Genomic DNA, 121,896 nt, shown 5'->3' on the forward strand with positions numbered 1-121,896 from the left:
ATAGTCTAAGGGCTGAGGTATACAGTAATACTGCTGGAATACATCAACTGTGTACACAGTCCCAATACAGAAAACAGTGCACTTACACTTAATTTACACTTAACACTGTAATCACACCAATGCTATTGTGGTTTGAGGGAGCAAGTTGCTGGGTGACGCACTCTGCTGTTGGGGTGCAGTTCCTCAATATACTGTTTTTTTTTTCTGGGTCACCCGATTGGCAGCCTACGTGCGTTGTACCCCAAGCTGCCGCGCCCTTTGCCCTGGACTGCGGCACAGCGGTGCTGTGGGGCTGAGCCACAAGATGTCGATTGGAATCTCCTCCCGTGCTGCGTCCAAAATCAACCGGAGTCTCTGCGCGGTGGGATCCAAGAGGCCGTCCTCGTTGGTCGATGAGCGACATACCCGACACTTGGTGCTGCCTTGCATCGCCGAGCATTGTCCAGGAGTGCCGGTGCTCTGAATTTGAATCTGAATTGTTTTTAAGTTTTTAAAAAAATGTATCCATTCACGGGATGCGGGTGTCGCTGGCAAGGCCGGCATTTATTGCCCATCCCTAATTGCCCTCGGGAAGGTGGTGGTGAGCCGCCTTCTTGAACCGCTGCAGTCCGTGTGGTGAAGGTGCTCCCACAGTGCTGTTAGGGAGGGAGTTCCAGGATTTTGACCCAGCGACGATGAAGGAACGGCCGATATATTTCCAAGTCAGGATGGTGTGTGACTCGGAGGGGAATTTGGAGATGGTGGTGCTCCCATGCATCTGCTGCCCTTGACCTTCTAGGTGGTGAAGGTCGCGGGTTTGGTGCCGAGGAAGCCGTGGGATATAATGTGACTTGGAGGGGAACGTCGAGATGTTGGAGATGGTCATTTCCCGGCACTTGTGTGGGGCGAATGTTACTTATCAGCCGAAGCCTGGGTGCTGTCAGTTACCCTGGGCAGAGTTCAGCGTTCAGGTATGTGTAAGATGGCTTGATGGGTTGTTAGTGGCAAAGCTAAGGTCCGGTCAGGATCCCGCCCAGGCCCAAACAGCAAGATTAAGAGACTGAGTCTTATTTTCATCCAATTTGCTCCTGATGGATTGATTGGTTGAGGCAATGAATCTTCTTCTCCCCTTGCGCTCGGTTCAACGTTGGCGACTGATGCCCACACGAGTGACCCAGCCCTTCAAACAAGTTCCTCGATTAAACAAAAAAAATCATCTCTAGAACAGTCGAGTGGGCACTACTTCCAAGAGAAAAAAAAAACCCCTTGGATAAACTCCCTGAGCAGTGGAAGGATATGGCCGAGGAGGAAGGGAGGGGAATAGGATAGGAAAATGGAGAGATTTGATAGAGGTGTTCAAAATAATGAGGGGTCCGAACAGAGTAGACAGAGAGAAACGGTTCCCATTGGCGGACCAGAGGACACAGATTTAAGGCGATTGGCAAAAGAACCAAAGGCGACATGAGGAAAAACGTTTTTACAGAGCGAGTGGTGAGGATCTGGAATGCGCTGCCTGAGAGGGTGGTGAAGGCAGATTCAATTGTGGCTTTCAAAAGGGAGTTGGATAAGTTCCTGAAGGAAAAAGAATTGCAGGGCTAGGGGCATAGGATGGGGAGTGGGACTGGCGGAGAGTCGGCACGGGCTCGATGGGCTGAATGGCCTTCTCCCATGCTGTAACCATTCTATGATGGGAGGAAAGTAACTGAAGCCTTGTGTTACATGGGGGAAGAGGTGGGTGGGGGGGAGGAAGATGGGTGGGGGGTAGGGTTGGGGAGGGAGGGGGTGGGGAGGGAGGGAGGTGGGATGAATTCAGCTCCCTCCTAAGTTCTGACACTTAATTGGAGGGGTGAGACGGGAATGGAAAACCCTTCAAGTTGAGGCAAAAGTTTAAAAAATCCTCGAGCAAGGTCATCGTTTCAGGATAAGGAGTCGGCCATTAAAGACTGAGATGAGGAGGAATGTCTTTACTCAGAGGGTTGTGAATCTTTGGAATTCTCTACCCTAGAGGGCCACGGATGCTGAAATTGTTGAGTATATTCAAGGCTAAGATAGAGTGATTTTTGCATTCTAGGGGTATAATGTATGCACCAGTGGGCATGCTCACAGGTTTGTAGAGCTGTTGCGTTGTGAGTGGCTTAGCCAGTCACGTGATGTTCACAAGACTCAATAAAACCCCAGCCAGTTGGGTTCAGGGATCCACGATGGGGCAGGTGTTTGTGAGCCTGGTGCATGAACGGGTAATGTGGTATTTTAGTGCCCTTAAAAAAAAACCAAAAAAGGGAGAAAAAAAATGTATTTTGGAGTGTGACCCCCTTGTAGGGGGCATTTGTTTAAAGTGCACAACTGAAATAGTTGAACTGGTAATGTGTAGTGTGATTGTTAAACCTTTTGCTAATAAACCAACTAGTTCTTAATAGCAATGTGTTGCCATGAATTTTTAAGCCAAGAGCCTATGAAGCAAATACATTACAGAGGGGTATCAAGGGATTTGGGGATCGGGTGTGAAAGTGGAGCTATGGTCGAAGACCAGCTGTGATCTCATTGGATGGCGGAGCAGGCTCAAGGGGGGGGGGGGGCCCATGTGGCCGTCTCCTGCTCCTAGTTCTGATGTTCTTGTGTTGAAGAGGCCTCCTGCCCACCATTGGCTGGCCGCTCTTCCGCGTCTCCCCCCTGCCACGCGCTCCGGGAACAGGCCGGCCCGGCGCGTCTACGTGTCCGCCGGGCAGAGCGCTTCCACGGCGTCGCTGGGCCCGTGCGACACCCCGCCGATGACCAGCAGGCGGTTCTGGAAGACGATGCTGGAGCAGGTGCTACGAGCGGTGGGCATGGGTGGCAGCAGCTCCCAGCGGTTCTTCGCCGGGTGCAGGGCCTCGGCCGAGCCCAGGACCGCCGGCTGGTTCCCTGAAAAAGCAGACACACAACCAGTTGATGCGTCCCGACCTCACCGAGCTTTCAGTTCCCCCTCCCCCGAGCGCCGGGAACGACACAGCTAACCAAAATCGCAATCGAACGGGCGGGGCAGAAACTCAAGGGAAGACTCGCATCGTGTCTGCCAGGCACACCTTGGCACCTTTACTTTTGTTGTTAGCCAGCCTGTTTTATTCCCCTTCATGAAAGAAAGACTTGCATTTATATAGCACCTTTCACAACCAACCGGCGGTTTAAAGTGGTTTACAGCCAATGAAGTACTTTTGAAGTGTAGCCACTGTTGTAATGTGGCAGCCAATTTGCGCACAGCAAGATCCCAAAAACAGCAATATGATAACGACCAGATAATCTGTTTTAGTGATGTTGATTGAGGGATACATATTGGCCCCAGGGAGAACTCCCCCCCCTGCTCTTCTTCGAAATAGTGCCATGGGATCTTTTACATCCACCCGAGCGGGCAGGTGGGGCCTCGGTTTAATGTCTCAGCCGAAAGACGGCACCTCCGACAGTGCAGCACTCCCTCAGCACTGCACGGGGAGCGTCAGCCTAGATTGTGGGCTCAAAGTCTCTGGAGTGGGATTTGAACCCACAACCTTCTGACTCAGAGGCGAGGGTGCTACCCACTGGGCCACTGCTGGCACATGTGCTGAAGGCGCTGGCTCACATTGGGCAATGGTCCCCATGGAAACCCGCAATCCGACAGTAACTCGCCCAAGCGGCCGTCCTTCATGTGCATGAGTTTAGGGAGTGAGCTATTCGACTGCAGAGACCTTCACGGCCGACACCAATTCCAGTTACCCAGTGAAGCCCCACAAGCTGGCACATTCTCGGCAGAAAGCAACAGCAAGTGGAATCCCGGATACATTTCCGCCTCTTCCTGGCTAATGGTCACCGAGATCGATTGTAGCCTCCCTGCTGCCGGGACCTCCTATACTGATTGTGGAAACAATACAAAGGGAGCCGTGTCACTGCAGCCCCCATCCCCTGCTCCCCTCCCCCGTCCCCTATTCCCCCCCCCCTCTTCACCCCCGGTCTCCTGCTCCCCTCCCCCTCCATCCCCCGCTCTTCTCCATCCCCTATCCACACCCCCCCGCCGTCCCCCTCCGTCCCCATTTCCCATGTCCCCTACTCTCCCGGCAGCTCTCTGTTCCCCTGCCCCCCTGCTCGTCCGTTCCCTACTCCCCCCTCCCCATCTCCTACCCCCCTCATCTCTTAACCCCCCCCTTCCACGCCCCCCATTTCCCACCCACTCCCCATCTCCCCATCCCCTCTTTCCCCGCCTCCTGCTCCTCTCCCTCCCACATTTCCCCCATCCCTTCCCCCCTAACCCCTGCTCCTCCCCGACCCCTACTACCCTCTCCCTCCATTCCCCTCTCCTCTCCATCCACTATTCCCCTCCCCCCCCCCCGTCTCCTCCCTCCCCTGTCCCCATCTCCTTCCCCACCCCACCCCCCCCAGCCCCTGTCCACCCCAGCCCCTGCTCCCCACCCATCCCTTGCTCCCTGCCCCCTGGCTGTTCGCAGATACTGATCACCTGCATGCACTCAGTCACTGCTCAAACAGAAGTGACAATTCAGGCAAAGGTTTGGGTTATACGGAGTGATACTGAATCATTTAGGGATAAAAGGAATGCCTGCTGGTGCAGAAAGGGTGAAAACCAGCCGAAATTGATCAGTGAGTACCCAGTCTGGCTCACACCAACATGGTTGATTCTTAACTGCCACCCAAATGGGCGAGTAAACCACTGAGTTGTACAGGTGCAACCTCCAGAATCCAGAGCTCCGGAATCCAGACACCGGGCTGATCCGCGGCTAGGTCGTCGGGAAACCGGGAAATATCCCGAAATCCGGACTCCCCTGCCTCGGAGGCCCAACCTCTGGCCGCCCGACCTCGGCCCAACCAACCTTCCCTGGCCTCAGCCCGACCTCCCTCCCACCTCAGCCCGACCCCGCCACGGCCCAACCTCCAGCGGCCCGACCGACCCTCCCCCCCCCCCCCCGCGCCCCGACCCCTCTGGCATCCCGACCAATCTCCCCTACCTACCTTCCTCGGCCCAGGCAAAGACGTTCCGAAATCCAGAAATACCTGGAATCCGGAACGGCCTCAGTCCCGAGGTTTCCGGGATTTCTTTCTCCCACAAAGTGTCAGCTGTGGCTCAGTGGGCAGCACTCTTGTCTCTGAGTCAGAAGGTTGTTGGTTCAAGTCCCACTCGAGAAACTTAAGCACAAAAATCTAGGCGGACACTCCCAGTACAGTGCTGAGGGAGTGCTGCACTGTATGAGGTACTGTCTTTCAGCGGAGGTGTTAAACCGAGGCCCCTCAGGTGGACGTAGAAGATCCCATGGCACTATTTCGAAGAAGAGCCAGGGGAGTTATCCTCGGTGTCCTGGCCAAAAATGCCTCTGGACATTATCTCATTGCTATTTGTGGCAGCTTGCTGTGTTCAAATTTGCTGCATTTCCTACATTACAAAAGTGACTACTCTTCACTTTGGGATGTCCTGAGGTTGTGAAAGGCGCTATATAAATGTAATTTCTTTCTTTCAAAGAGTGATCAACAGATGAATGGACTGGACTTTTAAAAATTCATTCCTGGGATGTGGGCATCTCTGGCAAGGCCGGCATTTATTGCCCATCCCTAATTGCCCCTTGAGAAGGTGGTGGTGAGCCGCCTTCTTGAACCGCTGCAGTCCGTGTGGTGAAGGTGCTCCCACAGTGCTGTTAGGGAGGGAGTTCCAGGATTGTGACCCAGCGACGATGAAGGAACGGCCGATATATTTCCAAGTCAGGATGGTGTGTGACTGGGAGGGGAACGTGGAGGTGGTGGTGTTCCCATGCGCCTGCTGCCCTTGTCCTTCTAGGGTAGAGGTCGCGGGTTTGGGAGGTGCTGTTGAAGAATCCTTGGCGAGTTGCTGCAGTGCATCTTATAGATGGTGCACACTGCAGCCACGGTGCGCCGGTGGTGGAGGGAGTGAATGTTGAAGGTGGCTTATGTGGGTGTCGCTGGCAAAGCCGGCATTTATTACCCCATCCCTGGTTGCTCTTGCGAAAGTTTGATCCAACTGATTGTAGTGGCCTAGCAAACCAGATGGCAGTTAAGAGTCAGCCACATTGGTGTGGGACTGGAGTCACATATAGGCCAGACCGGGTAAGGATGGCATGTTTCCTTCCCTAAAGGGACATGAGTGATCCAGTTGGGTTTTTAACGACAAACCGACAGCTTCATGGTCACTATTTACTCAGACCAGCTCTTTTCAATTAAAATTAAATGCTCAAACTGCCCAAGTGGGATGTGAACTCACCTCCTCTGGATTATGTCCAGTAATATAACCACATGGCAGAGGTTGGGAGAATTCCTGTGGAATTCCAAAGTTTAGTAGCTCCCTACTCGTTTCAGAGGGTCTCGGGGAAAGACATTAAGAGTGGGAACGTGTTTCGGGTTAGGACACCCACGAAAGGCGGAAGAGGGAAGGATGAACCTTAACATGTTGGACTTTTGTGAAACCTTCTCAAGGGGAAATTAGGGATGGGCAATAAATGTTGGTCTTGCCAGCGACGACCAGATCCGTGAATTAATAAACTTAAAAAAATTTCAGAAAATGAATATATTTTTTAACAAGCGCTGAGCGAAATCCAGGAGCTTTCTTCAGGGAAGCAAGAGAGAAAACTCAACTTGTACAGGCCACACACGCCATCTAGTGGCTGGATGTATGTGGAGCATTAGCAACCGGCCAACAACAGACAGCCAACTGGGAATGCCACAGGATTCAGGAGGACCTTAACATTGTATGAAAGGTGAAACATTATTCCAAAAGGAGAAGTGAGTGACTTACCCAGACCTCCGGCCACTATCACCCGTCCTCGGAAATACGCAGCCACAAAGTCTGCTCTCCTCTTCTTCATGTTGAAGCGACGTTCTGTCTTCATCCAGCCTCCTGGGCAGTCAATGGGAAAGGACAGGGAACAAAAGGAGAATGTAAGCAAAACATGAAGGGGATAGAGAGAAGGGGGAAAGATAGGGATGGACAGTTGGTGAGAGTGAACATAAGAATAAGGAGCAGGAGTAGGCCTTATGGCCCCTTGAGCCTGCTCCGCCATTCAATAAGATCAATAAGATCATGGCTGATCTTCCACCTTAACACCTGATCTCCATAACCCTTGATTCCCTTAGTGTTCAAAAATCTATGGATTTCTGTCTTGAATATACTCAACGACTGAGCATCCACAGCCCTCCGAAGACTCACAACCCACTGAGTAAAGGTATTTCTCCTCATCTCAGTCCTAAATAGTCGACCCCTTATCCTGAGACTGTGACCACTAGTTCTAGACTCCCCAGCCAGGGGAAACATCCTCTCAGCATCTACCCTGCCAAGCCCTCTAAGAATTTTGTATGTTTCAATTAGATCATCTCTCATTCTTCTAAACTCCAGAGTATGGGCCTAGTCTACTCAATCTCTCCTTATAGGACAACCCACTCATCCCAGGAATCAGTCTAGTGAACTTTCGTTGCATCCCCTCTAAGGCAAGTATATCCTTCCTTCGGTAAGCAGACCAAAATTGCACACTGAAAGAGTGAAATAGATAAAGAGAAAGGGATAAAAGAGACATGGCAGTAGATTTTGCCTTTGAGCAATAGTGTAAAACCGGTGACAATGAACCATCAGCCCATTTAACATCTCTCCCCATTTTTATTACCTGTTCAAGTCAATAAAGGCACAGGCAAGGAGCACCCCAGGTTCAATCCCTGGTCTGTGCTGAGTTAGTTAATTTTAATGATGCTGTCCTTGGCTCTAGTGTCCCAGTGGAAGGAAAAAGAATGAGCCAGGGTTCCTGCTGCTGATCATTGTTCAGCCATTCTGCTTGGAACCATCGGGGGATTTCCTCGCTGGAATGTGTGCCCCTGCGAGCGTGCTCACAGGTTTGTAGAGCTGTTGAAGGGTCGTTCAGCCCGACTGCCTGACTCTCTTCCGCGGTTACATCCGAGCCAGGGTGGCCCTGGAGATGGAGCATGCGGTGTCCACCGGTACACTCGCGGTCTTCCGCGAGAGGTGGGCGCCGGAGGGACTGGAGTGCATCGTCACCCCCGGCAACCACATTTTAATTTGAACCACATGTCTAAAGTTTAATTGGTTTATTTTGTCGGTTTTAGTGCCCCCTCTTTAATCGGTGGGGGGGGCACTTGATTTAACTTTAAAATAGTTGTAGAGCTGTTGAGTTGGGAGCGGCTTAGCCAGTCACATGATGTTCACAAGACTCAATAAAACCCCAGCCAGTTGGGTTCAGGGGATCCACGGTGAGGTAGGTGATTGTGAGCTTGATGGATGAACTGGTAATGTGTCGTGTGATTGTTAAAACTTTGTTAATAAACCAACTAGTTCTTAAGAATTCATAGCAGCACATTGCTATTAAGCAAAGAACCCATGAAGCAAATACATTACACTCGCCTCGTATCTGGGTCTGTTGTAGACTCATTGATAGAGACTGATTGCTGTAATTAGTTAACAACTCCATTATTGTTGTATCATGGAACCATCAGGATGGTAGAAGGTGAACTAGATTAACTTTGGTCTTTTATCAATCAGCAATTCCAACATTCCTTAAAGAACTGGCATGTAATTGGCAGAAGAAGCAAAGGTGATATGAGAAAAAACTTTTTTACGCAGCAAATGGTTAGGATCTGGAATGCACTGCATGAAAAGGTTGTGGGGGCAGATTCAATCGTGGCTTTCCAAAGGGAATTGGATAAGTACCCGAAGGAAAAAGATTTGGAGGGCTGCGGGGACAGGGCGGGGGAATGGGACTTTATACTGCGACTTTCACAACATCAGGGTCAACGTTCCCATTAAGTTGTGCGGCCGTGCGATGGATTGGAGGTCCCACGCAGGCCACTAAGCGACTTTGAAATGGAAAAAACGCCCAAATTTTAATGGGCAATGCAGCGCAAAAAACAAATTAGAGGGAACATTGCTCAGGTTGTCCCAAAGCGCTTTACAGCCAATGAAGTACTTTTAAAGTGTAGTCACTGTTGTAATGTGAGAAACGCACAGCAAGCTCCCACAGACAGCAATGTGATGATGACCAGATGATCAGTTTTTGAGTGATGTTAATTGAGGGATAAATATTTTGCCAGCAAAGGCGGCACCTCCAACATTGCAGCACTCCCTCAGCACTGCATTGGGAGTGTCAGCCTAGATCTTTGTGTTCCAGTCCCTGGAGTGGGACTATGAACCTACAACCTTCTGACTCAGAGGAGAAGAATGTTCCCAATGTTGGGGAAGTCCAGAACCAGGGGTCACAGTCTAAGGATAAGGGATAAGCCATTTGGGACCGAGATGAGGAAAAACTTCTTCACCCAGAGAGTGGTGAACCTGTGGAATTCTCTACCACAGAAAGTTGTTGAGGCCAATTCACTAAATATATTCAAAAGGGAGTTAGATGAAGTCCTTACTACTAGGGGGATCAAGGGGTATGGCGAGAAAGCAGGAAGGGGGTACTGAAGTTGCATGTTCAGCCATGAACTCATTGAATGGCGGTGCAGGCTCGAAGGGCTGAATGGCCTACTCCTGCACCTATTTTCTATGTTTCTATGTTTCTATGAGAGTGCTGCCCACTAAGTCTTGGCTCACACTAGCTCTAAGGCTGCACCTTCAAGTGGCCATTCTTCAATAAAATAAACCGGAAGCTCGGTCAAAGAGGTCGGTTTTAAGAAGCGTCTTGAAGGAGGAAAGAGAGGTAGAGAGGCGGAGAGGTTCACGCAGGGAGTTCCAGAGCTTGGGGCCCAGGCAACAGAAGGCACGGCCAGTGGTTGAGTGATTATAATCAGTGATGCTCAAGAGGGCAGAATTAGAGGAGAGCAGACATCTTGGGGGGTTGTGAGGCTGGAGGCGAATACAGAGATAGGGAGGGGTTTGAAAATAAGGATTTTGAAATCGAGGTGTTGCTGAACTGGAAGCCAGTGTAGGTCAGCGAGCACAGGGGTGATGGGGGATCGGGACTTGGTGCGAGTTAGGACACAGAAACTGATTTTTGGATCACCTCTAGTTTACGTAGGGTAGAATGTGGGAGGTCAGCCAGAAGTGCGTTGGAACAGTCAAGTCTATTAACAATACAGAAACAGACCACTTGCCCCGATTGTTCCATGCCAGTGTTTATGCTCCACACCAGCCCACTCCCACCCCTCTTCAACTCACCCTGTCAGCATATCCTTCTATTCCTTTCTCCCTTATCTGCTGTTCTAGCTTCCTCTTAAATGAATCAATGGTATTCTCCTCAACCCCTCCCTGTGGCAGCGAGTTCCACATTCTCACCGCTCTCTGGGTAAAGACGTTTCTCCTGAATTCTCTGTTGCATTTATTAGTGACTCTCCTATATTTATGGCCGCCTGTTCTAGTGTTGCCAGCAATTTATCGAAGTAAGCAGAAGATTAGCCCCAGGGAGTCTGGTGATTAATGTTTCAGTTCAGTCGGAATGGTCCCTTTATAAAATGCAATTTAAATTCACGGAGACCTCACTATCGAAAGCTAAATGCTCGAAAACAAAAGCTGCAAACATATCATAGAATACACGCACAGCAGGAGCAGACTGGGGAAGTGCTGGGTTCAGTCACTGGCCTGTGCTGTACGAGCTGGTCACAGGTGGGGCACTGAATCTCTCCATTACAGTCCCAGGCTAGAATGGGAAAAGGACAAAGTACCTGCTCCCGATCGCCATTTAGTGACTCCTACTAGTAAGCGTACCTGAGTAGATGTCCCGACTGAGCAGAATTAGGCGACCCCCGTGACCCCGTCACACCATGCCTCCTCCATATCACTAATAGCTGAAAACCCTAGCCACCGACTCCATCCCTCTCCCTCGCATCTGTCTGAGGCTGAACCACACTGTTCGCAACCTTGGTTTCATGTTTGACCCTGAAATTAACCTCCGGCCACATATCCGCAGGATAACTAAGACCACATATTTCCATCTCCATAACATCGCCCGTGGATGTGGTGTATTTGGACTTTCAAAAGGCTTTTGACAAGGTCCCACACAAGAGATTAGTGTGCAAAATTAAAGCACATGGTATTGGGGGTAATATACTGACGTGGATAGAGAACTGGTTGGCAGACAGGAAGCAAAGAGTCGGAATAAATGGGTCCTTTTCAGAATGGCAGGCAGTGACTAGTGGAGGGCTGCAGGTCTCAGTGCTGGGACCCCAGCTCTTTACAATATACATTAATGATTTGGATGAAGGAATTGAATGTAATATCTCCAAGTTTGCAGACGACACTAAGCTGGGTGGCAGTGTGAGCTGTGAGGAGGATGCTAAGAGGTTGCAGGGTGACTTGGACAGGTTAGGTGAGTGGGTAAATGCATGGCAGATGCAGTATAATGTGGATAAATGTGAGATTATCCACTTTGGTGTCAAAAGCAGGAAGGCAGAATATTATCTGAATGGTGACAGATTAGGAAAAGGGGAGGTGCAACGAGACATGGGTGTCATGGTACATCAGTCATTGAAAGTTGGCATGCAGGTACAGCAGGCGGTGAAGGCGGCAAATGGCATGTTGGCCTTCATAGCGAGAGGATTTGAGTATAGGCGCAGGGAGGTCTTACTGCAATTGTACAGGGCCTTGGTGAGGCCAAACCTTGAATATTGTGTTCAGTTTTGATCTCCTAATCTGAGGAAGGATGTTCTTGCTATTGAGGGAGTGTAGCGAAGGTTCACCAGACTGATTCCCAGGATGGCAGGACTGACATACGAGGAGAGACTGGATCAACTGGGCTTGTATTCACTGGAGTTTAGAAGAATGAGAGGGGATTTCATAGAAACATATAAAATTCTGATGGGATTGGACAGGTTAGAGGCAGGAAGAATGTTCACAATGCTGGGGAAGTCCAGAACCAGGGGTCACAGACCAAGGATAAGGGGTAAGCTATTTAGGACCGTGATGAGGAGAAACTTCTTCACTCGGAGAGTTGTTAACCTGTGGAATTCTCTACCTCAGAAAGTTGTTGAGGCCAGTTCATTAGATATATTCAAAAGGGAGTTAGATATGGCCCTTACGGCTAAAGGGATCAAGGGGTATGGAGAGAAATCAGGAAAGGGGTACTGAGGTGAATGATCAGCCATGATCTTATTGAATGGTGGTGCAGGCTCGAAGGGCCGAATGGCCTACTCCTGCACCTATTTTCTATGTTTCTATGTCTCCGCCCCGCCTCAGCTCATCCGCTGCTGAAACCCTCATCCGTGCCTTTGTTATCTCTAGACTTGACTATTCCAACTCACTCCTGGCTGGCCTCCCACTTTCTACCCTACGTAAACTTGAGGTCATCCAAAACTCGGCAGCCCATGTCCTAACTCGCACCAAGTCCCGCTCACCCATCACCCCTGTGCTCGTTGACCTACATTGGCTTCCAGTTAAGCAACGCCTCGATTTCAAAATTCTCATTTTCATATCCCTCCATGACCTCGCCCCTCCCTATCTCTGTAATCTCTTCCAGCCCCACAAACCCCCCCCACCCCCGCCCCGAGATGTCGGCACTCCTCAAATTCTGCCCTTTTGAGCATCCCTGGTTATAATCGCTCAACCATTGGTGGCCGTGCCTTCTGTTGCCTGAGCCCCAAGCTCTGGAACTCCCTCCCTAAACCTCTCTGCCTCACTACCTCCTTTAAGATGCTCCTTAAAACCTAGTTCTTTTGCTTTTGGTTATATGGCTTGGTGTCAATTTTTAAAAATGGCTTATAATACTCCTGTGAAGCTTCTTGGGATGTTTTACTATGTTAAAGGTGCTATATAAATACAAGTTGTTGTAGCCTGTGCACACTCAATGGTAAAGGGATTCTACAGGCTAGATAGAGAGAAACTATTTACTTTGGTAGGAGCATTCAGAACCAAGGGACATTACCTTGGTGAGACCGCACCTGGAATACTGCGTGCAGTTTTGGTTTCCATATTTACGAAAGGATATACTTGCTTTGGAGGCAGTTCAGAGAAGGTTCACTCGGTTGATTCTGGGGATGAGGGGGTTGACTTATGAGGAAAGGTTGAGTAGGTTGGGCCTCTACTCATTGGAGTTCAGAAGAATGAGAGGTGATCTTATCGAAACGTATAAGATTATGAGGGGGCTTGACAAGGTGGATGCAGAGAAGATGTTTCCACTGATGGGGGAGACTAGAACTAGAGGGCATGATCTTAGAATAAGGGGCCGCCCATTTAAAACTGAGATGAGGAGAAATTTCTTCTCTCAGAGGGTGGTAAATTTGTGGAATTCGCTGTTTCAGAGAGCAGTGGAGGCTGGGACATTGAATAAATTTAAGACAGAAATAGACAGTTTCTTAACCGATATGGGGATAAAGGGTTATGGGGAGCGGGAGGGGAAGTGGAGCTGAGTCCATGATCAGATCAGTCATGACCTTATTAAATGGCGGAGCAGGCTCAAGGGGCCGTATGGCCTACTCCTGCTCCTATTTCTTATGTTCTTATGTTCTTAATAAATGTTGGCCTTCCCAGCGATGTCCACATCTACAATTTGAATTAAAAACATTCTCCAGGCATCACATACTCTCTTTCTCTACTATGCTCAGATACATTAAGATTCTCGGAGAGGTCGAATTTTCTTCTCACAGGGCTGTCACTCTGCACAGGGAAGCCCATACATACCTTGCTCAATGTCAAACACCTCCACGGTCCTGACAAACTTGGGCTTCTTGTAGCCTCGCGCCTGCTGCAAGCCTCCCAGACTGAAGAAGCTCTTCTCGGTCATCACGTAGCTCGAGAAGGCTTGCCGGCCAGGAATGCTCGGAAACTTGGTCCATGACCTTGCCTCGGTGTCATAGACTTCGAAAGCAGTGACCGGGATCTTTGCTTGCCTCCCACCTGTCACAGGAGAAAGGCACGGCATTATCTCAGCTCGGACTGTTCGATCACGCAGTGGAACCGCCGGATTTCACCACCACAGACCCCAAACCAGGAGAGGGGCGAGAAAGGCAAGGGAGCAGCTTAAGGCTGACACTCCAGTGCAATGCTGAGAAAAAAAAGACTTACATTTGTATAGCGCCTTTCACGACCACCAGGTATCTCAAAGTGCTTTACAGTACTTTTGGAGTGTAGTCACTGTTGTAATGTGGGAAACAGGGCAGAATATTTGCGCACAGCAAGCTCCCATAAACAGCAATGTGATAATGACCAGATAATCTGTGTTTGTTATGTTGATTGAGGGATAAATATTGGCCAGGACACCGGGGATAACTCCCCTGCTCTTCTTCAAAACAGTGTCATGTGATATTTTAGGGCAGACAGGACCGGAGAGGGCAGATGGGGCCTCAGTTTAATGTCTCATCTGAAAGACGGCACCTCCGACAGTGCAGCACTCCCTCAGCACTCCAGTGCAGTGTCAGCCTAGATTTATGTGCTTAAGACCCTGGAGTGGGACTTGAACCCACAACCTTCTGACTCGGAGGCGAGAGTGCTGCCCACTGAGCCACAGCGGACACTGTAGTGCTGCATTGTCGGAGGGGACGTCTTTCAGAAGAGACGTTAAACCGAGGCCCCGACTGCCCGTTCACGTGGACGCAAAAGATCCCACGGCACTATTTCGAAGAAGAGCAGGTGTGCTCTCCCCGGTGTCCTGCACAATTTTTCTCCGTCAACCAACATCACTAAAATAGATGATCTGGGTCATTATCTCATGTGGGAGCTTGCTGTGCGCAAATTGGCTGCCAAGTTTCCCGCACTGCAGCAGTGACTACTCTCCAAAAGTACTGCAATGGCTGTAAAGTGCTTTGTGACGTCCGGTGGACGTGAAGGGCACTATATAAAAGTAAGTCTTTCTTTGTTAATGTGCCGGGCCTTACCAAACACGTGGATCTTGCTGCCTCGAAGGAAGGTGGTAGCTGCATATCTGGGTGTCGGCATGGCAGGGAGTGAGAGCCACACATCCTTCATAATATCGTACTGCTGGAGGTTGGCTTGTGGATACGTGTCGGATCCCATTCCGCCCACCGCATACACCCGACAGTCTGGAATTACACAAGTCGGGGAACTCATTGCATGTCTCAATTCTACGCACCAGCTATTAAACACGGTTAAAATATCCACCCCCCCCCCCCCACCCACTCCCAACCTGCCTTCCCCCCCTCCTCTCTGGTGGAGCTCATCAAAACTAGTTCTATTCAGTCACCCTCCAGTATTTTCCCCCATTCACCAATGGTCTTTCTTTGCATCCGAATTCAGCCAGTGAACTACTGGGCCACAGACAAAATCCAACCAGAACCACATTTTGAGCACATGTAAAAAGGAAAGAACTTTATATAGCGCCTTTCTCAACTTCAGGATGTCCCAAACCAGTTTCACAGAACATAAGAACATTCAAGAGCAGTATAAGAGCATACGGCCTCTCGAGCCTGGTACCATTCCAGTAAATCTCCCCTTAATCTTCTCTGCTCTAAGGAATAGAATCAGAGAAATTTACAGCATGGAAGGAGGCCGTTTCGGCCCGTTGTGTCCGTGCCGGCCGACAAAGAGCTACCCAGCCTAATCCCACTTTCCAGCTCTTGATCCGTAGCCCTGTAGGTTACGGCACTTCAAGTCTGCACACAAGTACTTTTTAAAATGTGGTGAGGTTTTCTGCCTCTACCACCTTTTTAGGCAGGGAGTTCCAGACCTCCAACACCCTCTGGGTGAAGAAATTTCCCCTCAAATCCTTCTACCAATTACTTTAAATCTATGTCCCCTGGTTATTGACCCCTCTGGTAATGGAAATGGGTCTGTCCTATCCACTCTATCTATAATTTTACACATATCAATAGGACAACAATCTCAGCTTCTCCAGTCTATCCACATAGCTGAAGTCCATTGTCCCCGGGATCAAAGTTACCTTTTACAGTCACGGACACTCCCATGGCAGCTTCACACAAGGAATTCTTCTTTTCCCACCTGCCCTCTTCCACGTTGTACATCTCCACCGTGGACAGGGGGTTCTGACGCACTCCCATGCCCCCGATCACCATCATCCGCTTCCCCAGGGCTGCCACCGCCACTCCTGCTCTGGGCGTGGGCATGGGTGGCAGGGCGGTCCACCGATTGGCCTCGGGGGAGTAAACCTCGCAGCTGCTCATGGGGGTCCCGGCTTGGTCGCAGCCCCCAAGCAGGTAGAGCTGCCCCCCGCACTCCACTGGGGTGCAGTAGACCCGGCCGAAGGGCAAGGGCGCCAGGGGCTGCCAGTGGAACAACTTGGCGCTGGGCACGGCCATGGCGTTTGACCGCTCGTGTCGGCAGGCTGCCGTCCCCTCTCTCTCTCTCTCTCTCCGTCAAGCGGTCTTTCGACGTGGCTGCGTTAGAGGAACATTGCGATGAGATCTGCAGCCTGGTTTGCAGCTCCGTTGACCTGCCTTGCAGCAACCGGGGCAAAGTGCCCGGTCAACACCAGCAACGCCAGGACTGAAAAGAAGAAATTAGAAAAGATGAAGATGGTGCAGCTGAAATATGGAGTGCGTGACAACTTGTCAAAATTCTCATCCTTGTTTTCAAATCCCTCCATGGCCGCACCCCTCCCCATCTCTGTAATCTCCTCCAGCCCACCCCCCAAGATGTCTGCGTCCTCTAATTCTGCCCTCTTGACCATCCCTGATTATAATCGCTCAACCATTGGCGGCCGTGCCTTCTGTTGCCTGGGCCCCAAGCTCTGGAACTCCCTCCCTAAACCTCTCCACCTTGCTTTCCTCTTTCAAGACGCCCCTTAAAATCTTAAAATCGGTGATATATGGATTAGAAACTGGACTGAAATAACAACATTCGAGCTGCTGTACATAGTTTTAAGATGTTCTTTTGCGCTTTTTAATTTGCACTATGGGTAGGTAGAGGTTTTTAAAATCACCATTCTCATTGATGATGTCACCTGCGTTAATTTCTACCTATGCGGCTCGGTGTCAAATTTTTTATCTCATAATACTCCTGTGAAGCACCTTGGGACGTTTCACCATGTTAAAGGAGCTATATAAGTACAAGTTGTTGTTGTTGTAAAACTGTAAAGCGGTTCCCTCCAATTTTTCTCCCTTCCTCTGACTCATTCCGGAGTAAAGTTACAGGAGGGGAAGGGCAACCAGTACCTCACCTGGAACAGCAAATGGGAGCAGGCTATTCGGCTGCGTGGGGCATCGCGGCAAAGTCTGATGTCGTCCTCATCTGATGTCCCTGGGCATAAACACACACTTTACAACACGGGCCACCAAATAACAGCCCGAAGCAGCAATTCGGCTGATTTCCTCCCTCTCTGGATCAGGGTCAGTTGCAGCACCCACTCAAACCAAGGTACTGAGCGGAGAGGGAGGGGTATAGAAGACCTGCCACCTTCCTGAACGCGCTACACACTGTACTTACCCATTGAGCCATCGGGGGGAGCTCTACTATTGAAAATCATGCACTTTAACCACATTTAAATACATTGGGTGTAAATTTAAAGTTTTGTTACTTTACTGGAACATTCTGATATTCTGGGAGCATCTCAATCCTCTGGTTGAAATGATCTCTATTATAAAGAAGTGTCTCGCCGAGTATTTTTGGTATAAAGCCTCTTCCATGAGGCTAACACGATAAGAAGAGAGTTAAACCAGAGGGATAGAATTGAAAAGCAGGGAAGTCAGGTTAAACTTCTATCGGAACTAGGTTAGACTGTGAACAGTTCTGGTCTCTATATTATACAAAGGATATAGAGGCAATGGGGAAGCTGCAAAAAAGGATTTACTAGGATGATACCAGAAGTGAGGTTATACCCATCAGGAAAGACCAACAGGCTGGGTCTCTTTTCTCTCATAAAGAGAAGACTGTGAGGTGACCTGGTAGAGGTCGTTAAGATAATGAAAGGGTTTGATGGGGTAGACGTAGAGAAGATGTTTCCACTTGCGGAGACCAGAACTGGGGACATAAATATAAGAGTCACTAATAAATCCCTGACTCACTGCCTGAAAGGGTGGTAGAGGCAGAAAACCTCACCACATTTAACAAGTACCTGGATGTGCACTTGAAGTGCCGAAACTTACAGGACTATGGACCAAAAGCTGGAAAGTGGGATTAGGCTGGGTAGCTCTTTGTCGGCCGGCGCGGACACTATGGGCCGAAATGGCCTCCTTCCGTGCCGTAAATTTCTATGATTCTTCTATGAAATCCAACAGGGGATTCAGGAGAAACTTCTTTACCCAGAGAGTGGTGAGAATGTGGAACTCGCTGCCACAGGCAGTGGCTGAGGCGAATAATATTGATGCATTTAAGGGGAAGCTGGTTAAGCACGTGGGAGAAAGGAATAGGAAGTTATGCTAATAGGGTGAGATGAAGAAGGGTGGGCGGAGACTCAATGGAATCTCCGCCCACCCTATTAGCATAACTGGATTGGTAACCTCAGCCATTCCCCTTGGAAACAGCCACGTCAGGAAACCTCAACCCCTGATGTGTGCGATCAACCCCCCCCCCCAACCCTCCTAACCACCCTCAACCCTCCTAAATCCCCTCAATCCCCCACAACCCCCCTTTAACCCCCTCAACCCCCCGCAACCTCCCCTTAACCTCCTCAACCCCCTCAAACCGTTCTCAACTCCCTCTTAACCTCCACAATCTCCCCTCAGCCTCCTCAACCCCCCCCGCAACCCCCCTTAACCTCCTCAACCCCCTCAAACCGTCCTCAACCCTTCCTCATCCCCCCTTAACCTCCTCAACCCCCTCAAACCTCTTCAACCCCCCTAACATCCTCAAATCTCATTAACCCCCCTCAACCCCCTAACCTCCTCAACCCCCCTCACACCCTCCTCAAACCCCCTCAATCCCCATCAATCCCCTCAACCCTCAACAACCCTTCCTCAACTCTCCTGAACCCTTCCTCATCCAAAGTCATTTCTGCTTTGAGAAAAAGTGTGTTTTTAATGAGAAAAATATTGCATCCATCATGGCTTGCAATCAGAGGGCCTCCACTCCACTAATTAACTCTCAGGAGTCCCTCAGTTAGCTCTATCTGCGATTACCAGCTTCACTTCCAGCACGTGGTCGGACCTGGCATGGAATTGGATCCTGCCAACCCGTGAATTGTTTTATACCTGTTGTGGCGCTCATTCGGGGCCACAGAAAGAAAATGAGCCCAGCCTTCAAACTGGTGGTGCAGCGCTGGAACTGGGCAGGCAATACACCACACTGGGACAAGGAGGATGTAATGGGAAGGGATACTGTGTGCTGCTGTAATTGACCTTAACTGTACCACTGCAGAAATGACTCATGTGAACCACTTAACCAAGATCGACGTATTGGTGAAATCTGATTACTAAGCAGCTTAAATCAGAAAATAAAAAGTGTCGCACCCCAACTGACAGCTCAGCACAGACCGGGAATCAAAGCTGGGGATCGGTCAGTAATGATACAATGAATTCACATTTATAATCGCTCCTCATCATACCCTCAGGACATCCCAAAGTGCTTCCAGACAATTCCTTTTGGAGTGAAGACACTGTCTCTGTGTAAGACGGAAAGGAAAAAAAGAAAGACTTGCATTTATATAGCGTCTTTCACGACCACCAGACGTCTCAAAGCGCTTTACAGCCAATGAAGTACTTTTGGAGTGTAGTCACTGTTGTAATATGGGAAACGCAGCAGCCAATTTACATACAGCAAGCTCCCACAAACAGCAATGTGATAATGACCAAATAATCTGTTTTTGTTATGTTGATTGAGGGATAAATATTGGCCCCAGGACACCGGGGATAACTCCCCTGCTCTTCTTTGAAATAGTGCCACGGGATCTTTTACGTCCGCCTGAGAGGGCAGATGGGACTTCGGCTTAACGTCTCATCTGAAAGATGTCGGCAAACACAAGAGCCAATTTGCACACAGCCAGGTCCGATGGGAGTGCGGTAACGACCAACCCTCCCCTAGCCACTACTCCTGGTCAGTCCTCCTGGTCACACCAACGACCCATTCACTTGAAAAAAATAGAGGTCCTTGTTACGGAAACAATCCAGAGCACCAACTGCAGGATGTAGAAGCATCCTCGCCTCGGAGTCAGAAGGTTGAGGGTTCAAGTCCCACTCCAGGGACTTGAACACAAAAATCTAGGCTGACACTCCCAGTGCAGTGCTGAGGGAGTGCCGCACTGTCGGAGGTGCCGTCATTCAGATGAGACGTTAATCCGAGGCCCCACCTGCTCTCTCAAGTGGACGTAAAAGATCCCACAGCACTATTTCAAAGAGGAGCAGGCGAGTTCTTCCCGGTGTCCTGCCCAATATTTATCTCCCAATTAACATCACTAAAACAGATTATCTGGTCATTATCATATTGCTGTTTGTTGGAGCTTGCTGTGCGCAAACTGTGCTGTGTTTCCCACATTATAACAGTGACTGCGCTTCAAAAGTACTTCATTGGCTGTAAAGCACTTTGGGACGTCCTGTGGTTGTGAAAGGCGCTATATAAATGCAAGTCTGTCTTTTGCTGGAAGAAATGGCCAGCCTTGTGGAAGATCCACAAACAGGATCATGCTCTTCTTCAAATAGCACCATGGGATCTTTTACATCCGTCTGAACAGACGGATATCATACAATCATAGAATTCAGTTTGAGGGTGAGAAAGCTAGGTCTCATATTAGTGTCCTGAACTTAAATAAAGATAATTTCAAAGGTATGAAGGCAGAGTTGGTTAAAGTGGACTGGGAAAATATATTAAAGGGTAAGACTGTAGAAAAGCAGTGTTAAACATTTAAGGAGATATTTCATAACTCTCAGCAAAGATATATTCCAGTGGGAAAGAATGATTCTAAGAGAAGGAGGAAACCATCTGTAGCTAACTAAGAAAGTAAAGGATGGTATCAAATTGAAAACAAAGACATACAATGTTGCGAAGAACAGTGGAAGGCCAGAGGATTAGGAAACTTTTAGAAACCAGCAAAGGATGACTAAAAAAAAAACTGATGGCGAGAGAAGATAGCTTATGAAAGTAAATGAGCAAGAAATATAAAAACAGACAGTAAACGCTTCTACAGGTATATAAAAAGGAAGCGAGCATCTAAAGTAAACCAAAGCAAAATACTGCGGAGGCTGGAATCTGAAATAAAAGCAGAAAATGCTGGAAATCTCAGCGGGTCAGGCAGCATCTGTGGAGAGAGAAACAGAGTTAACGTTTCGGGTCGACGCCCCTCCGTCAGAACTGGCGAATGTTCGAAATGAACGGATTCTTAAGGAGCACTGAAAGGGGGAGGGGAGGAAAGAACAAAGGGGAAGGTCTGTGGAAGGCAGGAGAGATTAGAGAGACAAAAGGGATGATGGGCCGACTTGAAATGGTAATGGCAGAAGTTAGAAAAAGGTAAGTCGAGATCGGGTGTGAATGGCGGAATAATTACCGGTTGGTACGGGAAACAGAGAGGGAAAACTTACATAAGATTGGGGGACCGGGGCTGGGGGGGGAGGTAGTTAAAAAAAGGAGGAAACGTAGCCAAATACGGGCAGAGGTTACGCTCTGAAATTGTTGAACTTGATGTTGAGTCCAGAAGGCTGTAAAGTGCCTAAACGAAAGATGAGGTGCTGTTCCTCGAGCTTGCGTTGAGCTTCCTTGGAACAGTATAGGAGGCCGAGGACGGACAGGTCAGAGTGGGAGTGGAGCGGGGAATTAAAGTGACAGGCGACCGGAAGCTCAGGGTCACACTTACGGACCGAACGGAGGTGTTCCACAAAGCGGTCACCCAATCTACGCTGGGTCTCCCCATTGTAGAGGTAACCACATCGTGAGCAGCGAATACAGTGTACTAAATTGCAAGAAGTATAAGTAAATCACTGTTTCACCTGGAAGGAGCGTTTGGGGCCCCGGACAATGGGAAGGGGAGGAGGTAAAAGGGTAGGTGTTCCATCTCCTGCACTTACACGGGAAGGTTCCGTGGGAAGGGGAGGGTGCACTGGGGGCTGACTGCGGAAAGGACCAGGGGGTCGTGGAGGAAGCGGTCCCTTCGGAACGCTGAGAGGGGAGGGGTGGGGAAGATGCGATTGGTGGTGGGATCAGGCTGGAGGTGTCGGAAATGGCGGAGGATGATCCGTTGAACGCGGAGGCTGGTGGGGAGAAAGCTGAGGACAAGGGGAAACCCTGTTGTGGTTCTGCAGCTGGCACTGTGAGGTAACATAAGCACTCTCTCAGCATGCGTGGGGATCCCTCGGATTTCCGATCGGGGTCGAGTTGAGACATCGGAGTACTTACGGAGCTTCGACTAACCTATTTTGTGGTGGTCGGTTCCTGCCGTTGTAGAGCCAGAATTAAGCAGCAGAAAGCTCCCCGTCTTCTCCAGTTATTCCCGGCAATGAAGAGGAGTCTTAGCAACAAGCAGGTGTCATGTTGTGAGCTTCTGTAACCAGGCAACAGTTTCTAACCCCCCCACCACCCCCTTGTCTTTGATAATCCGTCACTTTTCCGCTAATAATCCTGTCACATGTATCTCATCTGTGGCGTCTTGCCCCAAGCATCGCCAAGATGAAAAAATGCAGAAGGCGACAGCAGTTCCCGTCTCGGGTCTGCGGTGACTGAAGAGCAGACTTTCTTTAGCTTGCACTGGGAGCAGCCTCTATTGAAGCCTCCCTCACATAAAGCAGCCTTTTCTATTGGATTTCGCATCACTTACCAGATGAAATGCTCACTGAACAGGTCGTGAGGACTTGCCCCGTGAGATGCTGCAGGCAGGATCACACCCTGAATCTTGTACAGTCACCATTTCAGTCATGTAGAATAATTTATGAACATGCATCCTGGGAATAAAGACAAAAAGCAGAAGAGAAGGTTAAAAAAATGTCCCTCCTCCAGGATTTTCCAGTTGTACCATCCCACAGGATGATGGTTGTAGCCTCGTACCTCATCCCCTCATCCTCCCGGCCAATCTTGATTTTGTTTTATATTCATTCTTGGGATGTGGGCGTCACTGGCCAGGCCAGCATTTATTGCCCATTCCTAATTGCTCCTTCTTGAACCGCTGCAGTCCCGTGTGCTGTGCGGCGAGGACAGGTTGGTGGAGGACCTTTGTCTTACGGATGTTTAGCGTAAGGCCCATGCTTTCATACGCCTCAGTAAATACGTTGACTATGTCCTGGAGTTCAGCACATTGTCCACATGCCAGACACAAGACTCCCAAAGCAAGCGCTCTACTCGGAACTCCTTCACGGCAAACGAGCCAAAGGTGGGCAGAGGAAACGTTATAAGGGACCACCCTCAAAGCCTCCCTGATAAAGTGCAACATCCCCACCGGCACCTGGGAATCCCTGGCCAAAGACTGCCCTAAGTGGAGGAAGTGCATCCGGGAGGGTGCTGAGCACCTCGAGTCTCATCGCCGAGAGCATGCAGAAACCAAGCGCAGGCAGCGGAAGGAGCGTGCGGCAAACCAGGCTCCCCCACCCACCCTTTCCCTCAACGACACGACAGGGATTGTGGCTCTCGTATTGGACTGTTCAGCCACCTAAGGACTCATTTTAAGAGTGAAAGCAAGTATTCCTCGATTCCGAGGGGCTGCCTCTGATGATGATGAGTCCGTGTGGTGAAGGTGCTCCCACAGTGCTGTTAGTGGGGGGGTGGGGGGGAGTTCCAAGATTTTGATCCAGCGACGATGAAGGAACGGTGATATATTTCCAAGTCGGGATGGTGTGTGACTGGGAGGGGAACGTGGAGGTGGTGGTGTTCCCATGTGCCTGCTGCCCTTGTCCTTCTAGGGGGTAGAGGTCGCGGGTTTGGGAGGTGCTGCCGAAGAAGCCTGAGTCGACATAGTGAATGTTGGGAGGTCATTCAACTGTGGGAGGAGGGTGGGGGGGCGAACATCACAAGTTGTGTCCTCACCTGTCTCCCATACTTTCCAACAGGGACAGCGGTCAGAAGCAGGACCTGCTGGGGCTGGGTGGTGTTATGGGGTACCGTAGTGTACTGATGATGTTACTGTGCATGTAATCCCCAAAAATGTGAGTTCAAATCTCTCCACGGCCATTTGAGAATTTGAGTTCAATTTTGAAAAAGCTCTGGTCTCAGTAAAAGTGACCACAAAGCTTTTGAATTGGTGCTAAAAACCCAACTTGTTCACGAACGTCTTTTAAAGAAAGAATGACTGGCATTTATATAGTGCCTTTCATGACCACCAGACGTCTCAACGTGCTTTACAGCCAATGAAATACTTTTTAAGTGTAGTCACTGATGTAATGTGGGAAACACGGCAGCCAATTTGTGCACAGCAAGGTCCCATGACCAGATAATCTGTTTTTTTGTAATGTTGATTGAGGGATAAATATTGGCCCCAGGACACTGGAGTGAGCTCCACTGCTCCTCTTTGAATGGTACCATGGCATCCTCTACCCGAGAGGGCAGGCCGAGCCATGGCCTCACACCTCACTCAACCAGTCCTCAGTTTATCATCTCATCCGAAAGACAGCAACTCCGACAGTGCTGTACTCCCCGAGGTGTCAGCCGAGATTATGAGCACAAACCCTGCAGTGAGGCTTGAACCATCAATCTTCTAACCCAGCCGGCACCTCTGAATGATTGTCTGCATGTACTGGCATTCATGTTTGCAGGCACGCCAATGGATAGGCGTCATAGAATCATAGAGAATTACAACACAGAAGGAGGCCATTTGGCCCATCGTGTCCGCACCGGTCGAAAAAGAGCTACCCAGCCTAATCCCACTTTACAGCTCTTGGTCCGTAGCCTTGTCGGTTACGGCACTTCAAGTGTGCATCCAAGTATCTTTTAAATTGGTGAGGGTTGCTGCCTCTATCACCCTCTCAGGCAGTGTGTTCCAGACCCCCACCACCCTCTGAGTGAAGACATTTTTTCTCATCTCCCCTCTAAACCTCCTACCAACTACTTTCAATTCATGCCCTCTGGTTATTGACCCCTCTGCTAAGTGAAATAAGTCCTACCTATCCACTCTATCTAGGCCCCTCAGCCTCCTCTGTTCCAGCCTAGCCAATCTTTCCTCATAGCTAAAGCTTTCCAGTCCTGGCAACATCCTCATAAATCTCCTCTGCACCCTTTCTAGTGCAATCACATCCTTCCTGAAATGCGGTGACCAGAACTGCATGCAGTACTCCAGCTGTGGCCTAACTAGTGTCGTACACAGTTCTAGCATAACTTCCCTGCTCTTGTATTCTACGCCTCGGCTAATAAAGGAAAGCATTCCATATGCCTTTTTAACTACCTTATCGACTTGTCCTGCTACCTTTAAGGATCTGTGGACATATACTCCAAGGTCCCTCTGTTCCTCCCCACCTCTCAGTATCCTCCCATTTATTGTGTATTCCCTTGCCTTGTTGCCTCTCCTCAAATGCTTTACCTCACATTTTACAGATTGAACTCCATTTACTACTTTTCTGCCCAACTGACCAGTCCATCGATACCTTCCTGCAGTTTAGAGCTTTCCTCCTCACGGTCAAACCACACGGCCAATTTTTGTATCATCTGCAAATTTCTTTATGGTCCCCAGTGAGCTAAACCCACAAGGAGGGTTTAACAAGCAGGGGGCATAGATTTAAAGTTATTGGTAGGAGGTTTAGAGGGAATATGAGGGGAAATGTTTTCACCCAGAGGGTGGTGGGGGTCTGGAACTCACTGCCTGAAAGGGTCGTAGAGGCAGAAACCCTCACAGCATTTAAAAAGAACTTGGATGTGCACTTGAAGTGCCGTAACCTACAGGGCTACGGACCCAGAGCTGGAAAGTGGGATTAGGCTGGGTAGCTCAAGATGGGCCGAAATGGCCTCCTTCTATGATTCTATGAAGGACAGTGATATCCTCCAGGTCAGACACAGCCTCATTTCCAGGATTATCCATCAAATCGACATTAACTCAAAATTTCAATGAGCAGATTTTAACTACATTAATGCAATACTTCAAACGCTGGTGCAGGTTGCAAGTTCTTCTGTACACGCCTCTCTCACAGGCTGTCGCGGTTATAATTACCTGATAAAATCTGACCCCTTCCATCTGAGATGCTTTTGTTAGATGCTCAGCGACTGCGAAGCTTTTTAAAACCAACAAGGGACAAAAACCTCAATCATTTTTCTGCCGGTTATAGCAGGCGAGAAATTACATTGAGAATCATGCACGACGCAGCAACACTTTAAACCACGTCGAATAAATTATAAACCTGCAGGGTAAATTCTCTCCTCAACGGTTTGAGATTAATTTGGTCAGCTTCCTCGTTGGCTGAGTGCGTTTATCCGTCGAGTAACACAGCCGTGAACCCCGGGAGGTCGCAGGTTTAATCAACGCTCTGTGCTGAGTTCGCTCAAATCAGTGAGTGCTTTTGCCACACACGGCCCCAGCACCCCTGGGCTGGGTTGATGGAGTCATAGCCATGGCTCAGTGGGCAGCACTCTCGCCTCTGAGTCAGAAGATTGTGGGTTCAAGTCCCATGCCAGGGACTTGAGCACAAAAAATCCAGGCTGACATTCCCAGTGCAGTGCTGAGGGAGTGCCGCACTGTCGGAGGTGCCGTCTTTCAGATGAGACATTAAACCCTGTGTGTTCTCTCCAGTGGACATAAAAGATCCCATGGCACTATTTCGAAGAAGAGCAGGGGAGTTCTCCCCGGTGTCCTGGGTCAATATTTATCCCTCAATTGACATCACTATAAACAGATGAACTGGTTGTTATCACATTGCTATTTGTGGGACCTTGCTGTGCACAAATTGGCTGCCACATTTTCCTACATTACAGCAGTGACTACACTTCAAATTGGCGGTAGTGCTTTTGGACGCCCTGAGGTTGTGACATGTGCTATATAAATGCAAGTTCTTTCTTTCTATTGTTCCTGCTCTTGAGCCCTGTCCAGTGACTCCTTGTGGATTGTATGTAGGGATGGATGTCAGATCCGAGTTGACTGTGATGCCCTCCATAGTGGAAGAGCTTATCCCTGAAGAATGGCTTCTCGGGCAAGGTACCGGAGTGCAGTTGGCACCTCACACTTTCCAGCAGGGGGCGCCAATGCACGGGGAAGCCCAGCCCAGCTGAGCCCCAATGTAGGGCTGATACTGCCGCCCCAACTGAGGTCAACCAAATCAGCACAGACTGGGGATTGACCTTGGGGCCTTCTGATTTGAATTGCTCAGCTCCCTGCTGGGCGGGACATTTAGCTACTGGCTCACGAGACTGAACCAAAAAGTGTAATTGTACAGATACTGGAATATCAGGAAAGGATGAACAGGCTAGGTCTCTTTGCTCTTGAAAAAATAAATCTGAGGGGTGACCTTGTAGAGGTCTTGAAAATGATGAAAGGTTTTGATAGAGTGGATACAGAGAGAATGTTTCCACTTGTGGGGAAGAGCAAAACTAGAGGCCATCAATATAAGATAGTCACCAAAAAATCCAATCGGGAATTCAGAACGAACTTGTTTACCCAGAGAGTGGTGATAATGTGGAACTCGCTGCCACAGGGAGGGGTTGAGGCGAATAGTATCGATGCATTTAAGGGGAGGCTAGACAAGCATATAGGGGAGAAGGGAATAGAGGGTTATGCTGATAGAGTTAGATGAGGAAAGACGGGAGGAGGCTCGAGTGGAGCATAAACACCGGCATGAACTGGTTGGGCCGAATGGCCTGTTTCTGTGCCGTATATCCCGTGTAATCCGATGTAAATAAACACCTTAGCCAATAACAGTGGGTCATTTAAAGAAGCGCGTGGGCAGCTGGTGTGCAGGAAGAGGTACGGCTCCAGAAACGGAGATGAAGGGACACTTTAAACAAATCCACCGCTGTAAATAATTGCAGATTAAGAGGGTTTAAGGATCAGTGTGTTCTCTTCCTCGCCTGACGCCAATTACTCATGCGTTGTATAAGCTGTATTAAAATGCTCAGTCAGCCCCACTGCTGGCTCCCCTTGCAGGGTGTTGATGGGGTTTCCCTTTACCATGGGGATCCTTATTCATCTGACAGAGCCCTAGCAACAGCTCACGGTCAAACTGTGTCCCCGAGCTGCGATAGACGGAAGATTTGCTTCGGCAGGGCAACAATAAAATCACACAAGGAATTTTAAAATAAGCTTGTGTACAATCAAAGTTCTGCTGTTTTCATTTGGCAAATCGCCTATAATTGGACACAAATTGGCAGTCTCACCTAATGGCAAGAATGATGTCAATAAGCTCTGGAATTCCCTCCCTAAACCTCTTCACCTCTCCCTCCTCCTTTAAAACGCTCCTTAAAACGAATCTCTTGGACCAAGCAACAATCTTAATGTCTGCCTTATGTGGCTCGGTGTCAGGTTTTGGTTGGTAATACTCCTGTGAAGCGCCTTGGAGTGTTTGTACTGTATAAATGCAAATTATCGTTGATGTTTGGCACAGAATGGGAAGGTCTTCTCAGGAGGGCACGAAGGGTCACATTCCAGTGACGTTGTTAAGGGTCTGTGACTCTGAATCCTAGCTAAACTCACAGACCGGTGTTAGTGGATGTAACCCATGCAATCTAAACCGACACTCCTAGTGTAGTGCTGAGGGAGCACTGCACTGTTGGAGGCGCTGTCTTTTGGATGAGACGTTAAACCGAGGCCCCGTCTGCCCTCTCAGGTAGACCTAAAAGATACCATGGCCACTATTTTGAAGAACAGGGGAGTTCTCCCCGGTGTCCTGGCCAATATTTATCTCTCAACCGACATAACTGAAAAACAGTAGTAGCCTCCTTCATTTCAGTCAGCCCATTTCCCATAAACATTATGCAGCATAATTAATAAGTGTGCGGCTGTTAGAAAATCATCAGACACTATTATCTTTTGATGAGGGTTTATAATGGGCTGGCTCTGCTGCAGGCATTTGCATTGATTCAATACAATTTCCATCTTGGAACATAGGAACAGGAGGAGACCATTCAGCCCCTCCAGCTTGTTCCACCCATTCAGTTAGATCATGTCTGATCTGTTTCTTAACTCCATTTATCTGCCTTGGTTCTGTAACCCTTAATACTATTACCTAACAAAAATCTAGCGATCTCAGTTCTGCAATTTTCAATTGACCCCCCCCCCCACCAGCCTCAACAGCTCTTTTGGCGGGGTGGGGGAGGGGGAAAGAGTTCCAGATTCCCAGTACCCTTTGCATGAACAACAACAACAACTTGTATTTATATAGCGCCATTAGCATAGTAAAACGTTCCACGGCACTTCACAGGGGTGCTATAAGACAAAACAAATAAATCTGATACTGAGCCACGCAAGAAGAAATTACGGCAGGTGACCAAAAGCTTGCTCAAAGAGGTAGGTTTTAAGGAGCGTCTTAAAGGAGGAAAGAGAGGTAGAGAGGCAGAGAGGTTTAGGGAGGGAGTTCCAGAGCTTAGGGCTCCCAAACATCACCCCTGAACAGCCTAGCTCTAATTTTAAGGATTGCCGCCTTGTTCTGGACAAATAGTTTCTCTCTATCTATCCTATCAACTCCTTTGATTATCTTAAACACCTCAATTAGACCATCCCTTAATCTTCTATACGCAAGGGAATACAAGCCTAGTCTATGCAACCTGTCCTCATAATTTAACCCTTTTAGCCCCGGTGTCAACTGATATCAAATCAACACTATTGATGACGTAAAGCTAGGGCAAGAAATCGCTGATGTGACAACATGATGTTTCTGGCAAGTGCCATGTGGCCACTCCATGGAGCCACACATCAGTGTAACCTCCAGCAGATGACTTGTTGGAAACCCCACAAACTTCATTCTTAAACCTTTAGTTTTGTTTAGGAAGGTCAACTGATCTGCTGGTTCTTTGCAGAATGCTAGGTACCAGCTGTGGCTCAGTGGGCAGTACACTCGCCTGTGAGTCAGAAAGTTGTGAGTTTGAGTCCCACTCCAGGGACTTGAGCACATAATCTAAACAGACACTCGCAGTGCAGCGCTGAGGGAGTGCTGCACTGTTGGAGATGCCGTCTTTGAGATGAGATGCTAAACCGAGGCCCCGTCTGCTCTCTCAGGTGGATGTAAAAGATCCCTTGGCACTATTTCAAAGAAGAGCAGGGGGAGTTATCCCCAGTGTCCTGAGGCCAATGTTTATCCCTCAAACAACCTAACAAAAACTGATTATCTGGTCATTATCACATTGCTATTCGTGGGTACTTTCTGTGCGCAAATTGGCTGCTGCGTTTCCCACATTACAACAGTGACTACACTCCAAAAGATCGTCATAGATTGTAAAGTGCTTTGGGATATTCTGAGGTTGTGAAAGGTGCTATATAAATGTACGTTCTTTCTTTCAATGTAAAACTCTGGAGTACACACCCTGGGTAGTCAATATGGAAAAAGATTAAATCTCCCTCTAAGATTTCTGCTAACATTACAACAACTGGACGAAAATGGTGTGCCATCTTTCAGATTGCAATACTGGAACTCTGCATATTTCTGGTTCCATCCTATGGACCCTACTGAGGGAGAAACAAATTCAACAAAACACATCAAGGCCTCCTAACAAAGGAGTAAGTTGCAAGGACCCTGTCCGCTTACAGAAGGCGGGCAATGAGGCCACTTCCTACCACCGAGTGAAACCAATACGTTCCAATGGGACGACAGATACAGGGCACACTTTGCAAAAGATGATTACTTGCCCAGTTCTGTTACTGCACGACTTGTGTTGTGTCCTGTTAAAAGTGAGCAATTCTCTCACTTCCGGCGTGCAGTTTTGCCTGCCCACACTCTCTGCATTTTATGCCATACAATCAACATCACTAAAGAAACAGATTATCTGGTCATTATTACATTCGTGAGAACTTGCTGTGTGCAAATTGGTTGCCGCCTTTCCCACATTACAACTGTGACTACACTTCAAAAAGTACTTCATTGGCTGTAAAGCGCTTTGTGACGTCCTGAGGTTGTGAAAGGCGCTATATAAATGCAGGTCTTTCTTTCAAATGGTACACCAGTCGTGGGAGAAGGAATTGAAGTCTGAGGTCAGGACAGATTAGTGTTAGCAATGGAGGAGTCCTCCTTGGAGTTTTATGATTAGTGTATAGTTGGCCAATGATCAAGGGGATAAAAAGACACAGCTTGGTGTGGCACTATAAAGGCAGCGTCAATGTCCAATCTGTGCCCAGCTGGATGATTGTAACTAGGGGAACAATTCAGGCCGAATTAGCCTTGGCACCTGCTGGGTGGTGAGGAGGGAATAATCCAGGGCGCTTACACCTGATAATCATCCAATGCCCACTGCCAGAGAATAGATGTGCTTGAAGATCAACGCAAGGACTGGATTTGGCTCGAGTGTGATGCCTTACATAGTTAAAGAGCTTGCTGAAATTCATTGCCTAAACACATAGGGCACTTGGGTGGAGAGTGACCAGCACTCATAAACCGGGCCCTCAGCCAATGGCTGGCCTCTTCACCAATGGAAGGGAGAATATTGACAAATAAATCATTGGCGTACATGTCTCTACAAACCAAGTTTGTTTCCTGAACAGATTTTTTACTTTCCTCACAATCTATCAAGCAACGGAGAGTTTTAATATTGAGTGTAAACATGAAAGACTTGCATTTATATAGCACTTTTCACAACAACCGGACGTCCCAAAGCGCTCGACAGCCAATTAAATACATTTGGAGTGTAGTCACTGTTGTAATGTGGGAAATGTGACAATTTGTGCACAGCAAGCTTCCAGGACACCTGCTCTTCTCCATGGGATCTTTTATGCCCACCTGAAAAAGCAGACGGAGCCTCAGTTTAACATCTCATCCGAAAGACAGCACCTCCAACAGTGCAGCACTCCCCCAGCACTGCACTGGGGTGTCGGCCTAGACTTTTGTACTCAAGTCCCTGGAGTGGTACTTGAACCCACAACCTTCTGACTAAGAGACGAGAGTGCTACCCACTGAGCCACAGCTATGTGATGGAGCCTCCATGGGCTGAAGTATGTTATATAAAAAGCCCTCGGTTTTCTAAAGTTCCTTCCTTATTTAGGCTTGCCCTACCCAACATGCCAGTTTTTCACAGAGATGGAACAGAATTAGCTCGACAGATGTGCAAGGCAAACCCAGATTAACTCATTCCTGCCTGCCTTCTGCTCCAGACCTCTCCTCACTCCCAAAACGGCCCAGGAGAGATGAGGAACGTGCGGTGCAGAGAGAGAGAGAGGGACAGGGTAAGAAAAATGACTCTGAATGAACTCTGTTACTGGTCCATGATGGCAAGTGCTCACAATCGAGGCCAAATAGATTGCCAGTCCCCTCATTCCTAAGGATTCATATGGTGAAGTAACAAAATTACTTTCATCTGTTAAAAGAGGTCCCAATTCTGGGCAGAGAGGAGGCACTGAGGGTGAAAATAATCCATTGCATACACATCCCAAAAGCATGGATCCACCATTAGATCATATCCTTACTTTTATTTTTTTTAAACTAATTCTTCTTAATTACCTGTGATAGTGAGGACTGTGGGATAAACTGTCGTCACCGTCAGATTGAGGGAGAGTCAGAATGTGGGATAGACTGTAGTCAGTGAGGGAGGGACAGACTGTGGGATAGACTGACTGTGGGATAGACAGTAGTCAGTGAGGGAGGGAGAGTGTGGGATAGACTGTAGTCAGTGAGGGAGGGACAGACTGTGGGATAGACTGTAGTCAGTGAGGGAGGGAGAGTCAGAGTATGGGATAGACTGTAGTCAGTGAGGGAGGGAGAGTCAAAGTGTGGGAAAGACTGTAGTCAGAGTGAGGGGGCAATGATAAAACTTGCTTTTGCTGCATGCCCTCCGGATTCTCTGCAACGAGTGCAATTGGGAGATCAGGCAGGGAGATTCCCTGCTCTTTCTCTCTGTCAGTGACACACAGAACTGAACAATCCCGGCGGCGGCTCCCACAGCCTGGTCCCATTGCAGTGAAATTCCTCTTACCGTGCTCCCGAGCAACCCAGGGAGCTGGCATCCTTCAGGGAGGGCGATGTCTCTGTCTCCCGGAGCTCGGTGCGATGGGCCTGGGGTCTGCATTGTGGGAACCTGAGACACGTCCCCCTCACACCCACTCTCCCCACCCAGCTCCGGGGAACCCCTCCAAATATTCCAACTATCCAGGAGCAGGAAGGTCCACCGCTTCTCAAACCCTCCCACACTGGGATTAGACAGATTGGAAGCGACAGAAACCACCCTGAAAGCACTCCAAGCAACTCAGAGAGGAGGAGGAGGAGGCAATCTCGGTAAGAGGGAGATTTTTTCCCCTTATACTCCTTCTCAAAAAGCACCAGATATGTTTGAACTTAAGACTTGAAGTATCTGCCTACCTGACAGGTCCTCACACTGCCCGGTGAGTAAGTACATCAAACGTGATGCCGCTCATGGTCGAACCCACCTCAAGCAGCTATTGCTGCTGGATCTGTTCAACCAGGCTCCCGCCTGAGGGGAGGGTGGGCTTATTCCTGCCCATCATTCGGAGCCAGCCCTCTCTCACACATTTGGATACGGGTGTGGAACCAGCCCTTATTCGAGCAAAGAATCCCTCCGATGGAGCGATATGTTTCCCTACAACATCTTCTTGGTCTCAAATGGCAACAGAAGGAACGTCCCCTTCGGAGCCGGAGCTGGAGAGGGAGGATTTTGAGTGCGGGGCAGCGAGGAGCACACCTCACACCTCACACCTCGCTTCCGACTGCTGCAGTCTAATCATTTGTTTGAAATCAGAAAAAAAGAAGGAAGGAAAGAAAGCGAGAGAAAAAGAAAGGCTTTATATAGCGCCTTTCATCACCTCAGGTCGCCCCAAAGCGCTTTACAGCCAATGAAGTACTTTTTGAAGTTTTGTACTGTTACACTGTTGTAATGTGGGAAACGCAACAACCAATTTGCGCACAGCAAGCTCCCACAAACAGCAATATGATAATGACCAGATAATCTGTAATAGTGATGTTGCTTGAGGGATAAATATTGGACACCGGGGATAACTTTTCTTCGAAATAGTGCCATGGACATTTTATGCCCACCCGAGAGCAGACGGGGCCTCGGTTTAACGTCTCATCCGAAAGACGGCACCTCCGACAGTACAGCACTCCCTCAGCACTGCACTGGAGTGTCAGTCTAGATTTTGTGCTCAAGTCCCTGAAGAGGAAATAAGTCAACTTACTAGAAATGTTTACTATTGCACATGATATGTGTAAGCAATGTCGACAATAGACAGACTAGTTGAAAATATATTGCTACAAAATACTGTTGCTTTTTGATTAAAAAAGAATATTTATGTTGAATTTTATGCTCAATGCAAGAGATTTTCTTTTGGGAAGTTGAATGTTTTTTCAACCAGTGTCAGCATCAAGTGTTCTCAAGTGAGTTATAGGTCTGTAATCTTTACTACATAAAATAGCTAATAAATGTTTTTTTTCTTTTAAATAATTTTCTTAAAGCAATATCTTGATTCTGGTTATAGAAAAAAAGACTTCCGTTTATATAGTGCCTTTCACGACCTCAGGATGTCCCAAAGTGCTTCACAGCCATTGAAGTACTTTTGAAGTGTAGTCATTCACAGGATCACACCTGTTAGTTTATCACACACCGATTGTTGGACTCTCTTCATTACATGTTCAATTTTCTTGGGCACTGTCAGCTGTGGCTCAGTGGGTAGCACACTCGCTTCTGAGTCAGAAAGTTGTGGGTTCAAGTCCCAGTCCAGGAACTTCAGCACGTAAATCTAGGTTGACATTCCAGTGCAGTGCTGAGGGAGAGCTATCTTTCGGATGAGGCATTAAACCAAGATCCCGACTGCTCTCTCAGGTGGACATAAAAGATCCCACAGCACTATTTTGAAGAAGAGCAGTGGCGTTATCCCTGGTGTCCTGGCCAATATTTATCAATCAACATAACAAAAACAGATTATCTGGTCATTATCACATTGCTGTTTGTGGGAGCTTGCTGTGCGCAAATTGGCTGCCATGTTTCCCATATTACAATAGTAACTGCACTCAAAGTACTTCATTGGCTGTACAGCGCTTTGAGACTCTGGTGGTCGCGAAACATAGAAAATAGGTGCAGGAGTAGGCCATTCGGCCCTTCGAGCCTGCACCACCACTCAACAGGATCATGGCTGATCATTCACTTCAGTACCCCTTTCCTGCCTTCTCTCCATAACCCTTGATCCCTATAGCCGTAAGGGCCATATCTAACTCCCTCTTGAATATATCCAATGAACTGGCCTCAACAACTCTCTGCGGTAGAGAATTCCACAGGTCAACAACTCTGAGTGAAGAAGTTTCTCCTTATCTAGATGCTCTTTATAATGCAAGCTCTTTATGATTCAATCAGCACCACTCGCTTTCCAGTAGAAGTCACTGGTTAGTGACCAGCAGCAAGAACTATGTTTTTTTCCCCCCCCCTCCTGAACTTAGTGGCATTGAAGCTAATTGCAGCAACCTTGGCAGAGATACGCGAGCTCAGCGTAGACTGAGAATCAATGCTGTGATCCTCCTATCCCTATCTCACTGACACAGCACCACTACTACTTGGGCAACAAGGAGATTATTTTTTTTAATATAAAAGGCAGCCATTAAAGGCTTGCTGTTGTACCATTCCGACATCACAACGGTGACTACACTTCAAAAGTACTTCACTGGCTGTAAAGCGCTTTGGGACGTCCTGAAAGACGCTATATAAATGCAATCTTTTTCTTTAATTTCTCCTTGCAATGGAATTTCAATCTTTGAAGGTTAAGGGGTGATTTGATCAAAGTTTTCAAGATATTGAGAGGAACAGATAGGGGAGATAGAGAAACTATTTCTACTGGTTAGTGAGTCTAGAACTAGGAGGCAGAGTCTAATAATTAGAAGCAGACCTTTCAGGAGTGAAATTAGGAAACGTTTCTACACACAAAGGATGGTAGAAGTTTGGTACTCTCAAACAGCACTGATGCTAGTAAATTGTTAATTTTAACTCAGAGATTGATAGATTTTTGTTAACCAAAGGTATTAATGGATATGGGGCAAAGGAGGGTATATGGAGTTAGGTCACAGATCAGCCATGATCTCAGATCAAGTACAGCATGGGTTGGATGCAGAGGATAGCTCCTGTTCCTATGTTACTATAATGGAGAGATTATGTACAACAGGAAGATAAAAATACTTTCGTATAGAAAACATTTTTTTTTTCAAAAATGAGGAAAATCAACCAGCCATTATTAAAGCCTTTCTATTGGAGAATGGTAGGTAGCCTGGAGAGAGGCTGAAAGAAGCTAAAATGAGTCATTTTCTTTTCCAAAAAAAAGTGGTCCAGCATGTCCAAACAAGGAAAGAAATGTATCTATATGGAAGCTTCTAAAAATATTTCTTGACGTAACAATGATAATACAGTGAGCTTCGACTTCATTTTGAATCAGCCTCTGCATTTAAAGAAAAAAAGTGAGATTAGGCAACAATTTGGAGAATGTTGGAAGATAAATATAAAATCAGCTTTGGTATGATCTGTTGTGTCTATTTGACCCTCGCTGCTGTGTTTATTTTCTGGCCAGATCCTTGGAATTCATGGAATAGTTTCCATTTTTTGAGCGTTGTTATATTGCTGAGGTGGGATTTCTCCAATGTCACATTCTCCCTATTAGGATACACATTGATTCTGTATCTGCACCGACAACGCACATGGTGATGGATTTGTGGTCACACAAATTGCCGGATATTTACCATTTCTATCTTACTATTTATTCACTGATCAAAATTTTCAACAAAATCAAAACAAGTGAAAAGCGTGGTACAGGGAAAATCTGCCAAAATATAGAAAGTGGGCAGTCCAGTGACCCAGAGCACCCAGCGACAGAGCGCCCAGTGACCCAGAGACAGAGCGCCCAGTGACCCAGAGCGCCCAGCGACAGAGCGTCCAGTGACCCAGAGACAGAGCGCCCAGTGACCCAGAGACAGAGCGCCCAGTGACCCAGAGACAGAGCGCCCAGTGACCCAGAGACAGAGCGCCCAGTGACCCAGAGACAGAGCGCCCAGTGACCCAGAGACAGAGCGCCCAGTGACCCAGAGACAGAGCGCCCAGTGACCCAGAGACAGAGAATCCAGTGCACACATGGGTTGGGCTGTAGATTGCTGACACTCCGAGTATACCCACAATGAATTACTGATATGAAGCTGACTTATTTGCGGGGTGGGGGTGGGGTGAGGAGGGGGTGCTGGAGGTGTTATTGAGCTAAGGTGAAGTACCAGCTAGTCCCCTTGGGGGCGTGGGGTGGGATGGAGGTGGGGAAGAATTCGGAAGCCAAGTCTAGCTTTCAAACTGCAGTCTATGAGCACTCTCCTACAAAGCCTAAGCAATTCCGTTCCATTTTGTTACTTGCTGGTTTACCCAGTTTTAATTTCATGGACCTGGAAGTTTGCAAAAGCTATTTTTAGTGCTTTTGCCTCATTGTTGGGTTAAAGCTACATCAGAACAGCCAGATCAGTTAGCAGCAGCAACTAGAGATATTTGCAAATTAATGGGAACATGGATTGAACTTTAGATGCTCTGATACACACTCATGAAACCCCCACAAACGAAAAATTGCTGGACATCCAAGTTACTCTGCGCTATTTTAAAGTGCCACCCAGTGGTTGGTTAAAGAACAGCAGCAGCAGGAAGGTTCTGCTTCTTAAACAGAAAAAAACAAACATTGGGACCAACATAGCACCAGCCCTGGACACAGTGGGCCACTTCCCTTATCTCAGGAGCCTATTATCAACAAGAGCAGACCTTGACGACGAGATCCAACAATGCCTCAAGTGCGCCAGTGCAGTCTTCGGCCGCCTTAGGAAAGGAGTGTTTGAAGACCAGGCCCTCAAATCTGCCACCAAGCTCATGGTCTACAGGGTTGTAGTAATACCCGCCCTCCTGTATGGCTCAGAGACATGGACCATGTACAGTAGACACCTCAAGTTGCTGGAGAAATACCATCAACGATGTCTCCGCAAGATCCTGCAAATCTCCTGGGAGGACAGACACACCGATGTTGGCGTCCTCGACCAGGCCAACATCCCCAGCATTGAAGCACTGACCACACTTGTTCAGCCCTGCTGGGCAGGCCACATCGTCCGCATGCCAGACACGAGACTCCCAAAGCAAGCGCTCTACTCTAAACTCCTTCACAGCAAACGAGCCAAAGGTGGGCAGCGGAAACGTTACAAGGACACCCTCAAAGCCTCCCTGAAAAAGTGCAACATCCCCACTGACACCTGGGAGACCCTGGCCAAAGACTGCCCTAAGTGGAGGAAGTGCATCCGGGAGGGGGCTGAGCACCTCAAGTCTCGTCGCCAAGAGCATGCAGAAATCAAGCGTAGGCAGCGCAAACCTGTCCCACCCTCCCTTTCCCTCAATGACTATCTGTCCCACCCATGACAGGGACTGTTGTTCTTGTATTGGACTGTTCAGCCACCTAAGAACTCTTGTTAAGCGTGGAAGCAAGTCTTCCTCGATTCCGAGGGACTGCCTATGATATGATATGATCTGTGCCAGTTTAAAGTGCCACCTAGTGGTTGGTTAAAGAACTGCAGCAGCGGGAAGATTCTGGCTCGTGAACGGAAAGCAACAAACATTGGGACTAATGTAACACCATTCAGATGGCACTGCTCCGGAACACCGGCACCACAGTGCACCAGCAGTTCATTCTATAAGTTCCCACATTTCGACAGCACCTCCTGAACCCGCGACCTGTACCACCTAGAAGGAAAAGGGCAGCAGGAGCATGGGAACACCACCACCTCCACGTTCCCCTCCCAGTCACACACCATCCTGACTTGGAAATATATCGGCCGTTCCTTCATCGTCGCTGGTTCACAATCCGGGAACTCCCTCCCTAACAGCACTGTGGGAGCACCTTCACCACACGGACTGCAGCGGTTCAAGGCGGCGGCTCACCACCACCTTCTCAAGGGGCAATTAGGAATGGGCGATAACTTATGGCTTTACTAGCGGCTCCTCCATGTCCCAAGAATGATTTATTTTTTAAGTATCGAATCTCTGCCATACAGCCAGAGACAGCGAGGAGTGCTCAGTGTGATGCATTCTTGGTGAAGGATATGCATAATATAGGGGTGCATTGATGAAGGGATAATTGGAGAAGACATTAATGGGGCGAAATTTGGTAGCACCCGGTTTGGGGGCGGTAACCGCTGCGAGGCGAGAGTTCCTGCGGCAGGCGCCGAAGTCCTGCAACGCGAGCTAAACGTCGCGCTCCACTTCCTGTCGGGGGCAGCAGCGGGGTGCAAAGGCACATGAAGTTTCCAACGGGAAATATAGCTCTGGCGGGTAGACAAGGTCCTGCCCTTCCATTACGGAGAAGGGCAACACTGCCGACTCTGCGGGTGGGAAACAGGGCCATCGCCGGGGGAGCAGCCCGGCACACAAGCTGAGCAGCGGGCCGCAAGATGGCGGCACTGACCCCACAGTCCGCAACCAAGATGCCGCAACCGGTAAGTTGGCCATTTATTTTTAGTGCCACACCTCCCCTTTTCGCCCAGTGAGCGGCCTACAGCCCCGGTACGCCACAGCTTCGCAGAGCGCCATGGAATTTTCGCTCCGGGGGCGCAAACAGATCGCTGCACAGTGATGATGGCGTCATCGCTGGCGCAGCAGCACGGGGCACTGCCGGTTACTGCCGCCGCTAAACTCCCGCGGAATTTGGTGGGAGTTGGTAGCGGCGCCATGCCCAGGCGAAAAGAGGCGCTAATCGCAGGCCCAAACGTCCCGAATTTTTCCCCCTTAGTTGCTGCAAAAACAGAAACACATTGGCCCAGAAGTTGTTGGGAAAGTAACAGCGAGTTTAAAGCGCACGCCTTTATTAGTGCGTAAGTAACCTAACAATTTGTGCCAAGGAAGGGAGATGTCGCGAGTTGCAAATCGCCACAAGTTGCCGCATGATTTGCGCCAATCCGCCATCAGCCTCACAAAAATGGGGTCTCGCGATCAACCGCCCTGTATCAAAAAATTGCTGCATTTGCGGCATTAAAACAAATTAAATTCATCACAGAAAATTAGGGCTAGTACTTAACAGTATAAGGATCCTTTTAACAACCAGATTTATGTTCCTGCAATGTTCCACTCACCCTCTCAGCCCAGAAAGGGAACATTGAAACTGTGGAGCTTTTAAACATTTTTTTCTTAATTTTGCTTTCTGTCTCTTTTTTCCTCTCACTCTTAAGCCAATCTTTCTGTCCCTCTCGTTAGAACATAAGAAATAGGAGCAGGAGTAGGCCACCTGGTCCCTCGAGCCTGCTCCGCCATTTAATAAGATCATGGCTGATCTGATCAGGGACTCAGTTCCACTTCCCCGCCCGCTCCCCATAATCCTTTACTCCCTTATCGTACAAAAATCTGTCTATTTCCGCCTTTGAATATATTCAATGACCCAGCCTCCACAGCGCTCTGGGGCAGAGAATTTCATAGAATTTATTTCTCTTTCCGTACCTGATTCACCCGATTTCTTTTCCGTAGTTTCTCTGTCTTTCTCAATCCTTAAATCTGATGGGTTTAGGAGATAGACTGTTGGTCCCATCATTCACAGAGGTCCCAGATGCCCCGTTGCCCTTGCTGCCCCATTATCAGCTCGCACTGCCAGCAATTTGCACTGCAATATTTTTCTTGTGAGATGAAGTGTGAGGGAAAAAATTCTAACTGAGAAATGCCCTGCTCCAGCACATTCTGGACCAATAACTTCCATGAAGCGCCCTTCACGACCACCGGAAGTCTCAAAGCGCTTACCGCCAATGAAGTACTTTTGAAGTGTAGTCACTGTTGTAATAGAAACATAGAAAAATAGAAAATAGGTGCAGGAGCAGGCCATTCAATATGATCACGCAACTTCAGTACCCCACTCCTGCCTTCTCTCCATACCCCCTGATCCCCTTAGCCGTAAGGGCCCCTTTTGAATATATCCAACGAACTGGACTCATTGTAATATAGGAAACACGGCAGCCAATTTGCGCACAGCAAGCTCCCGCAAATAGCAATGTGATAATGAGCAGATAATGTTTTTTTTTGCCATGTTGATGGAGGGATAAATATTGGCCAGGACACCAGGGATAATTCCCCTGCTGTTCTTCAAAATAGTGCCATGGGATCTTTTACGTCCACTTGAGAGCAGACGGGCCTCGGTTTAACGTCTCACTGGATAGAGTTAACTACTCTGCTTTCGCCCACTTGAAACACAGTACGATTAATATACCTCACAGGACGACACGAACCTAATGGTGCTCAGCCACACAGACATTCATTTTTTGTTTTAATAATATAAATAACAAGTGCATGCAAAGTCTTTGACTGGGGGAGAGGACAAGAGAGCCAGGCACTGCATAATTAAGATCTGTCTGCCTTCAGGCACAGTAGGATTGCAAAGAATGTCTAGCATAACAAATCAATGCCCTTGAACTTGGTCCCAAGAGGATTTTATTGGCAAGCATGAGAGTCCCTCACATCCTCACACCATTTGTAGACCAGTTCTACGGGAGTGCGTGGAAGTCCATTACTATTTCTCAGGAAGAAAGTGATATAATACTATATGAATGTGACAATATACTTCAACTCTTGTCTGAAAGGCTATTTAGGAGAGACATAAAAAAGCAAGCAGCTGTTTTACATGAGCCCAGAAATGACATCGTTCATCACTGTACGAATCCTTAATGCCTTCTGTCAAGTTTTTATTAATATTCATTCACGGGCATCGCTGGCAAGACCAGCATTTATTGCCCATTCCTAATTGCCCTCGAGAAGGTGCGGGTGAACCGCCTTCTTGAAGACAACCGAGTGGCTCGCTAGGAATGAACCACATTGCTGTGGGTCTGGAGTCACATATCGGCCAGACTGGGTAAGGGCGACAGGTTTCCTTCCCTATTAGTGAACCGAATGGGTTTCAAAGACAATCCGATAGTTTCATGGTCACCATTAGCTTTTTCATTCCAGCTTTATTTAATTAGCTGAATTTTAAATTCCCCCAGCTGTCGTGGTGGGATTTGAAATCATGGGGGGAGCCGGGGGGGGGTGAAATTGCGTGGCACCCCATTTGGGGCGGCAACTTTTGTGGTAGCACAAAAGTATGTCCGGGCGCTATGCGAGGGATTCAGACGGGAACTTCCGGTTTCGCGCTCCAAGAAGGAAGTGAGGTGTGAAATCAAGCCCTAAAGCTGACAGGAGGCTGCCCAATGTCGAGGGCAGTGCTGCCGAGAGCGGAAGCTCCTTCCCTCCCTTAAAGGGAATGGCCATCGCTGCGAGCTCTGCATTGAAATGAGATCCCTCACCGCTGCCGGCTGCCGCGATCTGCCATGATCAGCAGTGCTGATCGATTGTGGCACATCAAGCTTTTCAAAACACAACTTAAGGGATTAAAAAAAAAAATTCATGGACACAAGCGGCCTTACCTTTAATTACTGCTCCCCGGATTGGCCGGCCTCCCTAACAATGCCTCCTGTAGCTGCCGGTGTTGTCGCCCGGCGATGCTGCGGGGGGGGGGGGGAAAACCCAAGTTCAGGTCTGGGGCGCCACCGGAGCGATGTCACAATCTCCGGGTGCATGAGATCGCGCCGCTAGGGGTTACCACCACCGCAAAACTCCAGGGGAATTCAACAGGCGTCGTTACTCTCACCGCATCCGGCGCAGAACCGTTAGCGTCCCACCACGGCAGCCGGGGAATTTAAGTTCAGTTAAGTAAATTAACCATGAAACTACCGGATTACTGTTAAAAACCCATCTGGCTCACTAATGTTCCTTTAGGGAAGGAAACCTGTCGCCCTTACCCAGTCTGGCTGATATGCGACTCCAGACCCACAGCAATGTGGTTGATTCCAAGCAATTCACTTGGTTGTCTTCAAGAAGGCGGCTCACCACCACCTCCTCAAGGGCAATTAGGGATGGGCAATAAATGCTGGCCTTGCGGGTGACGCCCACATCCCGTGAATGAATATTTAAAAAAAACTTGACAGAAGGCATTATGGGTTCAAGGCCTCTGGATTACCAATCCACTAACTTAACCACTATAAAGTCAAGTTACGTTCCCCAGTATTTTAACAGATGCATTAAGTTGTTTATCTTAAATGTGATAATGCCTCCATTAAAATAATGGTCATAATAATTTCATAGGCACAGCAGTGTCCGTTTTGCTACATCGCAAGTGTGAATATTCTAAGCACTAATGAGGAAATGATGAGCAACGTGTATTATATTGTAATTTACAAGATAACTCGGGATGAAGGAGGCCATTCGAATCAACTTAGTTCATGCATTCGGAATGACCCCCCCCCGCCCCCCTACCCCCCGCCATTGTCACATCCAGGTGGTAAGGACAATAGGTTCCTGTCCCGGAAGGACATCAGTAAACCAGTTTTAAACCACATTTTTTTCCCTCTGATGTTAGCCCACAAATGACCAGAATTATTGAATTAAGTTTCACAACCTCGATCTTGCTGGTCCTGTCCCAATGCCAAAACCATTACACTACCCATTTTAACCCTTTCCTGTCTCTCCATGCTACACATCAGCCTCGATAGTGGATATCTACTATTGCAGGATCCAACTGTCATGGAACCTTCTTTCTTTTACAAACAGTAGTCCTCAATCAAACCTATGGGAGCTTTTTGAGGATGTAACTGAGAATAGATAAGGGAGAACCAGTGGATGTAGTGTATTTGGATTTTCAGAAGGCCTTTGATAAAGTCCCACATAAGAGGTTAGTGTGCAAAATTAAAAGCTCATAGAATTGGGGGTAATGTATTGGCATGGATTGAAAATTGGTTAGCCGACAGGAAACAGAGTAGAAATAAACGGGTCTTTTTTGGGGTGGTGGGTAGTGACTAGTGGGGTACCACAGGGAACAGTGCTTGGGCCCCAGCTATATATATGATTTGGATGAGGGTGAGAATGTATATAGCAAGGCAGCGAACGTGTATCGAAGGAGAAGAGGCAATAGGAGAATAGTTTATGAAGAATAGAGTGTGTAGAATGACTTTTAGAAAGAATCATGGGTAAATGGCTGACCAAAGATGTCAAGCTGTGATAACTACAATGTCAGCACAAAAAGGAGTTACTCAGAGTTGTGGTCAAACATGAGTTACGCGAAAAAGCAAAAGTCAGACATGAGTCAGACGAGGGGCTGCTATAACCAGGCGTAAAATAGGGAAATGCTTGTAAGACCAAAACTGTAAACACATCCATAGGGCCCGCCCTATTTGGAGAGTTGTTAGCCTGCAATTGGGTATGCTATGGGGGAAATCGACCAATGATTGTATAAACTGAGTGTCACTCAAATGTGTTCTGCTGTAACAATGTATAAGTGTTGAGCTTTTGTACTGTTACGAGACTTGTCAGGAGAGAGGTGGACAGGCTCGAATCGAGAGTGTTCCCTTTATCTTAACAGGTCCCGGCCGGAGTATCTACAGAATAAAGGTCTTATGTTGCTAAGACTAAAGGTGTTCGTGTGTCAGTAAATTCGCTGAAACAGATTGAAGGGAAAAGAATCCAGTATCAACAAGGGAACCAAATGTAATATTTCCAAGTTTGCTGACGACACAAAACTAGGTGGGATTGCGAGTTGTGAGGAGGATGCAAAGACACTGCAAGGCGATTTAGATAGGTTGAGTGAGTGGGCAAACACATGCCAGATGCAGTATAATGTGGATAAATGTGAAGTTATCCACTTTGGTAGGAAAATCATAAAGACAAAGTATTATTTAAATGGTGATGGCTTGGGAACTGTCGATGTACAAAGGGACCTGGGTGTCCTTGTACACCAGTCATTGAAAGCAAACCTGCAGGTGCAGCAAGCAGTTAGGAAGGCAAATGGTATGTTAGCCTTCATTGCAAGAGGATTTGAGTACAGGAGCAAGGATGTCTTACTACAGTTATACAGGGCCTTGGTGAGACCACACCTGGAGTATTGTGTGCAGTTTGGGTCTCCTTACCCAAGAAAGGATATACTTGCCATAGAGGGAGTGCAGCGAAGGTTCACCAGACTGATTCCTGGGATGGCAGAACTGTCATATGAGAGATTGGGTCGACTAGGCCTGTATTCACTAGAGTTTAGAAGAATGAGAGGGGATCTCATTGAAAAGAATAAAATTCTGATTGGGTTGGATAGATTGGATGCGGGGAGAATGTTTCCCCTGGCTGGGAAGTCTCGAACAAGGGGACACAGTCTCAGGATACGGGGTAGGAAATTTAGGACTTAGATGAGGAGAAATGAATTAACTCAGAGGGTGGTGAACCTGTGGAATTCTCTACCACAGAAGACTATGGAGGCCAAGTCACTTAAGAGGGAGATAGATAGATTTCTAGAATCAAAAGACATCAAGGGGTATGGGGAAAAAGTGGGAATATGGTGTTGAGATAGAGGATCAGCCATGATCATATTGAATGGCGGTGCAGACTCGAAGGGCCGAATGACCTACTACTGCTCCTATTTTCTATGTTTCTATGTTTAATCCAAGTTCCAAACACTTTCTTTTAATGCACATAAAACAAAGCAAAATTCACACACAGGTCTCTCTTTTTTTTCTTATGCTCTTCAACTCCCAGCCTCTCCACCCTTATTTCCCCTGAACCTCCCCTTTTATGTTCACCTGTCTGGGGAAAGTCTCGTCCCACTCCAGGTGCAATTATCTTTAAGGGGAGATTCCTAAAGAGGCCAGACCTTTACTCAGGGATTATGATCCCTCATCGTCCTGTGGCTGACGTACTGTCCCTCAATCACCTTGCTACAGAGCTAGACTTTAGACATCTTCGGTCTGGGACTCCAGAATAAGAACCACACCACCCACACACCCCCATCCAATACACCTTACGCTCTGCTACATATAATTCAAATGACAGACATTAGTCCTGTTCTAGCTGTCTGAATAACACTATTGACTATTGTTCTTGCTGTGAATATTATTCAAATACTGTACCGCATTCATTACTACACTGCAGCACCCAGTCCCCACAGTGCTGTACAGATCAAAGGAAAGCCTTTATCTAGCACACATACAAATCTCTAAAATGCTCCAGGATTCCCCCCCCCCCCCAAATATCTGACAAAAACAGGAAACAAAGACCCAGGATATCCCCAGGCTGTCCACAAAAAAATGAACTGAAATAAACTGTTAGGAGAGACAGCTGATGTTTCTCACTAATTCGGTCTTTGTTCTTCTATTTGGTTTTGAGCACTCAATGGCACATGACTGATTTGAAAGAAAGTTGCCATCACTACACTTTTCCTGTTGCCCCTTAATGCACACCATACTCTCCCTGCTGCTAGTTCCCCATAACTCATAGTAAACTATGCCCAACTCTAGCTCCCCTCAATGCATTGTAGTCTCATCGGAGGCGCCCCCTCAGCACATCGGGCATGTGAAGAATGCCCCAATAGTTTCTTCTATCTTTTCCCTCCCCCTTTTGGCAATATGCATCCAACTTGCATTTATATAGCGCCTTTATATAAAATGTCCCTGTTGCTTCACAGTAGTGTTAGCAAACAAAATCGGACACAGATCCGCAGAAAGAGCTATTAGGACAGGTGACCAAAAGCTTGGTCAAAGAGAAAGTACTTAATAAGCGTCTTAAAGGAGGAGCAAGAGGTAGAGAGGCAGAGAGTTTCCAGCGTACATATGGAACCTGACTTTGTGTTTCTGGATGATGTCGCCGAAGGGCAGCATGTACATGAGAAATAGGAGGGGGTGAAGGAGAGATCCTTGGGGGTCTCCAGAAGTAATGGTGCGGGAGTGGGAAGAGAAGCCCTTGCAGGCGATTCTCTGGCTACGACTGGATAGATAAGAATGGAATCAGTATATGATTGTATTGCTACGTAGCCCAGTATATCATTTTTAGACAGATTGTGTATCAATTCATTTATTTTTAAATTAAGGTATGAATTCTTACGGTTGTATCAAACCACTTCAAAAAGGCCCATCACCACCTAGGGATGGCCAATAAATGCCAGTTTCGCCAATGACGCCCACATTGTAAGCTGAGAATTAATTAATATATCTCGCCACTGCAGAGCAGGCTCGAGGGGCCGTATATCCTACTTCTGATCCTAATTCTTATGTTCTTATTGGGTTCCCTAATGTTTAAGATCCAATATCTTGTGATGCCCACATCCCGAGAACGAATTTCCACTGCACCATGGGTTCCCCGTTGTTTAAGATGCAATGACTTGAGACAGCCTTGTTTTATTCAGTGTCATCTCTCACCATAAAGAACGTCAACCAGTTATACAGCAGGGTCTCCGACTTATTGTAACAGCAGCAATCTACACTACTACAGTCCCAAAGCTTTATTAGATACTAGAATGAAATTAAGTCTGTTACATTAATCACCAGTGCCTGGAGATTTAAACTGTAAATTAGAAATCTATGCAATCACCTTTAAGGCAATAAGCATGCATAATGTAACATCTTCAGACCACAGTAAATACACAAATGCAAGCACTGATTTTCTGTAGACATTGCATTGAAAATTAGGTAGAGACCCACTGCCAACATAATTAGATCATCTATTTCTGTCTCTCAATTATGTGGCTTTAATTCAAACACAGTAGCATTCATCATCATAGGCAGTCCCTCGAGTCGAGGATGACTTGCTTCCACGCCAAAAAGTTCACAGGTGTTTCAATGAAGGACCTAATATTCCAGGTCCCGAGCTAAATCTTGTGTGGAAGATGTCTGTGCACACCAGCCACTACATGGGTTTGACAGAGCTAGGTCTTGGTCCAGTAGCAAGGGTTATCCATGACAACTGGAGACCATCTCTGCTGCATGGACCTTATCATAGGCAGTCCCTTGGAATCGAGGAAGACTTGCTTCCACTCTTAAAATGAGTCTTAGTGCGCACACATATCACAGTGTGGGCTGGCCCGTGCTGCCCCTGGGTCCTCGCCTCTTCTGGGCCCCGAACTCACGCCTCTCTCGGGCCCCGATCACGTCCCTCTACAATCTCTCACCGTTCCTTCGCCCCGACCTCACCGCTCCTGCTGTACCTGCCCACGCTCCAATCACCGACCTGGACCTTGGTGACATCCAATCCAGTCGCCCTCTTCGGTGCCGTTGCTCTCCTGCTCCGGCACGTGCTGCTTCCTGGAGTGGTATGCCGCCACGGTGGTGCTCGCAGGCTGCGCAGACCACTAATACCAACATGTCAACCGTGGCTCAGTGGGTAGCAATCTCATCTGTGAGTCATAAGGTTCCACTCCAGAGACTTGAGCACAAAAATCTAGGCTGCCTCTTCAGTGCAGTACTGAGGGAGTGCTGCACTGTCGGAGGTGCCACCTTGTTGGAAAATGCTGATCATTCAAAACCTACCCCGTTGAGAGCCATTAAAATCGAGAGCCCGTCTGCTCTCTCATGTGGACGGTAAAGATCCCGTGGCACTATTTCTAAGAAGAGCAGGTGAGTTATCCTCGGTGTCCTGGCCAATATTTATCTATCAAATCAACATAGCAAAAAACAGATTATCTGGTCATTATTACATTGGTGCTTGTGGGAGCTAGCTGTGCGCAGTTGGTTGTACATTTCCTACATTACAACAGTGACTATACTTCAAAAATACTTAGTTGGCTGTAAGGACGTCCTGAAAGCCACTATATAAATGTAAGTCTTTTTTCTTCAACATACCTACATATGCAAACATTAAAAGCAAGTGTTCGGAGAAACTGCTGGGACACTAGTCTGATGATGGCATGTTCAATGTTTGTAATGCTGCAAATCATCATACCTCTTTTGTCAATACCCTTCAATCATCTGATCTAATCAATTTACAATGAATGTTTTTTTGTGAAAACTTTTCCCCGTAGTGTTGTGTTCCCAGATGGTAGAAGGAACATGAACCCACCTTTGGGCAACTTGCTTGGCTTCCTGCTGGGCAAGCACCCAGCTTCACTTGGCACCTACTCCCAACAGCATGGCCAACTTGTTGGAAAATGCTGATCATTCAAAACCTACCCCGTTGGGATCAGAATTCGAGCACTGCTGCTGTAAATGCAACATAAGAAATAGGAGCAGGAGTAGGCCATTTGGCTCCTCGAACCTGCTCCGCCATTCAATAAGATCATGGTTGATTTGATCTTGGGCTCAACTCCACTTCCCCGCCCGCTCCCCATAAATGCAACAAGACAAATACAATTTGTAGTTTAGACCACACATCTTTCAGCCCAAGTGAGGACTGCCCATCTAAATGGAATGCTGAAAAAACCAAAGACCTCTAGTTTCAAGCACTACCTTACACACACACATGTACTGGAAACATCTTTTGGGATGTGGCAATATAATTCACCTTGCGCCATTGAAAAGATGCATTAATTAATTTCAATATTGCTCATTTTATAAGTTGAAGAATCTGGTTCATTTGGGGGCATGAGGAAAAGTATTAGGTTTATCAACTGAACACCACCCATGAAAGTCTCCAAGTCAATTCTTGTTCTGACGGAGGATCATCGACCCGAAACATTAACTCTGTTTCTCCCTCTCCACAGATGCTGCCTGACCTGTTGAGTATTTCCAGCATTTTCTGTTTTTATTTCAGATTCCAGCATCTGCAGTATTTAGCTTTAGTGCCCATGTCAAATCTGTTGGATTGCACTGAAAAATTGCAAACCTGCAGGAACTTTTAGGAACTGTTTTGGTAGATCAACGCCATTCACCTTTTTACCATCCTCTCTTCAGATATACATCTACTTGATTGGATTGAAAGACTCTGCTTCAGTGACTTTCACTAGTAATTATTCAACAACTCAATCAGCCTTCGAGTGAAATCATTTTAATTCAACTTCCCTTTTTACTCCCCGCTATCGAATTTTTAATCTTACATCCCTGATCGTTTTCCACCTCCCCAATCCTAGAAAGAAGATAAAGACTTGCATTTCTATCGCGCCTTTCACGACCACTGGACGTCCCAAAGCGCTTTGCTGCCAATGGAGTACTTTTTGAGGCAGCCAAATTGCACACAGCAAGCTCCCACAAACAGCAATGTAACAATGACCAGATAATCTGTTTTTCAGTGATATTGATTGGGGGATAAATATTGGCCAGGGATAACTCTTCTCCGAAATAGTGCCATGAGAGACACCTCGGTTTAACGTCGCATCCAAAAGACTGGAGTGTCAGCAGAGATTTTTGTGCTCAAGTCTCTGGAGTGGGACTTGAACCCACAACCTTTGGGCTCAGAGGTGAGAGTACTACCCACTGAGCCACGGCTGACACTGAAGCTGCATTGTGAATGAGAAACAATACTGATTGATCGGCAGTAGCTGCTTAAATAGGTGCACGCCAGTGTTAAAATAACACTGATTGCAAAATCTCGGATGAAATGGTCATTAAAACTGCAATTACAATAAAGTACTTTATCCGTGAACTTTACTAATTATAGTTTCACTGCAATTTTATTCCGTTCCCAGACATATTCCTATTGCAGCCACTGACAGAATCAATCCAAATTGCTTCAGGCTGGCTGAGCAGTCTCAACCCGCTTACTGCTTTGATTAATCTAGGTCAGTATGCTTGAGGGTATGGCTCACTAGATTAGTTTCATTTTTGCAAAGCAGATTAGTGTTTCTAAATGATGCAATAACAGTTTGTACAGTCGCATCGGCCCGCAAACCATCAGGTTACACAAACAATATACATATTTCAAGAGAGAAAATTGGATCGGCTTAAAATTAAAAATATCCACAGGGTGGTCCGGGAGGGCCACCTCACCGCCCATTTATCACCGCCGCAACTTTCGGCATACAGGAATGAGCTGCATCGCCCGGCCTTTTTAAAAAAAAAAATGACATAGTGCAAGGCCCAGAATACTGGTTATAATGGAAACTAGCGCCCAATTATCGTCGAGTGCTACTGTCGGCATTTCGCCCATAATTCGGCCAAATGATCGATCGCCCAAAAAGACGTTGAAGCTGCACTCACCTGACCTAAATTCGGCAATACGGACGCCATGGAGAATCTTTAATAAAAGGCTGCTTGAAGTGGTTGGGAGAAGTAATTTGTGAGTGATTTTAAGGGCGTTTTTGAATCTTGCCAATCATCTAATCTGTATTTGTTGAGGACAATTTAAGAAAGATTAGGGCATTTATAGTGATAGGGCCTGTAATTTCTCAACCAGTATTAATGACTACGCACATGCTGCAGAATAGAGATGGGAGAAGGTTCATTGAAGAGTGTGCTCAAAGAGGTGGCAGACTGCTGAAGAGGAGACGTTAGCATTTACAGGGATAAACGATCATATCTGGCCTTGTCCGATTGATGGGGAGGGGGGGGGGGGATAAAATCGCCTTCTCCTCTCAAGCCCGGATTCAATTATAAAGTCATTGAAACTTATCCACGACTTTATAATTCCAATACGTGAAAGGGGAGCATCTCACTTCTCAGCCGCCTGAGAGGGTCCCCAACGAGCTGTTCAAATTGCACCGTATACAGGTTTAGGCACGAGTGTCCTCGTGGACAGACCTTAACAGTGATGTGATTGGTTGTACCAACGCATGATCAAATACCCATTTGTTCCCTTCTTCCAGGTGTCACTCGCCTTATATTGTTTATATGGTTATATTGGTTCCTCTTTGGATGTTCTTTATTGCTCTCTTGAGCTCGAGGTCAACGAGTGGTCATCTTGTGTACGTGTAGTTTTGAGCATACCTTTTGTTTAGCCAGCTCAGGGCCTCCATAATAGCCAGATAACATCTTTGATATTCAGTCTTACTCTTGCACCAATAACACGTGCATTAGAAGGCATTGATTCCGAAAGGAGGTCATCAGTGAAATATGCCAGCTAATTTGGGGAGATCTGCAGCCTAGCAGCACCACTAGGACTGCACTGCCTGTTGTGGTTAAGGTTACTGTGGCATTTTCCTTCTACGCATCAGGCTCCTTTCAGGCCTCACCACAAATGTTACCAGCTATCTCTTAGCATGCCACACAGTGCTGCATTCGACAAGTGACTGAAGCCCTTTACGCACTTCCCTATGACCAGGGAGGCACAGACAGAGGGCTTTTGGGTTCTCCAGAATAGCAAACTTCCCCAAGGTGTAGGGAGCAATAGACCGTACACACATCACCCTGCGAGCACCTTTACAGGATGCAGAGGTGTTTCGGAACCGAAAGGGATCCCACTCCCTGAATGTGCAGCTTGTTGTCGACCACAAGGCAGTAAACGCAAATTTTCCAAGGAGCATCCATGATGTGCCCATCTTGCGTGAGAGCATTGTCTCTGACCTGTTGAAGAGTCAGCCACAAGATCACGGTTGGATAACTGGGGGATAAAGGATATGGCCTTGCCAGCTGGCTCATGACCCCCCCACCCCCCCACCCCCAAGCCCCAGACAGAAGCCGAGGAGCGCTACAATGAAAGCCATATGGCCACACGCAATATCGTTGAAAAGACAAGTTCTGAAGCAGCACTTCAGATGCCTGGACCACTCAGGAAGCAACCTACAATATCACCCTGATCAGGTTGCTGAGTTCATTGTAGTGTGCTGCATGTTGCATAACCTAGCTATCAGGAGAGGACAACAAATGCCAGATGGGACCGCCGGTCCACCTCAGGAGAGAGGGGAGGCGGAAGAGGATGATGAGGAGGATGAGGACCTCGGAGAGGACAATCAGCCTGGCGATGAACCCATGCCCCCATGCCCGCCCCTCTCCCCACCCCACACACCACTAGAAAGGCCCAGTGGTAGTTATGCAGCTGCAAAATTCTTGCAGCTCACAAATGAACGCTTTGCGTGAAGTTATGTTGGCGATAGTTACAGTTGCATTATGTTTCATCCTTTCCTGGCCCGACCATTATTTGCAACCCTTGTATTGATGTTTTACCTTAAGTTATTAGAAGATGCTTCACAACAATTGTAAAGTTAAATAAAACATTTTAATAATTCAACAGCTGGTTTTAAATTTTTTTAAAGAAGTATATATAACACCGCCCCCAATCCCCAACAGTAAACAACATTTTTTTCACAATATAACAAGAACACCCTCCCACCATCCCCAATAGTCAACAATTAAAAATATATATATATGGCCCCTCCGCCCTCCCTACCTGCAGCCACGCTTCTCTCCTCCAACTTTACCTCCCCCCCTTGTTGTAATCCCAGTTTCCCACGTAATCCCCATGTAACGGGACTAAGATGTCTTGCAGCAGAGCACCTCAAGGGCTACTGCTGTGCGGCTGGGTGGGGGGGGGGGGGGGGGATAACATCGGCAGAATGATCTCAGTAGATCAAGGAGAAGACATTTGCAAAGAAACGTCTTCAGAGTCAGAAGGAAATTTTTCCTCCTGTCTTGCATTTGTTAGGCTTATTGGTGGTACAGCACCTTGGTGCGCAGTGCCGTATCCCGAAACTTGCATGCCGCAAGGCATCGACAGAGTCGGTCGTTTGCCTCATCTGCCCCATGCCCTCCATTATTCTGGCAGACAGTGTGGCAATGTTGCTGGTCAACCCACCAAGCGCCTGGAGGAGCTCTCGACCTGTCGTCGCTTGCCCGCGACAGTGACACCATGTCCTCGTTGAAATTTGCCCGTCGCAGCACGTGCCTACCTCGCCAACTCAACCGCCGCCGGGTCGGCGTGGGCACTGGACGACTTGGCGTGGCCTGCTGCAAGCTTCTTGGCCCCGCTACTTCATCCGTTGAGGATGACGCGGCCGCAGGTACCACAGATGAGACCTCTGGCTCATGATCCTTCTCCTTGTCGGTTTGTTCTTCGTCACCTGTGGTGAGCACAACCTGCATCATCATCATCATAGGCAGTCCCTCGAAATCGAGGAAGTTCTCAGGTGACTGAACAGTCCAATAGGGGAATTACAGTCTCTGTCACAGGTGGGACAGACAGTGGTTGAAGAAGTGGGGAGTCTGGTTTGCGGCATGCTCCTTCCGCTGCCTGTGCTTGATTTCTGCATGCTCAAGGTGCTCAGCGCCCTCCCGGATCCACTTAGGGCCGTCTTTGGCCAGGGACTCCCAGGTGTCCGTGGGGATGTTGCATTTTATCAAGGAGGCTTTGAGGGTGTCCTTGAAACGTTTCCTCGGCCCACCTTGGGCTCGCTTGCCGTGTAGGAGTTCCGAGAAGAGCGCTTGCTTTGGGAGTCGTGTCAGGAATGCGAATAATGTGGCCCGCTCAACGGAGCTGGTCGAGTGTGGTCAGTGCTTCGATGCTGGGGATGTTGGCCTGATCGAGGATACCAACGTTGGTGCGTCTGTCCTCCCAGGGGATTTGCAGGATCTTGCGGAGACATCGTTGGTGGTATTTCTCCAGCGATTTGAGGTGTCTACTGTACATGGTCCATGTCTCTGAGCCATACAGGACGACGGGTATCACTACAGCCCTGTAGACCATGAGCTTGGTGACAGATTTATGGGCCTGATCTTAGAACACTCTTTTCCTCAGGCGGCCGAAGGCTGCGCTGGAGCACAGAAGGCGGTGTTGAATCTCGTCCGATATGACCTGCAACGGTACTGGTGTTGCTCCAGAGGCTTCCCATTGCGCCTGGGGAGCTGGAAAACATAAATCGAGGTTAGTAGAAGAGAAGGGGAGACACGAGAATGCTTGCACTGCGCAGGCCTATGTACGAGGAGCAGTACTACTGCAATATATGTGAACGGGAGACATTTCATATGATTTAACAGGAGAGTACAGAAGCTGCATGCCTAACATTACATAATTCATATATTATAATCAATTGCCATTAAATTACTTTAAATTACCACTGGTTTACCACTGGTTTACACATTACTCACGTGGCACAAGGGGATCTGCACCACCACGGGTGGCAGACCGATTTTGGTTGCCCATGAAGGCTGCGGCATGCTCCTCCAGATCAGTGAGAGGGTGAAGCTTAGCAGGCCCTCCTCTGGTCTGCCCGTTTGGCATGATTCTTATATATTTTCCTCTGTAAACGTGACAAGAGCATGGCATAAGCTAACTGACTAGGTACTATTACGGAAACACAACAGATATTGTAATCCACAATTAGTCACCCCACATGCTATTTATCGTTAATGTTAAATGCTAATATGGTTTGTATCCAATGGTTGCATGGTTATAACATTTACATTCAGAGAAAATATTTAATAAGATAGTGTTTAGGAACTAATGCTGGACACCAAACATCTTGCGTACAATCTCCAGGAGAGGCCCCGTTTGGCGCCTGAGGGGAGGCGGTTTATTGGAATCGATGGATGTCCCTCGGGGGGGTGGGGTAATCAGGACCGCTGGTGAGCTTGGCAATGACATGAGTTTAATGGGAGGGGGCACCGTGTCCCTGGGCTGTGCTCGGAGACCTCCGTGTGGCTGGAGCTAATGTCCCAAAGTGTCCCAGGGCAGTCAGTGAGCCAGGGCAGCTCTCCCCCAGTCCAGGCTGGGTCACTGTGTGAATGACAGCATCGAGAGAGACTCACAGTCTGGGTAAAGCTGACCGGACCCCTCAGTGCTCAGTTGTGCCCCATCTACCAACCTAACCAAAAAGGAGACGGTGCCCAAGTTAACGACTTGCTCACAGCACACATACAGCTATATCATTTAATAATTCTTCTAAAGTGGTAGAAATGTTGTTTGCGGTCTGTCTGTTTCCAGTCATTCCTTTGGTCCCAATTTTAATTACAATCTGGCAGATTTAAATTCTAATTAATGAGTCAGTGCATTATTACAATTATAAATTTAATAATTTAATACTTACTCTTGCCGATGCGATAAGACTGTTCCAGCGCTTGCGGCATTGGTCTGCCTCACGCCTATTGAGGGCCACCGATGAGACGAGAGCGGTGATATCTGCCCATATTTTTTGGTAAATCCGGGGTGGAGGTTTCCCATGCCCACCCCAGGTTAATTGGCCCCACCGAGTCGTGGCCTCGTTGAGCAAGGTCTCATTAGCCTCGTCCGAGAAGGCTTTCGCCCTCCTTCTCCCTGCAACCTCCGGCAGACTCTCTCCCGAATCCTGGGACATGTCCATCATTTTAGGCTCAGCACTCCTTCAAAATCCACTCTCGTTGAAAAGCTAGTTCTCTCTCTCTCTCTCTCTCTGCCTTCTGAGCATGCGCAGATGACCCGACCTCCCGAATGGCAGGAAAAGTTCTTTGCCTGAAAAAAAAAATATGCATGCGCAGAACGGCTGTTGCTATGGATGTCAGCCTTGCATGACTGAATACATCGCTACGGCTCATTTCACATCGATAATGCGACCGCCTAAACTATAAAGGCGAAACTAGCAGTTTCAAAAATTGGCGCTATTCCAGCGATCCTGAAAAATAAAAAAAAGCACCAAGGCCGGAAATATCACCCATTGTTGGATGATAGCGATCATAGTGGAAAGTCTAGCCCATTCTCACGCAGGCACCTGCTGCACAGATTTCTGGATAACAACCAGGAGCGAGAAACCCAAGCTAACTCTCCCTTGCTTAACACAGTGGCGCTGAGGTCAATTACACTACCCTTGCAACCACCTGTTTTTTTTTTTAAAACGGAGATGAAGTGTTTCCTCAGGCCAGGAAGCAGACAGACATAATTTAAAAATACTGTGAAACCTGATTCTAAGTTGCGAGCAACTTATCTTCGAGCGCATATGAATTTCATTCCTTTCCCTCGATTGGCCATACCATTGAGGCACTACATATTTGAATGATTTAGGTTTGATATGCTATGTCTTTAAGCATGTGTAAAATAAGGCATTAAGGGAAGCATTTGGATCACTACAGGCCTGTATGCAGCCCCCGATCACAAAACATACTTTCACCCCGAGCCTGTTCCAGAGTAAGACATGGCTTAAATCGAATGCTTGCTAATTTTTCATATTTTCCTGTGGAATTAAAAAAAAGCAGCTGCCTCATGATTGCTAGATCTAGAAAGACTGGCATTTATATAGTACCTTTCACAACCGTCGGATGTCCCAAAGCGCTTTACAGCCAATGAAGTACGTTTGAAGTGTAGTCACTGTTGTAATGTAGGAAGCACAGCAACCAGACACACACAGCAAGCTCCCACAAACAGCAATGTGATAACGACCAGATAATCTGTTTTTTGTTATGTTGATCGAGGGATAAATATTGGCCAGGACACCGGGAAGAACTCCCCTGCTCTTTTTCGAAAAAGTGCCATGGGATCTTTTACATCCACCCGAGACAGCAGACGGGGTCTTGGTTTAACGTCTGATGCGAAAGGCACCTCTGCCAGTGCAGCACTCCCTCATTGCTCAAGTCTCCAGAGTAGGACATGAATCTTCCGACTCCAAAGTGGGGGCTGCCAAAAGAGCCATAAATGACACTTCCTGTTATTCCCACCGATGATTGGTGGATAGAGACCTGTCACTTCCACCGATGATTGGTGGATATAGACCTATTACTTCCGATTAATTTTTAGAGCAAGTTTGCTTCACCATAAAATGCAACAGTCATGGTTGCTGGGCGTGTAGAAGTTTTATGGTTCAGTGGAGATTCATGGCAGTGTGGCTCACAAGAACCAGAAAAGTCACTATTTGATCTCTGGTCTGTGGTTAGCCAGCCAACTTTGGCTTGGTAGGAGAGTGAGCACAACAGTTATGTCTCCACAGCCCTGTGCAGGACAAAAAAAAAAGGCAGAAGGGAGAAAGAGGGAGGTATCACTAGTAGCCAGAGTCCCACTCCAAGTCAAAAAAGAATATGCACAACTTGTATTGATATAGCGCCATTAACGTAGTAAAATGTCCCAAGGTGCTTCACAGGAGCGTTATCAAATAAAAACGCAACAAGGAGCCACGTAAGAAGATTCGAGGACAGATGACCACAGGCTTGGTCAAAGAGGTAGGTTTTAATGAGCATCTTAAAAGGATGAAAGAGAGGTAGAGGGATGGAGAGGTTTAAAGAAAGACTTGTATTTATATAGTGCCTTTCACAACCACCGGACAGCTCAAAGCGCTTTACAGCCAATGAAGTACTTTTGGAGTGTAGTCACTGTTGTAATGTGGGAAACGCGGCAGCCAACTTACGCACAGCAAGCTCCCACAAACAGCAATGTGATAAGAGCAGATAAATGTTTCCAGTCGTTAATGTTTCCAGATGTTGCAATCTTTCTAGCTATTGCAATTTTGTTTAGGGAGGGAATTCCAAAGCTTAGAGCCCAGATGGCCACCACTGGTGGAGCAATGAAAATCGGGGATGCTTATGAGACCAGAGTTGGAGGAGCGCAGAGATCTTGGAAGGCTGTAAGGCTGGAGGAGATTAGAGAGGCAAGGCCATATAAATGCAAGTTGTTGTTGACCATTCCACAATAAACGAGTGTGTACACAACAGCATAGGACAAGTTTGGGCAGGGGCACGAGATTCCCTGCAGTCAAACTCTATGCCAACTCATGTGCAAAAAAATGGCTAATTGGACAATACACCAGCAGACCACCGCTGTTTATAAGTCACAACCTTCCGAGCAGGAGGAACAAGGGGCACGTCAGAAACACGATCATGTTTCTAGAAAGTATAGCTTGTTAAGATACGACAGTGTGATGAAGATCTGCAGCTTGCATGGTTTTGTTATACTGTGGGAAACGACCCTCAAAACCCAAGCAGCTATGATCTCGGCCAAGGTCAGTATAACCTGCCCCTCCCTAAGCTGTGTATATATGTACACACACAAAAACACACAATTAAGCCACATTTTAAATACACAAACTTTATTTAAATTCGGTTAAGAAATATTAATAAATAAGGCACATTCAAGATAGAGCTAGCATTTAAAAAGTTTCAAAACAGAAACATCACCGAATGAAAACATTTAAGATATGAACTGTGAGCCAATTGGACACTGTTTACGGATAAATGCAAGTTGGTATTTTACAGATCCGGATTGTGGGCTTTGCGAGATTAGCAAAAGAGATCCAACCCGATAGGAATAGCCACTGAGCTGCCTGCAAGAGTCAGTCTGTAGCTCATGCTACGTATAACCCTGTTCTAAACAGTACATTGAAAATTGCAAAAATTTATTTTCCCAATTATCCATCGGAACTAAAAGCCGGTAGTTTTTAAGCTACTGAAAATCGTTTGGAAAGCAGTAACAACTGCAGAAAATATACTGAACAGTTGTGTTTGGAAACAGGTCTCCATTTAACTGCAATGCAACAGCATCCAAAAGGCACACTTTAAAGTAGCAAGAATTAATCATGACAACTTTTTTTTTTCATTCCAAGTATGCAAATCTCTATCTCGAGAGTCTCTACAGGTTAAATACCAGATTGCTATGGGTGTTTTTTTTTCAAACCTGCAAATATCATTGAAAAAATACCAATTTTTCTTGTTTTGTTTTCTAATACAATATGGTCCTATCGTTCAAAGGATATGCATGTCGATTTAAAAAAAATACTAGAAGTGGTCATTTTTCTTTACAAAGTTTGGCAATTATCCAGTTCTGTAATGCCAGTGTGGCAGACTGGAGCCAAGTATAGCCAGTCTGCCCTTAGGATTTGGGAACTGTTTGCTCAATAAGATGTGCAGTACAGATCGATACAGTCTCTACACCATTTATTTAACAGAGTAAAGCTTGCTAAGGTGGAGTGTTTTAAAGGTGTACGGTCAGGAACTGTATTTCACAGAGGATGGAATTGAAAAGTGCCCGAATTCTTACTGAGATTTAACATCTTTGGGGATTCCTTCCCCCCCACCACCCCAAAATAAGACCAAATTTCTAAAGAATGCGCGCTGCGCGCACCATTTCATTAGCCATTACAATCAGAAATCGAAACAGACCTGGATAATTAAAAGAAATTATCAGCAATGAACATTTGCCAGAGGAGCTGTTGTTTGCTTCAAGAGTCAAACAAACAGCACTTTTTTCTTCCCAGCATCAGCTAAAATTTTATCTAAGCACAGATAAGACAACTTTTACAGTTAAAACAGAGCAGGATTCAATACATAAAACACACATACAGGAGAATCACAAAAGGGTGTAATGACAAACAGGAATCGTAATCTCTGGACCAGCTTTCAGACACAGCGAGGTCACCCCGTCCTCTAGATATAAAACAGTGTACCCAAAGCTCGCTGTGCATTCACGGACGCAGTGTCCCAATAGCATCAATAATGAGGATGTGGGGCATAGTGAACCTTTTTTGGTGATATTTATAGCCAACCTCCAGGGAAATATGTGTCTTTGGAAAGAGAAACCCCAAAGTATTGCTGTCCTAAAAGACAATTTCCAGGCAGCAAAGGTGTATGCTGGTTAACTTTGAAATACATTTTTAACTGGATCTTGTGGCGTGTTAAATTGAAAATCTGTCATGACCAAGTTCCACAGCGAACTATATCCCCTCCCCACAAATGTGGACACGAGAGGTTGTTGCACATATGAATATTGTAGGCTTTTTTGGAGTTGGAAGAACAAGGTTTATGCTGGTAGGTCTATTCGTCTGTTACAGTAATCCCAGGCTCTATGAAAAAAGTTGGCTGAAATGCCTGCACCACAAAGAGAAATAGGAATTTAAAAACGAACATTTAAAAAAAAATGTCCCAGGTTACTAAAATTGAATATATAAACAATTCTTTCACATATGCCTCTCTCATTCCTCACGAGTTTGTACTTTTAGCTTTTGAGATAGTCGAAGAGCCAGCATGTTGCCTTTGCGAGGTCATGAAAATTTGGACTATTAACACAAAATGCAGATGTTACTTAGTTACATTAGAGAGAGGCCATCCATTTTGCTGGTCTAGACAAGCTCACATGCAATACAAAGAAAAGCACCACAATTACAAACCAAAATTACACAAACTGTTTTTAAACATGCCAGTGCTCTCAACATTCACAACACACAGCAATGCAAAATACAAGACGCCAGTTGTTTTGTTGACTCTTTCTCCCCTCACCCCATACTTTGCAATGAATCTTCGGAGATAAACATCCCAGAGACTCTGCTCACACCTTGTGGAGTGCAGTTCAGCAAATCTTACTGAAAATTGGGAACACCAAACTGGGCCCACTTACCTCGCCGCAAGATCACCCAATTTCTGCTTCCCTTGAGCTCGACTCCACACTGGAAGCGGAGTTGCAGAAAATTTACCCCAAGGTCTCTTGGTAATACTTAAAATTTGAACTTAAAGCGAAGAGATACAAGTAAGCTAATAACATGGAAGATGTCCATTTGCAAGGCATGTGAATCTGCAGTATGGGAATGACACCAATTCTCTCTTCAAAACAGAACACAAGTGGAATTTCTAAAATTTGCAAAACTATTGGAGGCTGGACACTCCTGACTCTCGCCAATAGACTAGTCACATTTTAACTGGAAGAGTTTGATGGAGGTTTAGCTGGTCTCTTTCTCTCCATATTCCCTGGTCGGCAGGCATGTTGCTACTCGACATCTACCACTATGTAGCCTGCTACCAGAAGGGGCATGAACACAGCTTGGGTAGTTTGGCCAGTTAGTTCCCTCTCTAAGACACACCCGAGATTGGAAATTCATCTCTCACTGCTCTGGCACACTGCATCAGTTATCAAACCCACTGTATTAACACCCTTCCTGCCCATTTCTCATCCTTAATCACCGATTCTAACACAGTAATCCCAACCGTATAGGTTTTCAAGCAGCTTATGCTGATGGCATTACTCAACAGGGGGGGATTTGGCCACTGCTTTGAAACTGCACGTGATCAATAGGGAATGGAGCAGGGGGAAGAGGGAAGAGAGAGAGAGAGAGAGAGAGAGAGAGAGAGAGAGAGAGAGAGAGAGAGGGAGGGAGGGAGGGAGGGAGGGAGGGAGGGAGGGAGGGAGAGAGAGAGAGAGAGAGAGAGAGAGAGATGGAAAAACAAATTGTTCTTTACCCATTACCCTACTGACAATAGATGTCAAGCAACAGGTGGAAAACCTGCAAAATAAAAGCAGATAGAACTGGGATTGCGCTACTCTTAAATGTGCAACAACTGGACGGACAGCCTGGTGCACCCAAGTTACTGTGGTCAATAATAGACAAGTGAAGGATATATACACTTCTGAATGCAAATAATTTTGAATTAAACCATGCAATAAATGCAACGAACAGACATACAAATAATTATGAAAAAAAACTTAAAATTAAATCTTTCAATAGTTTGCATGTTTATTTACTATTTTAAATTGAGAACTGACTTCCAAGACATTTCAAAATAAAGTTGGCTTTAATACCCTGGTTAAGAGAATTCCACCGATAAATTGACAACTTGGAACGATTTTCTTATTTTTTTTAAACAAAGAAACACTGTAGAAAGATTACCCTAAAGTTTAGATTATAATTTAACCCTGAACATAAAAAAATCACTCCGCATTTAAGAATACATAATGAGCCAGTGCTGACGGTAAGTTATATATAGAATTGTTGTCTTTACATAAGCCAGCACTGAAAAAATTCAAAGTTGTTTTTTTTAAAAAAAAGCCATTCTAGCCTCAAGATCTTCGCCAAAAATTTAAAGGATCAAGACACCACGTTAGAAATCTGCATTCTAAAATGGCGCTGTGTAAATCTGATTTTGTTGTGGTGCGATTGGAATTGCTAAACAATGAGATTGCAAAAGAATGAAATGATTGCGTGTTTCGGGGGTGGGGAGCGGACATTGTAATTTGACCTATGATCTGGAAGGCCAATAAGAATGTCAGGGCTACTGCGTCACGTGAATCAGACAGTGCACAGGCAGACGACGCACAACACATACAGCTTTACCACCATTTTGTAATTTCTCCTTTCAATTCAGTTTGAACAAATTGAACAGTTTGCCTTTTTCTACCATTACAAATCCAACAGCTTTATCATGTTGGGGAGAGGGGTGGGAAGTTGAGTTTTCCGTACAAATGTATTGGCATATCCGGATATTATGTTTAGAACCCTCAATTTGATTAAAGCAGTGAAGCTCAACAGTGCTCAACTGCGTTAACCCGCTCAGTTGCAAGAGCGCCGCTGTGTCGCCGCGTGCACCTACTCCGGAGCCACCTGCGGATCGAGGTCTGGTGCGGTCCGAGCGTCCAGCTGCTCCGGTTGGGAAGCCTCTTGGTTGCCCGTTTTCTCCAGGAAGTACGCGAAAGGATTCTCCTGATTACTTTCCATCGCTTGATAGACCAGGAAGAGGATAAGCAATACGAAGAGAAAGAGGAGGATCTGCAGCCACACTGGGACGAGACGCTGCACTGGAGGCTTGTTCTCCCTCGGGACCGTATAGGCGCTGCGCTCTTTGTAGTTGCGTCTCTCTATTTCCCGTGTCAGCAAATCATCAAAATTGTACTCAATGGGTCGACCCGCTGCTCCTTTGATCGGTCGACGGCGTGTTGCACTGTGCACAGAAACAAAGATAGAGGTGGTCATTAGGGGAGTTCTTCTTCCCCTCACCCCCCAGCCCCTCCGAAACAACGAGGCATTTGGGATCATTAGGCTTAAATAATAAGGATATGTCTCTTACTTGATTCCTGATGGAGAATTCATTTCCTCCGGAAACATCTGGGTCAACACATCCCCCATCTCTTTTGCCTGCAATTAAAGAATAAATAATTTTTAAAAATTGCTTTAATGCACCAGAGAGTATAATAAGCAACTACAAAAGTGCAATCGGCTTTATATCACCAGATATGTTCGGATGTCTGCAAAACAGAAATAGTACAGTCATCACTTTACACCTAGTAGGTGCAAGTGAGGATTTGTAAAACTTTTCCCTCAGTACAGCAATATATAACTTTTATACCAACACTGCAGCAATGGTTCCCCTTCAACAATAACTGTAAATGGCTCAATTAAAATCCATCAAAATTAACAAAGACATACGGGATCTGTGCCTAGGACAATGTTTTAATGGCTATATATAGAAATATAACACACCTTAGAGGACCCAGCTTCAGTAAGTAAATAGCAAAAGTTAACAGAACATGATACAGCAGTTCTTCAGATGTTGACACCAAAATGCCTTTCTGCCCCCTCCCAACCCTCAAAAGTTTCTCCTTCCTCCCCTGTAGGTGCAGACTTGTACAGAGCCACAATTCCACCGGTAGATAATGGCAGTTCTTCACAACATGGTAGGTATGGGCACACCAATTCCACCATGGAAATGTGACAAGTGGGCATTTCAGACTAGTCTGACCTTGTCCTCACCCAACATCCACAGCATGGGTCACTGGGTGGTAATCGGGAGTGAGAACCTAGTCTCAAATTTTCCCCCCTAAATATTCCAGTGATACTGAGACTAACTCGTGTTCCAGCTGAGATCAGTTAACAACAAGTTGTATTTATATAGCACCTTTAACGCAGTAAAACGTCCCAAGAGCGTTATCAAACAAAATTTGACACCGAGCCACACGGAGATATTAGGGCAGATGACAAAGCTTGGTCAAAGAGCTGGGTTTTAAGGAGCATTGAGGTAGAGAGGCGGAGAGGATATGGGAGGAGTTCCAGAGCTTAGGACCGTGGCAGCTGAAAGCACGATCGCTAATGGTGGAGCGATTAAAATCAAGAATGCTCAAGAGGCCAGAATTAGAGGAGCGCAGAATACTCGGGGGGTTGTGAGGCTGGAGGAGATTACAGAGATAGGGAGAGGCGAGACCATGGAGGGATTTGAAAACAAGGATGAGAATTTTTAAAATAGAGGCATTGCTTATCCGAGAGCTGATGTAGGTCAGTGAGCAAAGGGAGGATGGGTGAACGGGACTTGGTGCAAGTTAGTACATGGGCAGCAGAGTTTTGGATGACCTCAAGTTTACAAGAGGGATGACTCTATCCAGTACCTCAGTCTTCTGGTCTTGTATGGCTCAGTACTACATTAAGCACTGCATTTACCCGTGGCAAAATTTAACTCTTAGTTTCAATAAATTTGGTGACTGATGAACCGATTCCAATCATAAAACACAATGTACCCGTGCTGAATAGATTTGTGCCGACAATTCTCCACAAAGACGGTAGGAAGAGGGGGTAAACATCACTATTTTGGCGATCCTAGTTATTTGGTGCTCATCTGCAATTAGGCCAAGTGTATTTCAATGTTTATTGCTTTTAGTCAGCTTATCTTTAAAGCCCCTTTTAGGAATCCCTGGCAAGAAAGGGTCAAACAGTTCGGAAAATTCACTTCACAGATTTCTTATTTGTATCCTACTCATACTGGAATTTTGCAACTATTCAAACGAGATAGAATAGTTTGCTCTTTGCTAGTTACAAAGGACAATTAAATATGTTATTCTGAAAGCACGAGGGAACAGTTCCATGGGCTCTGGCAGTTCTCCGGTATCTTGCTAAGTGGCTATTCTTCATGTCGGAGCTTAGACTGCAATTGCCAACAGGCTATTCAACTACAGAGCATTAGAGCTGTGCCAAATGACATTAATAACGTGTGTTTTTGAGCAAGATTGAGTAAGAATGACAGGCAGGTGGTCCTCCTCAAGCACAGATCAGCTAACAAGTACCATCACATTAAGTATTTGTTCCTATGCTCTATTTAGAAAGTGCCTTTAATGCAGAAACACACCCCAGGGCACTTTACAGAGAAGGGTGGCTGTAGAAGTGGGTTTTAAAGGAGGATGGGGATAGAAGAGAAGGGGCTTAGGTAAAGAAATCCAGAGAGTGGAGGCGGCAAAGCTGCCAATGGTGAGGTAGGATGCACAAGAGGCTAGAGTCAAAGGAATGGAGAGTTCTTGGCTGGGTGGGAATAGAATCTTGCAGCACACAACGAGGCCATTTGGCCCTTTGCAAGCCATCCTATTCGTCCCACTCCCCATTCTTTCTCTATAATCCTGCAGATTCTTTATATATCCAATTCCCTTTTGAAAGTTACTACTGAATCTGCTTCCTTGACCCTTTCAGGTAATGCAAACCAGATCATAACTCGCTGCGTAAAACATAAACCTAATTTCCTCCCCTGGATTTTTTTTTACCAATTGCCTTAAATCTGTGTCCTCCTGTTACCTGCCAGTCGAACTAGTTTCTCCCTAGTTACTCGATCAAAATTTACTCTCTCAATTTTTGACACCTTTATTAAATCTCCCTTTAACCTTCTCTGCTCTTGTATTTGTACAAGGTTATGGAGAGCGAGAGAGAGAGGCAGACAAGCTCATGGCGGGTTTTAAATACAAGGGCAGAATTTTAAATTTGTAACGTTGGGGGACTAAAACAATGTAGGTGAGGAAGATGTGTGAACTGGTTATGGTGTAGGATTAGATACATGCAGTAGTGTGTGTGTGTGTGTGTGTGTGTGTGTGTGTGTGTATATGTGTGTGTGTGTGTATATGTGTGTGTGCGTGAGCGCGCTAGGCCCATGCAGCAGAGCCTGGTCTCTAATCATCTTGGATTCCCTTGCCACTGGACCAAGACCTTGCTCGGTCAAGCCCGTGTGGTAGCTGGTGTGCAACGGCCACCCCACGTTAAAATAATTCACGCACAGGCATCTTGCACCCTTTAAAATAAAGTTCGGAACCTAGACAGAGACTGTAGGCCCCACATTGGTCTCATCAGTCTCCTGAGAACTCATTAGTGTGGAAGGAAGTCATCTTCGAATCCGAGGGACTGCCTAAGAAGAGTAGCGTTGGATGAGGTACAGCTTATGGAGGGGGAAGTTAGGAGGAAAGCACTGAAATAAGTCTGGAGATGACAAAAGGCATAAATTAAACACGGGACCAAACCTGAGAGCTTGTCTTATGGCTCAGTACGACACCAGCTTGTGCTTTAACCCACACAACAAACAATATCATTTTCTCAGCACTCTGAAAATGAAAATTACTGCGAAAAAGATGTAGATCGCATGGTGCATCTACCGAGGGAAAAACAAAATAGCCAACCATATAGAAAAAGATAATTGGACATGATATTTGCTAAAGTTAATTTCACAAAGGGCTAGTTAAAGAAATTGGACTGAATTCTTAAAAAAAAATCAATAATGCAGTCAGAAGAGGACGACTGTGAAGGGATAAAAACTCTGGTGTCGATCGTTAGCAGTGAGCTACTTGATAAGCTATCTCAATAGTTACTTTCACATAGTTTCCTTTGCTTATCAATGTTTGTAAGAACCACATCATGGGCCCAAGTTTCCACAAGAAAAAAAACGGGCGCCCCTCTGAGCTGGGCGCCCGTTTTTCGCGCCTAAAAAAATCTTCGGTATTCTCCACCTACTTACAGGTCCTGTGGCACTCGGCGCAGCCAGCACGAGCTGTGGGGAGGGGCGGAGCCAGGTCCCGGCGATGAAAACAGTGCCGGGACCTCTGCACATGAGCGCTACAGTCGGCACGCAAGTGCAGTAGCTCCAGGCGCCGAACTGTGTGGGAGGGGCCCGAAGCACGCAGCCCCTAGCCCTGGCTGAATGGCCTCACTGGGGCTGCGTGAATGAGGCTCCTCCCACGGCCAGCTCCTGCTCCCCGCCCCCGACAAGACCTGACACCCGCTCCTCGCCGACCAGACCCGAGACCCGCTCCCCCCCCCCCCCCCCCTGCCGACCAGACCCGAGACCCGCGCTCCCCCCCCCCAACCCCCCAGACACCCGCTCCACCCCCCCGCCCCGGCCCCGACACCCGATCCCCCCCCCCCCGCCCGTCCCGACACCCGCTCCCCCCCCAGACCCGACACCCGCTCCCCTCTCCCCGACCCGCTCCCGCCGACCCGAGACCAGACACCCGCTCCCCCCCGCCCCGACACCCGCTCCGCACCCCCCCCGACCCGAGACCCGCTCCCCCCCCCCCACCGACCCGACGCCCGCTCCTGTTCCCCTCCCTCCCTGCGGCACGAACGGCTGCAGAATTCTCCCTGGCTGAAGCACTTTCACACAGGTAGGAAGATGGTTTATTTAATCTTTTCTTGGCTTATAAATGTTTATTCAGGTTGGATTTATTTGTATAATATTTGTAGAAGTATAAATAAGGATTTATTGTCGAATTTAATGAGTTCCCTTCCCCCCCACCTCGTTCTGGACGCCTAATTTGTAACCTGCACCTGATTTTTTAATGTGTAGAACAGGTTTTTTTCAGTTCTACAAAAATCTTCACTGGCTCCATTCTACTTTAGTTTGGAGTACATTTTCACTGTGGTAACTTTCAAATCAGGCGTCAGTGGCCGGACACGCTCCCTTTTGAAGAAAAAATTCTGTTCTAAACTAGAACTGTTCTACCTGACTAGAACTGCAGAAAAAAAAATGTGGAGAATTGCGATTTCTAAAATAGTCCGTTCTCCACCAGTTGCTCCTAAAAATCAGGCGCGAATCATGTGGAAACTTGGGCCCCATGTACCAGCATTCTGCAGTCACTTCCACAGTGTTAAACCAATATTTGCATATAGACCCATTTATTGAGCAACACAAACAAAGCTGCAGTGAGACTGCGGTTGATATGTTGCTGTTTAACTGTTGCTCGTGAAGTATGAGACGACAACTTGCTCGACTGCGACATGCTTCAGCACAACGTGAACTGGATCATGAAAAGAATAAGATAGCTCACAAACACTGCACTGCACTGTAACTGCTTTCTTTACTTGGAAGGAGTACATTACATCAGACTTAGTATATACACAAGTCAGCTCTGGGGCTCGGGGTGGGGATGAGAAGAAAAAAAAAAGGGCGCGAGAGAGAGTTCACTCAAAGGGTTGGGTTCATGTCCTGCTCAGGCAGATGAGAAAAGTCTGCATTCTCTGCTAGCTCTACGGGGCCTATGCAAATTCAGTTTGGGCAAACTACTACCATCTCTGAATCTCACATTTGGAATTGGTTGAGTTTTTTTTTGCACCTTTTTCTCTTCATCTCTTCTTAATCCGACAGGAAATACTTTCAGTGAATGAATTTATTATAAATCTGATAAATAGCATACAGATTTTGCTGCATGAACTTTCAATCTGTTTTTAATTTATCTCCATTCCTGGATGCATTAATCCATAAAATGAAGATGCAAGTGCAGATTCCACTGGAACATCCTCACTGCAAATGTAATTATGCGTTTAATATTGATGATTTATAATTAAGGCAGCACAAAGTCATACTGGTTACTAAAATAGCTGTAGGCTCACACCTTGAATGAAGTGATTAATTTAATTGGTGAATATCATATTAAGAGTTGTGCAACTCCCCAAATCCAGACTATACATTAGCTCTATTGTAAAGCTGTAATTACAATCAAGAAAAAAAAATTACATAGAATTAACAGCACAGAGACAGGCTATTCAGCCCAACTGGTCCATGCCGGCATTTATGCTCCACACGAGCCTCCAGCCACCCCTCTTCATCTCACCCTATCGGCATAATCTTCCATTCCCAAATCCCTCCAATGGCTATAAAAACTAAATACTGTGGATGCTGGAAATCTGAAATAAAATCAGAAAGTGCTGGAAAATACTCAGCAGGTCAGGCTGCATCTGTGGAGTGAGAAACAGAGTTAACGCTTCAGGCCGATGAGCTTTCGCCAGTTTTGCCGACAGGTCATTGACCTGAAACGTTAACTCTGTTTCTCTCTCCACAGATGCTGCTTGACCTGCTGAGTATTTCCAGCATTTTCTGATTTTATTCCTTCATATGACTAATGCAAAAGCAAAATACTGCAGATGCTGGAAATCTGAAATAAAAACAATGCTGGAAATTTCAGCGGGTCAGGCAGCATCTGTGGAGAGGAAGCAGACCCTTCGTTAGACCTGGCAAATGTTCGAAAAGAGCACATTCTTAAGCACTGAAAGAGGGAGGGGAAGAAAGAACAAAAGGGAAGGTCTGTGATAGGGTGGAAGGCAGGAGAGATTAGAGACACAAAAGGGATGACGGGCCGAATTGAAATGGTAATGACAGAAGTTAGAAAAAGGTTAATCTGGATAGGGTGTGAATGGCAGAGTAATGACCAACTGCCATTAAAGACAAAGAGGAAAAAAAAAAGAAAAACATTAAGATGGATGGGGGACGGGGGGAGAAAGAGGAAAGAAAGAGAGCCAAAGATGGCCAGAGGTTATGCTCTGAAATTGTTGAACTCGATGTTGCGTCCAGAAGGCTGTAAAGTGCCTAAACGAAAGATGAGGTGCTGTTTCTCGAGCTTGTGTTGAGCTTCTTTTGGAACAGTGGAGTCCGAGGACGGAGATATCAGAGTGGGAGTGGAGTGTGGAATTAAAGTGACAGGCGACCGGAAGCTTAGGGTCAAACTTACGGACTGAACGGAGAACAGCAAAACGGTCACCCAATCTACGCTTGGTCTCCCCAATGTAGAGGTGACCAGTGAGCGAATACAGTATACTAAATTGAAAGTAGTACAAGTAAATCGCTGTTTCCTTTTTTCCCTCTTTGTCTCTAATGGCAGTTGGTCATTACTCTGCCATTCACACCCTATCCAGATTAACCATTTTCTAACTTCTGTCATTACCATTTCAATTCGGCCCATTATTCCTGTTGTATCTCTAATCTCTCCTGCCTTCCACCCGATCACAGACCTTTCCTTTTGTTCTTTCTTCCCCTCCCCCTTTCAATGTTTAAGAGTGCGCTCTTTTCGAACATTCGGCAGTTCTGACAAAGGGTCGTCGACCCAAAACGTTAACTTTGTTTTTCTCTCCACTGATGCTGTCTGACTCGCTGGGATTTCCAGCATTCTGTTTTTATATCACTCATATGACTATCGAGCTTCCCCATAAATGCATCAATGTTATTCGTTTCAACTACTCCTTGTGGTAGCAAGTTCCTGATTCTTACCACTCTGTGGGTAAAGAAGTTTTTCCTGAATTCCCTATTAAATTTATTAGTGACTATCTTATATTTATGGTACCTAGTTCTGGTTTCCTCACAAGTGGAAACAGCTTCTCTACATCTATCCTATCAAATCGCATCATAATTTTAAAGTCCTCTATCAGGTCACCTAGAGAAAAGAGCTCCAGCTTGTTCAGCCTCTCAGTTCTGGTATTATCTTTGTAAATCTTTTCTGTACCTTCCCCAGTGCTTCTATATCCTTATTATAATAATAGGGAGACAAGAACTGTACACAGTACTGTGTGGTCTTAGCAAGGTTCAATACAAATTTAACACAATTTCCCTGCTTCTCAATTCTATCCCTCTAGAAATGAAACCCAGTGTTTGTTTGCTTTTTATTTTAAAATGGCCTTAATAATCTACATTACCACAATGACTACACTCCAAAAGTACTTCATTGGCTGTAAAGCACTATGAGACATCCAATGGTCATGAAAAGCGCTATATAAATCCAAGTATTTTTTTCTCCAGGACTACCTTTTGTGATCTGTAGACTAGATTCCTTTGCAAAATTTAGACTTATTTTTTGAGCAGTATGTGGCTTCCTTATTTTTCCTATCAAAATGTAACATCTCGTACTTATCTATATTGAATTTAATTTATCAATTGCATATCCATTCTGCAAGTTTATTAATGCCTTCTTGTATTTTGTCTTCATTAACTATAACTCCAATTTGGTGTGGTCTTCAAAATTTTGAAATTGTTCTTCTGATTCCAGAGTCTAAATTGTTTTATGAAAATTGTGAACAACAGTGGTTCCAGTGGAACACACTTTTCACCTTTTGCCAGGTGAGTAGCTACCTTTAACCCTTACCCTGTCTTCTGTCTGTAGCAAACTTGCTATCCATTCTGCTACTTGTCCTGACTCCATGTGCTCTGATCAGGGTCTACTCTGCGGTACTTTATCGAAGGCTTTTTGAAAATCCAAATAGGTTAAATTTGTATTATGTATAAAATAATCAAAGGTGAGGTGTTAATAACTAGTACGGAAAGATAAAGAATGCATTTTATCAGGAGTTTGGAGTCAAAAGTACTCCCTTCCCTTCTGCTTCCATTCACAGATTTTCTGAATGGGGGTGGTGTTTTAGAAATGTACTCAGACAAGACTGACCAGCCAAGTGGAAAGGGGCCATTTATTACAAAATATTACTGAACCACATTTATATGTTCATCATTACCTGGATTTGTTCGGATTTGCTTGTACTACTTGCAGCTGTGACGGTGACTTTTGTTGTGGTTTGTTTTTGATATGAAGAATCTAAAAGAGAAATAAATTGATAATATGATTATCACAAATTCCTAAATACATAGTACAGCCAAAACATAACTGGGGATTTACCCATGTTGCCATCAGTTACACCATTCTAAGAGGCAGGTTTGTGATTCAGGATCAGCAGTTGGTGCTGTGCTGTCATAAAACCACTCTACATTCCGTGCTGTCGTCCAAACTAAAACATAATGATCACTGTCCAAGATCTAAACTTTTAATGTCCCCTTTTAGCTTAAATGGAGGAGTTAACTCACATATTTTAAATGCTTTCAATAAAATAATGGGATGGGGGGGAAATTTCAGAGGAACAAAGTAAATGTTGGCATACTAGCATCCCAAGGCAGACGTTACGGGTCAAGGTGATTCAAAGGGTACCATGAAACAGGAGAACAGTTAGTGGCATCGCATGCTACTTTATAATGGATTGCCTCAATAATTCAAAAGCAGAGCAAATCAGTTAAAAGCAGTGCCAAAATTATCTTGATTGTAAGCAAATGTTGATTAGCTCGATTTCATAATTATAAAAAGGTGAACGAGATCACGAGCATGTATCATAATTAGAGCCTAAATTTGCAGGGTTTGCACAGAATTCACACAAAGAGCCTGTGAAATTCAAAGTCTCTCAAAATCAAAGTATGGAACAAAATGCTCGTCTATCTTTAGGTGTCTACATTATATGGTCAAAACCAATCATTTGGTAGAGTGTGACTCCTCATACTATCCAGTGTCTTCTGGGTTTTTGTGTACATACTGCAGCAACTCGCCAAGGCTTCTTCAACAGCACCTCCCAAACCTGCGACCTCTACCACCTAGAAGGACAAGAGCAGCAGGCGCATGGGAACACCATCACCTCCAAGTTCCTCTCCAAGTCACACACCATCCTGACTTGGAAATATATCGCCGTTCCTTCATTGTCGCTGGGTCAAAATCATGGAACTCCCTCCCCAACAGCACTGTGGGAGCACCTTCACCACACGGACTGCAGCGGTTCATGGCGGCGGATCATCACCTTCTCAAGGTCAATTAGGGATGGACAATAAATGCCGGCCTTGCCAGCGACGCCCACATCCCAGGAACGAATTTAAAAAAAGTGTAGAGGTGTAAAGGTGCAGGTTAAAACACAGGCACTAGAATGTCTGTGTTGTTAATTTGGACAGTGAGTCCACTGGACAGACTCAGTGAATGGTGGTCATCTGCAGAAGAGACACAGATATCCCTCCCGACAGCTAAGGTAGTGGAACAGATTTTTGTATTTTTATACAGGTTGAACCTCCCTTATCCAGTACCCTCGGGACCTGGCCTGTGCCAGTTTAAGGATTTTACCAAATGAGGGGAGGTCATCGGCAGGGTGTGGGATGGGGGAGGGGGGGGGGGGGAAAGAGGAAAGAAAAGAGGTGTGGGGTAGGTCGCCTGAGGTAGAGTTGGGGGGGGGGGGGGGGGGGAGGAAAGGAGGAGAAAAAAAAAAAGAGGTCGGCGGCCCGAGTGGGCCCCGAAGAGCCAGCCCGATCCCCCCGGAGGGAGCACTGTGGGGAAGAGCCCCGAGGGCTGTGGCTGCAGGAGTTCCAGCAGGGGGACAAGGAGGAGGCAGCCGATCGAGGAGAAAGATTATATTGGGGAGTAGGATTTTGACCAGCCGTGTTCTGCACATGCACCACCCGGGAATGGTGCCGGACCAGGGGTGGTGCCAGATAAGGGAGTCCCGGATAAGAGGGGTTCAACCTGTATACAAGTGTGTCACACTATAAATTGAAAAGCATCCCCGATTGTAGGTTGCTTAACATGCTATGCCTGAATGATGGTTAAATGAAACTTACATTTTTATATTTAAAGCAGAAATATATGATGTGGATTCGACACTTCGAGGCTCTGACTGCTTATGATGATTGCCGCCCATTTTAAGTTTTGGGCTTAATCCAATGACATTGGGAAGATACTTGGGTGTAACTCGACATCGACAAAATGGGAATGATGTTGGGCGCATTTTCGGGTCTAACTTTCGGGTTGCTCCCATGGAAGAAACTCCAGGCCATTGCTTATGCTTTGTGACTGTATTTAGAGGAGCCCGCACCAAACAAAAATCTCTCATAGGTGTATAGAATCATCCAACGACTAGGAAGGGAACAGTACATTAGCGGACGTTAGTCCGGGCAGCTATTTGGGTATATTTCACTAGAGTGCTCCAGATTAGGGGAAGTTGGCTTGGGAGCCTGCATCTGTTGCCTTTTCAGCCCCTGCTGGAATTGCACCTGCAGACATTTAGCGAGGGCAGGATTGGACTTGTGCTCTGATACAGCCCATGGACGCTCACAAGCAAGAGTTGACCATGACTTGCTCACACTTGCACAACATACTGGAGGCTGAATGCGAGACTGTACCTCAGCAAGGGGTCAATATTGTTTCTCCTTCCTAAATGCAGAGAGCGCCTTTATTTCTCCCCATCCATCATCATCTGGGAAATGTTTCTTTTCTAAATAATTGTGAAATTTTACCAGAAATCTTAAGGAAAATGTACAATCTAAGCACAACCCAATGATACAATGAGAGTATAATATCTGGTTCACATCCAGTTGTACCAAGAAATCCAAACAGGCATTGTTTTGTCCTGCAAGCAAATAATTCTATCTAAGGATTATCACAACCTTTTGCATAAAATATCAAAATGGGTATCTCGCGACTAGAAACAGTCTGAGCGGACTCTCCCTTGCAGTCTTTATTCTAAAAGATCTCTTTAAGCAAGCATTTAAACAGGCACATAGTGCTGGAAATAGACAGCGGACAGAACGACGACCCTGCTGACCTCAGGCCTCACCACCGCTGCCCTTACCTCGGGGCCTCCTCGGTGGGGCCCATCCAAACACCTTCGCGGCGGGGCCCGCCTGAACACCCGACGACAACTTCTTCAGTGGGGCCCCGCTCGACGATTATCTCCTTGGCGGGGCTGGCCCGCCAGACGATGATGATAAAGGGAGAGTCCGCTCAGACTGTTTCTAGTTGTGGGAAGCTGTCCCCCACCGATGTTCTGAAATCCGGAAATACCCGAACCTGGGCTCGGGTGTTTCCGGATTTGTGACGTCAGAAAGCAAATCGAAAGTCTGGTAAAGCTCGGAATCCGAAACGTCCTCAGTACCGAGGGTTCCGGATTTTAGGCGCTGCACCTGTGCAGAAAAACTGCATCTTATGTTACGGAGTAAATAAATCTACACTGGGGCTATTATACATTTAGATGGCCTGTTCAGGCACATAAGACTGCCTGGTCCGCAATACAAAAAAAAACTTAGCTTCTACTCACCAATTATGCTGCGTGTGGAGCCCTCGGGAGGAAAATCTGTAAAACAGAATACAATTTTGTAGAATTTTCAATTAAAAAAAAATCAAAACTTTCAGGAAGTCGCTCACTGTGGGGGCGGGAGAGCAACAGAAAGTTATGCCGAGTGGCTGAATTTGGGTCGGGACCAGGAATCCATCGCTGTCAATCAGCGGTAGAAAGGTGGTGACATCACAGCGCGTTCACACGGCTGCCAGTTGGCGTCTCGGCCGAACCAGAGGGCGCTATCTTGCCGGCCGATCGGGAAGTCGGCCAGCAAAAATAAATACTCGACAGCCGCGACAGTGGGCCCTCCCCTTGAAGGGCTGCCGCGCTGCTGGGCGACACTCACTTCGGATAAGGTGCACTGACAGAAAGGCACTACGCTGCGGGGGATCGACTTTATGAGCTAAATTTATGTCGGTGTCTTTTTCAGGTGAGGGACAGTGGTAGTGTGTGTTCTGATGACGCACTTGTGGTGGTCATCAGGATTGGGGCGGAATCGGGTCCAGGCCGAAAAATCCCCGCCCTGAATTTGGGACTGGGCGGCCAGTTGACCACAAAGTGGCAGCCATGGGATTCCGCAGCATACAGGCAATAACGGGTCTTTGAGACCCTGATTTTGGCTCCCGCATCTTCAATATTTGGCACTCAGTGACAATCTGTCCCAGATAGGACTTGTGTAACAAATGGAAATGCAAATGCAATGCTAGCATAGTAACAGATATCATTTTAGGTTCCTATACAAATAGGGCAAGGTGAGCCAGAACTTTATTCTAAAACTAACATTTCCCACATTACAACAGTGACTACATGCCAGAAAGTACTTCATTAGTTGTAAAGCGCTTTGGGATGTCCGGTGGTCGTGAAAGATGCTATATAAATCCAAGTCTTTCTAACCTGGTTTATACTTAGTCTTTGATGTAGAGAGTAGTTGCCAAAAATGAAATCTCCAACCTTGTTTTCACCAGCACAATTTTAAAATTCACCCCAAACCCAGGCATTTAATGTGTTCACATCATTGAAAGGAGAATCGGTGTCATTAATCAAAAGGCACAAATTAAAGGGTCCTTCTGAATCTATGAAATGGAAGATAGCTGTACACTTAGTGATGTGGCCTTGAGGCATCACAGAGTTTTTACTTTTAAAATGATTAACGGAAGCAGTGGGACAGACTCCAAAATGTACGCTCCTAGGCTGCCTGTGATCTCAAGTTTTAAACATGAAGCACAGCAACCATGTGCAGAGCCAGATGTCAACTACATAGATATCTCCCTTTTATTGGGATTAGTACGAGGATTACATAAGTGTTACAAATTCAGGCCAGTCATAGATACCTTTCTGGTTCAAGTTCGCCAGTCACTCATATAAGCAGTCTCTGCATCTTTCTTTTATTGGAGTTGAGTCACACCGCACTATATTTACTTGTATGACAGCGCAATCCAAGGATGTGAGAATAGTATCATCGCCTTGCAATTTGGACTGGGTACTCATGTCTTTCGCAAGTGTGCTTCTTCAATCTTTTCACAGGTGGTCTGAGCAAATACTTGGTAAGACGAGGCCAGGTACGAATAGTTAAAGCTACTTTATTCCACAGTAAGATATTCATGCAGAGCAGTCTTTGGGACTGGATTCGCTTAACTCAATCCATAGTTAATCTTTGAGCGGAGTGTCAGTCTTGGCGCAATGATAGCACTCTTGCCTGACTCTGAAGGTTATGGGTTCAAGCCCCATTCCAGAATCTAGGCTGACACTTTAGTGCGGTAAAGGAGGATTTCCTGGAATGTATTAGGGATGGTTTTCTTGACCAATATGTGGAGGAACCGACTAGAGAGCTGGCCATCCTAGACTGGGTGATGTGCAAGGAGATGGGACTAATTAGCAATCTTGTTGTGCGAGGCCCCTTGGGGAAGAGTGACCATAATATGGTAGAATTCTTTATTAAGATGGAGAGTGACACAGTTAATTCAGAAACTAGGGTCCTAAACTTAAGGAAAGCTAACTTGGATGGCACGAGGCATGAATTGGCTAGAATAGACTGGCAAATGATACTTAAAGGGTTGACGGTGGACAGGCAATGGCAAACATTTATAGATCACATGGATGAACTTCAACAGTTGTACATCCCTGTCTGGAGTAAAAAATAAAACAGGGAAGGTGGCTCAACCGTGGCTAACAAGGGAAATTAAGGATAGTGTTAGATCCAAGGAAGAGGCATATAAATTGGCCAGAGAAAGTAGCAAACCTGAGGACTGGGAGAAATTTAGAATTCAGCAGAGGAGGACAGAGGGTTTAATTTGGAGGGGGAAAATAAGAGTATGAGAGAAAGTTTGCCGGGAACATAAAAACTGACTGCAAAAGCTTCTATAGATATTTGAAGAGAAAAAAATTGGTGAAAACAAACCTAGGTCCCTTGCAGTCGGACTGAGGTGAATTAATAATGGGGAACAAAGAAATGGCAGACCAATTGAACAAATACTTTGGTTCTGTCTTCACGAATGTACTAGGGGACCGAGGGTCTAGTGAGAAGGAGGAACTGAAGGATATCCTTATTAGGCGGGAAATTGTGTTGGGGAAATTGATGGGATTGAAGGTCAATAAATCCCCAGGGCCGGATTGTCTGCATTCCAGAGTACTTAAGGAGGTGGCCCTAGATATAGGGGCTGCATTGGTGATCATTTTCCAACAGTCTATCGACTTTGGATCATTCCTATGGACTGGAGGGTAGCTAATGTAACACCACTTTTTAAAAAAGGAGGGAGAAGAAAACGGGTAATTATAGACTGGTTAGCCTGACATCAGTAGTGGGGAAAATGTTGGAATCTATTATTAAGGATGAAATAGCAGCGCATTTGGAAAGCGGTGACCGGATCGGTCCAAGTCAGCATGGATTTATGAAAGGGAAATCATGCTTGACCAATCTTCTGGAATTTTTTGAGGATGTAACTAGTAGAGTGGACAAGGGAGAACCAGTGGATGGGGTGTTTTTGGACTTTCAAAAGGCCTTTGGCAAGGTACCACATAAGAATTTGGTGTACAAGATCAAGGCACATGGTATTGGGGTAATGTACTGGCGTGGATAGAGAATTGGTTGGCAGAGAGTCGGGATAAACGGGTCCTTTTCGGAATGGGAGGCAGTAACTAGTGGAGTACCGCAGGGCTCAGTGCTGGGACCCCAGCTCTTCACAATATACATTAATGATTTGGATGAAGGAATTGAGGGTAATATCTCCAAGTTTACAGATGACACTAAACTGGGTGGCGGTATGAGCTGTGAGGAGGATGCTAAGAGGCTGCAGGGTGATTTGGACAGATTAGGAGAGTGGGAAAATGCATGGCAGATGCAGTATAATGTGGATAAATGTGAGGTTATCCACTTTGGTGGCAAAAACACGAAGACAGATTATCATCTGAATGGCGGCAGATTAGGAAAAGGGGAGGTGCATAGAGACCTGGGTGTCATGGTTCATCAGTCATTGAAAGTTGCCATACAGGTATAGTAGGCGGTGAAGAAGGCAAATGGTATGTTGGCCTCCATAGCTAGGGAATTTGAGTATAGGAGCAAGGAGGTCTTACTGCAGCTGTACAGGACTTTGGTGAGGCCTCACCTGGAATATTGTGTTCAGTTTTGGTCTCCTAATCTGAGGAAGGACGTTCTTGCTATTGAGGAAGTGCAGCGAAGGTTCACCAGACTGATTCCAGGGATGGCTGGACTGACATATGAGGAGAGAGTGGATCAACTGGAGTTTAGAAGGATGAGAGAGGATCTCATAGAAACGTATAAGATTCTGACAGGACGGGACAGGTTAAAAGCGGGAAGAATGTTCCCAATGTTGGGGAAGTCCAGAATCAGGGGATACAGTCTTATGATAAGGTGTAGGCCATTTAGGACTGAGATGAGGAGAAACTTCTTCACTCAGAGTTGTTAACCTGCCGCAGAGAGTCGTTGATGCCAGTTCATTGGATATATTCAAGAGGGAGTTTGATGTGGCCCTTACGGCTAAAGGGCTCAAGGGGTATGGAGAGAAAGCGGGAAAGGTGTACTGAGGTGAATGATCAGCCGTGATCATATTGAATGGTGGTGCAGGATCGAAGGGCCGAATGGCCTACTCCTGCACCTATTTTCTATGTTTCTATGTACTGAGAGAGCGCTGCACTGCCAGAGGTTGCTGGTTGTTTAATCTCCAAAGAAACAACATCCATTTAGCATAATAGCCACCATTTATCTAACTGCCTTTTTTAAAAGTAAAGTACACTTTACTTTCAAAAGAGACAGTTTTAAAAAGTAATATTTTCACATGACACATGGCAAATCTGTAAAATGCAATTGCTCTTTCAGGAACAACGTCTTAAGGAATTGTTAATTTATAGGCCGGCCCTTTGCATCATGCAGTGAATGCTGATTTGACTGAAGTATTTAGAAAGTGACAGACTCAAATTCAGCAGCAGGTAGAGAAACAAGCTTTCCACCAGAGGAAGTTGGAGCCAAAAGCAGTCAGTGAGAGCCATTAAAGAAATATTTGAACCCGAGGCAAGAAAAGGCCTTTTCTTGTTCCTACGTAACTTCTGTTCTTTTAAACCTGAGCTCTACTGAAGAATCACATTAGAAAAGGTTACCTATCTTTCTTTTTATATGCTGCCTCATCTACTATGCATGTCCTGCTTTTAGATATTATTAGTGTACTCCAACTGTAACTTTGACCACATACAAGATACTGTATTAAAAATGAAATATATACAGAAAATGCTGGAAATATTTAAATTTAAAGATAGAATTTAATACAGAGAAGTAGGAGGTCATACAGAGAAGTAGGAGGGATAGGGAGAGGCAATGCAGACTTAATGGCACAGTTCTAAAGAGTGTGCAGGGACAGAGGGACCTGGGGGGGGCGGGGGGGTTCATGTGCATAGATCTTTGAAGGTAGCAGAACATATTTGAGAGAGTAATTAGCAAAGCATATGGAATCCTGGGCTTCATAAATAGAGGTATTGAGTACAAAAGCAGGGAAGCTATGCTGAACCATCATAAAGCTCTGGTTAGGCCACAACTGGGGTATTGCGTCCAGTTCTGGTCACCACATTTTCAGAAAGATGTGAAGGTACTTGAGAGGGTGCAGAGGAGATTTACCAGAATAGCTCTAGGGATGAGGGATTTTAGCTACAAGGTTAGGTTGGAGAAGCTAGGGCTGCTTCTCCTTGGAGCAAAGGAGGTTGAGAGGAGATTTGATAAGTGTATAAGATTATGGCAGGTTTAGATAAGGTAGACAAAAGCTGTTTCCCATTAGCTGATGGTACAAGGACTAGGGGACACAGATTTAAGGTTTTGGGCAAGAGATACAGGGGACTGTGAGGAAGAACTTTTTTACGGGAGTGGTAATGACCTGGAATTCGCCTCCTACGGGGGTGGTGGAAGTGGAGACGATCAATGATATTAAAAGGAAATTGGATAGGCACTTGAGGGAAATAAACTTGCAGGGCTACAGGGATAGAGCAGGGGAATGGGACTGATTGGATTGGTCTAGAAAGCCGGCATGGATTTGATGGGCCGAATAGCCTCGTTCTGTGCTGTAATGACTATGACTATACACAGCAGGTCAGGCATCATCAGTGGAGAGAGAGAGAGAGAGACAGAATTAACATTTCAGGTTGATGAGCTTTCATCAGAACTGGAAAATATTAACTCTGTTTCTCTCTCCACAGATGCTACCTGAGCTGCTGAGTATTTCCAGCATTTTCTGTTTATATTTCAGAATTCGAACCTCCGCAGCATTTTGCGTTTATGCTAAAAATGAATATGACTTTACCATCTTCCTCTTCACTGTCTGAGTATTGGTCAACATCTCCAGTTCCGTTTTGCTTGAGCGGGGGCACAGCAGGACCCTGTCCCAGCAATTTCAGCAGCTTCTTCTCATAAACCATCCTGGTCGTGGCTACAAGCGGATAGAGAAGGCAGCAAGTCATACAAAAACCAACACCGAGGAATGATTATTACAAAAAAAAAATCTCCTGTGGAATATTTAAAAGAATGGCAGCAGGTGAGTGTGCATTCAAGGGAAGTGGCAAAATCTGGGTCAGTTTGGGGCCAGATTTCAACTGTGGAAAGGGACAGAAAATAGGAAATTGAGAAAATAAAAGACCACAGCGTAGCAGAAAAAAAAGGTAGTGACAGTTAAACAAAATATAACTTTTTTTAAATAACACAAACAGACATGCACAACAATGAGGCTCAACTGCAAGGCAAGGGAATAAATGTCTCCACACAGCACTTAGTATAGAGAGCAAGAACTTGCCATGTGGATGAAATTACAGCTACAAAATTGAATCACTAAATTATTACACTACTCAAAATGAAGAACAGCAGCACAACAACAACATGTATTTATACCACTTCTTCGACATAATAAAACACCCCAAGGGAGTTCAAATGAGACAAAATTTGACAGTGTCAAAGAAGGAGCTATTATGACAGGAGACCAATTGCTTGGGTGGGGGGGGGGGGGGGGGGGCGGAAGAAAGAGAGAGAGAGAGAGAGAGAGAGAGAGAGAGAGAGAGAGAGAGGCAAAGAGGTTTGGGGTGGGAATGCCAGAGCCGAGATGGCTGAAGGCACGGCCGTCAATTGTGGCGCGAAAGAAGTAGGGGATGCACAAGAAGTTAGGATTGGAGGAACGTAGCATTCTCGGAGGGGTGTAGGGCTGGAGTAGGTTATGGAGTTGGGGGGGGGGTGCCATGGAGGGATTTGGACACTTGGATGAAAATTTTTAAACCAAGGCATTTGGTGGACCAATGTAGAGCAGCAGCAAACTTGCATCTGCTAGCCAGGTTTGAAATACTGTAGTTTGTTATAATCATAAAAGTTCATTTACATTGGCAATCCTACCATCTTAATCTAAACAGAAAATGCTGGAAACACTCAGCATCTATGGAGAGAAAAACAGTGTTAAAGTTTCAAGTCGATAACCTGTTGTCAGAACTGAAAAAGGTCACCGACCTAAAACACTTAACTCGGTTTCTTTCTCCTCAGATGCTGCCTAAACCGTTGAGCATTTTTCGCATTTTCTGTTTATATTTCAGATTTCCAGCATCCGCATTATTTTGCTTTGCCACCATTTTAATGTTGCTCACAGGAGCTCTCTGTAACTAAAAACAGATTGCTTGCCGAATGAATTTAATCAGGAGTAATTATCAGAACATTACCTGGCCTGCATCCAGCTGGCTGGCTTCCAGTCGCCTTTTGGCCCATTATGATCTACAAGTTGAGGCCAATTCACAAAATATATTCAAAAAGGAGTTAGATGTAGTCCTTACTACTAGGGGGATCAAGGGGCATGGCGAGAAAGCAGGAATGGAGTACTGAACTTGCATGTTTAGCCATGAACTCATTGAATGGCGGTGCAGGCTCGAAGGGCCGAATGGCCTACTCCTGCACCTATTTTCTATGTGGCCCCATCTGCATATACATTTTTAAAATTCCCATTGTTTGGTGTTCAGAAACAAATACTGCGACTGAGCAGTATGGAAAAGTATTCTGTACCTACCCACAATAGGACCAGGTGTAACTCCATGTTTCATAAGCTGCTCCTTCAACTTTTCAGGGCTCAGCTGCGTCACATCCATTGTAGTAGTATAGTTATGTTTGTCCTCTTTTAGTTTGGGCAGTTCCTTAGTTACAAGGGGAAAAAAGGCAAATGGAAAGTTTAATAACACTTGCAACAAAGGCTGCAGTACCACCAGCCTTTAAACTAACAGAGCAAAAACTCTTTCAACACAAAAAGGTGACTAAGAGATGTGAGTAACCATACACACGTACAAAAAAGCTTCTTACAGGAGGAGTTATGTAAATCAGTAGCGTAATCGCACTAGCAACTAAACATGCAATGACACAAGGCAATGACCACTGATGCAAATAGATTCATCAAATAACATTTTAGTTTGAAAGCACAGAGTGCATTTGTGTACGTGTCCAATTTGTAAACAGTATTGTTAACAGTCACAAGGTTTGAAATGCACATTCTATTCAAAACTTTAATACTCTATAGAATACATACAATAATTTTACTACATAAAAACAAGAACTTTATTTTCCATTATTAATTGGTGCTTGAGGCCGTGTTTATCTTTCAGTAAATTGCACAGCGCCAATTAAATGAATGTTTAAAATTTCATGTAGACGAATGTCAACATTACATCCAATTAAATTTTAATAATTTAACAAATCTATAAAGTGCTAAGCTTTATAAAAACATTAGAACCTCAAATAGTAGGTAGCACAGAATTTTGTAGTGTTAAAGGCAATGGCTAAAATAAGACTGACATTTCCCCAGCAGATGACGAGGACACTTGTGAATTCAGAAGGGTTTTTAATTAATAAGGGGAACAGTTAACATATCTTATTGGTGGAATAACTTACATCCCATATCTAGTGAGCAGTAGAATCAGTACAGTATTCTTAAAAGACTGGTCACAAGGTTTGAAATGCACACATCCTATTCAAAACATGTCAATACTCAAATAATACAACATAAAAACTTTATTTTCCATTGTTAATTGGTGCTCAGGGGCATGTTTACCTTTCAGTGAATTGTACAGCAATGGGGGAGGCTTGGGGAGGAAGCAAATACAAAACACGTGGCCAAATATCAAAATGATATTTCCGGCAATCATACAAGTTGTAAAGTTTTAAATTAGGCTCATTCAGGGATATATTATAGGGAAAAAAGGCTGTGCCAAGTCACTGTTTGTACACTATATACACATTTGGAACTATTTCTAAGAACTTGGGTATTTTAAATCTGTGGTTAAGATTTAGTATTGGGGCAGCTAGATTAAGGAAATTAAAATTAAAAGCATGCTGCACACGCACACACACAGGTGAAGTGTGTCAGGCAGTACATGTGCAGAATGCAGAGTCAAGAATCCTGCAGGTGGTTTACACAGACACGCATCCCAAACAGCATCAATATCGTTCCTCGTTTGGAACTCAGCAATATTACAGCACATAATTATTAGGCACAATACAATCACATGCCAAACCCATCTTCAGTTTAGCACTTCAGACATGAATAGATCCTCAACCCCATCTCCTCATCAGAACAAATCTGGTTAGTATTACTGTAAGATTAGCACAATAATGCAGACCTATACTTGGCCCTCATCTACTTAGTTTTCTCAGCAACATCATCTAAAGACGTGACATCAGGATCCATATGTATGCTGAGGACACCCAGCTCTACCTCACCATTAACTCTCTCGACCCTCCACTGCCTTTGAGTGGTCAGCCTGCTTGTCCAACATCCAGTTCTGGATGTGTCACAATTTCCTCTAATTACACTGGAAAGACCAAAGCCATTGCCTTATGCACTGCAACAAACTGTTCCCTCACCACCGATTCCCCAGCCACTGTCCCAGGCTGAATGAGACGGTTCACAACCTCAGCGCAGTATTTGACCCGGAGTTGAGCTTCCGACCTCTCCATTGCAAAGACAATCTATTTCCAACTCTAACATCAGTTGTCGGCACTCCTGCCCCAGCGTATCTGCTGCTGAAAGCCTCATCCATGCTTTTGTTACTTTCAGACTCAATTATTCCAATGCTCTCTTGGCTGGCCTCCCATCTTCCATAAACTGGAGCGTATCCAAAACTCTGCTGCCCATATCTAAACTCGTACCAAGTCCCACTCATTTATCACCTTGGTGCTTCGCTGACATACATTAGGTACCTCAAATTTAAAATTCTCGTCCTGTGTTCAATCACTCCATTGCCTCACTCCTCCCTATCGCTCCAACCTAAGAAAAATGGGGTTTCAACTCTGGGCTCGAGTCACCCCATCATTGGTGGCCATGCCTTCAGCCATCTAGACATCCAGAGCTCCGGAATTCCCTCAATTTCTCTCTCCTCCTTAAAACCTCATTCTTTGACTAAGCCTTTAGTCCTCTCCTAAGCTTCTTTGCCTTGGTGTCAATTTTTGCCTATTAGGCTGTTGTGAAACACCTCATATGGGGCCCAAGTTTCCACACGAAAAAAAACGGGCGCTCCTCTGAGCTGGGCGCCCGTTTTTCGCGCCTAAAAAAAAAACTCGCGATTCTCGAGCGCTTTGCAGCTCCTTGTCTGCCTGGCGCGGCGCCCAGGGGGGCGGAGCCTACACTCGCGCCGATTTTGTAAGTGGGAGGGGGCGGGTACTATTTAAATTAGTTTTTTTCCTGCCGGCAACTCTGCGCGTGCGCGTTGGAGCGTTCGCGCACGCGCAGTGTGAAAAAAACAATGGCACTCGGCCATTTTTGTAGTTCTTTGTAGCCGTTTAGTTTTTGAACATTTTTTTATAAAGTACATTGCCATCAGCACTGAGGCTTCTTGTAGCAGTGAGAAGGGTGCAGGAAGCCTCAGAAAGTTGAGCCAGCCGTTTCCCGACGACCTCCCCCTTTTGCCGTCGGGAAATGGCTCCTCAATTTTTGAGGCTTCCTGCAGCCTTCTCTCTCTTCCCCCGCCCCCCCCCACTTCGGTCGGCTCCCTCCCTTTCTCCCCCCGCCCACTTCAGTCGGCTCCCTCCCTCCTGCGTTCGGTCGGCTCCCTCCCTCCCGCGTTCGGTCGGCTCCCTTTCCTCCCCCCACCGCGTTCGGTCGGCTCTCTCCCTCCCGCGTTCGGTCGGCTCCCTTTCCTCCCCCCACCGCGTTCGGTCGGCTCTCTCCCTCCCGCGTTCGGTCGGCTCCCTTCCCTCCCCCCACCCCCCCCCCCCCCCCCCCGCGCGTTCGGTCGGCTCTCTCTCTCTCTTTTCCCCCCCTCCCCACGCGTTCGGTCGGCTCCCTCCTCCCCTCCCGCCCGCGTTCGGCAACGGCTGCCTCGTTTTGTGACGCTTGCTGCAGCATTCTCCCTGGCTGAAGCACTTTCACACAGGTAGGAAGATGGTTTATTTAATCTTTTCTTTGCTTATAAATGTTTATTCAGGTTGGATTTATTTGTATAATAATTGTATAAGTATAAATAAGGATTTATTGTAGAATTTAATGAGTTCCCCTCCCCCTCCCACCTCGTTCTGGACGCCTGATTTTTTAATGTGTAGAACAGGTTTTTTCAGTTCTACAAAAATCTTCACTTGCTCCATTCTACTTTAGTTTGGAGTACATTTTCACTGTGGAAACTTTCAAATCAGGCGTCAGTGGCCGGACACGCCCCCTTTTGAAGAAAAAATTCTGTTCCAAACTAGAACTGTTCTACCTGACTAGAACTGCAGAAAAAAAAATGTGGAGAATTGCGATTTCTAAGATAGTCTGTTCTCCACCAGTTGCTCCTAAAAATCAGGCGCAAATCATGTGGAAACTTGGGCCCATGGTTTCTTAAGTTGAAGGTGCTACATAAATGCAAGTCATACTTCTACAATCTAGTGATGCCCACACCTCAAAAATACAACTGGCCGAGAGAGTAGGTATTAAAATGACAATAATTCAAATTTGCAGACATTATCATGGTGTCAGCCTTGGCTCAATGGTCACACTCTTTCTAGCCTTTACTTCAGAAGGTTATGGGTTCAAGCCCCACTCCAGAGAGTTTATAATCCAAGCTGACACTTCAGTGCAGTACTGAGGGAGAGCTGCACTGTCGGAGGTACTGTATTTCAGATAAGACGTGAAGTAAAAGCTTTATCTGCCCATGGCACTATTCAAAGAAGAGCTGGGGAGTTCTCCCGGTGTCCTGGCTAATATTTATCCCTCCAACATCACAAACAGATTATCTGGTCAGGTAATACAATGCTGTTCGTGGGAGTCTGCTGCGCGGAAATTGTCCGCTGTGTTTCCTACATTACAACAGTGCGGTGCAGAGGGACCTGGGATCCTTGTGCATGAAACTCTTTTGAGTCCTTGTGTATGAATCCCAAAAAGTTAGTTTGCAGGTGCAGCAGGTAATCAGGAAGGTGAATGGAATGTTGGCCTTCATTGCGAGAAGGATGGAGTACAAAAGCAGGGAGGTCCTGCTGCAACTGTATAGGGTATTGGTGAGGCCGCACCTGGAGTACTGCGTGCGGTTTTGGTCACCTTACTTAAGGAAGGATATACTAGCTTTGGAGGGGGTACAGAGACGATTCACTAGGCTGATTCCGGAGATGAGGGGGTTACCTTATGATGATAGATTGAGTAGACTGGGTCTTTACTCATTGGAGTTCAGAAGGATGAGGGGGGATCTTATAGAAAAATTTAAAATAATGAAAGGGATAGACAAGATAGAGGCAGAGAGGTTGTTTCCACTGGCCGGGGAGATTAGAACTAGGGGGCACAGCCTCAAAATACAGGGGAGCCAATTTAAAAACAAGTTGAGAAGGAATTTCTTCTCCCAGAGGGTTGTGAATCTGTGGAATTCTCTGCCCAAGGAAGCAGTTGAGGCTAGCTCATTGAATGTATTCAAGTCACAGATAGATAGATTTTTAACCAATAAGGGAATTAAGGGTTCCGGGGAGCAGGCGGGCAAGTGGAGCTGAGTCCACAGCCAGATCAGCCATGATCTTGTTGAATGGCGGAGCAGGCTCGAGGGGCTAGATGGTCTACTCCTGTTCCTGATTCTTATGTTCTTATTACACTTTAAAAGTACTTCATCGGCTGTACAGCACTTTGGGACGGGCCGAGTTCATGAAAGGCACTATATTCAATATTCGCAGTATTTTATAAGTTATTAAAAGCTTTTATCTAAAGTACAGTGCAGCACCTACATCTTTAAATCAGCTCAAATGCCTACTTCAGCACAAAACCCGTCAGAACATTACGACTTCTGAGCAAATCCATTTTTAAAGACTAAATTTTCTCTGGAAAATTAACTTGATTCGATCTGAAGGGGGTACCACTACACTTCAGTAATTAGTACTGGAAGTCACATAAGAAATATTACCAACTGTTTACTCTCCTTTTGGAAAGGTCAGCTGTTGCAAGACCCATCTGATCTCCACAAACTGGCACAAAATTCCCAATTTAAGGGAAGTGAATTAGGGAAAAGAAATCAGGTACTACTTGCTACTGGTCTTTGCACAGTTCCATCACTTTTTTTTGGAATAGGTGTCACTTGTAAGATTAATTAGCTAGACTTTTAATTTCATTACATAACCCAACACATTTACTCCATTTTTATCGGCACATTGCTGTGCTCTGCAAGGCCAGCAGAATTTGGCTGGTGCAAAGTGTAACTAAACCCTGAGGTATGCAAGATGGCCATTTAAGAGCTAGTTACTAAAATAACTATGCTCCCTCGAGTCCTGATACGCAAAATCTCTGCTGGCTGAAAAAAAAAATCAGCACTGGGGTGTCAGTTAATTCCCACGCAGAGTTCTCCCCTGCCCCCCCCGCCAATTCTTAGCTCAGTGAAGCAAAAATATGAGGTAATAAAGCAGATCAGTCACAGGTCAAATTTCATGAAGTTAAATTAATTCCATTCAACCTGTGGATTAAGTTTGCACTGACCCATTCGGATACAAGTCACAACTACAGGGAAAAAATGCAAAAAAAGGGATAGAAATCAGACTAGGCCCATTTTCATGCCTGAAAGCGGCAATGCGATCCAAGTGTGCGCCTCATCAGCATATTTTCAGCGATTGTCAATTGCAGCCCGTCACTATGATATCCAATTTGGGCCAGCAGCCTCACCGGCAACGGCCCTTGGTAAACCCGGGGGTAGGAGGAGGGCAAAAGAAAGAGAACAGAAGTGTGGCTAGTGCTGGCTGGCAGTGGCCCATAGTAGTGCTGTAGAGCTGAGAGAAGCACTGTGCTTCCCTTTCTCTTCACCACCCTCCCAGTCTCTACAGGCACTCTGCTGCCCCTTTCTCCATGTAAATGCAAGTTTAAATGAGAAAACTTGCTTTTTGGTTGATGGCCTCAAGCAGTCCCTTTAAGGGCTGCAGATAAGGCCGCTGAAGCACCTAAAAAACTGAGCTGATTGCATACATACTCCGTTCAGTCATACATTTCTGGGAGAGCTCCTCAAACAGGTGTTAGCGCACCCCCCCCCCCCCCACCAATTGAAATTTGCAAGGGGCCCAAACACCTGTTCTAGGCTGGCACCAGGATTGCCAGAGTAGCACCTGCCCCAATACAATGTCAGACATATTTCAGGCGTCCTTGGGATGCAGGACACAGCAGTGGGAAATTGGTACTTTTTGACTCAGTTCTACGCCTGCAAAAAACAGGTGCAGTGGTGTTTAATTTCTACTCCCGAAAGTTAGAGTACATCACCAATGGCTGAAATTAATAGCCAATATCTTTAAGGAATTGCACAATTAAATAAAGGGTACTGGTATTAGAAATCTATGAAAAACATATACAACCAGAGCTATTTTTCTACAAACTAAAATCCAGTTGACATACATAAGAGTTCTGATTACCCCTCCCCTCTCCCACCTCAACCTTAAATTAGCCCATCAGTTCACTACCTTATTCAGGCAGTAGTATTCCACTTCAGGTGAAGGAGAAGAAATTTGAAGGTTTGTTCTGTGCATTAACCGCAGAGCTGATAATCTGCAAGATAGCTTCATTAAAACATAATTGTGGTTGAAATCAGTTATTCTCCCTCCTCCACCCCAACCAAAAAACACACTCCATTGCAGCTTGACATTTATTTCACCCCCAAGAAACAAAAATTGTTGAAATATTTTACAAACACCCTACATGACTAACTTTTAGTTTGTTTCAAAATAGCAACACTACATAAAAATAATGCAATGCCCAGTTTATTGCATTCAAAGTGAAGCGGGTGGCACAGCAGGTTACGACAATGTTTAAATCCAGCCCAGATTAATAAAATGAAAGTTTGCTCTTTCTGCTGGTTGGACGATGAAATGGGTTTGGAATCAGTTGTACCTCAGTTGCAAGTGAAGTGGGTGTGAGCCCAAACACAGCAAAGACAAATATGGTTGTAATTAAGACACATTTTTACAATAATCAAAACGTGTCTGATCATGCTGCACTTGACACTGAAGAGCTAGATGCTAACACCAGGTATTAGTGAGAAAATGTTATTTTCCCAGTATAGACAACCTGCACATTGATGAGCAGACAAAAAACAAACCTTGCTACAATTAGAACATTTTCCTCTGGTTTCAGATCCCTATGTTATAGATCAGGTTTTCAATGATACGGTGATATAACTGCACAAACTGCTGTGCATTTTTTTTTAAATCAGGCTAGGCAAAAATTAATTCAACTATTCTAAAAGCTCACTAATAATTTAAAATGGTTCCACTTTAGATTTGCTTTCTGTACTGCTCCGGAATTTAGTCTTGAATTGTTTAATAAGTAGGTAATGTTTTTAAGATGGATTTTTTCAAAGCACAGTGAGCCAGAACTATGTTGGACATTACTTTTTCTCCAGGCTCGAAATTACTAGTTTTTTATAAAAACCTGAAGAGGCCAGTCCGATAATCCCTGCTGCTTATATCAGACATTAAACATTTTCCAGAAACATCTACACATACTGTAGACAATAAGAAAAAGTAGTATGACCAATGGTTTGCTGTATTATTCGATGACTGCTCTTGCATGTATTGTAGTCTGCAATATACACAAGTAAAAAAAATCCCACCCCACCCGTGACTTTGGGAAAATCCTGGGGGATGTTAGCCAAAATTATCTTTTTTCTCCAGTTACAAAGTTAAGTTAAAGTGAAACTTAGTGTATCTGTTTAGTGAAATGACTTCATAAAGCTTTGACATTTGATCAAGAGTATTTCAAAATATTATACGCTAGCAGATTTCTTGTGGTGTTCATGGTATGTCACAGGATACTTTTTTTTTGGTTAGACAGCAGCATATCATTTAACGTACAGAGGTGTAGTTGTGAGCAACGTGATCTGTCCCTTTATGCTAGCAAGATCTAATTCCTGATTGGTGCATTTTGAGTTCAAATAGACCAAGGGCTTATCTATAGATTGGCAGATGCATGTGAATTTCTGGCTCCTCCCAAAGCTCTGAAGAAACCACAGAGAATGACTAGCTTTTTAAAAAAAAACAGTACCAGATACCAGCATGTGTGAAAATGTGTGATGTCTGGTATGATGGATGTATCCTAAACTTTGCTCATGGGCCTGAGATTGAGAGAGCATTTGTGATGTTTGGCGTGGTCTTATTGCAAGCTGGGAGTACACAGCGAAGGGCTGGAGAGGAATGTGCAGTAGACGAGGGCAGTAGGAGGGAGGAAGCAAGGGAACAGAACACAGTACAGGGGATGAAGAAAAGGAGCACAGCTGAGAGGGTGACCATGAGGAAATACAGCACAAGGGAAAAACAGGGTAAGGGAACAGGTGTTTGTGTGCGCAATAATTTTTGCAATGAGCCTAGAGAAAAGCAGGGACTTTCAGGGTTAATAGCGTCAAGAACATAAATGAACAATAGGTGTTCTGAGATTCCCTCCCCCCAGATCTGATTTCTAATCGAAAAGCTGTACGAGAAAAAAACTTTTGTTTGTTCAAATCATATAATCTGGATATACCCTTTAAGAAATAAATGAATGGTTAGCCTGTCGCTCAATTCTAAGAATGAGCTGCAATTTCCTATTTCAGATGAGATGTTAGATGGGGCCTCGACTTGTCATCTTTGGTAAATGTGAAAGATCAAATAGCACTATTGAAAGGGGTGTCCTACCAGTGTCCCAGCCAACACCATCAAACACAGATTATCTGGTCATTTCTCTCATTGCTGTTTGCGGGACCTTGCTGTGCAGAAATATAACATAGGGGAGTCCAGGGTTATAGGGAACAGCCAGGAATGTGGAGCTGAGGCTAGGATCAGATCAGTCATGATCCTATTGAATGGCAGAGCAGGCTCGAGGGGACGTATGACCTACTCCTGATCCTATTTCTTATATTCTTAAATTGGTTGTGACAACACTGGAAAAGAACTACATTGGCTGTGAATTGCTTTAAGACGTCTTGGAGGTCATGAAAGGCGCTATATAGAATCATAGAACGGTTACAGCACGGAAGGCGGCCATTTGGCCCATCAAGCCCATGCCAGCTCTCTGAGCATTTCAGCTAGCCCCACTCCCCCACCCTTTCCCCGTAGACTTGCATTTTTTTTCGCCCTTCCGGGTTACTTATCCAATTCCCTTTTGAAAGCCGTGATTGAGTCTGCCTCCACCCCCTCCCCCTTCAGTTATTGCATTCTGGATCCTAACCACTCACTGTGTAAAATTTTCTTTTATGTCGCCTTTGGTTCTTTTGCAAATCACTGTAAATCTGTGTCCTCTGGTCCTTGACCCTTCCACCAGTGGGAACGGTGTTTCTCTATCTACTCTGTCCAATCCCCTCATGACTTTGAACACCTCTATCAAATCTCCTCTCAACCTTCTCTGCTCGGAGGAGAACAACTCCAGTTTCTCCAGTCTATCTATCTATCAGGACTGTGGAGGGATGTGATCAGGACCCAGGGGAGCCGTGAGTTTGGGGCCAGGGGGCCAGGGGCAGCACGGGCCAGTCCATACTGGAAATTGCACTCCGCTTCCATTAAGGGTTGGCAAGGCCAATTCTGCAGCACGAGCAGGACTTCCACGCTGGGGGCTAAAATTCCCTGCCCCAGAAGGTTACCGCCCCAAAGATGGGAGCCTATGCGGGGAAGCAGAGGGAAGTTGAGGGGAGACGGGGGCGGAGGATGGAGGGGAAAGTGGTGGAGGTGGGGGGCGGAGAAACCCAGGACGGGGAACAGGAGGGGCCACATTGCAGCGGAGGTCTGGGGGGGGGGGTGGGGGGGCGGCGAAGTGTGTTGGCGGGGCGGGCCTGGGGGCTCTGTGCCTCGGTGCGGGGAGTGTTCAGAGTGGGATGGACGGGTTGACTGTGCAGATGGCGGTTGGTGGATGTGGTGTGGTTTGCGTCGCGGGGGCATGGCTCCGGGGTGGCCGGGGCCTCGACATCCGGGGGTGTTCGGCATTTGGGAAGGATTCTGATGGGATGGGGCGGGGTAAGTGTTCCCGGTGTTGGGTGGGTCCGGAGCCAGGGGGTGGGGGCGGGGGCACGGTCTTGGGATGGGGGGTGGGCTGTTTGGGGCTGGGATCGGGAGAGACTTCTTCACTCGGGGAGTTGTTGGCCTGTGGGGTTCCCTGCCGTGGAGAGTTGTTGATGCCAGTTCATTGGAGGTGTTCGGGAGGGAGTTGGATGTGGTCCTTGCGGCTAGGGGGGGGGGGGAAGAGAGGTGCTGGGATGGGTGATCAGCCATGATCTTGTTGAATGGCAGTGCAGGCTCAAAGGGCTGAATGGCCTACTCCTGCACCTATTTTCTATGTTTCTATAACTGAAGTCTTTCATACCTAGAATCATTCTCATCTTTTCTGCACCCTCTCTATGGCCTTCACATCTTTCCTAAAGTGCAGTGCCCAGAATTGGACACAATACTCCAGTTGAGGCCAAGCCAGTGTTTTAAACCGGTTCATCGTAATTTCCATGCTTTAATACTCTATACCTCTATTCATGAAGCCCAGGATTCCGTAAGCTTTTTTAAACTGCTTTCTCAACCTATCCTGCCACCTTCAATGATTTGTGCACATATACCCCCAGGTCTCTCTGTTCATGCACCCACTTTAGGACTGTATCCTTTAATTTATATTTCATCTTAGTTTGCAAGCCCTGCCCTTTTTGTCTCGCAGACAGAGGACAGCAAGAGACATTTTGTGAATTGTAGTCTCTCAGCGGGACACTAGTGCATTCCAAGAGCTTCCAGCTTGGCTTCAGCCTGGTGATCCAGCAAAATAACATTCCAGGCTTCGAATACAGGGAAAAGCCTCTGTACAGAATCACTTGAAATTCAAATGCATACAAGAATTGCATAGGCAAGTTTAAATTTGTTGTTATGAATTATATAGTCATAACGGCACAGGCCATTCGGCCCTCTGGAGAGCAATTACTTTTAATGTCTTTCTTATTTCAGAAACCTTACTTTCATGATGGTCCCCCAAGGTGACTGACAAACCAAGATAGTGCCCAAAATGAATGCAATAATATACTGAACCATTTCATTAACCTTTTAAAAAAAAAAAATTGATAGCCATTTCTTGACTGGCGCATTCTATACATTTTTAGTTATAATTCTTTTGGCTGAAATATCATTTTCATAAGTCAGGTACAAGTGTGCCAAACTCTTGCTAGTTGCAAGACACATACACGTTATTACAATGACATTCATGGTGTAGTGTGATTTTGGTTCTCTTTTTACCAACAGTGGTTCTCAGTACAGAAGAAAACCATTTTGGTGCTTTGTGGTGCTCACTAGCATCAAAATAAATTATATAGACTAATATGACAAAAAAAAGCCGCTGTAAATTCATTGCAAATCTATGGAGTAGATTTTGCATGCGGGTTCCCCGATCGTTCACTAAAAGGTACAACGCGAGATCGGAAATTCCAGGCCCTGCCCCATGTACCTTTCCTAATGAGCCAATCTTTGTGCATGGGCCTAGAAAATATGTATGGAGGCTATACAGCCAAGTGTATTCCTAGCTTCAATCAAGTGCAATATCCAGCACTGGTCAATGATGAATGGAAGCCCTAACTCACTTCCTCCACCCTCTCCCCACAGTCTGGGGTCACTGCAGACAAAATTAGTGTTTTAAAACTAATAATTCGGTGTTGTCAAGGTGGCCGGTATTGAACCCCTGTTGTATGCAAATTCATTAGTTATTCATATAATAAAATTTATTTCCAACTGCCAGTAATCTACCCTATAGTGTGCAACTAAAAGCTACAGTAAAACTGCACCATACAATCACCATTGAAGAAAAGCAACAGGGATCGATTAGCATCGTAATCACAATAATACTCTTGAGTATTGCCATCCAAAATATTTAGCCACTTTACTGTAGAGTGGTTAGTATTTAGAATGCATTGCCTGATCGGGTAGTGCATACAGATACAAATTCAATAGTAGCCTTCAAAAGGGAGCTGGATAAATACTTGGAGAAAAATTTGCAGGGATTATGGAGACACAGCAGCTGAGTGGGACCGACTGGATTGCTCTTTGAAAGGACCGCGCAGACTCAATGGGCCGAATGGCCTCCTTCTGTGCTGTACTATTCTATGAAAACCATACTCAAGTACCATAAATGGAAGTTCCTGTTCTTTACTATTCCTCCTCCTCCAGCCATTTTTTCCTTGCTGGGACACAGTTCTATTGGTCCTGGGAACCTTTGGTACTTTCCTCAAGTGATCAGTATTCATGTTTGAATTTGACTGAATGTGCTGACAGTTATTAAACTGTGGCAGGCACCACAGCCGCATCTGATCCTGCACTAACTCTACAACCGCACATGCGCACTTCTAGCTGCAATCACGATTTAGAAATCAAGAATGGCCCCTGTCCGAGATAAGACCAGCTAATTCAACACAGGCCAGAGATTGAACCATATGCCTTCCTGTTATGCATGACTAGAAAAGCTCACTCGGTCACTATTAGTCTTTCTTGTGGAATTCTGCCATGAAGCTACATTCCTGACCCTATTAAAAACAACAAAGGCCAAAAATAAGCAACTTTCTTCTATGGACCTTTGCAAAAGCAGTTCTAAGCATTGGATTATAAATATCTACAAGATCTCCCCTGATAGCACAGATGGCAAATGTAGCATGAAGCTCAGCCATAAAGACCAGAGATAGCAGATTGAATTCTCAGTCTGTGCTGAGTTAGGTAATCTTAGCCAGTATTGCCAATCCGGATTCTTTCCGGCAGATATCACGGGGGAGGGGGTTAGAGAGAGAGCGAGAGACAGCGAGAAAAAAGCAAAAGACAAAGAAAACAATGAGAAATCAACCGAGAAAGAATGCAAAATGGAGAGAACGTCCCTTTTAAGTTTGTATATGCATAAGTGAATTCTCTAACCCATATGGGTCAATGCTGGGTAAAAATATTCACTTGTATTGCTTATCTGTACTCAGTTCATAAGGTAATTACAGATAAACCAGGCCACTCATCCATCCAGAAAGATCCTAAAGAACCCCATTTTAGCATTGAATTATTTCTTTTAAAAGATTCCAGCATTCGTGCCTCCACTATTCTTCTTGAATGGCTATTTCAAAAGTTAATTACTCGGTGAAAATTTTCATCACATGCGTAAGGAAGTGAACACTAAGCTAGAAAAAACATTGAGATTAGGATACCAAACCAAAGGGAGGAGAGGCAGATAGAGAATCCAGTGACGGTCAGCAAGGATGTGGATGTGGGCAAGCAGGACAAGACAAAATCTGCAGAGTTTTGGACAAGCTGTAGTTTATAGTAGGTGAAGGCTGCAAAGAGGATGTTAAGAATGGTCAACAGTGGAAGTGTCAAAGATCTGTCTGCAAAACAGTTTTGTGGGAGAAGCCAGAGAGGATCAAGGATGCAAAAGTGGAAGTAAGCAGCCTAGTGATGAATAGGATGTAGGGTTTAAAGCTCAGCTTAGAGTCAAACAGGATGAGAATATTGCAAACAGTCTGGCTCAGCTCGAGCACAAGGGCAAGGAGGGATATGAAATCAGTGATGGGGAAGTGGAAGCAATGGCGTTGGCCGCAAACAATACCTTCAGTCTAACAGATGTTGAGCTGGAGAAAGTTGTCCCTCATTGAAAACATCTGGCTGCACTAACTTACTCCTGTCCCATTTTGATTCGATTTTTCAAAAAGTTCTGCCTCAAATGCATTTACCCACCAAATCTTTAGATTTAAGTATTTGTATGGGGGCAGGGGTGGGAAGAGTTCACTTGTATTTTGTCTCCTTCCACTCAATTCTCTCAAGTGCTATTTCTGAACCAAGAAGAGAGACAGAGAACATGGCTGTGTCTTGGTCAAAAGTTTCCAAGTTTTGTGCATGGTGGGCATCGGAGGTGCAAATCATGGAGCCTCAGGGATCATATATAAAATTTAAGTCCACATTCTGATTACTTTGGATATATTTCAAGTTTCTGATGTCAACAGATCTTGTTATTCTGAATTATTGTTTATCCACCAATGCAGCAACAATGCTAAAATCAGCCTTTTCCAAAACTCCAAGCCAACAAAATTCTGATAGGACTAATCAACAAATGAGAAATAAAACCACAATTAGGATGGAGTTGCCTGGGTTCTGAGAGCTAAGCCATGGCTTGGAGGCTACATGTGGCCTATGGGATACAGTTTGTAAACTTATCCTTCCTGTGGCAAAGGACAGCATAGTTAACATTAAAAGTTCTGACGGAAGGTCATCGGCCAGAAACGTTAACTGTCTTTCTCTCCATAGATGCTGCCTGACCTGCTGAGTATTTCCAGCACTTTGTTTTTATTTCAGATTTCCATCCGCAGTATCTTGCTTTTGTGTTAAAAGTTTATTGTTGGGGACTGGGGGAAGGGGGCAAGGTGGTTCCGTTGGTGATAAAAATGGGGAAATCGACTGTGTAATTATCACTGGATACACAGTCATTAACCCAAAAGATAGTTCACCTCGAACAAATTAGCTCAATTTAGCAATTTCTCAACGTCCTCTCTCCTCTCCACCTCCCCCCCACCCAACAAAATTGTTATTAGCACTAGTTCTTTAAAAGATTTTTAAAAATTCACGGTTCAATGCAGGAAACTGCTGGGTGTGGTCCTACCAACAAGTCAAAAGGAAAGTTGCAATATTGTACAGTTCTCCCACACCCGAGAATCGGCTCCGAGGAGTAACGGCCATTTTGTAGCTTTAATGTCATTAACAAGCTTTGCTGTCAATTTGGGACATCATCTCTTGGTCGGTTAGCGCCTTAAAATAAAACTCACTGCAGGCTATGCATTATCCTACATACGATCCCCCTCCCTCCTAAATAAAAACCTAATATACTTAAGTGCGACATTTCAATTTATGGATTATATTATGCATGAAACTCAGCCATTTGAAAACACAGATGCTTGAATAAAAAGCGAACATTCAACAACCACATACTCTTAAAGAATTCACGAAATGATATAAATACATTAAGGTACACAACGCAAACAGTTTTCTGTTTATCGAAGAGAAAGGGCAGCAAATTCAAGTGCAACCAACAGCCACAAACTTACAACAAATCTGCTTAGAACAAGAAACTGCGCACACATACAGCCCAGTTTTAAAGAATGCTAACAATGAGCCCGACCCAGTAAAATGTTCCAAATCCCGTACCTCGGAGCCCAACTAAATGCTTTAATACTGACAACCACTGTCACGTACAAAACATACACAAACACATCGAGTTCCCTAAACTCACGGTGCTTTTAACTTCCGAAGAATCCTCCTCGTCGCTGGAAAAATCCACCCTTAATTCTGACTTATTCTTAGAAGTAATGTGTTTTAAATAGAGCTGCACATAAAACTCTTTCTTCTGCTCCTTCTGCGGTAAAGACACGTTGTGAGCAATTAATTCACTCTTCAGTCTGCTTTTAGTTAAATGAGACGGGTTCTGCTTCTCCCCAATATCTGACATATTCAGCACGAGGGCCAAACCGCTCTTTTATTTATAAATTAAGGTTAGACACTAACCAAAGAAACAGCATGTAAAATCCCACTGCACAGCCGCAAGTACGATTTACACACTGTACATCAAAACAAGTTCATGGCGGATTGGACGCGATTGAAAGAGGAAACCCATTGGACAAACGTATTAACTCCTTCGAGGCCAAATCAAAGAAAAGAAAATGGGTACTGTAATAAATAAACCTCTGATAAGAATCCAAAAGCACACGTGCTTTGAACTGATTTTTTGGTTTGTCTGAATACCACAATATTCCAAGGCCAGCAGCAACATATTTCAGAGAATTAAGACATTAAGATGGAACAGAGCGCATTGGATACAGCAAAAGCATTTTTAATCCGGACAACATCCTGGCTGTCGTCCTAAAATATCAGAACTAGCCACACACCTAGCCAAATTGTTTCACTCCAGACATGACACCAGCACCTACCCAACAATGTGGAAAATTTCCCAGGTTCGTCCTGTCCATATACATCTAACCCTAATTAACATCTAATTAATTATCATCCTATCAGCTTCCTCGCAATAAAGAAATAACTTGGATTTATATAGCACTTGTCACGACCTTAGATGGTCCCAAATCATGAAGTACTTGTGAAGTGTCATCACTGTTGTACTGTAGCAATCCTGGCAGCCAATTTGCACACACCAAGGTCTCACAAGCATCAATGAGATAATGACCAGATCATTTTACTGATGTTGGTTGAGGAATAAATATTGGACAGAAGACTGAAGAGAACTTCCTTGCTCTTCGAATAATGCCATGGGATCTTTTACGTCCACCCGAAAGACAGTACCTCTGACAGTGTAGCACTGGAGCGTCAGCCTAGATTTTGCGCTCAGGGCTCTGGAGTTGGACTTGAACCCACAACCTTCTGTCTCAGAGGGGTGAGTGCTACCCACCGATTCAAAACTGAGCGAAAACTTACTTGCTTGGAGGTGCTGAGGATTGAACTCGGGATCGGGGCCTCACATGCAAAGCATGCATTCTACCACTGATCTACATTGCCAATTAATATTAGCAAAGTAATGGATAGAGTCATGAAAAAAAGCCATCAAGTGACACCTACTTACCATATCCTGCCCAATGGCCTGAAAGGGAATGTATCTGATCAATGGCCTTAAAGGAAAAGCCAGTTTGGCAGTTAAACATTAGAAATGTGTTGCAACCCCCAGTCTAACTGTGCATAATACCATGGGAGATCAGCTAGTGTATACCTAAAAAGATACTCACATGAAATTAAATTGTGATTTTTAATACATCCACACAAAAGAATAATTAAAGTCTTGTCATATTGGTTATTATTTTATAAAGCCCTCTTCACTAACATCTGGGGACTTGTGCCAAAATTGGGAGAGTTATCCTACAGACTCATAATCAACATAATCACAGGCAGTCCCTCGAAATCGAGGAAGACTTGCTTCCACTCAAAAAGTGAGTTCTTAGGTGACTGAACAGTCCAATACAGGAACCAGTGTCTCTGTCACAGGTGGGACAGACAGTCATTGAAGGAAAGGGTGAAGAGTCTGGTTTGCCGCACACTCCTTCCGTTGCCTGCACCTGTTTTCTGCATGCTCTCGGCTACGAGACTCGAGGTACTCAGCGCCCTCCCGAATGCACCTCCCTCCACCTAGGGTGATCTTTGGCCAGGGACTCCCAGGTGTCGGTGGAGATGTTGCATTTTATCAAGGAGGCTTTGAGGGTGTCCTTGAAACGTTTCCTCTGCCCTCCTTGGGCTCGCTTGCCGTGTAGGAGTTCAGAGTAGAGCGCTTGTTTTGGGAGTCTTGTGTCAAGCATGCGAACAATGTGGCCTGTCCAGCGGAGCTGGTCGAGTTGGTCAGTGCTTCGATGCTGGGGATGTTGGCCTGATCGAGGATGCTAACGTTGGTGTGTCTGTCCTCCCAGGGGATTTGCAGGATCTTGCGGAGACATCGTTGGTGGTATTTCTTCAGCGATTTGAGGTGTCATCTGTATATGGTCCACGTCTCTGAGCCATACAGGAGGGTGGATATCACTACAGCCCTGTAGACCATGAAGCTTGGTGCCAGATTTGAGGGCCTGATCTTCAAACACTCTATTCCTCAGGCGGCCGAAGGCTGCGCTGGCGCACTGGAGGCGATGTTGAATCTCCTAGTCGTCGCCGATACCCTACAGACTAGTCAAGCAACAGCCTGACCGTCATACTCACAGAATCATATCTTTCAGCCAATGTCCCAGATTCCTCTATCACCATCCCGTGTATGCCATGTCCCACCAGCAGGAGAAACCCACCAGAGGTAGCAGCAGCGGTATACAGTCTGGAGGGAGTGGCCCTGGGAGTTCTGAACATTGACTCCGGACACAATGAGGTCTTATGTCATCAGGTCAAACGTGGGCAAGGAAACCTCCTGCTGATTGTCACTTACCTCCCTCCCTCAGCTGATGAATCAGTACTCCTCCATGTTGAACACCACTTGGAAGAGCATGGAGAGCAGCAAGGGCACATAATGTACTCTGGGTGGGGGACTTCAATGTCCATCACCAAGAGTGCTCAGTAGTACCGCTACTGACTGAGCCCTGAAGGACATAGCTACCAGACTGGGCTTGTGGCAGGTGGTGAGAGAACCAACATGAGGGGAAAAACCTACTTGGCCTCATCCTTACCAATCTATCTGTATAGGTAAGTATTGTGTTCCTAACACAGATGAGACTGCACACAGGGAGGTTAAAGTAACAGTGAGTCCAGTCTTTAATAAGACACTCCAGAGTGAGGAACAAGCCTGAGGGGCCGGCTTATATTACAGTGCTCCCAAGGGATGCTGGGATCCCTTGGAACTTCAGGGGATGAGCTCCCTGGTGGCGGAACGTGGGAGTGCATGCTTTACAGATACACAGCATCACTCCTCCCCCTCCCCCCACCAAAGTCAAAGTGAAAACTTACAAGGTGAGGCGGTCGGGAGCCTTTCTTTCCCTGGTGGACCGCCTCGGTACAAATGTCTGTTCTGGTGTGTTGGCTGTGCCCTCGCTGGGCTGGCGTGTTGTTGGCCCTGCAGGGTTGCTAGGTGAGCCTGGCCTTGCTGGGCTGTTGAGCGTGATGGGTTAGATTTCCTGGTCCGGTGTGGTATTGTTGATTCTTTGGGTGTGTGTTGTGGGCTCGAAAAAGGTGGTGTCTGCTGTGGGTTGTTCAGGGCAGTCTGTGAACCGCAGCCTCCTTTGGTCCAGGTGCTTCCTGCAAATTTGTCCATTGTCTAGCTTGATTACAAACACCCTATTCCCTTCTTTAGCTATCACAGTGCCCGCGATCCACTTAGGACCATTGTCCATAGTTTAGCACATACACAGGGTCATTCAGATCAATTTCTCGTGATACAGTGGCGCGACCATCGTTTACATTTTGTTGCTGCCGCCTGCTCTCTACCTGATCATGCAGGTTGGGGTGAACCAGCGAGAGCCTGGTTTTAGGTGTCCTTTTCATGAGTAGCTCAGCCGGGGGCACCCCTGTGGGGTCTCGTGCAGTAGCTGAGCAGTACTCGGGACAGGAGGGTTTGGAGTGAGCCTTGTGTGACTCGTTTAAGGCTTTGTTTGATTGTTTGTACTGCCCGCTCTGCCTGCCCATTGGAGGCTGGTTTAAACGGGCCGAGGTGACATGTTTGATCCCATTGCGGGTCATGAATTCTTTAAATTCGGCACTGGTGAAACATAACCCATTGTCACTGACCAGTATGTCAGGCAAGCCGCGGGTGGCAAACATGGCCCTAAGGCTTTCAATGGTGGTGGTGGCGGTGCCTCCAGACATTATTTCACAATCAATCCATTTTGAAAAAGCATCCACCACCACCAGGAACATTTTACCGAGAAACGGGCTCGCATAGTCGACATGGATCCTCGACCATGGTCTCGAGGGCCAGGACCACAAACTTAGTGGTTCCTCTCTGGCGCGTTGCTCAATTGAGCATATACGCTGCATTGCCGTACACAGGACTCGAAGTCAGAGTCGATACCAGGCCACCACACGTGGGATCTGGCTATCGCTTTCATCATTACTATACCCGGGTGTGTGCTGTGGAGATCCGAGATGAACGTCTCCCTGCCCTTTTTTGGTAGCACTACACGGTTACCCCACAACAGACAGTCTGCGTGAATGCACAGCTCGTCCTGTCACCACTGGAACGGCTTGATTGGCTCTTGCATTAAAACGGGGATGCTGGCTCCCATGCAGTACACAGTTTTTTTTACTAGGGACAGCAGAGGATCTTGACTGGTCCAAGTCCTAATCTGGCAGGCTGTGACAGGTGATTTATCATTTTCAAGCTTCCATGACCATCAACAAGTCTGCGGGCTGCGCCACCATCAACAAGTTTGCAGGTTGCGCCATTTCCACCCCTGTGGTGGGCAATGGTAGTTGACTGAGAGCATCCGCACAGTTCTCAGTGCCTGGCCTGTGGCGGATGATATAGTTATACGCTGATAGCGTGAGTGCCCACCTTTGTATGCGGGCTGAGGCATTAGTATTTATCCCCTTGTTTTCAGCGAACAGGGATATGAGGGGCTTGTGATCGGTTTCCAGCTCAAATTTGAGGCCAAACAGGTACTGATGCATTTTCTTTACCCCGAACACACACGCTAATGCCTCTTTCTCAATCATGCTGTCGGCCCTCTCGGCCTTAGACAAGCTCCTGGAAGCATAAGCGACAGGTTGCAACTTCCCCGCAACGTTAGCTTGTTTTAATACACACTCGACTCTGTACGACGACGCGTCACATGCTAGCACAAGTCTTTTACACGGGTTATACAATACAAGCAGCTTGTTGGAGCATAAAATGTTTCTGGCTTTCTCAAAAGCAATTACTTGTTTTTTTCTCCATACTTAGTTCTCACCTTTGCGCAATAACACATGTAGGGGCTCGAATAGGGTGCTTAACCCCAGTAGAAAGTTACCAAAATAGTTGAGTCGTCCCAGGAACGACCGCAGCTCTGAGACGTTCTGTGGCCTGGGCGCGTTCCCGATAGCTTCTGTCTTGGCGTCTGTGGGCCGAATGCCATCCGCCGCAATCTTGCTCCCAAAAACTCCACTTCTGTTGCCATGAAGACGCATTTCGACCTCTTCAGCCGTAGCCCTACGCGATCCAGTCGCTGGAGGATCTCCTCCAGGTTCGGTAGGTGCTCGGCGGTGTCCCGACCCGTGACCAATATGTCATTCTGAAAGACCATCGCGTGTGGTAGCGACTTGAGTAGGCTCTCCATGTTTCTCAAAGATCGCTGCAACCGACCGAATTCCAAACGGGCACCTGTTGTAGATGAACAGTCCCTTGTGCGTGTTGATGCAGGTGAGGCCCTTCGAAGACTCCTCCAGCTCCTGCGTCATGTAGGCCGAAGTCAGGTCGAGCTTGGTGACGTCTTGCCTCCTGCCAGCATCGCAAATAGGTCGTCTGCCTTAGGTAGCGGGTATTGGTCCTGTAGCGAGAAACGATTAATAGTTACTTTATAATCGCCGTAAATCCTGACCGTGCCATCACTTTTGAGTACTGGAACAATCAGGCTGGCCCACTCGTTGAATTCCACTGGGGAGATGATGCCCTCGCGTTGCAGCCTGTCCAGCTCGATTTCCACTCTCTCCCTCATCATGTGAGGTACCGCTCGCGCTCTGTGGTGAATGAGTCTTGCCTCTGGAACCAAGTGAATCCGCACCTTCATAGAAACATAGAAAATAGGTGCAGGAGTAGGCCACTCGGCCCTTCGAGCCTGCACCACCATTCAATGAGTTAATGGCTGAACATGCAGTTTCAGTACCCCATTCCTGCTTTCTCGCCATACCCCTTGATTCTCCCTAGTAGTAAGGACTGCATTTAACTCCTTTTTGAATATATTTAGTGAATTGGCCTCAACAATTTTCTGTGGTAGAGAATTCCACAGGTTCACCATTCTCTGGGTGAAGAAGTTGCTCCTCATCTCGGTCCTAAATGGCTTACCCTTTATCCTTAGACTGTGACCCTTGGTTCTGGACTTCCCCAACATTGGGAACATTCTTCCTGCATCTAACCTGTCTAAACCCATCAGAATTTTAAACGTTTCTATGAGATCCCCTCTCATTCTTCTGAACTCCAGTGAATACAAGCCCAGTTGATCCAGTCTTTCTTGATATGTCAGTCCCGCCATCCCGGGAATCAGTCTGGTGAACCTTCGCTGCACTCCCTCAATAGCAAGAATGTCCTTCCTCAAGTTAGGAGACCAAAACTGTGCACAATACTCCAGGTGTGGCCTCACCAAAGCCCTGTACAACTGTAGTAACACCTCCCTGCCCCTGTACTCAAATCCCCTCGCTATGAAGGCCAACATGCCACTTGCCTTCTTAACCGTCTGCTGTACCTGCATGCCAACCTTCAATGACTGATGTACCATGCCACCCAGGTCTCATTGCACCTCCCCTTTTCCTAATCTGTCACCATTCAGATAATAGTCTGTGTCTCTGTTTTTACCACCAAAGTGGATAACCTCACATCTATTCACATTACATTTCATCTGCCATGCATTTTCCCACTCACCTAACCTATCCAAGTCACTCTGCAGCCTCATAGCATCCTCCTCACAGCTCACACTGCCACCCAACTTCGTGTCATCCGCAAATTTGGAGATACTACATTTAATCCCCTCGTCTAAATCATTAATGTACAATGTAAACAGCTGAGGCCCCAGCACAGAACCTTGCGAGACCCCACTAGTCACTGCCTGCCATTCTGAAAAGTACCCATTTACTCCGATTCTTTGCTTCCTGTCTGCCAACCAGTTCTCAATCCACGTCAGCACACTACCCCCAATCCCATTTCGCCCCGGAAAAGTTTCCAATGTCTGGCTCAAAAAGGGACGGAAATTTGTTAAGAACCTGGGTACATGAGGCCTCATCGACATGTGATAGCGCTCGGATGTCATCCCAGTTCCAGCGGATTTTGCCCAACCTGCGCCTTCCAAGCAGTGTGGGGCCATCGCCCAGGACAATCCAGAATGGCAGTTCGTGCACAGTGCCTTCGTAGGTGACCTTGACCATGGCGCTGCCCAGGACAGTGATAAGCGCTTTGGTGTACGTTGTGAGTTTCGTGTGGATGGGGCTCAGGGCTGGTCTGACTGCCTTATTGCACCACAGTCTCTCAAACATCTTTTTACTCATGATAGATTGGCTAGCGCCAGTGTCCAGTTCCATGGCTATGGGTAAGCTATTCAATTTTACGTTCAGCATTATAGGTGGACATTTCATCGAAAATGTGTGCACCCAGTGTACTTCAGCATCTGCCTCCTCTCTCTGAGGCTTGAAATTGCTTTGATCCACCATGGACCGATCTTCCTCTGCCACGTGGTGCGTAGCAATTTTTGCAGAGCTTGCAGCTCGTTTGCAAGCTCATTGGAGGTTCCCCATTGTTCCACAGCTCTTGCAAACATACCCTTTGAAGCGGCATGAATAGGCTGAATCGAAGCCTCCACAACGCCAACAAGGTGTGAATTGCCTTGCATTCATCCTTTGTTGCGGACTCAGTCATCTGGTTCACCTGAGGCCTGCTGGCATTTGCAGACTTGTGGGTTCTGCCCTGTACATTTCTGCTCACAAACACAGTTCCAGTTAATTTATGAACATTGCTAGCACTTGTGTGCTGAGAGATTTGTTTGGTGTTATCACTGGTGGACATAAACGCCTGTGCTATCGCAATGGCCTTACTGAGGGTCGGTGTCTCTACAGTCAAAAGTTTTCGTAGGATGGTCTCGTGGCCAATGCCCAGTACAATAAAAGTCACTGAGCATTTGCTCCAGGTAGCCATCAAACTCACATTGTCCTGTAAGTTGCCTTAGCTTGGCGACGTAGTTCACCACTTCCTGACCTTCAGATCGCTGACACGTATATAACCGATACCTCGCCATCAGCACGCTCTCCCTCGGGTTAAGATGCTCCCGAACCAGTGTATACAGCTCCTCATACGACTTATTTGTGGGTTTCACCAGAGCCAGAAGATTCTTCATGAGGCTGTAGGTCGGTGCCCCGCAGACTGTGAGGAGGACCGCTCTCCTTTTTGCAACGCTTCCTTCTTCGTCCAGCTCATTGGCTACAAAGTATCGGTCTAGCCGTTCGACATAGGCTTCCCGGTCCTCATCTCCGAGAACTTCTCCAGGATGCCCGCAGTTTGCTGCATCTTTGCGTTGGATTCGTATTCTCGTTGCCAGTTATTGTGTTCCTAACACAGATGAGGCTGCACACAGGGAGGTTAAAGTAACAGTGACCTCAGTCTTTAATGAAGACACTCCAGAGTGAGGAACAGGCCTTAGGGGCCGGCTTGTATACAGTGCTCCCAAGGGATGCTGGGATCCCTTGGGACTTCAGGGGATGAGCTCCCTGGTGGCGGAACATGGGAGTGCATGCTTTACAGATATACAACAGTAAAAGTGATCACTGCACAGTCCTTGAAGTCCCATCTTCAAACTGAGGACACCTTCCATCGTATTGTGTGGATTATCAGCGTGCTAAATGGGTTAGTTTCAGAACATCTAGCAGCTCAAAACTGTGCATCTATGAGGTGCTATGGGCCATCAGCAGCAGAATTATATTCCAACACAATCTGCAACCTCATGGTAGTTAGGGATATGCTGGACCATTACCATCAAGCCAGGCAACCAACCCTGGTTCAATGAAGAGTGTAGACGAGCATGCCAGGAGCAGCACCAGGCGTACCTAAAAATGAGGTACCAGCCTGGTGAAGCTATAATACATGCATGCTAAACAGCATGCTACATACAGAGCTAAGCAAACCCACACACAACGGATCAGATCAAAGCTCTGCAGTCCTGCCACATCCAGTCGTGAATGGTGGTGGACAATTAAATAACGAAAGGGAGGAGGAGGCTCCATAAACATTCTCCAATGATGGCAGAGCCCACCACGTGAGTGCAAAAGACAATGCGTGTACAACCATATTCAGACAGAAGTGCTGAGTGGATGACCTGAGGTCCTCACCATCACAGAAGCCAGTATTCAGCCAATTCGATTCACTCCATGTGATATCAAGAAACGGTTGAGCACAATGGATACATCAAAGTCTATGGGCTCAGACAACATTCCGGCTGCAGTGCTGGCATTTATCAGACAATGCGGAAAACTGCCAGTTATGTCCTGTCCACAAAAAACAGGACAAATTTAAATCTGGCCAACTACCGCCCCATCAGCCTATTCTCAATCATCTGCAAAGTGATGGAAGGGGTTGTTGACAGTGCTATCAAGTGACATTTGCTCGCCATCAGTTTGCGTTCCACCAGGAACCCTTGGCCTCATTACAGCCTTGGTCCAAAGATGGAGAAAATCGCTGAATTCCAGAGGTCAGGTGAGAGTGACTGCCCTTGAATTAAGTTAGCATTTGAGTGAGTGTGGCATCAAGGAGCCCTAGTAAAATTGAAGTCAATGGGAATCAGGGGGGAAACTCTCCACTGGCTCGTCATACCTACCACAAAGGAAGATGGTTGTGGTTGTTGGAGGTCAATCATCTCAACCCCAGGACATCACTGCAGGAGTTTCAGAGCAGTGTCCTAGACCCAACCATTTCATCAATGACCTTCCCTCCATCCATCATAAGGTCAGAAATAGGGATGTTCGCTGATGATTTGCACAAAATTCAATCCCATTCGCAACTCCTCAGATAATCAATCAGTCCATGCCGGCATGCAGCAAGACTTGGACAACATGCTTGGGCTGATAAGTGGCAAGTAACATTTGTGTCACACAAGTTCCAGGCAATGATCATCTCCAACAAGAGAGACTAATCACCTCCCTTTAACATTTAATGGCATTACTATCAAATTCTCCACCATCAACATCTTGGGATGACCATTGACCAGAAACTTAACTGGACCAGCCACATAAATACTGGTTGGGTACTCTGCAGCGAGTGACTCACTTCCTGACTCCCCAAAGCCTTTCCACCATCTACAAGCCACAAGTCATGAGTTTGATGGAATAGTCTCCACTTGCCTGGATGAGTGCAGCTCCAACAACATTTAAGAAGCTCGACACCATCCAGGACAAAGCAGCCCGATTGATTGGCAACCCATCCACCACCTTAAACATTCACTTGCTCCACCACCGGCGCACCATGGATGCAATGCGTAATATCTACAAGATGCACTGCAGCAACTCGCTTCTTCGACAGCTGCTCCTCCACCACCAAACCTGCAAGGACAAGGGTTTTGGAAACACCACCACGTCCAAGTTCTCCTCCGAGTCACACACCATCCTGACTTGGAGATATATCGCCATTTTTTTCATCGTCGCTGGGTCAAAATCCTGGAACTCCCTCCCCAACAGCACTGTGGGAGTACCTTAACCAAAGGTTTAAGGAGGCGGCTCACCACCATCTCCTCAAGGTCAATTAGGGATGGGAAATAAATGCTGGCCTTGCTAGCAGTGCCCACATCCTATGAATGAACACAAGGGGGCCGAAATTGCCCATTTTTTAAGGGGCAGCAACGGTACGGAAAGCAATCACTGCTCGGTCGACGCGGAGGGGCCGACATTTTGTAAATTGCCCTCCTTTACTTTTGGAACGGTGCATGGGACCACCCCGGCCATCTTCCCGCCCTGTTGGACACACGCCGACCCCTTACTGAATGGCAGTGACCCCCTTTGCACTCTGCGTGTGAAATTGCCCTATGGGAGCAGATCGGCCGCTGCTCGGTGCCCCCGACAGCTTTTCCCAGCGGGAAGCTTCTTGTGGCTGGGTGGCGCGTCCGCCCTTAAAGGGGAGAGCGCTCTGCCACAGCTGCCATTTTATTTTAATTGTCAGCCGACTCAGAGGTCGGCCCGACAACGGTGGCCACGGGTTTGGTCGGGCCGCCAACTGGCAGCCCGGCACCCACTCTTGGGTGCCTGGCCCGGCAAAAAAGAAAATCAGTAAATGTGCTCGGTTTGGGGCAGAGGGCAATTTTGGTCCCAAGTTATTTGTCACAGGCAGAGGTTATACTTCTCCTTCTGACAAAGAAGTATAACTTCGGCCTGTGCCAAACAGCTCGTTTGTACTCCACTCCATATATGCATTGTCAAAAACCAGAAAGAACACTGAACAACATAGTAGGGCCAAAAAATACACCACACCCTTTTTGACAAGCCTTTTTGCATGGTGCAAATCCATTTAAATTTTAACCAGAGAAGAGTCAATATTGGATGGGATTTGGTTGTATTATGCAAATTACTTCAAAAATATCTAAAATTGAATCAGTAGATAGAAATCTTACCACAAGCTGAAGACACCTGACTTCCTATATTACCTCAAGATCAGCTTGATTGCAAGGCCGGTAGGTTACCTAGCACTGGACTGAATTTCACCCAGTCAACAATTTAGTTTTTACCTGCAACCCCTCCACCATGTCTTCATAAGGATTTTCTTGCTATTGAGGGAGTGCAGTGAAAGTTCACCAGACTGATTCCCAGGATGGCAGAACTAACATAGGAGGAGAGACTGGATAGACTGGGCCTATATTCACTGGAGTTTAAACGAGTGAGAGAGGATCTCCTAAAAACATATAAAATTCTGATGGGACTGGACAGGTTAGATGCAGGAAGAATGTTCCCGATGTTGGGGGAGTCCAGAACCAGGGGTCACAGTCTAAGGATAAGGGGCAAGCCATTTAGGACCGAGATAAGGAGAAACTTCTTCACGCAGAGAGTTGTTAACCTGTGGGATTCTCTTCCGCAAAGTGTTGTTGAGGCCATTTCGTTAGATATATTCAAGAGGGAGTTGGATATGGCCCTTACGGCTAAAGGGATCAAGGAGTATGGAGAGAAAGCAGGAAAGGGGTACTGAGGTGAATGATCAGCCATGATTTTATTGAATGGTGGTGCAGGCTCGAAGGGCCGAATGGCCTAATCCTGCATCTATTTTCTATGTTTCTATGTTTGTGCCGCATCCCCACAGGAGCAGGTGATACTATCAGCCAAACTTTTAACTTCATTAGAATACAATTCTGAAAAACAAAAACTGTCAAGAGTTGGTAATGTAGTTTACAAAATGCCCCAAACTTGAAAGCCACGGAAGGGAGATACTTAAAGAAATGTGTTTAATTACCCTTGCTAACATTCTGGATGAATCCCTTACACTAATCCAATAGAATTACAACCATTGCAACATCACAAGCTAAACATAGTATCTTGCAATCCAACACAAGAAGCAAGAAAACACACGCACGCACACATCAGCGACGCCCACGTCTCGTGAACAAATAAAACAAAACATATCTGTCTGTGGAGGAGGGAGAATATATTTACACACTTGCTACAACTACAGAGGCCTTTTCTGTAAACCAGAGGAAAGTGATTCTAGCACCATCAATGTACCAATCATAAATATAATTATTTATATTAATTTCATATAAAGTAGCATTCCTCCAACCCTGTCGGGACCATTATCAATCTACACATTGTCCACAGACAGTGACAGACATTGCAGGTTCATTGTCACACGCATCACTCCAGCTGATCAGAGGGAAAACAAGACCTCCTGGATCAGAGATGTCCTAGGTCTTCTCTTTTGCATCATTTCAATTTTCTTTCCTGCTCCCCTAAAGGTGCTTGCTCATGCTGGGGCAGGATTCCACAGAAGCCAGATAGGCTTTGGTATCTTGCTCAAGTGGTAATTCTAGACACAGAACGTCAGAAGGACATGAAAGGCATCACAACCAACCTCCATGTGTCCCAGCTCTGTCCACTTTCACAGGAGTCACTAACCCAGCGGCACCAATTTAGGTTCCTAACTGCTTTACGGAGATCAGATAACTCATTGAGCGTTTGAATCTTGGACCTTCGCGATGTTATTCATACCTCTTGCAAATAAGCTAATTGAGGAAAACTGTTCAAGAACATCCCTTAAATAGAAATTGAAAACTAAGGGGGAGAAATTCTCCAGCACCCCGATTGGGGGCAGTAACCGACTTGGGGTGGGACTTCCTGTGCCCAGTGCGGAACTCTCATCCCGGTCACGGTATTGCGGTTATCGCCCCACCCCCCTCAGAGGAAGTGGCATATAATCTCGGTTTAAGGGGTGGGCTGCCCACAGCCTAGCACCCAAAACAGAGTGCCGGGCTGCATGATGACAGCCCGGACCATGCAACAGAAGTCGCCGTCGGCCCAACTAGTGAGTCGGCCAAACCATCAAGGTGGTGGCGCGGGGCGATCCCTGCCTCCCCCTTAACTTCCGTCCCGTGGGCAGATGTCGGCCTGGTTCGTGACCCGCGACGCTGGCACCGCCTGCGGGCAGGGCAATATTCAGCGCGGGATGGAAAGGGATCAGCGCGCGGCTCTGCCGCGCACAGCGATGATGTCATCACCAGTTGCACGGAGGGCCAAGGCGCCACCGGCGGGGTGTGGCGCTACTGTGGCAGCATCTCCGCTATCTCCCGTGCAATTTAGCAGCAGCCAGCAACGCACTCACCCCCTCCGAAAAGTGTTTCATGCCCCGTTAGTGATCCCCAGAGGTGCTAATGGGAGTCACAAAATGGGGCAATTTTGACCCCTGAATGAGTTTTTTTTTTTAATACTTCAATATGATGCTATAACTTATTTTTAAATTAAGAAAGGAAAGCATACTAATGTTTTAATATTGGGTAATGTTTTGGGTTTATGCTTATACAATGAGAATTTAACTATGATAAGGGATCTTTCAGGTACCAGATTTCGCAGATGACTTGCTTACAACAAAGGAGCAGCTGCAGTTCAAAACAAATACAATCTGCTGAAGAGCTTTATTGTCCACCACGGCCGTATTCCAACACAACAAACCTGTGCAAATGTACTAATTCCAACTGAAGACAATCAATTCTTTTTTAAATGCGCTGCAATACCAGATCTCATAGCAATCAAATGGTCGATAAAGCACGTATTTGTGGTAAATCTATGCTATAAACAGTCCAATGTGCAAGTGAAGTCAGTATCAGAGGGCCAATTCCACGGTGCTTTATCCAGGGAACAGGCCCTTACCAGGAGTGCGCATGGAGGGTCGCTGCACACTCTGATGGCCTCCACTAGGCAGCCAGGGTGACATGGTGCCATGGCCTCAGCATCGAACATGCGATTCCGCGGGAGAATTTAAAGTTTTGGAGGAATATCCTGTGAGCGGATACTGATCTTGTTGCACATCACTAAATGGCCCGGATTTTGCGGTGGCAACGATAGCAAAACGGTCAGCGTACGCCGTCATTCCCCCTCTAAAACTGTCCATAACGCCAGGATTTAGTGCATGCGCAGATAAACAGGGAAATCTTGAAGTTGCGGTCAGCCATTCCCTGCTGTGACACTGGTTGCGCTGTGGAATACCCCATATTTGAACTGATGAAAACTTCCCCTATTCTGCTACAATATAGCTGTTAAACACCCCTTAAAAAAATGTAAATACGTCTAACTGGGGTTTTAACAGCATATTGACTGAACAACCGTTGTGGCCCTGAAAAACTATTATATTTGTGGAATGTCAATTTCTCCATTATAAGAATTACTAGATTTTTAATGTAGTTTTATTTTTTTTAAATTTCTACCTTAATCCCACGTGTATTTTCCAATCTTTAGTTCATTCTCTGTAAAAAAAAAGTAAAAGTTAATGATAATCGGCGCTTTTTAGTTTTAGTTTGCTGTCTGTGAGAATTCCTCAATGTGATTGACTGCTTAGACAGCTTGATAAATCACTACTAATGTACGCTGGGGGCTTTTGACGCTGCTACAATCAAATTAAGGTCAAGAAAGCTAAAGTTTTGGAGGCAGTTTTCTTCAAGGTCAACGCCGATTGCCGTCGCTTTGCCGCTGACCTCAAATTCCGAGCCTATGTTAATCGACGTCAATTTGGCCCATTCCAGATGTATTTTTGCATCCCAGCGCTTGATTCGGGAGTGCACATTTGAAATAGGTGCTGTGAGGCCGGCAAGCGGTGTGTTGAAGTACTTCACTATTTAAAGCGTTGGAATGACTAGGCTTTGTCCTTTAGAACATGTGATTTTTTTCCTTGACGTCTCGTTTCCTTTAATTCAGCACTCCTTTGGTACACATCTCCCACAGTGGGATTCCTGCTGCCACCACTAATCAAGGGCATATCACTGAGCTTGCCAATAGCCATAGGAAAGAAAATTCCTGAGGGAGGATTGGCAGGTATGCTAGCACCCACCTGCATATGACTCAGAAATTGCTTCATATTGCCCTGGCACAATTACTTTGGAATATCAGGAGACTTGCCTTTTCCACCTATGCTTCAGCAGGGAAGCAGTCACCCAGTTGTGTCTTATACTGAAGCATGAACTGTTGGCAACATCCAGCCCTGGCTACTGCATATAAAGTCACCACCACATTAAACTTTATGTAACAGGCTCTTTCCAAGCCACTACTGCTGAGATTTGTCAGATAAGTCAATTGTGTGTAGATTGCTGGTCAGAGAAGGTGAGTGCACACTTGCTTGGCAAGAGCAACAAGTTTTAAACTTTTGCAATAAAAAGACGGGTACAACTAGAAGAGGGCCTAGCACTTCTAATCGGTAGCTGGGCTCCAAAGGGCGCAGGACATCATTGAAGGCACATACATTGCCATCTGAACACCAAACAATAATCCCGTGGCATATATGAATTGAAAAGGATTTAATTCAATATGCAGACTACAAGTAAATAATACAGGTGACTGCAAGATATTTTGGTAGTAGCCCTGATGCTTTTATCTTGTGACAGTTGATGGGACCACAACTTGATGAAGGAGAGAATGTATTGCTGACTGGGGGGCTAGAGATACCGTTTGCTGCCCTGGCTAATGACACAAGTTTGAATCCCCACAAGAAGGTTTAAAAAAGACGTAAAAAAGTAAGAGAGTGTCATATTTGCATTGATACAAGAGTCTCGCATAAATTCTAGTGCAAATTCCATCCAAATTCTCATAGAATAGCGGGATGCTGCAGAAATGCTTCCCATGGAAGCACAAATCAGGTAGGGTCCTACTCCACAACTTCAAGAAAGTAGCAAAGAACTGTTGTGGTTGCTGTGTTTTACTTAACATCCATTAGAAGACGGCAACCCAAACAGTCAGTATAGCTAGAAGGACTGAGGGAGAATGCCATGGAGGAATGACTAATATGCACCCACTCAAAGCAAGGGTGGCCTATAGACACACTTTACATTGAGTAGGGAAAAGCAGTGGACACTGGGCAGAGAAGAATTTTTGTGAAGATTTGTGTTCTGCAGTATAAATTAGAAGGAATAAAATGGCAATGCCTGAAATATGAAACATAAGAACATAATAGGGGCAGGAGTCGGCCACTTGCCCCTCGAGCCTGCTCTGCCATTCAATAAGATCATGGCTGATCTGATCTTTGCCTCAACTACACTTTCCTGCCCGCTCCCCATAGCCCCGGGACTCCCCACATCATTCAAAAATCTGTCTACCTGCACCTTAAATATATTCAATGAGTAAATGTACATTAAATGTATTCTTGCACCCAAAATATTAAAACTATCTTTTTGTTTTAGAGATGCTGGTAATTTCCAGTAAATTCTATTTAATTTGTTTTTTCCAGTTCTTTTCCAAGCATGTCACAAAGAAGTGCTTTGTAACAATAGCCTACACTACATTCACCTGACAAGAGGAGACTTTGCTGCATTTAGTGGTTTCTGGTATTATATTACTGTTTGTGTCATTAAACCACAGAAGTCTTTTAACTGTAGAAAACAAAGAAGTCATAGCAGGCTAAAACTTCAATGGGCTCTAGATGTATAATGATATTGCCTGGTTCCTCAACCTCTGTATTTTTGATTAAAGTGTATATAAACTGCTGATTTTAGCCTGTAGTAATTGAGTCCAAAGTGTCATATTTACATTGATACAAGAGTCTTACATAAATTCCAGTGCACAGTTTTAGTTGAAAATAGAGTAATTGTTAAGCTTGGGTAAGGGAAACGAAAATGTAGAGTTCTGAATCAGCTCGCAGAGATTCTGCAGGAAAACTGTATTCGCTGAAAGGGAAAACGGTATTCAAAAGCCCACACCATAGCAGTCCAGCAGGAAGTGCAGAAAAGTGAGCAGCAATTTATGGATTCAAAACATCTAGATAAGTTGCTGTAATTTTGTATATGTGGGTGTAGTTTTCTTCCAACATGCCAAATTGAGGCTGCCTGAACAACAGAAGTCTGGTCTGGATTGGAAATAAAAACAGAAAAAGCTGGAAATACTCAGCAGGTCAGGCAGCATCTGTGGAGAGAGAAACAGAGTTAGCGTTTCAATTCCAGAAGTGAAAGACCAGTGTTTAACTCACTGCTTTATCCAGTACCCTTCTCTTTTGTTGATAGAGAGATTGTGTAGCTTGACCAGACAAAATGTGACATCCTGACCATCGCCATGTACATTACTAGTCTCTTATGTACAGTTGAGTAATACTATCTATTCAGTAGTGAAGATGAGGAATTGTATGAATTTCATATGTTGGAGAAAAACAACACCCCTATAAGCAGAAATTCAATTAATTATCTCGATGTTTTGCATCTATAATCTTCAAATTCTTATCTGTATTTCTAAAACTGGTTTGCCAACCTTTCAAAGCTCGCGGCTATTCTCCCTGTAAAAAAAACAAACAACTAGTACAAGTATACTACACATTATTTTTTTTTAAAAATCTAGCAAAGTTGCACCATGACTCCATATCCTGGTGAACATATGAAACATCACTTTTGCCCCAGATCAACGGTATACGAATGCTGCTTGCTTTTTGAATTAGTTGGTTGCCTTTCCAAAAGTCTCCTTCAGTCACACACCAATCCTGAGCTGCAAGAGTGGGCAAGCAATTGCTCCTATAACTCTGCCAACATTAGCTTCAAGTCAGTTACCAGGAGGTGAGTAAGAGTGGGTCGGTAGGTAAGCCTCTGATTTTTTTTTTATTATTTGGCGGGGGGGGGGGGTGCACTTGGGAAAAAAGCCAAACGATGGCACTTGAGTTACTTTTACCATTCTAAAATCTACTCCATTATCCACAAGTAATAGGGCCATGGATGTTGGTTTCCATTGCTTCTGCGATTTATCTCACGACAGTTTGACAATTTGAGAGACTTGAGCGCAAAAATTTGACACATATTGAGGGAGCGCTGCACTGTCGGAGGTGCCGTCTTTTGGATGCGACGTTAAACCGAGACCCCGTCTGCCCTCTCAGGTGGACGTAAAAGATCCCATGGCACTATTTCGAAGAAGAGCAGGGGAGCTATCCCTGGTGATCTGGCCAATATGTTATCCCTCAATCAACATCTCTAAAACAGATCATCTGGTCATTATCACATTGCTGTTTGTGGGAGCTTGCTGTGCACAAATTGACTGCCATGTTTTCTACATTACAACAGTGACTACACTCCAAAAGTACTACAATGGCTGTAAACTGCTTTGGAACATCCTGCCTTTCTATTAACTGGTACACGAGTGGGTGAAATTATGGAGGAAAGCAAGACCAAGAAGGGAAGGGAGAAGGGGATAGGAAAACTGGCGAAGAGAAGAGTTTCCCCACGTCCCAGGCTTTGCACTGGGGATTGGACAAGAGTTTTTGGTGGATCAGAGTTCTTAATAAAATCAAGACTCCCTTACATGAGTGAGTTTGTGCAAACATATTGTTCAGAATGAGAATTGATTTGAGTGAAGACATGTGGGCAAAGCATGCATGCAGATTATCCTTCCAGTAGGCCTACCATCATTTTATCAATGGTTGCATCTACATTGCTGGGCAAGCATTTCCAAGACACCTACAAATTTCCCCTCAGGCGATTAAAGAATGACAAAGATCTGTAGTCTGCCCTCTTGTCCGCAAGATGATGCATGGCTTGGTGATGTTTGGGGCAAGAAAGCAATGAGAAAATTTTAGATTTAAAAACAATCCAACAAGTTTCTTCTCTTCGAAAATCATCATAGGCAGTTCCTCGGAATCGAGGAGGACTTGCTACCACTCCCAAAGTGAATTCTTTGATGGCAGAACAGTCCGATACGAGAGCCACAGACCCGGTTACAGGTGGGACAGACATTCGTCGAGGGAACGGGTGGGTGAGGCTGGTTTGCCGCGCGCTCCTCCGCTGCCTGCGCTTGACCTCTTCATGCTCTTTGAGCTCAACGCCCTCCAGAATGGACTTTCTCCACCTCTGGCGGTCTGCGGCCAGGGTCTCCCAGGTGTCAGTGGCACTTTACCAGGGAGGCTTTGAGGGTGTCCTTATAATGTGCCCTCCTTTGGCTCGTTTACCATGAAGGAGCTCCGCATAAAGCATTTGCTTAGGGAGTCTCGTATCTGGCATGCGTACTATGTGGCCTGCCCAGTGAAGCTGATCGAGTGTGGTCAGTGCTTCAATACTGGGAACGTTAGCCTGGTCGAGGGTACTGATGTTGGTGCGCCTGTCCTCCCAAGGGATTTGCAGGATCTTGCGGAGACATCGTTGGTGATATATCTCCAGCGACTTGAGGTGCCTTCTATACATCGTCCATGCCTCAAATCCATACAGGAGGGTGGGTATTACTACAGCCCTGTAGACCATGAGCTTGGTGGTAGATTTGAGGGACTGGTCTTCAAACACTCTTTTCCTCAGATGGCCGAAGGCTGCACTGACGCACTGGAGGCGATGCTGAATCTCCGCATCAATGTCTGCCTTTGTTGATAAGAGTCTCCCGAGATATGGGATATGGGAAATGGTGATATGGTTGTCCAGGGCCACGCGGTGGATCTTGATGATTGGAGGGCAGTGCTGTGCGGCAGTGACAGGCTGGTGGAGGACCTTTGTCTTACGGATGTTAAGCGTAAGGCCCATGCTTTCATATGCCTCAGTGAATACATTAACTACATCCTGGAGTTCAGCCTCTGAATGTGCACAGACGCAGGTGTCGTCCGCATACTGCAGCTCAACGACAGAGGTTGGGGTGATCTTGGACCTGGCCTGGAGGCGGCATAGGTTAAACAGCTTCTCACTGGTTCTGTAGTTTAGTTCCACTCCAGTGGTGAGCTTGTTGATTGTAAGGTGGAGCATGGCGGTGAGGAAGATTGAGAAGAGTGTTGGAGCGATGACGCAGCCCTGCTTGACCCCGGTCCGGACGTGGATTGGGTCTGTAATGGATCCGTTGGTAAGGATCACGGCCTGCATGTCATCGTGGAGCAGGCGAAGGATGTTGACAAACTTTTGGGGGCATCTGAAACGGAGGAGGATGCTCCATAGGCTCTCACGGTTGACAGTGTCAAAGGCCTTTGTAAGATCGAAAAAGGCCATGTATAAGGGCTGGCGCTGCTCCTTGCATTTTCCCTGCAACTGTCGCGCTGCAAAGATCATGTCTGTTGTGCCCCGTAGGGGACAAAATCCGCATTGTGATTCCGGGAGGAGTTCCTCGGCCACAGGGAGAAGACGATTGAGGAGGACTCGAGCGACAACTTTCCCAGTGGCTGATAGCAGAAAGATTCCCCTATCGTTGCCGCAGTCAGACTTGTCGAAAGTAACTTGTATGTATACATATTGTGTATTTAAACACTATTTGGATTCTAGGGGAATCAAGGGATCTGGGGATAGGGCAGAAAGGTTGAGGTCGAAAATCAGCCACGATCTTATTGAATGGCAGAGAAGGCTCGAGGGGCCGTATGGCCTACTCCTGCTCCTAATTCTTAAATGGGACTGCATGTTATCCAGACCTGTCAGAGAGTAAATCGAAAAAGAGCGAGATTTCTGATCATTCAAAGTGATGGGCTGTAATAAATGGAGTGATTATTTATTTTAAAGTGTTGACAAGACATCAAAATAAACCACAAAAGGCTCAAAAGACTGGCAGTTGGTCTGCATAACAACGAGTTTGAAAGATGTAACTTATTTTTCTCAATACACTTTTACCAAATTTAAATAGATTTAAGTTTCCCATCAAATCTGAAGGATAAACTCAGCACTGAAGGAAAACAATATGGAGTATGCGACTAAAATACTTGCAAATCTTAGCATTTAATAAGCAAAGCAATGTTTCTAAAGGCTGACCTGGTAAGGAACACATCACTTGCCTTCCTACCCAACTCTGGGTGACTTTAAAACTTTGCCCTTTGTTGCTCCATCCGCCATTCAAAACCGTCACTGGCGGACAACCGGCGACACCATTCCACCCAGGGGGGCGGGGGGGGGGGAGCTCGGCTCAGCGTCCAACCTGAAAATAAAAACCCACCGGAACAACCGAGTTATTTCCTCATCCCATGCTGCGAGTTTAAAACAATACCGTGTGAAGTAATTCTGTGTCGAGTTCGTGCAGAACCGTCCGAAATTGCCCAGGTGTTTATTCCACTAACCCACCCGTGATTTGAATGGTTCCGCCCGGTTTATGACGCCCTTTTAATTGACGGCTTTTTACTTTCGCGGGTTTTTTTTTTTGGGCGGGAATCCTTTGTCGCTGATTCCGCTCGGAGACGTTTTGTTGATTGATTCGAGGTTTCACCTAAAAGCGGTCGTCGGCGAGGTTTGGTCAACTACAAGTGATTGAATTCGTGGTGAAACGTCGAACTTTGCCGAAGGGCAGAATAAGAACATAAGAATTAGGAACAGGAGCAGGCCATCTAGCCCCTCGAGCCTGCCCCGCCACTCAGCAAGATCATGGCCGATCTGGTCGTGGACTCAGCTCCACTTACCGGCCCGCTCCCCTCCCCTCCCCGTAACCCTTAATTCCCTTATTGATCATCATTGGCAGTCCTTGGAACGAGGATGACCCCCCAAAAGGGGATGAGTTCACAGATGTTTCAATGAAAGAGCCGATATTCCAGTCCTGAACTTCAGGGGTGGAAGATGCCTGTAACGTGGATTTTGTTTAACGTCAGCGTTGTGCACCAGCCACCACACGGGCTTGACAGAGCTCGGTCTTGGTCCAGTTGCAAGGGTTAACGAAGACGACTGGAGACCAGCTCTGCTGCACGGACCCAGTGCGCGCGCACACATATCGCACAGTGTGGGCCCGTGCTGCCCCCTCGGCTCTTCTGGGCAGCAGAGGAGCGGGAAGGTCGGGGCAGATGAGCGTCGGGAAGGGGAAGGGGGTGGTGGGGTGGGGAAATCGTGGCGGAGGTGCGGCAAATGGTTGTGGCGGAGGAGCTGCGAGAGAACGTGGCAGCAGTGCGGCAAATGATCGGGGTGGAGGAGCGGTGGGAGATCGGGGCTGAGACGTGGCAGAGGTGCGGCGGATGTTTGGAGCGGAGGAGCGGTGAGAGATCGTGGCGGAGGTGCGGCGAATGTTTGTGGCGTAGGCGCGGCGAGAGATCGTGGCAGAGGTCAGAATCGTAGAATGGGTATGTCATGTATTCAACCAGCATTGTAACCCATGTATAATCTGACCTAAGTTGTGCACTGTGAGAACAATGACCACTAGGTGGTGAACTTGTGGGAGACACTCCTAACCTGGACCTTCAGATATAAAAGGGGAAGCTCCACCCACTTCCATCACTTGAGTGCTAAGAAATAAAGGACAGGTCACAGACTGACCTTCTCTCAAGCACGGGCCTCGTGTGCATTTATACTGTATAGTAAGGACGTATCAATGGCGACGAGAAATTGGATTTAAACCACGCGAGCATGGCCATGAGTAGAACAGACGAGAGGTACTGTGTTAAGGAATGGTTGGGACAGAGATTCAACATTGTTAAAGCAGCACACAGTTCTCCAGGCAGACAAGGGCAGTCGGGCATGCCCCAACATGTAGTCGAACCCAGAGGGGGAGTTCGACAGAGACAATGGCAAGCTGAACGGCGATTCACGCCATTGCAAGGGACAATGCGGCCAGTAATGGGGCCAACACCACCTGTTAATGGCGCACTCAAGGACAGTCACGGGGCAGTCAGGGACGATCGACTGGTAAGGGACCTTTTGTTTCAAACAGCAGCTCATGCTGGAGGCGTGGAGGCACACACTCAGCCGGAGTTTGCAGAGATGAGCAAAATACCTGCAGAAATTGCAGAAGTGAACGCTGGGGGAAATCGCTGGAAGCTGAAGTTCAGCGAGTTCATGTGGAGCACGTATACAGTTCATACACCAGGACACCACCGATAATGATGGAAGTGCTCCTCAATGGCATCCCAGTATCAATGGAGCTAGACACGGGGGCCAGTCAGGAAAGAGCTTTTAATAGAGCACGCAATTTGTTATGTTCCAACAATCTGTTAACGCGATATGACCCATGTAAGAAACTCGTGTTAACGTGCGATGCGTCGTCCTATGGTGTCGGGTGTGTGTTGCAGCATGTCAATACCAAGGATCAGTTACAGCCGGTAGCTTATGCCTCCAGAAGTCTGTCCCAGGCAGAAAGGGGCTACGGGATGGTAGAAAATGTGTATATGCGGTAAAGAAAATGCACCAGTGCCTGTTTGGCAGGATATTTGAGCTGGAGACAGACCACAAACCCCTAACGTCCCTGTTGGCCGACAACAAGGCCATAAATGCAAACGCATCGGCCCGCATACAGAGGTGGGCACTCACGTTAGCTGCCTATGACTACACAATTCGGCACAGA

General features: G+C 46.3%; 2 protein-coding genes across 4 annotated transcripts; both read right to left on the reverse strand.

Annotated features, from left to right (window-relative positions):
- Window positions 1-2,309: 2,309 nt before the first annotated feature.
- On the reverse strand, window positions 2,310-16,140 carry klhdc8a (kelch domain containing 8A). The gene is made up of 5 exons (XM_070859483.1): window positions 15,765-16,140; window positions 14,743-14,907; window positions 13,550-13,765; window positions 6,740-6,841; window positions 2,310-2,880 (listed from the first exon to the last, which is right to left on the reverse strand). The coding sequence occupies exons 1-5, from the start codon at window positions 16,138-16,140 to the stop codon at window positions 2,687-2,689; spliced, it is 1,053 nt and encodes a 350-aa protein (XP_070715584.1). The 3' UTR covers window positions 2,310-2,686.
- A 42,243-nt stretch (window positions 16,141-58,383) lies between these two features.
- On the reverse strand, window positions 58,384-119,533 carry LOC139228072 (lamina-associated polypeptide 2, isoforms beta/delta/epsilon/gamma-like). Of its 3 annotated transcripts, none has more exons than XM_070859238.1 (8): window positions 119,394-119,533; window positions 89,374-89,458; window positions 82,511-82,634; window positions 80,780-80,905; window positions 74,961-74,996; window positions 71,580-71,659; window positions 63,139-63,206; window positions 58,384-63,012 (listed from the first exon to the last, which is right to left on the reverse strand). In XM_070859238.1, the coding sequence occupies exons 2-8, from the start codon at window positions 89,437-89,439 to the stop codon at window positions 62,661-62,663; spliced, it is 852 nt and encodes a 283-aa protein (XP_070715339.1). In that variant the 5' UTR covers window positions 89,440-89,458; window positions 119,394-119,533; the 3' UTR covers window positions 58,384-62,660. The 3 variants fall into 3 exon arrangements, with proteins under 3 accessions (XP_070715339.1, XP_070715340.1, XP_070715338.1); XM_070859239.1 differs by lacking the exon at window positions 119,394-119,533 and adding an exon at window positions 98,796-98,817; XM_070859237.1 differs by lacking the exons at window positions 89,374-89,458; window positions 119,394-119,533 and adding an exon at window positions 98,144-98,409.
- Between the last annotated feature and the right edge of the window lie 2,363 nt (window positions 119,534-121,896).

This window comes from Pristiophorus japonicus, chromosome 17, assembly GCF_044704955.1.
Source record: "Pristiophorus japonicus isolate sPriJap1 chromosome 17, sPriJap1.hap1, whole genome shotgun sequence".
NCBI lineage: Eukaryota > Metazoa > Chordata > Chondrichthyes > Pristiophoridae > Pristiophorus > Pristiophorus japonicus.

Coding starts and splice junctions, on each gene's coding strand:
- klhdc8a (XM_070859483.1), bottom strand. CDS start 16,140: ATGGCCGTGCCCAGCGCCAAGTTGTTCCACTGGCAGCCCCTGGCGCCC. Junction 6,842..13,549: donor GGTGTTTGACATTGAGCAAG/GTATGTATGGGC, acceptor TTGACTGCCCAG/GAGGCTGGATGAAGACAGAA. Junction 2,881..6,739: donor GATAGTGGCCGGAGGTCTGG/GTAAGTCACTCA, acceptor CTGCTTTTTCAG/GGAACCAGCCGGCGGTCCTG.
- LOC139228072 (XM_070859237.1), bottom strand. CDS start 98,359: ATGTCAGATATTGGGGAGAAGCAGAACCCGTCTCATTTAACTAAAAGC. Junction 82,635..98,143: donor CTTCGGAAGTTAAAAGCACC/GTGAGTTTAGGG, acceptor CTTGTAACTAAG/GAACTGCCCAAACTAAAAGA. Junction 63,207..71,579: donor GCAAATCCGAACAAATCCAG/GTAATGATGAAC, acceptor CTTTAATTGCAG/GCAAAAGAGATGGGGGATGT.